A 136080-nucleotide genomic window follows, 5' to 3' on the forward strand; every position below is an offset into this window, starting at 1 on the left:
TAAAATGATTCAAGGTAAACATAATTTTAGGAACTTCAATATGCCTGCACTAGAGGGAGTTGCATTACTATTAGCAGGTTAATTCTCTGTCAATAAAACAATCCGCAAGTAAACATATCCTCAGAGTAAAAATACGAGACAGATGTATGAAAGAAAAAAAATGATAAAGGATATGTATGTTCTGAATCACAAATGAATAAAATAAATTAGTAAGAGCAGCACATGACACATTTTTGCATTAGCTTTTTTTTTTCCTGTCAATCAACCAGTCTGGATGGTGGCAGACCTGATTTTTTACATTCTGTCACTTTAAGCATTTGTTTACTAAACTAACAGCATTTCATTAAGCACGACTAATTCTTGAGAGCATTACCTTAGCCCATTAGCTTTCAGGCAGTCATTAATTCCTGTGACATGTCCTGGGATGAGATCATTATTGTTATCATTATTATTTTTAACAGTTAAATTCATTTTCAGAAAACATATTTATGTAGTTTTAACACTGGATATTTTATGTCTGAAACATGTTGTTTAGTGTCTTTTCAATAGTGATTCGCTGATTCTTCATCAGGTGTTTCCACGGGCGCTTTGGTGACCAGCGAAGCTAATTTAAATTCTCTATGTTTAATTCTCACAGTTTAGCAAAAAATTAGAAACAGCTTTGCCACCGTATCACAATAGAATATTTGGGTTTCTATGTAATTTTTCTTCACTGGGACTTTGGAAATCATCTCTGAGGACCATGTGACTGACTTCAGAAGTGTGGTCTCTTGGGGCAGGATTTCACAAAGGCTCTGAATTCAGCATTTCTTGTTTACAAGAATTGTACCGCTGATGAATATGGTGGTTGTTTAGTCCCAGTTCTACAGAAGGAAAGCCCCAGCTTGAGTATAATGGAAAGAGCAGATGTCACAGGGACAAAGTGGCAAACGTCAAAGTGAGAGCTTTGGCTGGCGGAGAGTGGTCTGTCCATGTCCACTACCTAACACTCTTAGAATTAGAGACAGAGAGAAGAAAACTCATAAAGCAACTGTGAAATTATAAACAACGAAGAAAAGTAAATGGAATATGGTGCTTGAAAATTTCAGGCTGCCCAGGAAAAATAGGAACTGATGTGACAGTTCCTATGGACCATAAATGAGGAACACAAATGGTTTGGGGAGCCAGTGAAAAACAGTTCTGACATGTTTGGATGCCAAAGATTTTTAAAGTAGATCTCTTTTGGCCTGGTAAGATTTTATGCATTTTTGTCGTTCCAGCCGAGAGGTCTAAGGATTAGGGGATGTTTCTGCCAGCCTGGAACTCATGTAGTGAAAAGAATGTACTCATGTGACAGTGAAAAAGTGAATGCGTAAAGACAAAGGGCTTCTTTTCAAGAGAGGGATAAAAATTAATTCTCATTGTAATCTGGGTCCAGTACTTCAAAATAATGTTCAATTACTAGTTAATTTAAACCAGAAATTTCTGTTTATGCATTCAGAATAGGGCTGTTTTATCTCAGAGTTGCTGCTATAATGGTACCTAGTTTTCAGAATGCTCGACCAGGTAGGATTTACCTGTCCAGGAGAGTAGGACCTATTCTAAATTGGGCTATATGAGAAAATAGGCCTTTATTAAGATAATAATAATAATAATAATAATAATAAAGGACTAGGAACTATTTGAATGTTTGGATGCTAATTTTATATGGACAAATAACTAATTCTTATCAGCTTTTTTTTTAAATCTACACTGTTTATTGACAAGAAGGAAAACACATTCATCAGAATAGCTCAGAAATATCCAATGGCGAAAAGGGAGAAGACAGAAATTTTTTTCTGTTTCCAATATTTGTTAAATACTTGCCATGAAGCCAACACAATACTAGTTGGATGACAAGATAGTTAAGCCCTATTAATGATGGACTTTTCATTTCTGTAGATATGCTTTTGCAATTTTCCTAGATTTCTGCTCCAGGGTCACATGGTAAGTCAATAGTAGTTGTAAACCTCTCAGCGTTGTGATCAATATCTTTGGCTGACGTAATCTAGACCTCTCGTATAATTTACAACAAAAGACAGTTTGGGCAAGCCTCTGTTTTATTACCTTCAATTCACCAACTGAAATATTTCACCAGTTTATGACTGAAATTCTTTCCAATTTTTTGACAGTTAGGGAATTGAAATAGTCCTGAAGAAAAACTTCAGGTATGAAAAGGAAAAACAGCAATAAGCATTTCTTTCTTTGAGGCATAATGCCTGCATACCTCTCTATGTCCTGAAATTATCTAAAATGCCACAAGAGTGAATCATGTGTGTCTGTGTAGCTACCTGTGCGTGTCCAGTTATCCAGGTGGATGAGAAGATTCATGAAGTGTTCCTTATCTTCTAAACACACAGCATACAACAAAAACAATACTGTACATAGTCTATTTTTTCCTGAACCTGAATAATCATTGACCATCTGTTTGAGCAAAAAAGGAACTATAATAATCTCTAGACACCAATACTGAGGACTGTGATTCCTATTATTGCACCTTCATGCAACATTCCTGTAATTTAGATGGCTTGTTCTTTTCCATGTCTGTTATGTATTCTAGGCCCAAAAGCTAAAAAAGAGAAAAGGAAACCAGTCATTGCAGAAGTGATTAGAGAACTAATGGGGAGTTCATAGAAAGGAAGGTTGGCGGTATCCTGCCCTTGGGGGAAAGGTGTCTCTGTCTTGCCACTGTCTTGTCACCCTCCTCATCCAACCCTCACTATCTTATCATGCTCAGGGTGAGATAAAACCAAAGTGTGTGTGAGGTGAAGAATGGGTAAGGATTAGGATTTGAATTCCTGTAACGTCCCTTTCGGGCCTTGTTTCCCTTTTAGCCAACCACAGGCTACCTTTACATGGGCTTTTATTGTCCAAGACTAAAGATAATGATAATATCTCAATTATTGAGCAACTATGGTATGCCAGGTGCCTTTACACATTACTTTTTTAGTCCTCAAACAACCTGTGAAATAAGCAGAGTTAACCTATTTGTTAACCTATTTGACAGATGAGAACACAGGTTTAGAGAGGTTCGATATGTTGCCCAACTTGAGTCAGGACTTGGTCTAGTTGCCCAAGAGCCTACACTTTTTGTATGTTTAAACTGTGATGCCTCTTCATGACAATTTATGAATCTCAGAAACGCATAGTTTTAATATTCATTAATTGTGTAATTGTGGCTACCTATTTCATGACATTCCTTGGGGTGAGAGGGACTGTTTATTTTTATATTCCCATTACCTAGCACAGTGCCTGCCATACATGGGTGCTCAATAAATATTTGTTGAGTCAAATAAAATACTAATCAATTTCTTTTATAGAATGCTAACTTGTTTCCTGAACCAAATTGGGTAGATTAACAAGGCAGGATGTCAGCATTGAAACATTTGATGTACTTGCACAAGTTTTCTATCCCTTCCCCATATTTCAAGGATGGAATCCTCTGTTTAGGACAGAGATGGCAAAAATATAATTGACACCTACATTGTGAAGTGAAAAATCCTTTGGTAATTAAAAATTCAGAGTATCAAGCAAAACTTTGCAAAGGGATATCTTTTATTTCTCTTTCCCCAGAAAGGTCTGCTCCCTCTGTATCATTGTTCTCCGTCATGGGACCTACAGAAAGCAGTAACTTTGTCCACAGTGATTTGAAGTGATTGAGGATAAGAAAATGCTGTTTCAGTTCACCAATTATTTGAGAATCAACTAAGTGCCAGCAATTAGGCATATAAAGATGACAGGCACTTATCCTTGAACTTCCTATAGGAATGCATCTTTTGGCTGGGAGAGAGTTTGGCCGTGTACAGGAGTTGAATTATCTCCCAATAAAGCATCAGCCCCCATGGTATTTTGTAAGCACTGTTTCAAACTTGGGTCTTTTAAAAATCAGATTTCCCCAAAGTACCACACAATTCTTGGATAACTGGAATATCACCTTTGAATTCCTTTCCCATTACAAGCATACACATGGAGACAACCTGAAAATAGTTTCTCTGGTAACTGGGGGTTCCTGAAGGGTGGGCACCTGTGTGGATGGAAAGAGTAGTTTTGAGGGGGCAGGAAGGTCTCTGTCTCTTTCCAACGTCCACCTAGGAATCTCTGTTCCAACTATAGGGCTGTGTCTCCATTGTCCTATTTTAGTCTAAGGACACACTTCGATGGAGAGGAATACCATGCTGAAGTAGAAACCAGGTGCTCTAGCCATGGGAAGACTGTCAGAAAAATACAGGTACTTCAGCAACTCAGAGCAAACCACTCTTAGAAAGGCAGAGACTTCCTGAGATTCAGGGATGCAAGTTCTTTTAGCTACCGCCTGTGCATTAACTTGACTAAGCTCTCCTCTATGGATGAACTCAATGCAGCCAGGTGAAATCGATCTTGAGCTTCCTCTGTCATTATGTAAATGGAGTAGATAATCAAGCATGACTAGCAATAACCAACTCTCAGTATACAAGATGTTACATCACTTTAATTGTATGATTTATCAGAACAACAACTATTAACATACAAAGTACCATTCAGCTTAACTGCAGATATAGGCAGTGACAAGTATCTAATTCTTAGAAGAATCACTTACTCCCGCAATCTGTCCAGACACATTAACCTAAGAATGAGTTTATAAATAGCAAACCTGACTTTCACATTGCAGTGTTTTCAAACATGTATATACAGGTGTGCAGTCCTGTTGATGGGTGGTTTCCACAAGCTCTTTCTGATCTTGATGCATTCATTCTCTTGATGTCGGTAGAGATAGTTATTTCTTTCTACAGAGCAGATTTTTTTTGTCATCACCATTTCTAATACTCTGTAAACTAGTATTATTTTTTACATTTATGAAATAGTAATAGTTGAACTGAAATATTTCTGCAGTTCAATTCCTTGTGTCTTTTGGCAAGTCCCACCATTGTCAAAAAAGCTTTTGGTTGTAATCATTTTCCTGCAACAACAGCCAAACTCAACTCTTGGGTTTCAGCGTGACAAACTCTCTTTGTAGCTTGCTGTGTTAACCCTTGGCTTCAAGTCCTGGTGATGTAATGAGGGTGGGGTGTACTGGCAATCAGTACATTTCCTTATCACTATTTACACCCATTTAAAGTCATGCTGTTATTAATCTGCGTCTGACATACCTTTTCTGAAATGTTCACAGTGCAGTATTTTTTGTGGCCTAACAAAATTTCTCTTATATCATTAAAAATAAACATTTTTATAAAAATATAATACTTTAAATGTTTACATCGACAAAACCAGTTAGAGTAACCTACGCCACATGCACTATACAGTAGTAAGCACAAAGTTCCACAAAACAGAACATCACAAAAGGCCTGCCCAGAGTAGCTAATTCATCCAGGTGAAATAGCCAGAATTTTCAAATTGCTCTTTTTTGTTTGTTTCTAAAATATGTTTTGCTTAAGACAAAACACGTCCTAATGCTGCAGTCCCCAACCCCTGTGAGGACAGTGGCCTGGTACTGGTCTGTGGCCTGTTAGGAACCGGGTGTTACGTCACTGCCTGAGCCCCGACCCCTCGCCCCAGTCCATGGAAAAATTGTCTTCCATGAAACTTAGGAACTGGGGTGGGCGCCGGGGACCACAGAGCAGGAGGCGAGCTATGGGCTAGTGGAGCGAAGGAAGCCTCACCTGTATTTACATATTTACAGCCACTTGCATCACCGCCTGAGCTTCGCCGCCTCCGCCCCCCCAAACCGCAGAAAAATTGTCTTCCATGAATCCCATCCCTGGTGCCAAAAAGGTTGGGGACTGCTGTCCTAATGCAAAATGAGACTCCCCCAAATTTGTCTCCAGTTGTTTGTGAGGTGGGAAGCTGTCACCTGAGAAAAAGGCTAATATTGCCAATCCATTGACCCTTTCTTTGCTCTCCTTATGAGCTGTGATTGGAATCAATGAACTTTTAGTAAAATGTATTCTGCTTTAAAAACATGCTAAGTTACCTTTAAAAATATTTATCATCACAAATTACTGGTTTTATTTTCAGAGTCGTCATTAAAAAAAAATACAGACAAAACACCTACATCTCCACATTCATTAGATCAGAGCAGTATCGTTCTCAGTTGATTTTTAAATGACAGCCGAATATTTCATTGTGACTAAGCTATTTCATGAAAATCTTCTTAATGTCTATGTACAACACGTAAATATCCCTGTTCATTTACAAACACATTTTGTGTCATGCTATTTGAAACTTTGACTGCAATGCCTATGGGTATTTCTCCAACAAAAGGAATGTTCATACAAAAATTTAAAAGGGAATGTTTACCTAATGGGTGAATGACAACATCAGTAACAAAAAATGTTAGTGACCATACAATGTATAAGAGTTTTTTTAAACACTGGAATTCTAAACGACTGGTCTCGTCCTGGGGCTGCCATGTCTGTCCTGGACATCACCACTTCTTCTGAATTTTCTGTGATCTAGAAGCCCTTAAAATCCATTGCCTCAGTTCCTCATATGACTTCAAGTAGGACCCTGCTTTTTAAAAATTTCAACCCTGAATTCAGGTTTTGGACTCCAATGTGACAGGAGTGTCATCATAGCTGCAGAGTTGCTATTGAGTCCCTGGTCCCTGGGACCAAGCCTCTGGTTCTGCTGCTTTGTCAGATGAAAAATTCCTTAGATTCCAGCAATTTAAATAACAATGCAAAGTTCTATAATAGTGCAATTTTGGCAAAAGCAACAAATATTGATGGCCTTTCAAAGGCCAGGCAGTGAAAAAACTACTGGACAAAGTGTGGACTGCTGTTTGACTAGTGCTATGGTGTCCCCCAGGAAGGGGCTTGTGGGGTATCCATCCATCATGTGTCCACCTCGCCACTGATGGTATCTTGTGATGACAGCAGAGAGGGATATGGAGCGACGCATTTCACATTCACATAAGTAGCATTCACGTGGACGTAGTGTTCCCCGATGAAAGTAGAGAAGATTGCGGAGATCCTGGAGACCAGTTCAGAAAAGGATGGGCGCATTTCGGCTTTAGGGTGCCAGCATTTCAGCATCACTTCATACCTGTTTCAGAAAGGAAGAAATGCTGTGAGAGACCCCTCGAAGACAAGCATTTCTGCAAACGTAAAGAATATAAGAGGTACAGAAAGGAGATCCTGTTGCAATTCCTACTTACAAGGGGTCTGGGCAGTACTCGGGTTGTAAGAGCCTTCTGCCTTGCAACAAGTAAACGGTTATATCGAAGGTGTTCACGTCAGGATAAGGTGGGGCTCCTCTTGTCATCAGCTCCCAGAGGAGCACGCCAAAGGACCACTAATAAAACGAGGAAAAAGATAGTCCAGGTGAGAGAAGTGTGACCACACAAACATGAAAGAAAATCAGTAGGTATTCATAACTAAGCCTGGCTTAACATATTCAATACTATTGCTATTTTGGGCAAAAATTTCCTTAAAGGCAATTATTAAGCTCTATATTTCATGACCTGTTTGAACCAGAATCAGATAAGGTTTAGATTAGAAGTAAATGTAAAGTTTTCAAGAAGAATATCTGAAGTCTACGTGATTAAGATTTCACTTGTAGTGAGTAGAGAACATTTTCCAAGTTCTCTTTTATAGGGTCAAAACACTAACATGTTTCTAGCCTTCTCTCTTCCAATAGTTTCATTATAATTTTACATTATTAGTAAATGAGGAAAGATAACAGAAGCTATTCAGAATTTAAATTGTGGGATTTCAAAATGAATACAAATACTCTTCAAGAAATGTGATCATATCTAAATGTTAATGTTAAAAGGGAAGGTCCAAATCAGTACAGGTAAAAATCCATATTAAAAATCAGAAATAATAAAACTCCTAGGCAGCAAATCTATTAAAAATTAATTTCAATAAAACTATAATTTAAAAAAGGTTATAGTATGAAATTCACGGAAAAGAGCTGTATGAGTACTTTATAGGAAGATCACAGGGACACAGAGAGGTTATATGACTTGCTAAAAATTCCCCAATACATCTGAATCCACATTGGGATAAACATTTAGGAGTTCTTGACCTTTGGGTCTTGGTTGGTCTACTGAACTGCAGCAACTATGCAATTTCTTGATTTAAACCAGTCTACCCAGAATAGTTCAGGTCTATTGAATCTCCCCCTGGATGTGTGCCCAGACAAGAACACCACCAGGAGAGTAAGTCCACATGAGTTCTGCACTCCCGTGCAGAGGACCCACAAAGGCGGTTCTTGCTTAGTAATCACTTCCAGGCCACTCCCAGACTAGGAAGCGTAGTGGGAAGAAATGAGGCCCTAAAGAAAAAGAAGCTTAGAGGGGAAGGAGGATCCAGACCAGACAGGTGGACTAGGAGAAGATAAAAATGAGAGGCAAGTGTAGCTTGTCATATTCAGCAAGAAGGAGAATGAAGTAGCCTTTGAACACTGTGACTGAAAGAAAGAAACTGGGTAGATACTGTAGTTGCTGATACAAATTTCCAGTAATGACTCTTTGTCTTTGCCCAAGTGCAAGAGCCCTTGAAGGTCACAAACTGCTTTGATCCAAATAGAAAACACCAACCATTCTCCAGGTGGCAGCGAGATAATGTTGCTGTCTAATTCAGCCTTTCAGAATGGAAGTTTTAAAAGCCTGGAAATCTTAAGAGGCACTTCTGACAACACCACTGCCTTAACCTTCAGCTTTCAGAATTTGCATTAAAATTTAAATCAATTTAACAAGCATCTGCTGACCCTTGATCATGTACAAGTAGGTTACTGTCCAAGTTACTGAATAGGTCCCAGGGCTGAATGAACCCAGGGTTAAAAGTATCGTGTAGATAAGTGTCACACAGGACAATAAGATAATAACTAATACAGAACAATAATATCAAAGAGTACAAAGGTTGTGAAAAGTCAGATAACAGTGGGGTCCTGAGAAAGGCTTTCCGAAGAGAGTGACAGTAAAGCGGGTCTTAAGGAACAAGGAAAATATAGTTTATAGCAACATGTAATCTGAGGGCAGAGAGAGAGTTGCAGGTGGAGGGAGTGGGCCCAGGCATAAGAGTACACATGTTTTTATTGAATGGTAAGAATAACAGGTCGCGCTGCTTGACGTGTTGAGTAGGCGAAGGGATTAGGGATAGATAAGGTGGAAATGGCTCTGTGCTTGGGAGGTTTTTAACTCCCACCCAACTACTAACCAGGCCTGACCCTGCTTAGGTTCTGAGATCAGATGAGATTGGGCATATTCAGGGTGGTATGGCCGTAGACTTTAAACGTTGAAAGTGGGTTAAACTAAAATGGGACATGACTGAGTTGTGCTCTGGAGATGGCATCTGTAAATACTATGCTTAAGAGAAAAAGGAGAAGCTGGTCCACAATACGGACACCGGTGAGGTTTCTGAATAGGAATAGGTGAGGATGCTACTTCAGACTGGCAACACAGAAGCCTCGAGGGCTTTTCTTTGGAATTAGGGTGGTGAAAGAGAGTTGTCTGTCATATAATGATTCATGCATGGGTGTTATGTCCTTTAAAAAAACATTATCTTATTTAAACCTTGTAATGGATTGCATTGGCTACAACTCTGTAATGTAATTGGTTTTGTTTTAAGGATGAGGAAACCAAAGTTTTTGAGAGGCTGATTAGTTTTGTGATCAAATTTCCCTGATAGCCTAGATTATATACATAGATTTATCTGGCGACACAGTCACAAAAAAGGCAGCAGCGATGGATAAATTTCTGAGGAATTATAGAACTTGGGCAATAACTGGTTATCAGAGAAGCACTGGAGGAAAGTAAGACATGAACAAAAGAAGGACAAAACAGACAATGTATACAGAGATGCTGAGCAAGAGAACATTCTATAACAACAAGATAAAGGTGACTGCAAGTGTCACAGAAAGTTAGGTGGATAGGAAAGTGAGACATAAGTAGAGAAGATACAAAAACAGCATAAACAAACAGGATGCGGAGTAAGAGAACATACTATAGCAATAACAAGATAAAGATAACCGCAGTGTCACAAAAAACGTAGCAGAAACAACACAGGACACATTACAGGACATTGCAGTTTGTCCTCCCCTCTCCTGTGGCTTTGGGTGCCACCACACATCCAGGCCTAACCACATAAGGTAAAAATTCCCCTACCCAATGGCAGGGAGGAGACAACATCCCCACTGGTCAAGAAAAAAGGGGAAGAGACAACGTCACCAAGGAGGAGCGGCCAGACGGGAGAAAAAAGGATGACACAGAAATCCCAGGGCCACTGTTCATTTAAATGTGTGCCCACTCCTACCCTCTTAGGAGTATACTATTGCTTGCTAACAAACTTCCTTGCTGGCTGATGTAAGCTTTTGTGTCCCTCGCTGCTTTCATTCTTTGATAGTGAGGAGACGAGAACTGCGGTGTTCACATCAACCACTGGTAACAATGGGATGGGGAGGTGAAAGGGAGGCAGTTTCCAGGAAAAGCACTATATTGTCTGTATCCCAATTCCCCTTACAGCAGCACAGGAGTGGCAGGGGGGTTGGGGAGGGGACCATGAAGGAGGAGAATGATGCTAGGGAGCTGACCAAGAAGAGAGAAGCTGGCGCATGTGTGCACGCATGTGCGAGGGCAGAGGGGAGGCAGGTGTGCAATGTGCATGCATTAGGAGAGGTGGAAACAGGTCAGTTTCAGTTTCCAGGCAGGAGAGCTCTGTCATTCATGCTTACTGTGTGGCATTGGTCCAGCTAATTTGAACATCTGAGCACCAGCATCTGAAGAAGCTCTGGCCAGACTTTACCAAAAGTGAAGATCAAAGCAGTTATTAGATGTGAGAGATGATTGTAAGCTATAAAAAGTAATAGGGTTAAATGATAGTAAAATATCAAAGTTAATTTCCCAGTTTTGATGGTTGTATTGTAATTATCTAGGAGAAAGTCCTTGTTTCTAGGAATTGCATACTACAATATTCAGGGGTGACGAAGGAAGAAGTTCAGAAAAAACGCTATTTATGCTGTGTTTGCAGCTTTTCTATGAGCTTATTTCAGAATAAAAATAAACATAAACACATATAAAATATTGATTTAAAAAAATAAAAATCCCAACTCAAAAAAAAAGTAATAGCAAAAAAGTATGCAAAAAATCTTAGTAGACACTTCAGTGAAGGCAATGTAAGGATGGCAAACAAGCACACAGAAAGATGCTCAGCGTCATTAGTCATTAGGAAATACAGATTAAAGAGAAGATGAGACACCACTGTAACCAATTAGAATGGCTAAAAACTAAAAAACTGACAATGCCAAGTGCAGGTGAGGATGCTGAACAACTCGAACTCTAATAGACTGCTGTAGGAATATGAAATAATACAGCCACTTTGGAAAATAGCCGGCAGTTCTCATGAAGTTGAACATACATTTATCTTATAGCCCAGTAGTATTACTCCAAAAGAAATAAAAATTATGTTGACACAAAAACCTTTAAGCAAATGTCACAGCAGTTATAATTAAGTATAAGTAATTATCTGAAACTTTAAAGAAACCAAATGCCCTTCAACTGTCGAATGGATAAATAAAACGTAGTACATCTGTACAATGAAATATTCCTCAGTAATAAAAGGAATAAACTGCTATGGAAAACTCTGCTATGCAGTCTTTTGGGGGTTCCTCAAAAAATTGAATTTAGAATTACTGCATGATCCAGCAATCCTACTTCTGGGTATACATCCAAAAGAACTGAAAACAGGATCTCAAAGAGAATTTTCATGCCGATTTCCATAGCAGCGCTAGTCACAATAGCCTAGAGGTGGGAGAAATCTAAACATCTATCAACAGATGAATAGATGAAGAAAATGTGGCATATATAAAAAATGAAATGTTATTTAGTCTTAAAAAAGAAGAAGATCTTTTCATATGCTACAACATGGATGAACTTTGAGAACATTAGGCTAAAGGAAATAAGCCAGCCACAAAAAGACAAACACTGCATGATTCCACTTATATGAGGTATCTAAAGTAATCAAATTCTTAGAAAGTAGAATGGTGGTTACCAGGGGGTGGGGGAGGGTGAATGAAGAGTTGTTCAATGGATACAGAGTTTCAGTTTTGCCAAGATGAAAAAGTTCTAGAGATTTATTGCACAACGTTTATATGGTTAACACTATTGTACTGTACACTTAAAAATGGTTAAGATGGTAAATTTTATGTGTTTTTTACCACAATAAAAAAGTAATAAACTACGGACACAGTGATACTATTGATACAACAACATGATGGTTCTCAAATGCATTATGGTAAGTGAAAGGAAACAGACTCAAGAGGCTACTGACTCTACGATTCCATTTATATGACATTCTAGAAAAAGTGAAACTATAGAGAAAGAAAACACATCCATGATTTCCAGGTATTGGGGGTAGGGGGGAGGCTGACCACAGAGGAGCATAAGGAAATTTTCTGGGATGATGCAACTGTTTTATGTCCTTATTGTGGTGATGGTGGTTACATTACTGCTCGCACTTGTCAAAACTTGAAGAACTATACACTAAAAATGGTGAGGAGCAGGTAAATCGCACAATGGTGATGCCATTAATAGAAATCAGGAAGTGAGGAATTGCCAGTTTGGCAGGAAAGAATTTGATTTTGAACATGGTAAATTTGTGATGCCAATGACAATGTCGATGCCGACGATGTCTACAGGTAGACAGGATCAAAGGAAACTGTTGATGGCAATAGTTGCAATTGTTAAGGGACAACAACCCATGATGACAAAAGTCCTGGGGGACACCTACATCTAGGCAGTGAGAGAAGGAAGAGAAGCCATCACAGATGAAGAAAACACAACCGAGAAACAGGAGGAAAACCAGATGGTGCGGTGTCCCAGAAACCTGGGAAAGAGGAGATTTCAAGAAAGGGGTGGTCTATAATCTTAAATGCCTCGGAAAGATGAGGCAGGATGAGGGCCGAGAAAAGCGAGTTGGACTGAACAATGGAGAAGTCAATACAGACTCTAATGAAAGAACTTGTATGAAGTGTGCAACACTGTGCAATACCAGCTATGAGTAATTTCAAGTGTAGTAACATGCCAATTTTGTTTTAAAGGACTTAATGAGGATTCAGACTTTAGTCAAACTCCATTTGGGCATTTGTTAGAAACAGAATCTGATCTACAAGCAGGCAAGTCATTGCTTGTAGGTTTCAACACACACACAGCACACTACATGCTTTTGGAAATAATCCCTGTCAACATCCAAAAGACTGTGCTGTCCTGGAAGTGAAACTTTGTGCAAATTTATCCATGCAATCAGTAACCATATTCCAAAGCTGCATTGTGTATGGATTATTCAGGTTCAGCATTTATGTAGTACAATATAGTGTCTTTCAATGAGAAGGAGAGAGAAATAGCACTGTTCTAGCTGCAGAAGCCTGTGTAAATTTCCAGTCAAGTACTTGAGTGACAGATGCTATGTGAGAAACACTCATTCCTGTGCTGTCCGTGTTTGTCAGGGAGGAGGTGGAGTGGTGTGCATGTGTGTGTGTGTGTGTGTGTGTATGTCTGTCAAAAAAGCTCAGAATCCCAACTCTTGTCCTGAACATGTAAAATTTCATCTCTTTTTTAAAACAGCTTTGCTGAGTTATAATTTATAGATCATAAAATTCACCAATTGTAAGTATATGTGGTCAATGATGTTTAGTAAATTTATATAATTGTACAGTTATCACAATCCAGTTTTAGGTCACTTCGACACTCTAGAAAGTTCCCTCATGCCCATTTGTAGTCAATCCTCATCCCCACCCTCAGCCCCAGGCAACCACTGATCTATTTTCTGTCTCCCTAGTTCTGCCTCTTTCTAGAAATTACATACAGATGGAATCATTTAACATGTAAACTTTTGAGTCTGCCTTCTTTCACTTAACATAATGTTTTGGAGGTTTATCCATATTGTAACATGCATCAGTAGTTCCTTTACATTGCTGAAGGGTATTTTCTCCTTGTATTGATAACACATTTTGTTTATCCATTCACCTGTTGATGGACATTAGGATTACTCCTGGCTTTTGGCTATTATGAATAATACTACTGTGGTCATTCATGTTCAAGTCTTCATGTGAGCACATATTTTCATTTCATGTGCTTATTAACTAGCGATTCATACATCTCTTTGGTAAAATGTCTATTCAAATCATTTTCTTATGTTAAAAAAATGGGTTATTTTGTCTTTGCTATGGTTTGAATGTATCCTGCAAAACTCATGTATTGGAAACTTAATCTCCTCCGATGCCAAAAAGGGCTCGGCCCTCATGAGTGGATTAATGACATTATCTCGGGAGTTGGACATTATTGCTGGAGGGGGTTTGTTATAAAAGCAAGTCTGGCTACTTCTGGCTTTCTCATGCATACACTCCCACCCATGTGATGCCTTCCACCATGTTATGATGCAGCAAGAAAGCCCTCACCAGATGCAGCCCCTTGATCTTGGACTTCCCAGTCTCCGGAACCATGAGCCAAATAAATTTCTGCTCATTACAAACCACCCGGTCTGTGGTATTGTTATGGCAGTACAAAACAGACTAAAGCAATCTTTTTATCATTGATTGTGAGAGTTGGCACTGGCTCTTAATGGTGGACTAACAGTCAGGTCTGAATGAGTAGTATGGTCTCCCTACCTTATGCCTTCACCTGTCACTGGCCCCTACATGTCCCCAGCCTCCCTCCTTAGCACCCACTTCTTTCATCTCTTTCAGAATCTTTCTGGATTAAAATCCTAGGAATTAAGCTCTACCATGGGATATCACTTCTTCTTATCAATCTTATGCACCCTGAAGTCCCAATCCTCCACCGTGACTTATGATACACTTATTTACTGAACACTAAGCCCAGTCACCTCGACTTTTTCTCTAACATTTCCTCCACCTCCTCACAGGTGCTGAAATTCACCTTTCGATGGAAGACCACAATTTCTTAGGAACTCTTACCAATGGGGCCACACCTCTCCCTCTTGCTGATGCACAGGGAGGTGGGTGAAGTGACTTCTCACTTCCCAATGCTGCACTCAGATCCCTGCTCCTGTCATCTCTCAATAGCTGCCAACCTTTTCTCTTTTCAAGTCCATGCCCCCCAGGAACCTTATTTCCTGCCCACTTTATTTGCTGACATCAGGGTCTGTGTCTGTGCATTTTCCTTTTTCAATTGTTATCCTCAAGGACTGAAACATCAAATGTTTCTGTATCTCCAGACATCCCAGTCCTCTTGACTCACTACATGTGAACAGTAAGTGTCCTCTCCATTCCATTTGACACCCGGGGGCCTCAGCACACTCCAGACCTATGGACCACTCAAGTTACTTGGCTTCCAAGACCCTTCTTGTGCACTGAGCCACAGTGGACCCTGCTCATCATCCCATTTCTTCTTGAAACTTTCTCTTCCTCTGCCTTCCATGCTGGTCTCTTCTCCTGGGTCTCCTACCTATCCGCTCTTCTCTCTCACTTTATATATGTACTTCTACTGAATAATTGCTTTTGGACACTCTCAAATGCATACTCCCAGCCTTGACCCCTGCTATGGACTGAACTGTGTCCTCCAGAAGTTCAAATGTTGAAGCCCTACCCCGCAATGTGATAGTATTTGAAGACAGGGCCTTTGAGAGGTAATTAGGTTTAGATGAGGTCATGAGGGTGGGGCCTCATGACAAGATTAGTGCCCTTATAAGAAGAGACGCTAGAGAACTTGCTCTTGTTCTCTCTTGGCCACGTGAGGACAATCAAGAGAAGGCGGCTACCTACAAGCCAGGAAGAGAGCCCTCACCAGAACCTGACCATGCTGGCACCCTGATCTTGGACTTCTAGCCTTCAGAATGGTTAGAAATAAATTTCTGTTGTTTAAGCCAAACAGTCCGTGGTATATTTTTACAGCAGCCCAAGCTGAATAATACAACCTGTTTAACAATCTGCAGATCCACATTTCCAATTGCCTGATGGACTTCTGGGTCTGAATGGCCTACTCCCAAGTTAAACTCTGTGTTCAAGGCTCGACTTGTTATTTCTCTTCCTACTCTGCTTCTGTTCCTGTGCTTCACATATTTGTTATTGCACCCGGATTAACTCGCTTATCTTTGGCTTTTATCAATTCCTTGATAAATACTGTTGATTCTACTTCTGAGGGCTTCTCCTTTCATAGTTTCCTTTCCATTCTTGTTTCCACGTAAGTTCTACCCCTCACTTTATCTTCCTGCTTCCATTCCTTTCAAGTCATCTTACTGAACAAAGAAGGATTGCAATTTAATCTGATTACATTTTTATGTTTCCACATGGCCAGAGAGTAAATTCCAGACTCTCTAGTTTGGTTTTCAAGGACCTCTATGATTTAATAGTATAAATATATTTTTCTCAACTTCTTCTCATAACTTCCCTCTGTGCCTTCCATTCTTGCCAAATCACCAATTATGTACTGTGTCCTTAGAACTTTAAAGATGCTCATACTGTCCTGTTCCTTTGACTCACCTGGATTGGTATTTCCATTTGCCTGGCTGCCCAATTACAAACTCGCTATATTTTAAGGCCCATTTCAAATGTCACCTCCTCCTTAAGGTATAAGGAGGTATGGTGGATCTGGCTGTCCTGGTATCTTGCCCATCCTCAGTGCTCAGGTGCATGCCCTTTGAAGCTTGTTCCAGGAGAGGAGGATGGCCTTTGCAGATAAAAGAGGGAACTTCCCTAGCTAGGTGCCAGGACCATGCCCTCACTGCTAGGCCTGTCTCAGTTACAGCTTCCAGAATTCTCAAGGTAGAATTCCTGCCACCCTTGGGCCATGAGAGGCAGGGCTAATTCCAGTCCATTTGTGTCACTGTCACTAATGGTCATTTCTTCTCTTCCCTTCTAAGCAAAAACTCCCGAAAGACTGGGTTCACACCTGGTTCAGCTCTGAGCTTCCTAAGGAGCCAGTAGGGTGCCCCTCTTGATAAATGTTTTTGAATAAATGAGTGAATTTATGAAAATAAACTATGGGTACCTATCAGATAATCAAGTCCATTTTTACATGTGAAGAAAACTGAAATTAGTGGTGTGAATTTTTTATTGTTAATGAAGTAGAACTAACACTACAAAGAAAGTTGGGTGTGAAAGTAAGAGAAGAAAGTCAAGCATGATCAGTACATTACCACATCTGACTTGGTGGTAAACTTCTGAGTTTGCAGACTTTCCAAAGCCATCCACTTCACTGGCAGTTTCGCACCTGTCTTGTTGTGTACACTATAGTATTCTTTATCATACATATCTCTGGCAAGGCCAAAGTCAGCAACTTTGACAGTGAATTTTTCATCCAGCCTACAGAAAGAACAAAAATTATTACTGGTGGCTGAAACAGAATAATTTACAATGATGCTGAATATCTATAGATTAGAACAAGCGGCTTCAGTATTTGAAGTCTATAACTTCTGAAGGGAGTGTTTCATCTGGCTTCTATTGACTAATGCTAAATTATAACAGAATTCTTAAATAAAAATGTTTGACATTTACATTACAAATTCAACAGGCCAAGAAAAGAGATCATGCATGGTGTGGCATAAGAAAATCCTTTTTTGCTTTAATGGAGATCTGGAGAAGTAGTATAGCTGTCTCTCCTCCCAGCTTTCCTTGGTTGCTAAATAGAGTATGCCAACTGACTACCCAAGCAATCACCAGTCTTCACTTGTCAACCTATTAGGAATACTCAGTTTTATGGGAGAGCATGACAGGAAGCTGTTATTTTACTTTTCCATTCTCAAATGGGCTAGGTTAACACATAAAATCCATATACCCCACCACTGAGGTATTATAGAACGAAGATACACAGTAGAGCATTGAGGAAAAACAGCAAAGTTCAACGAAAATCAATTTCTGCTATCTGGGGCTATGCATCCTTTGTTCAAGCTGACTTTTATGCTGTTACATTGACCAAAGCCAAGGTGGGAAGTTAATAGCACAGCTCTTTCATTCACACATACCGTGAGTCATGAATCAGTGCTGTGCAAGAGAAAGCACTGAATCAATTACAAACTGTTGACTGTGTGTCATACAGTCAGGCAGCCAGACACAAATAAAGTTCTTTGTATATTCATTCCCAAATACCATTTTTGGTAGGGCTTCTACAGGCCGACTTCAAATCCACTCTTGGGAAGTTACAATATATTGGTATTTGTGTTACCACCCCTCTTCTTTTCACTGTATAATGCGAGAGATCAAATTCTCCCTCCCAAACACTAATGCAGTGTGAAACCACAACGTTGGGGGCTACTGGTGGGAAGGCCCAAGAAAAGCAAACGTACACAGCAGCTGTTTAAGACCCCCTATAGAGAACCCCTTTTTACATCCTCTGTTTGATAAAGCCTGAAAGCCCCGCCCACATCCCTAGGGCTTACACATGGATTTAAAACTGTAACGGAAATAAAGGACTTTTGCATAAGAAGAGAAAACAGCCTCAGTAGCATAGAACAGTGGGAAACAGATTGTTCCTTGTCACTTCATTTGGACTGCAGGCACAGACATTCTAATACTTACATACAGTTTCTGGCAGCCAAGTCTCTGTGGACAAACTTTTTGCTTGCAAGATATTTCATGCCTTTGGCTACTTGAAGACCAAAGCCAATAAGATCTTTTACAGTTGGGTTCTGCAATCAAAGAGAGTTGGAAAAGCATAAACTAAGTATCTACTGTTCTAAACTCTGATCTTAGAATTCTGAAATATTTATTTATAAAAATTATCTTGTCTCAAAAAAATAACTTGTACCCTGTTGATCGCATCAACCATTTAAGTATCTATTATTGTATGCAAAGCACCAGGTTAAATGTTTTTAAAAAAATTATGGCTAATTCTTACACACTTTTGAAAGGCAGGTGTTATTGGCTCCATTTTCCAGATGGGGAAATGGAAGTGTTTTAAAATGCAGGTTTTATTGTTCTTCAGGTATGATGAGGCCAACAGATCAGGACACAATTGCCATTGAAAACATAGTTTGCTACTTGCAGATTCCAAGAGGAGTGGACACCCGTGTCAGGCAGGGCCACACGGGGACACACTGGGTGGGAGGCGGAGGGAGTGAGGGGAAACATGGGCATGAGCCTTTATTGCAGTTTCCATGGGAAGAAATGAGTGAAGTAGGGAAAGTAGGTTTAGGATTGGCTAATTTGAATAATTTCCATTGGCTCTGGGGTATAGGGGCTGTCCCCAGGAGTGTGGTGCTTGGCCCTGGGGTGATTAGGGTAGGTGGACAGTGGGAGGCTGATAAAGGGGGCGGCTGGGTTCTGGGCTCTTGATTGGTTGATTTGCATATGAAAGGAGGCAAGTTGTTAGCCATTTCCAGCAATTAGCTAGCCCTGGGAGGGGCATTCCCTTCGGGTCAGCAAGGCCCCAGAGGTGAAAGCATCAGAAACCCATTTAACAATGGGAGGCTCAGAGAGATACTAAACCACTCAGATGGTAAGTGGTGAAGTTAGGATTTTAACCTAAGTCTGTTAGGCTGCAAAGGCTACACCGCAGTGAAATCGGTTACATCCGAAGCCCTCCTGCTGGTACTGAAGCACCAGCCCACAGCTCCAGAGGCGCTGGACCCACATGGAGAATGGGATACCCCATTCTCCGTAAGCTCCATCCACAAAATTGTCTGGACAGAGGAACGCCTTTAGTAACTATGAGAACTGTATCGGAAATGATATAGGTACCACTCAGGCAGGTAGCCCTGAGCAGGGCTGGGCTATTAGAACAGGGTGTCTCTGCAGCTGCCACTGTGGAGTGTGTAAGCGCAAGAGGTGGTCCGTGGGGACCTTGCAAGAAAGGCTGCAGCCCGAAGCCAGTTCCTGTGATTTAGGCCTCTCTTTAAGGTACATCTGTGTTCGTGGCCATCATTAGTACTGACTCCTTGGGTTAAAAAAGTCATGGCACTATCCCATACTATATTACAGGAAATCTCTATCATGCTTTAACCCCAGGGGAATAATACCCTACAGAAGGTAGCACATCCAACCAGATTAATTCACCAGGGTAATGACAAGAGCTAAAGTGGGAAAGTGGGATCTGTCAGGACAGCTTTGTGCTTTGTAAGGTAAATTCACCTTATCAGCAAAATATTCACTGCCAGGGAGTGTTGTATTCTTTTGGCTGAATGCAAACTATTTCTTTACTGTTCTAAAGCTTATTGTCTCTGAGAACTTGACCCCGTATTTGTGAAGTTGTTTTTGATTAGCAGTAAAGCTGCTCCCTTAACTCCCACAGAGAAGGAGCCTGTGAATTCAGTTTTGGGGACTCCGCCCCCCCACCCTGCCTGGCCCTGGCCCAGTCAAAACTTGCTTACCTGTTAGGTCCTGGCATAAATGTCTTAAAGAAAATTCCCACTTGCAAGAGCCTAAGCAGCTTTTTTGCAACCCTGGGCTTGTTCATTCAATAAATATTTACTGAGAGCTATGTGCCGAACACTATTTTAGGCGTTATTGCCACAGCAGTGAGCAAAATACACAAATGCCCCTGCGCTCATGAGCTTGCATTCCTATGGGATTGAGTGTGTACACATGTATATGCATATACAGACATATATACACATACATATATAGCTATTATTTATTTGCTTATTGTCTAGTAAAGCACTATTCAATAGAAATATAATGTAAGCCACATATTTAATTTAAAATTTTCCAGCAACCATATTAAAAAAGTAAAAAGAAACAGGCGAAATCAATTTTCACAATATATTTTTTAACCCAACACATCCAAAATATTATTATTTCAACATAGCATCAATATAAATAATCATTAATGAAATAGTTTACCTTCTTTTTAAAAAGTGATGAATTCAGAATCTGCGATGTATTCTACACTTACAGCACATTTCAATTTGAAATGGCCACCTTTCACATGTGACTCATGGCCACCGTATTGGACAGCTTAGGCCTAGTGTATCAGATGATGATAAGTGTGATGGAGGAGAACAGAGCAGGGGAAAGAAGATTGGCTGAAGGCTTGAGGGTGGGTGGGTCTGTTGCCGTTTTAAATAGGTCAGAGAAGCCTCATTTTGAAGATGACATTAGGGCAAAGAGCTGAAGATGAGGAAGCAAGATATGTGGATATTTGTGGGAAGAGCGTTCAGACAGAGGGGACAGCAAGTGCAAATGTGCTGAGGTAGGAGAGTGGGTGGCAAGTATTAAGAAATAGCAAGGGACTCATTTGTAATTAATTCTTCCATGTCTTCCAGAGTTAAACTTCCATATGGGACGAGGCTTGCTCTGCCTCTATTTCTCCTGCACTGTGCTCAGTTTCTGGGATATAGTAGGAACTCAAAGATGACTAAATGTCCTTATCAGGGGTAAGGTAGAGCAAGGCTGCTTGCAGGGCAACTAAGAATCATTGCTCCTGGAAACCCTTCCAGGGGTCACTATTTTCCCACCAGGATAGAAGATTTCGAGGTACATTTGAACAGTGCCAACATTCTACACGTGCATGTTTGGCTAATAGCATTTTTAAAGACTCAAAGCAGGCCCGTTCTGAAGGGCTGGCTGGCTTACGGGCTAGTTCACCAGTTAGTAGGCTTGGCAGTATACGTACATGTGTCTCATTTCGAATGAAATTTCGAAGATCTCCATGTTTCATGTAAGGTAGGACCACCAGGGGAGACCCTTCGCTCCGCAGGCAGATTCCCAAGAGTGACAGGACGTTGGGATGGCTGAAATCTTTCATGATGATTCCTTCAGTAAGAAACTGGGAAACTTCTCCTATGTCAGTGATTCCTGAGAAATCCAGTGATGGAGACATTAGCTTCATTATGGAGGAACGACTACTTTGTCAATTTTAGATAGGAAGAGCAATGAAATGTAAAACCATAGAGTTAACATCTTGTCCTGAGGCCTCAATCTCAGCATGTTCTTTTCACAATACATCTGAGTGAATGATGTCACCTTGCACTGTGCCTTCAAGTCACCGCCTACACTCACTTTTGTAAGATAGAGTCCAGCAACCGGTTTGCCCCATAGAAACTTAGTCCAGTGTTTGCACCTAGTTTTCATACAGACTGTCCCTTTATTTACCTCTTGGTCAGACTTTCAACAAAATTAATCATACAGAAGGCTGTTCAGCATGGAGATTTACATTTAAAAAACACTGAAATAGTTGTAGCGATAATGTATCTTGCAGGCAAACTTTCCATTTGTTCATTTAAAGCTTATTAATCCCAATATGTTTGTAACATAGCTGGTTCACATTTTTCAGGCTGCTGCAAATCGTAAGCAGAAAATTAGACATGGAAGTAGAAAAAGCAAGCATGTGGGACCTCTCAACAAAGGTGGAGCCAGGAACACTCTGTTATGTGGAGTATGTTGGGTTGTATAAGGTAGTAATTTATGGCCATAATTATAGCTCTTGAGTCATCAATAAAGACTTAGTTTATGTTGGGAAGCATTCCCTGTTTCTTAAACAGAGTATGCATTTCATCTTAAAAAGATTTTCTCAACAACCGCTAAAATTTTAAGAAATGTTCCAGCATTTAAAAGGGGGTAAGTTTCAGTTATTTAGGAAGTTCATTTATGTGGACTACCTCATTCCCCAAAAATGAGGATAAATGAGGTATTACCATACTTCTGATTTTTCAATTTTCTGCCAGCATATTTTTCTCCTGTTTGTCTTATTTCATTTTTTATCTTTTTAATGGAAGTCGTGGTTAAAAAATAATTATAGTAATGCCTCTGGGTAATATGAGTCATTACTACTGTATGTGCCAACATGCTTCCAATAGTTTCCATAAATGTCACTTGCAAAACAAATATTAAAGCCAAACAGTTAAATGATAGTTCATCCAAGAACCTAATTTCTCTCACATCCTTACTTATGAGTGCTCTGAGGGATAATTTCAGAGGATATATTACAATAGGAGTTTAGAACAAACACGTTTTTCAGGATTAGACCCATAATTTTAGCAGTGGCTGATTTTTCCACAAGGGAAAGTGTAAATCAACATTTTATTATAAGCCATTTGTTAGTCTGCAAACCACCAGAAGTGTAATCCACTGTTAAGTAAAATTTAACTCACTATTCAAGGATTTCACAGCACAGTGAATTTTCTTGCCATCGTTGTCCAACAAAGTCCCATGATATACGCAACCAAAATGCCCTGTGTGAAAGAGGGAACTTGGTTAGTGCTGCATGATGTTTATGCAATAATTATTTGTCAAGCCCTTCATGGCCTTCATGTCCTTTTTCCTATATGGCAAACAAGTGCATTTTAAAAATACTTTTGATTAACAACATCAAAAGTGTGTGTGTGTTTGTGTATACATGTAGATGCAATACATTTCACCCAAGGATACAAGCAATATGGTTATCAGATGATAAAAGCTATAGGTGATCTGACTGTTATTAAAGGCTAATATAACAAAATATTCAAGCATAGTGGAACCAGTGAAAACAGGAATAACATCTGCCTCATAAAAATAATTTGTTATTTTTAAGGATTAAATCATATTTTTCAAATATGAAAATAAAGTTTTACCCACATGAAGAAAGGTAGTAAAATAAGTTCCCTATATTCCAATAAACTGAAATGAAACAAAAATGTTACTACCAGAAATAAGATTAGTATTATAGAATAAGGATTTCCCCCATTAGTCACTGGTTAATACGTAATCCAGGTTGGCAGAAACTGAAAGGCAGTTGCCCAAATGAAGCAAATTCACTCTGACTCATTTCATCCAGTTCTCTCTGGCTTTAACCACATCATCTTCCCGATGGTAGCCTTTCTTCCAGTGGCAGTAATTTTCCCCAGAGGTGCCAAATGTCTGATAGCTGTGTAAGTCATTAATTAATTCATCCTTCCAGCTAAGACACCCTGAGTGCCTGGTATGTCAGGCATTAGGCCACCCTCTGGTAATGCAAAGGTGAATAAAATGAAACCTGTGCTCTTGAGAGGCCACATTCTCCTGGAGAAAAACATATAAATAGTAGCTAATATTTATAAAATTGTTAATAATTATTACTTCAAAAGGGAAACAACTGCCATTTTAGCACCATTCATGATAAAAAATTCTCATTTTACAATGTGTAGAATCAGAACACGATTAGTGAGGCCACACACTCTAAAATTGGTGCGAAAACTGGGATTTACAGGCCCATAACAGAACTATATATTACTCTGACGTGAGACATGGCAACATGGTTGTTCACAGTGAAACCATTCTTTGGGAAGGAGAAGCACGGTAAGGATTATACTGCGGAGTGTGTGATAGAGGAACGTGTGGATGCTGCCACCTGAAAATGAGAAGGCCTCGGGTTCACATAAGGCAAATCATGCCATCAGCTCCTCCTGCATCGCGCTGGCAGATGGCTGTGCAACCTCTGGCAGCATATACAGAAAAGAAAAGGGATCAGAGGCCATTCAGCATTAAGGGCAAAAGCTTTTTGGAAATACAAGAGAAGAGTGGAGTTCAGTTCCTGGCTTGTGGTTGGCTTCTTTTCCTGCTAAACATTTCCTCAAATACTGTTTATGCTAGCTGTGATTACTGTCCTGGCTAGCTTATTACAAATATTCATTCTTCTTTGTATAAAGAAATTGGAGTGCATTGTGGAGATGATATATGTTGCTTCAGATCAGGGCATGCTATAAATTCCCTGTCTTCTGATGCTGTCCAGCAGTGTACACACTGTTATAAACCAGGCTTCACGGAGTTTGTCGTAAAAGAGAGACAGGAGAGAGATTATGAGTGAAAATATTAGAACTTAAAAGAATGATTTTTGGAAGAAAGTAGATGGCACCTTCCAAGAAACCATAGTTGCCGGTATGACCGAGATGAAGAAGAAATGTGATTTAGTTCTCGTATGTTTGGGAGATTATCCCATTGCTTCCACGCACAGGGGCAAATCCCTGTGGATGTGATTTGCAGGGCTGCAGAACCGAAATCAGGCACACTTGTTATCAGTGCTCTGTCAGTCGCTTTCGCCATTGTCTAAGTTCCTAATCTGCAAAGGCAGAAGATAAAATGCTCACTGGAAAATCGTATTTAACAAAAAGCTGAGTGGAAATACTTACCTCTTCCTATGACTTCATTGAAATGCACAATCAGGCTACTGGGCCCAATCACAACGTGCTGCACTGCCTGGACCAGCTCTGGATTTAGAGCACTGAGGTCAATGTGGACAGTATTTTGCAGTAATGGACTGGATATATCAGAGTCCCCACTAGTTAGGATGGGGGACAGGTCTGTCAGAGGATACTGCACTTGTCTGCATGATCCATTCTGAGATGAGTTAGGAAACTGGTCTGCAAGATAAAGCAAAATTATTAGAAAACAACAGTGACACCTCACTTAATGGGGACTGCAACAGGGGCAGCAAACTGCATGAATAATGAAGCTTGAATTTTTACAACTAAATAAATGGTGGTTATATCATTGAATGCGGCTAGGAAGATCCTTTACAAAGAAATTGGCATGATAAAAATGTTAATACATTGGGAAAAGATACTGGCTTATATACACAAACATTTTATAAAATGTTTACAAATTTTCTATTAAGTAGACTAAGCGTTAACTTTGAAAGTTTATTCACCCTCTTCATTTCCTTAGACGTTTCTCTTTAAATCAATAGCAAAGGCAATGCTTGAAGTTTATTTTTGAATATACCGTGTCCTTAAGAATGGGGAGCAGCAAAGGTAGTTAAGCAACTGTCTAGTCTCACAAAAATCCAGCTCAAATGTGAGAAAATGAAAAAGATGCCTTTTGAGAGGCATTTATTAATGGAATTAATAATTTCATTTCCTTAGACGTTTCTCTTTAAATCAATAGCAAAGGCAATGCTTGAAGTTTATTTTTGAATATACCGCGTCCTTAAGAATGGGGAGCAGCAAAGGTAGTTAAGCAACTGTCTAGTCTCATAAAAATCCAGCTCAAACGTGAGAAAATGAAAAAGTTGCCTTTTGAGAGGCATTTATTAATGGAATTAATAATACCATTTATTAATAATAAATGGATTCCTGGCTGAGGGAGAAAAAAATACATATGATTACAAATAAATAATGGGCTAACCTTTCAGAACTGAAAGCTTTTTGCGTGAGTGGTAAATTCTCCATCGTGTGGTAATGGGGCAGCGGACTTAGTGTTACTGCTGTCTAGAGAGGGCAGGTTACAACTGGGTTAGATACCATCCCACTGTGCAGTGGGCCGCACTTGGAAAGGGGTGTGCATTCCTTAAAAGTTGATCTTTAAAACCAAAGGTCTGTAAGAGCTTCAGGCAGGGTTCCCTTTCGCAAGGAGAAACTTTTTTCATTTCATGAAGAAGGAATTGTGCTGAAAGTAAATTTTAAAGTGCCAAAGAGGGCAAGGAAGCCACCAGTTGCTTTCCCCTTCCCCCTGGGATCCATATGGATGAAGGAGGGGGCAGCACAACCGCAGCAGCTGACTCGAAGATGAACTAGGCATAGTATTGACATGTATTAGTAGACCAACAGGGAGAGGGTTATGTGTGGGGGGTCCCTATTGGCACCAAAAGATGATATTGTTTGTTTGTAAAAGGACAGGGGAATCAGAATTTGAGAGAAGGGCATAAAAAGAAAGCTGATGGCACACTGGCTATTCCTAACCCCACTTAAGCATTTTTAGTATTTTCCACAGAGAACAGTTTGATTGATAATAAATGAACTTGCCCAGAGCAGTGCATTTCAAAAGTGGTTTCAGAAAAGCTTTGGGTGGCACCAACCGTCACAGGAGTCACTAGCCAGAAATATGGCAGATGCAACCTTAAAGGAAAGATGTGGAACATCAGGGAAGTACCTGAAATGTTGAGTGGATGAGGGAAGGAGGGAGCCTAGCTAGGTGCCTGCTCCTTTAATCCCAAGGAATCGGGTTCTCCAAACCCCTCCCAGCAGGCTGGAAATGCAAGTGAGCCTCTCTAAACTTAGTTTTCATTTTCACTTTCCAAATATTTGCACCTGGAGATCAGAGTTCCACATTGTCAGGGGTGCAGAGACTGAGGCAAATCCTTGGTGAGACAGGAAAAAAGTCCTTTGGCATGAAAATTCTACTGACCCTTAGCTAAGTCCAAACATGTGCAGAAACCAAGTGAGCCATCAATGTGTGGCACTGGTGTCGAACCATGGAGAATTCTAGATCTCCATGGAAAAGACTAGTGAGAAGGCTGCCCCCACCAGATACAGAGAGAAAAGCTCTGCAGTTGCCTCTTCCTTAGGTTCTGGGTGTTCATCTATTTCCTCATTTCTCCTCTCTGGATGACCGTCTTTTGCCTATTTTATCTTCCCATGTCTCAGGAGCAGGCTCAGTGTAGAAAAGATTAGAACTCAACTTTCTCAGCAACAAAGACAGAGGTTTGGTGAGTAAAGAGGTTGAAGGAAGATTAGATAAGCTTTAAAAAAATTATTTGTGACTTTTAATGATCTCAGATTAGAGCTATTAAATGTAAATATAAAATACTAAATAAATCTAAGTTTCAAAACTATAGACTAGGTTTGATTTGTCCATATCATTAAAGGAATGGATTTTTAAAGGCAAATGGAATCATGTAGACAAAGACAATGTTTACTATGTGTATCTCTACAGAAATAACATAAACTTCAAAAAATAAGAGGCAGTGAGTATTGAAAAAGTTAAAATGTCAAGTGCTTCATTACTCTTGTATTTGTTTGGATGAGCACCTTCTAACTTTTCCAGTATCTTTAACAGTCTGTGACTCATTTTATTTGTCCAATGGTAAATATTCAACCAGGAAAATGCTTGTACTTGACTCATGTCCTGTAACTTCTAAAGATAATGCAGCTGATACAATACAGACATTTTGTGTTTACCAGGAGATTTTAAATAAAACATTGTGAAAAGCTCTGGTTAACTTGACCATTACCGGGCCTAATGTTTTGCAAAGCAGATAATGTCGAACACTCCTTTTTTAATAGAATAATTGAAGCTTTTTCTTGGATAAGTCTCAAAATATGTTCAAGTCCTGGAATGCTGTAGGTAGCAGGCTATGTACTAACATTTCATTGAAAATGTTTCAAAGGATTACTAACAGTGTAATTTAAATGTTTGGGCTTCAACAGGTAACAAAGGTAGCAGTTCCAACTTATATTTAAACACATATCTGTTTTGTAACTTAACTCTTCCTGAGTTGTGAAAGAGAGCTTCACAATTTCTTAGCATCATACTCAGATGATAAATAAGTTACCTTTGTTCAAATGATTTAAAAATTAACCTTTTTGTGAGAAGGGAGCTTAAAGGCTCTAAAATTATAATGTAATATATACATGGGTTCATTTAGAAATAAGAGCCATGTAATTCTTTGTTAAATTAAATATTTCTTTGGCAAAGGTAAATAATTCTTGAACATTTTTATAAAAATATAAAGGCAAAACCAAAAATAAACAACAATGCCACAACCCACTGAGGTATATGTATAGGTATTTCTCTGAACAATAAACTGAAATATACCTTCTGGAAAAGTAGCTCGGTAGTCTACAGATTCATTTGAAACCATTTCTGTAGTTGGGCTTACACTTCGGGCACTTACAAGCCTATCCAAATGAGGAGTGTGTACTCTTGCATCATAGCGAACTAATTCACTGCCCAGATCTTAAAACAGAGAGAAAGAAAGAGCTTGTTAAAGACTTGGCTACCATGGGTCCCAGTAGACTTTGACCCAGTGCCCAGAATGCATGGGTTTTATGGATCGCAAATAAGACAGCACACATGAATCTATGAGATTTTAAACTGTAATGACTGCATTCTTAAGATAACTTCTAGAAAGAAACAATAACAACAACAACAAAAATGCACCTTTAATTTGCTTTCTCTTTTTCATCCACAGGAAAAGCCCGAGTAGTAATAAGAGTATTATTGATGTTGAGACAACACCAACAATCAATCCTGTGAAATTCTGATCTGGTTGAACTATTACTTTTCCAAGGACGGTTGAAGAAACTGCTTGCTTCCACTACAAATGATAAATAAAGAAAAGTCAGAATTTAGCCATGATAGGTATTTGCACTACACAGGTTGAAGCACAATCTCTGGGTCCCAAACACCACGTGGTTATTACCACTCTAGAAGTGGCACAATTGCCTTCTGGATAATAAGAGATTCCTCAATTCTGCTTTGATGTTCAAATAATTAGGGTATACTGATCCCCAAACCACTTATATTACACTTAGCTGTTTGTATTTGTAACTAGGTATTAGGGATAAAAAGACAAATAAAAAGCAGGAACTGAAGTACAGAATGGGAAACAGACAAATTAATGATTATAACACAATGTGGCAGATACCACTGAAGTGTGACTAAATAGTAGAGGGCGGAGACAGTGGACACTAATTCTGTCCTGGAGGGTGGAGTGGAGGGCAGAGAAGACTTCCTATAAGAGGTAAATAATCGTATTATGATTATAGGACAATAAAGTCTCAGAATATTTTAATTTCAGTTTTGATATATAGAAGAAATCTTTGAGGTTCCCTCTGGCTCTGATATTTTATGATTTTTAGGATTTATGGTCCTTCTGAAATTCCAACTCTAATCTCATGACTCAATCTTAGATTTTCTAATTTTTTTTTATACTTTCCATTTCATAACTTTTTGGAAGACTTTGGGAACCATTTAAAAATCACTTACTCTTAGATAAACAAAATGTGATATATGCATAGTGGAATATTATTCATCCACAGGAAGGAATGAAGGACCGACACAAACTACGACATGAATGAACCTTGAAAACATTATGCTAAGTAAAATAAGCCAGACACAAAAGGATAAATATTGTATGATTCCACTTACATGAAATATCTAGGCTAATTTATAGAGACGGAAAGTAGATTAGAAGTTACCAGTTCAGAAAGGACAGAATGTGGAATTACAGAGCTTAATAGTTATAGAGCTTCTGATTGGGGTGATGAAAAAGTTTTGGAATTAGGTAGTGGTGATGGTTATACAACATTGTGAATTAATGCCACTGAACTGTATATTTAAAAATGGCTAAAATGGCAAATTTTATGTTATACAACCATAATTTAAAGAAGTTAACAGTATAATATACCAGAACCCTTTACTGTATACTTTAAATGGGTAAATTATATGGTATGTGAATTACATCACAATAAAGCTGTTAAAGAAAAAAAAAAGAATGAAAAACACTCACTCTGGTTCTAGATTATCTGATTTAGCTGTCTACATTGTAAAATGGCTTAATCCTCATTTTACTTTGTCTAGTGTGTACATATTTTTCTTATGGGATTCCATGAACTTGTGATCACTGTAGCAGGCAGTGGTACAACGGGCTCTGGCCTGCTGGGGTGGTGGGAGGTGGGGAAAGGGACGCTCTTGGGAGCATCCTTATCCCCTCTGAAAATGACAGCAAGTTCTGGGAAGAGTGTAGCATGATGGAGAAGCCCCATGTGTGGGTGGAAAGGACTTTTGAGACCTACCCTCCTAAGGTTGGAGAAGGAGACAGCGTTACAAAAAAAACACCTCGCTGTTTCTAAAATAACAACTGCGGATGAAGGCTGAGCTGATGAGCCAAAGCCAACACATAGATGAGCTTTAATGATTTATTTTAAGCCTGCAAGTGACATAATTACACTGGCTTCCTTATTTACATCAGGAGAGGAATGCAGGAATCCCACCTCTATATTTAGCTCACTGTTCAATTTCAGCAGGTCATTGGGGACCGTGCATAAAACGGCTTCAGAATGGGAGTGGATATTCTCACAGCTCTTATTTCCAACTTTTAGCACTTCACCTTTCACTGCTTCAGGGTCAATATCATTTCCCTGGAAGAAAAAAAAAAGAGGTTGTTAACACTTCACAGTTTTGCAGGAATGCTAACAATGGTGAGGGAATATAAATATACTGCAAACGTGGGCCAAGTTGTTTGCCAAGGCACATGATTTTATGATGCTAATTTTCATGGGAATTGGCGTAGTTGAAGGGGAGCATGACCATTCCAGGGCACTGATTAGTCAGGAATTACAGAATATAGCTTTTCCATCAAGTCGGATATTAGAGAAAAGGAGAGAGATTCATGCTTCACATCCTCATGATGAATGACGTCTTACCCATAATCATCTTATTGTTGTCTTCAGGGGCTATCGATGTTTGGCAAAAAGAAGCAACTTAGAGACTTAGCTGTTGCACTGCCTAACACTGCCTAATGCAGACATTCTCAGCCTTGACTTCACTTTTAGAATCACACTGAGAACTTTAAAGAATACTGATACTCTGGATCCCGTCTCCAGAGATCTGATGTTAAATCATTGCTAATGTATTCACAGTGTATTATTTTATGTTAATACATTCCTTTTCTGTTTGAGTTGGGCAGTTTCTTTTCATCCTTCTTGAACACTTGAATCCTATACATAAATGAATTCATTTTTGAAGAAATTCCTGTGAGATGCTGTATGACCATCATTATGATGTGAGAGCACAATGACGTTATTTTGAACAATTACATAGTTACATGAGGATTTTTTTTTTTAAAATTACTCAATTTGACATATTTAGTTAACTGGAGGTACCATCAGGCATTTTAAAAACATCAACATTTTGTTGAAGAAACCAATAATTAGCCTTGGGAAAGAAGAGCAAACATAGGTATAATTTCTCATATCAAGACCTAATGAGTACAGTTATTTACTGAACAAGCTATTACTTTGAGGAGAGGTGTAAAAAAACCATATTAATATTTTTCTTATGGACAAAGAACAGCCAGTAATAACTACAGTACTGCTACTTTGTTTTATATCATCTTTAATACTTGGCAAACTCCATTCACATACATTGTCTCATATGGATCTCAGTAGATAGGTAGGTCAGATATTATTCTAGGAAAAGAAGTTGGAAGAAAATACTTCTTTATAACTTGAAGTTGGAGTTTAAGAAAAAATGGATATAGACAAACCCTATCCTTATATTTCTAGAGGCAGTATGTGTAGACCATTGAACCAGGTCAGCCTCACAGGGCAACTCAACATAGAAGCACATAAATCTAATAGGTCACTTTGGGCCTTCAAATGACAACTTGTTGGTTAGGTCTGAGGAGGGCTAACGCCCTTACATATTGGAGGGAATTCATGGAATGACAAAGAAAAGAGATTAAAGAGCTGGAGGGCTTGATTTATGAGGGAAGGACTAAAACGTGTCTTGCTTGCTTAGGTAATAACTAAAGTTGGGGGAAGGGATGAACATACTGCATTTCCATTTCCAATACTCGTTTTTGAGGCTTCGGATCTTGGATGCTGCATAAAGCCTTCTCTAAAACAAAAACAAATCACACAACCACACAACTGAATCCCTTTTCATACATAGCTAGCAAAGAACTCAGGGTAAGTAGTAATTTATAAAAGAGATTACTATCAGCTTTGTATATGTAATTGTTTTAAAGGCCTAAAACCCAAGATATTATACAAGCAATCCTGGTAGCAGCACACTACTATATAACAGAGGGATCCAAATTGGGAAGAATAAAAATAGATGTAGGCTAATTTTTGCCATTTAAAATAAACATAGCTTTATTGAGATGTGAAAAATATATATGTTTAGAACTTCTATTTTCAATTTTATTATTACTTATTATTGAACATTAACTATTATTAAATAGAAGAACATATTTACAAAATCACCTCAGTTTTTTGTCATTAAAATAGTAATATACGGGTTTGTAAATAAGCAACAAAAGAGGGAGCTTTCTGATTTTTAATCCCCTGAACATATAGAGCAATTTAGAGTGATGATTATCTCATTTTATCCTGAAAATGCTCCCCCTGAGGTAGGTATTATTGTCATTCCTGCTCTACATATGTAGAACTAAGGTTCATTTTAAAGGGGCTAGGTCGCAAAGCAAATTCAATTCCATTTGATACAAAATCTACTAACCATCTGCTGTGGGTTAGACACAGCTCTAGTCATGAGAATATAAAGATGAGTAAGAGTTTCTTCCTCTCAGTTTCTTCCTGTAGCATTAAAATGGATAGATTTCTAAAATGACAACTAATTACTCCCAATGTGTCACATCATTGTCCTGTCCCTCTCCAGCTCTGGCCAGGTGTGACGTAATGTTTCTATCGGGGGAACTCATATCTGAGATGGCTTCAGAACAGAGCAGATGGGAGTCAAAGTGGGTAGGATTTGAGAAACAGCACTAAAATAGGGGGAGTCCTGCAAGTTTTCATAGATCCAGGTGGCCACAAGGCCTAGCCTAGGAAAGTCAGTGAAAGCAGTGAGGTAGTTTGGTGGAGGACCCAGATAGTCAAGGGTCCAAAGTCTAAGGAGGTCAGCAGTAGAAAATCAGGGAGTTGGTGGTGGCGGGCAAGATTTACACTCCATCTAGAGCTGCTGTCCCCAACCCCCCAGGTCATGGACCAGTACCATGGCCTGTCAGGAACCAGGCCACACAGCAGGAGGTGAGTGGCCGGGTGGGTGAGTGAGTGAGCGAGGAAGCGAAGCTTCACCTGTATTTATAGCCACTCCCCATCACTTGCATCACTTCCTAAGCTCTGCCTCCTGTCAGATCAGCAGCAGCATTAGATTCTGCGTTAAGGTGAGATGTATAATTATTTCATTAGATATTACAATGTAATAACAGTGGAAATAAAGTGCACAATAAATGTAATGCTCTTGCATCATCCTGAAACCATCCCTCCCCTTCCCCTGGTTCGTGGAAAAATTATCTTCCATGAAGCCGGTCCCTGGTGCCAAAAAGGTTGGGGACCACTGATCTAGGGGACCCGAGTCTCTCAGCTTAGGAACCAAACAAAGAACCTTCCCAGAAGGCTGAGAATCAAAACTGAATTCCACAAGATGTTAATAGGCATTTGGGGAAAAAGTTCCCTGGTCATTTCAGAAAATCTGGGCAAACCAAAATTAAACTAGTTTCTTCATTGGCTACTTGGGGGCCTTTACTATATTAGGCACTATGAGACTACAGGTGCTAATAGCCCTGGAATTTTTTTTTTTTTTTTAACAGAATGCCTGTTAACCTGCACAGCACAGGGAAATACTAGCTTGAGAGTAAGATATGAGCACCATTAATAAGAATAGGTCTTGACAATGGGCCAAACTACCTCTGAGAAAAGAACCATTCACTTCCATCCTGTCTGGAGTCAGAACTGGCGTCATGGTGGTTTTGACTGGGATTGGGCCTAAAGTTGCAGAAAAATTAGTCAGAGGGAGGAGGACAACCACTGGCTGGCTCTGTGCAGCAGGTGGATTGGATTGGGTCAGAACCAGGCTCCCTTCTAGATTGTTCTGAGAGACTGGTCTGCACCTGAGCTTTCAGCATTTATTCTTGTGTTGACAGGGTCATAGCCTGAGTCCTGCTCCCTGCCTCAGTTAATCCCCCTGACCCCTTTTTCCTGTTTAAGCCACCTTCTCCAGATGGGACTTTTGAAGCATCTCTATTACCATATATGCTCCAGAATAAGACAAACCCCTAGGGCAGTGTCAGGGACTCCTTGTTCCAGCATTAAATAGTGTACTTCACTACTTTCCATAATATATGCTCAATGCACAAAAAGTCAGATAATAAGATAATTAGGGGAAAATACAGGTTTTTTTTAAACAGAATCAATTTTTATACATTTGTAAAAACGTTTAGAGCTATTTCACTTAAAGAATTGTATAAATATCTACAGACCATATGATAAACATTTCTCTATTGTGAAAGGCATTTTGGTGTACACTAAATGAAAGTTAATATGAGAAGCACTGTTATTTAGTGAGTGTAGTGGAAAGAAGGCCAAATTTGGAATCAGTAAGCCTGAACGTGAGCTGCAGTTCTGCCATTTGCTCCCTGGGTGATCTACAACAAATCAGCTCATCTTCCTAAACCTCTGTTCACTTATCCATGAAAGGGGCTAATCATCAGTGACCTCCCAACCTCATAGGTCCACGTGAGCCTCAAATGAAATAATATATGTCAAAGTACTATGTTAACTTAAACTTCCATTCAAATATGAGCTGTTGTTCACAGGGGCATTTTCGGAGTAACACGTACTCCCAAAGAGATGTCTACTTCTTATGACTACTGTCCACAACTGGTCCTGGTGGACCTGAAACATCGGCCATAAACTACCTTCTACATCGACGGGGTTCCTGATTCACTCTGAGGAGTGTCTAATCCTTGGCCCCTACTGTGTTCTCCTGACCCAAACTTGGCTGGCTCTTTCACCACGTTTTGGCCAAGGTGTAGTTACTGGGCCAGCTGTTAAACTGAGGCAACTCTCACAACTGGGGCTGGAAACAATCACGATCTCTTTTTAGCTGAGGAATTCTTGCATGCATGGCTGCTTGAAGAGCATGAACTCTTCCTGGCAATAAAAAGCAAATATCACTCTAAACATGTGATTCTCTCCAGAGCACTTTCATTGATGGAATACAAACACACTTCACACTCATGTTTTGAATGGTAATTGAGCAAGCAGAACATGAAATAAAATGGTTGCCTTTCCTTTGATAAAAATGCTGCTTGTGTAGAAGAGGCATTCTCTTCTATTTTTTCATGCTTTGTTTCGCCCTAAGACAGGCAGAGGTTTTAATGTGATCAAGTTTAGATATTGATAAAGGGTTAAATTGTAGACATAACAAATATTCTCCTTTATCTTATATTTCCTTTTATACATAAGGAAAATGGAGTAGGGGAACAGATTAAATCATGGTACCAAAATATTCCCCCTGAACTGCCCCTGCTTCCACTAGATTGGTACTCTGTCACATGGCAGGTGCTATACACTTGTTAGAGAAAAAAGAGTCATTCTGTATATAAGCAAGAAAAGAAAGTGTTTTGTCCCTGTCTCCAGAGACCCTTTGGGCCATGTTGAGAACACCACTGACAGGCTGAGGATGATGTCAAATCATGTTTTTCTTGGTCCAACAATTTTGTAGGACATTGAATAATGGGTATTTAATTTACAGACTAGGAAGTTTTCTCTTCCCTATAAGACTGTGCTTGGGAGGGTAAAGAACTGTTTATCTCCAGTCCCTCCACCATAGATACAAGAGCAGCAAAATAGAGTCTCTCTGGGTGTAAAACTATTTGCACATACACCTTTGTTTTCATCAAGAAAAACCAAATGGAATCTTTCAAATGGCAAACACAGTAATTGTTGAAAGCAAAAGGTCATGCTAGATTAGTTTTATTGAAACAAAGTGATAAAAACTCTTTCTCCCTTTCTAAAACTAATTAAAGAAGCAGATGAAAGAATTTTGCTGTGGTAAACACATTGTTCATTGAAGCAAGCTTCCATTTAATTTCATGCTGGGCTTGCTTAATTATTGTACAAAACACGATTGCAAGGTTAGTAAACTTGTATGAGTGTGAATGGGTGCATAGGTTGGGTCATAGATAAAATCTTTTTGAACAAAGCAGAAAAATTTCAGTAGAAACATATTATTAATATTACTTAGACGGAGACGATCTACAGGAACCTATCTTTTATCTAAATAAGAACTATCCTATTGCTTTGTATTTGTTCATGTTTGTGTTCAGATGATCTTTCAGAAAAAAATTCTGAATGTCCAAAATAACATGTTGAAGGATAAGTATTTTGCTGTTCCTAGCGACTACGGTTATGGGTAATTCAAGTCTTGATCATTTTGCCGGTTTTATTATTATCTGAATCCAAAACAACTGAAGGGACATGAGAGAGCTGTATTCTAGTGTTTGTTCTGCCACTATTTCATCTTGTCAAACCACTTAACCTCTCTGGGCTTTAGTGTTCTTCATTTGCAGCAGGCTGGCTTAGAAAAGATGATCTGTTTTTCTCTATTAAATTATATGTAGAGGCTAATGTGTTCCTAAGGTGGTAGAAATCTAGTTCCATTTATAAATCAGTTTCGAGATGACCACATCCAGATACAAAATTCCACGTATTACAAGGAAATACAGAACTACAATGGATGCATTTATTTTCACGGCTCTTACCTTTTATCTTATAATGAGCACATTTAAGGTGAAACGTCCAGGGGAATGTATAACATCGGCAGGCTAATGCATCACAGGGAGCCTATTTAATGGATTTATGTCCCATATTTGCTACTTTTTCATATACATACAAGAAAGGGTTTTTTAAATGCTTCATTAAAATGCAGTCCATGATGATACTTATCTTTTAGTCTTATGCCAAAAAGATTTGTTTTTCGGAGCTTAGATATTTGCTGATGTAGTATAAGATATAATGACCAAGTACAACAATTCTATTCACATAGCTATGAAGTCAATCAAGTTTGAGTTGATGATTTAAGAGAGTGTTTTAAGCCTTTCTTACCTTAATTTCCAGTACATTTTCATTGCCCATTGAGATCATCACTGGCTTTTCAAAAGGCTTAAACACAGGATTATGTACATAAATGAGATCAAAGTATTTGGAAAGGATCCCATCTAACATGAAAAAGGCTTTGGTTTTCAGGGGGAGTTGCAGATTCAGCTGTTGTAGCGAAGGAGTGGTACAGCAGATTATCTCCGAATTAGAGCGATGTTGACATGCCTATAGTAAGACACAATTATCCACTGTAAATAGAATATAGCAACTTTCACCATTCACTACTTCAACCAGTTGAAAATATATAATTTTTGAAAAAAAAAATTGCATTTAACTTCTTAATGTTCAAGCATGCATTTCTGGAAACACGACAAATGCAAAATTATCTAAACAACCCGTCTTCAAAGAAACACATGGTGTCATTTGCCCAGAATAAACTATATTGATCTATTTGAAGTTGGCCCTCATGCCATCATTTTAGTTTCCTTAAGACAGGACAGTCCCCTGCAGGGGCTGTCCCTTCGTCATGTGAAGTCATGTGAAGCAATACCACGGCAGAGTGGGAGCTGGACTTTGTGAGGTTAGAAGCCTTTGGCTCATCTTCCAGGTTTAACCCAAGCTGTGAGAACTGAGGCAAAGCCCATACTTAGAAACTCAGTTTCCTCATTTAGGAACTAAGGTTAAAATGTTATTCACAATGTGATATACTACATGGTAAGTGCTTTGTAAATTGCCAGAAGCACCATATGGTGAACATTATAATTAAATATGCAGTTAGGTAATCTTATTAGTGTGCTTTAAACTATAAATTATTGAATGCCAGGTTCTGTGCAAAATATTTTACAAGATTGGTCTCATTTAACTCTCACGATGAATCCCATAGGTAGGTGCTTTGATTATCCACAGTTTACAGATGAAGAAACTGAGCTTTGGGAGCTTATGTCATCAGGCCAGGTCGCACAGCTCTGGGAGGCAGAGCAGGGAACATAAATCCTAGGCCATTAACTCCAAAATTCACTGTCTTAACTCCCATGCTATACTTCTTCATTATATAGTCTATATTGGTAAATCTTTTCTTATGCTCTCTATTTTACAAAGGCTTTGCTATTATTTCATGCCCTTTCATCTCTCATTTCAAATCTTCCCCTTTGGAATTCTGATTTATGGAATTTTGGAAAATGTGGTTTCCTCTTGATTGTACTTAGACTAAACCAGCAACACAAAGTGGTATATTTAAGGTTAAATGATTGCAGTTTTTCCCCCAAGGAAAAGACAAACAAGCAACAACATCCCTTAGATTTCCTTCTCTTTGACAAGTATAGTTGGAGATAAAACAATTACTTATGCCCACAATAGAAGAAGGACTCAGGATATACATAAAAAGCACAAACAGAATTTGGTATTTTCTTTTAAAATAATTTGAAAAACTTATCACACATTTAAAAATGCATACTATAAGCAGATAAAACTGACAGATACAATATGAATAAACTTATATTTAGTTTTTATCAAATTAATCTTATAATGCTAAAAGCTGTTTATTCTTATCTTAAAAAAATGGACATGAACAATTGTGCTGCCATCACAATGATTCTCTACATAACAACAAGAAATTTGAGAACCATACAATAAACTGCAGGCTTTTGGGACATAACGTACATTAACAAATTAATATACATTTTATTAAGAAGGTGATAATTTTTATTTGAAAAGGATTTGAGTTTATTAGACTTGAAGTTATTGTGGCTGTATCTATATATCTAAATCAGACCTGACCAAGAGTTTTTATTTGTCAAATAACAAATGGGTTCAATTCATCATGGTCAGCTTCAAATTCTATAAGTGGCAGAGGCCATGGAAGGAATACACATTTCTTTATGTGGTAATTTTCACAAATAATAGTAAAATGATAAATAGTAAAATAGATTCATTGAATTTTTCACTTGTCCAATTCTAATACATAGTTCTACTGTACTAACATGTTTGTAGCTAAAACAACAGAAATTTACATTTTCAGATATATAGACAGATAAGATTTTTTATCTCCTATCATTGTTTGACCCTTCCTTGGTATATGCAACTCTATGTCTGACACCTAGAAGGTTTTTAATAACTATTTCATTACAGAGGAATGAATAAAGCTAGGAGGTGTTCTACATGTCATCTTAATGCTGAAGAAGAAGAAAGGAAATATAGTCATTATTTTAATAATGTAGATTCAGTGGTATTCAGATAAATTAATATTTTTTCACATTTCTACTTTTTAAAAGTTACATGCCAACACCAAAGAGGGATACTGTCATTCTTATTTGGTTAATGAAAAATTGTTACGCTTAGTTGTAGAGAAGTGATGTCCTTTAAATTAATAGCAGTGGTATTTTAACTTTGTTAGTGGCCATGTGTGGGGATTGGTTTCAAAGCCCTTTACTTCATACGGTGACTCCCTGGAGTACAATCTCTCAGGAATATGATAAAAATCTAATAATACTCTTTAGAGGTGATGCAATGTGGCTGATTGAGAAGGCCAAGAAAAATCTCATTTGAGATGACCTTATTGTTTGGTGATTTGGCTTGACATTTTTAGCCCCAAATTGGTTTTTGTAATTAAAGAACACTGTGGCTTTAGTCTTGAAGACATATTGGATGGAGAATCTAAAAGAAAGTGCTGTAATTCAATCTATCACCTGCCCAATCAAGACCCTGCTCTAGCGGGAGCACTTAGAACTTCCATTCTGAGTTGAGTGCACAAGTCCAACTAGATTATGGGATTTTACATTAGAGAAAAACATCGACAAAAACCATGGAATCTTCGGAAATAACTCCAACCTTCCTAGGGTCTAAACTAAAACTACCACTTTAATATGACCTATATAAATTGTTAGAGCACAAAATGGGTCAATCCCTTTTAAGGAGGCATTCAGTAAAATTTTGATTGACCTTATGAATAAAATAAAGAAAGACGGAGAAACACCAAACGACATTCACACAGTAGGACCTAACATAAATATCCTAATGCTGTTTCTTGTAATTGATAATATGCTAACAAAGGGACAAGAGGAACGGGGGTATAAGAAAACACTGTGTGTCCATCACTTAGAAAGAGACAAGGCTGCTGCTATAAGATCAGAGGCTTTCTCCAAGGGTTTTATTAGAGCAAAAGGGTCCACGTTCCATGATGCACAGGGAAAATGGGGCACAGGGAAATGCTGTGATTTCCATTTGCACCGACTGTCTTTAAAAACACTGCCTCAAATTGGTAATCTTCATTTGTATCCAAATATTATATATGTATGTATGTATGTATGTATTTTTGTGTGTGTGTGTGTGTTGTCAGTCCAAGAGACTAGATAATTTTAGTGGTTGAATAAAAAATACTATTTGGCCTACAGTGCAAGGAAGGTAACTAGCAGACATTAAAGACAAAACTGAAATGCCCCAGATACCCTGAAAGCCAGGTGGTAAAGGCAGAGATGCACAGCTTTGAGTAGAACCACAACTCAAAGAACTTACCACTGTAAAGTTCCTTCCTGCTTCCTGCACATTTATCACCATCCTTGGGACACTAACCGAATTCAGGTTTTTTCCAACACCTGTTATTGTGCTCCCACCACTGGTAAAACAAAATAGAAAAATGACATATTGATGAGAGGTTCTTTCCATGAAGTATTTTAAGAGAGAGGTTCAATTTAATCACATGCAGTGATTACAAGTCAAAGGCACAGCCATAAATGGAAGTTCAAGGGTAACTATTCTTTGGAAACAACTTATTTAACTTGAAAATATTTTTTAAAACTCCTATTTCATAAGCTTAAGAAATGCACTTGTATTTTTATTCACCAAAGACACAAAAGAAATATTTTTCTCCCTGAAAAAAATACCAAAAAAAAAAAAAAACCCGAATGTAACTATTGTTGCTAGACTGATAGAATTAATGAAAACAGTGTAGATTAAACTGGGTCTAATGAGATACTGATTCAAAAAGAGTCTGGTATAGGGAAAGCTGTGTGTAAAGCAGGCAGGACAAAAAATACACTAAAGGATGGAAGATAAAAGGTGATTCCAGTTTTGGGCACTAAGGTTCACGTAGAATTGATGTGCATAACGTAAGTGCATACATACTACGGTGCCACAATAAACTGTTTTACTGTAATCTGTTTAAAATGTAGTAGAATAGGATAAAATGCTTCTTGGCATGAACTAGCATTGATAAAGTCAAATTGTACCTAGAACCTGAATATAGTTTTCTCTCTCGAACTGGAAAAGCAGGCTTCAAAAGAAATGTAATAGCTTCAAAGCCAGAGATAAAATTGCAATTCCTCTTGACTATTCTACAGTGAAATCATTCTTGTGTTTGTCATTTTCTTATACTCACCAGAAGCTCTTACTTACCTAACAAAAGATTTGGTTGGATGAATTTCATAGACAATGGGGTCTTCCCGATAACTGAAGCTGCTCGTCTCTCGGTTGGCTAAGTCAATTTTCAATTTAACAGGAAACTCAGTTGAAATGATTTGGGCTGGGGTATAACATTCAAGAATACTATTTGACACACTGAACAAAAAAAAATTTAAGAAAATGGACCTTAGCTATTAGAGATACAAATGTTTTAGAATTACATCCATAAATCAAAAGGATATAACTCAATGGCTCCTAAATGGGAATTTCCTGAGGCGGTCTAGAAAATGTTCACTGTTCACATTTGACTGGATCCCAAACTTAGTCTGGGTGTAGACAAGCCATCCTTGACTTGAGAACATTTGAGATTTTAAGAAACCTTTAAAGTACTTTTGGTACTTGATTAAACTGAGCTCTTCCAACTCTAAGAAGCAAGAACATAACCTCCTTCCAAACCTGATCTCCCTCATTTCTTCCCACCCCAAGTGACTTAGTCTAATGTAAATCTTGATGAAAATGTTTATTTCACTTTATTGTCAGTTGTTAGAATCTACAGCTCATAATATAGCTAGGATCCTAAGATAAAACAGTAAAGAGGGTGGATGGGAAGACAAATTGAAAAATGGGATAAATAAATAATAAGGGAAGAAAATAAAAAATAAGGGCAGAAAAATCAGTAAAAGGGAGTAGATGGATTTGGGAAGGAGGAACTTTCATCAGCAGGAGAGAAAACAATAAACATTTTGCTTTTCCTCCCGCCAAAAAGAACCACCTTTGCTTAATTCGTCACCTACAGATACCAATCCAATTTGACAGATGTAACAAAAAATAAATTTACAACACCTTTTTAAAGTACATGTTTTTCCACCAATTGAAATGTGTCTAGAATTCCCACTGTTTAGGTACTTTCCAGTTAAAGTGAGTAAAGTGCCACCAGCCTTAGGACCGTAACTTGGGGAAATATTCGTTATTACAGGATCCTGAAGGGGAGATAAAAGAAAAACAAAGCAACTTGTGAATTTTATAATTCTAAATAGATTATGTAAAAATCAAAATTTCCTAGTTCATGGGAAAAGTAATGCTTAGACTTACCACATAGGAAAATGGACTATATTGTGCTGTCCCTCGACCGTGTGAAATAATGATGGACATATTGAAATGCTCGTTCATTGCAGGAGCAACTGTGCATTTCAACCTGAAAAACCCGAAGTTGAAAACGTTACACATCCAAAGGCCCTTTCTGGTCTGGTTGTTTTATAGGAAGGGACATTAACTCTAAATCGTGAGTTGATTATTCTCAATAGTAAGTAGAGTTTCAAGGTAAGCATTAAGGCTGAGAATTGTGTAATTCTGTTTCAGTACTATTATTATGTTATACTTTATATTGGCTGTATTATAGTATTTATACAGACAAAATAGGAGAGTGTAGACCTCATCAATGCAGACCTCACCAATCGAAAAGTACATTTTAACCTAAGCCTAAGCCTATAAAATTGTAGGGATAATGTTTGGTCTGCTTAAGATAAAGAAATGGTATTTCAGTAACATATAAAACAATGGGCTAACTATTACTAAGCCAGTCTCTTCATGAAAGCATGTCAACATGTACATTTCTGTGGTTATATTTGTCATATGTTTGTTCAAATTACTTAAAGAGTAATGAAATTGTGATGGGTGATCCATATAATTATTTTTGAATCGACGATCTTACAGTTCTGAAAAAGTTTAAATATAATTTCTTTTATTAAGTAACTTTTTAAAGAAGAGAATGAATTATGTTTCATTTTTACAGGTCCTAATTTATAATGCATTGATTAAGAGTTTTGGATAACTTACAAGGGAGATACCTAAATGAATTTGTTTTGCCATTGCGCTAACAGGTATGACATTAATTGATGTTTTTGCTCTCAGTAAAGTGAACAGATTTAGACCTTTGTGTAACCCTGGAATGAATTCTGTTAGATATGAAATAACCACTTGATAGAATAGGTTTAACTACAAACATTCAATCATAATACTTAAATGTTTGGTTGTTGTTACTACAGATAGCTAAGAATTTCTGGATTCTCTGTTGATTATGGAATTTAGAGCTTATCGAAGGCATGTGTAGAATACAGTAGAATAAGTTCAGGTCTTAGATCAGAAGAGCTGAGTTCGAAGGCCTGTTCAGCCCTTACTCTCTTGATTACCTCTGCTAAGCTACATTCCACTTCTCTGAACTTCAGGTGCCTCCTTTGTGAAATAGGAATGGCATTGCTACGTCCTGGACCTTGAGGGATGGCTAAATGAAACACACCTCATATATTACCAAGGCCAATGAATATTAGCTGAACATAAATTTAAATTCATCGGAAAAGTCTCAAACTTTTGATTCAGCTGCTTCACTACATTTCTGAGGTTTAGAAAGCAAATTTAGAAGAGAAGAGGCATATTGAGCTGTTTATCGATTTTTACAGAATAAACCTTTGGAGACTCTGTATTTGGAGACTCTAAAGATGAAGTGACTTCAACTAATGCAACTCGTGCAACTCTTTCAAGTCTACCCAAAAGACTTCTGAAGAGTTGTCACACAAATGGTGGAAAAACTCCCAGGTGCTGGATGATTCTTTACTTCACCTAGACCATGTCACCTTTCTCCCTCCTTAGTCCTGGTAAGGAAATGGGATTAAAAGAACAAAACCAAAAAGCCTTGCAAGGGATGTGACAGGCCAAGACCCTTTTTAATTCAAGAGATGAGCTTTTTGAGCAATCTTGGTTTTTTTTAAAAGAATATTCATTCAAAAACAAAACCTGTTTTCCAAGCACACCCCAGCAAAGCATTTCTTGTCCTTACATATTTGTTGTGCTTTCGCTTAAGGTCAAGGTACAGCTCTCATTTCCAAGGAGAACTCTGGTTTTCTTTAAGTCAAACTTATTATTCCTCCGGAATCCAAAGTCCCAGCCACATATGGTCAGCATTGTCCCTCCTTCAAGGGGTGCGCTGGTTGGGAAAACCTACAAGGACAATATAGAACTTCAAAAAAATTCTGATATATTATTACTTTTCATATGTGTGGAAAACAAACAAAATATGTATCCTCATATAATCTGAAATTCTTTCATTTCCCCATAATCTAGTAAAAATTGAATTTTCACTAAAGGAAAAAGGTTCACAAATTTCAGAGCCTCTGGAACAAATATTAAAACTACTCGACGTGCTGATGAAACAAGTTGTTTTCGGGAGATCCAGAGATGGGACAAAGAGCAGATTAAGCTGGGGTGGGAAGGAAGGGCCTTTTTGGGCTACTCTGAACTAAATTCATCTTCTAGGGATCTTTTGGGGGAGAAGTAGACACACTTTGGGCCCAGACTTTTACTTGCTTATAACTCTGATTATAACTCCTCATGGGCCTCAGGATCAACCCACGATCAAAGCCCCTGCAAGGGCCCTGTAAGCCAAGGTCCGGTATACGCCTTGCTTTGTGCACCAGCTGGGTGTACACCACATTCTTGTTGCTATGGTATTCCCCATCCAGAGAAGAAAGTCACACAGTAAAAATATGTCTTTTGGTATCCAGTATTTGCCCAATTGCATTCAGCAGGTATCACAAGACCAAATACACAGTGTTGGATACATATGGGCCAATTATTCATTCATTATTTATTTACAAAGCACTTCCTATGTACCAGGCACCAGCAAGTAAATACATGAATCTATTTTTTTCATACCTGTTAATTCACACTTACTACTGATTTAGGATTTTTCGTTATTCTTTAAACATGGTCACTATTTGATGTGTACTAACTGATGTATACTCAGCCTTTTAAAATTATGTAATATTTAATACATACAATATATTGTTTCTATTTGAAATAGATATTATAAAAACAGAAGTGGAGAGAGGCCAGAATTGGTATTGTAGCAATTTTTATAATTATCTCTATTGGCATTATTTTACATCTCATTTTAGGATTTTCCCCTAATGTTCATGTTAAATAAATAATAGGTTCATTTTATTATTGCAGACTTAGTTTTGGTGTGTTAAAAGTAAAATTTGGATTTATTACTATAACTTTGGCAACCATGATATAAGATAGCATTAGCCACTTACGAAGTCTGTCAGACAACTGTTCTTAGGCTAAAACTATTAAAACAAAACACATTTCCAAGTTAAAAATAAGCTTCTCCTCAGCAGCTTTGTGACAATTGAGAAAGGAAATGTTTTTTGAGGGGGGGACATATTGTAAATTGTGCTGTAAAGTACAATGGTGGGAAAACATAGCACCAAGATAGAGGCAACTCGAGAACCAGTAAAGGTGTTTGCTAAAGCCCAGTTTGTGAAAGTCTAAAAGCGATTTCTTTCACAATTAAGAAGGGCTTTTAGCAAAATTCGAATTTGCAAACATTCCCATCCTTCCTAAGTAAATAATCACAAACCAAAGTCTTAACTTACCCTTGTTACCAAACCCCTTTAAAGTCTTAGCTTAATGCTTTTATGATAGCCATTTTACCCATAAAAATCCATTACACAGTTGTGCCTTTCATGAAAATGTACCTCGTCCACGTCTAGCCAAATGAGAATGGCTAGGAAAAAAAAAAATCTGTTTATTATTATTATGTTAGAAATCCAGTAGGAGAGAAAAGACATCCAACCCTCCCAGGACGCTGCTCAGCCGGAGGCGTCTCACAGCTGCCGCACGCTCTTCTAAAGAGGAGCCTTCCCCACTGGAAACAGCTGCCCACGACGGCGGATCCCACTGCCCCCGTGCCCCCCTTTCCAGGTAAAAACTGACATCTGCCACTCCACACACACCATCGCCACCACTTTCTATAAAAGGCAAAAGGGTGGGGTGATGATTTGAGAAAAGATACTGAGAGCTGTTCGACTGGGGCCCCGGCAATAGAAATGAATATTATAAACCCTCTGCTTAGCTTTGCTCTCTGGGCTGAGCATTTCCCCCCTAGCATATGGGGAAAAAGGAAGGAAGCAGCCGTGGACTACACACCCCTGGGTAGACCCAACAATGCGCTGGCAAACTCTGAGTTATCCCGAAGGGCAGAGAAACTCTGTTGTCAGGAAATGAGTGTCCAGCATAAAGTCACAGAGGCTGGGTCTCCTACCTGTCTGGACAGGGGAGATAGAGCCACAAAAGTAGCTCTTGTCCTTTCACAGGTAAAAGATCACATCACTGATGAGCCCATTCCGACAGTATTTTAAATGTTTGTGTTTTAAAAACCCATTAAGATAAAGCATGAGGAAGCAAAAAAAAAAAAAACCTTAAAAACGAAAATTCACAATGGAGGCCTCTTTTCCTCTTTAGTAGGAAAAAAGTCACAAATATAGTGGTGGCGGTGTACTAATTGCACACCTCCCTACTTCCCATAAGATATTGCTTTTGTTTCTTATCCCAGTCTTCTGATCAAATAATAAACAGTTTTATTGTCTCACTGGGAGTGAACTCAACCCTACAAGGTATGATAATGTCATCCTAAAACATTCAGAATACACTGGAAAGTGCTCTTCCTTTTCCGAAGCATTTTTCATTGCTCTGTAAATATGAGACTAGATGACACGTTTGGAACAAAATGATGGGCTTGCTGTCCTAAAATCTCTCATCTCTGGAACTGCAATGAATTTCAGCCACTGAACACCATTTACCTTGAAAAGCAGGTTAACTTGCATGTATTGGAAAGTGAAACTCTATACATTAGCTGGATTTTGTGCCTGCAGAATTTAAGACAGATAAGAAAAAGATGAATAATCTGTCTTATTTTTTGCAGTAAGAATGCTAAATGTCACGGTCTAGCGTAGCATGAAATCTTCCTAACAACTATGAACCGAGAAGGATTTATAGACTCAGCTGCACTACTTTCCTTCTAACCCTACAGCCTAAGCCTCACTGACTTGTGCATGATGCTATGCAACCTTTCCAAATCGCCAACTGTGGAGTGCTACAGTTAGGAAAGGTGAGAGAAGAGGGAGATTCAAACATTGTAAGACATTCTCTGGTTCCAAAAAATTCTGAAATATTTACTTTATTTTTAGCTATTTTAATATAGCTTTCACGATTAGTAAAAGGAAGCACATTAATCAAAATTAAATGTTTCATTTGTACAGGTTATCAACCTGCTTTCTTTACTTAAAATAGCACCTTGGCTATTTCTGAAATGAAACTGTTGTGGTCTAACTGCACGTGCACGCACGTGTACTCTCCATGTCTCTTTCAGGGAATGGCTGAGTGCATATCCCTAGTGTCTCGAATTGCTAAGGCTGTGTGTTTATAAAAGTATAAAATTGCATGTGGTTTTAAAAGTCCCTTGAACAACAAAAAACGCTTAAATACTACAGTATAGATTTAAATTTGTTTTCTTACTCTCTTTTACTTTATTCTTTGGCCCATCAAGCTAAGTCTTAATAATTGTGTCACACCTAACAGAAAATGACTTGGTTTAAAACCCAATCACCCGCTACAAATCTTGCTCCAAACCGTAACTAAATGAAAACAGCCATGCGCTTGGGGGCGGTTCCTGTTCTGACTTGCACTTTGTTTACTTGGGCATGAACCAGGCGACCGAGACCTTTAACTTGAATCTTTCATAAGGACCATTTACTAAAGTCCAACTGTTCTACATGCAGGCAGAGAAAATACACGCTGGGTCCTCACCAGGGAAGTGTTTTCAAGCAAAATGTTTTGGACCAAGAAATTTTTAAAAATTGCCGTGGAGGTTTTCATGGTGCCAAATGTATGCTTCAGCAAACAACGCAACAGAGGCAGAGAGCGTGGCTGCCATGTCATGGCTGATGTCTGTCCACTGCCAGAAGCAGAGTTCTCTAGCAGCAAGAGGTGTGTTTGTCTTGCTCTGGACTGTATCCCGCCAGCGTCTAGAAGAGAGCCTGCCAAGTGGTATGCACTCAGCAGATATTTTTGGAATGAATTAAAGAATCAATGGGCTTACAGAAGTATAGATGTTAGGATAGCATCAGTTGAGTCTTTACTTCTCTTCCAGGAACACTGAAAGAAGACTCACAGCCACCCATGGGTGGTGAGCCTCTACTTGCCTCCCACATCACCCTGGCAAATAGCCTCTAATTTCATCTGTGAAGAGATAAGGCTGCCATCTATGCCTCAGACGGAAGAAACTGCCTGTCCTATGCACCCTGACATGGCTGGGATCACTTGCTGGTGGGGTTCAGCTCAGGGTTCCAGGATATGCCATGAGCAGATGTGTTTCTATGGTGGAGGCTCGTGTCTGGGCACCTGGCCGATAAAGTAGGTAGTGAGGAATCAGAGAATGGGTGAGTCAGGAGGCAACAGGTCCCAGTGTGAGAAAACGGGCAGCAATGTCACTCCTTAGCCGCCACTCTTACATAGCACTAAGGGAGAGCTGCGGCCCAAGGAGAGAACCTAGTGAGTATGAAGTGAGTGCTTCAGGTGCAGGACTCGGGGATGTGCACAAACGCCACCCTAGGGACAAAGCCAGGAGGGAGATGGAGCTTTGGCTGATGTCTATTAGTTAAATGAATAAATTGATTTGGGGATTTCTTTCTCATTAGTGAGATTTGTGTTTACCAAAAAACACCTGCGACAGCTGACAGAGATTTCTACCTTGTGGATGGCAGGCAAACAGATCTCTTGCGTCCATGTCCCGCTGGGGCATTCCTCTGATCGCACACATTTGTCGTGGCACCAGCCACACTGCACAAAGGAAGGGGCAGAGAGACACTGACTGCAGGACTGGAAATGTCCACAGCCCAAGCCATTCAGTGGGATCTTGGTGATCTGTGAAGAAAAGGGATAGAAAGAGCTTCCAGAGGAGTTTTTGGTTTGTTTGTTTCTTAAGAAAACTGAGTACACAAAAGATACATGCAAATATCATTTTATGGAGTCGACTAGAGGTAGCACCTATATGTGCAAATCACATAATAATAGTTAAGCAATTAAAATTTTAAAAAGTCAAATTCTGTCCTTCCCTCTATTGTTGGCAGATATGTGATAACAGTTAACATTACTGTCCTGTGAACATAGCATTGTCATGCAGTGTTAGAGGTTCTATATGGTAGAGACACTGTGCCCTGTCTGAGATGATTTTGAAATAACAAGAGAGCATAATTTAAGCTGCAGGAAAACACACTTGAACCCCTGGAAAATACTAAGTAAGGTTACATATCATTCTGGCATCAAGATGCACGTTCTTGTCTCAGAGAAAATGGATTACTGGCTGGAGTCAGATTCCAATGTGCATTTCCAGGATTTAGCTGCCTGCACTAGAGTTCTGCCATGAGGACTGTAATTCTCATTCTGTGCGTTTGCTTTTCTTATTGAGAAATATAGGACAAAGGGTGAAGTTTTGAAAAAGACCTCCCTTAGGTCCAATCTTCCTTGCATAAAAAATTGACTTGATTTCAGATTTCCAGAATACTCATGAAAGAACTTAATGGAGGAGAAGTGACTCTAAGACAAAGAGAGAAGTTACAAAGGACCAAATGACACTGGCTGTAAATATCCACTCAGAAGAACCACATCCAAGGAAACTTCTTACCTTCTTCCCAGTGACAACCAGCGTATAGCCATTCTGGTTTAACGGGTGCTCCACAATCACTTCTGGAGACACAGGGTGGGAATCCAGCTGGAAATTCACATGTGGGGTTGAGGATCCTGATCGAGAAACCACAACCTGAGAAATAAAAAAGGAAACACCCTTATTCCAATAAGGTTGGTTTCCATGGAAGTGTAAAACGTGGACAATAATGGTAGTAACAGATTAGAAGAGCTTGTGGGTGTTTGAACTGAAGACCCAACAGTTCATCTTGTTGTAAATCAATATGACATTTTTCTAATCTCCTGCCTTGAAGCCAATTTATCTGAACCCCCAAGACAGATTTCTGCCTATGATCTTTTAATGGTTTCTAGGGAAGGAGATCTTTCAATCAATCAGCCAGCACATGCAGACAAATTCTCACAATGCTACTGGGAACTGGAGGAGCCAAAACTCTCCCCAGAAAGAAGACACCACACATACTATGAGGATTCTGGATTATTTTTTAACCTATCCTCTCGACCCTCCCAACTGGGTAGTTTCCCTTGACGTAATAAAGGTAAGAGTAGTGGGCAGGGAGTCTGGAAACGCAGAGCTAGTTCCAGCTTTGCTACTCTTAAGTCATATCTGTAGATTTTTTGAGGTCAGAATAGGACCCCGGCTACTTTAAAATGATGTGCTGTATTTTTTATAAGCCACTGTCCCCCGATATATCATTACTTGGATCATAAATAAAGTTCTACGTCTTGGCCTGGCTTTAAAATAAGGGCTGATGGTTTTAACAATGCCTGGGAAATGAGGTTTGATGATTGGCGTCATTGTTGTTTTCAGGTATTTCTACCTTGGGATGTTTCCCAGCTGTATAATTTCCGCCCGCCCTGTTCCTAGAACCCAGTAATAATGAAGTTCGGAAAGTGTGATCAACAACAATTGGGATAAAATCAGGATAATTATCTTAGATGAACACTTAGCTTTTAGGAAGGTGTTGGAGCCCTCAGAGAGACTTTCACTCTGAAGCAGGCCATTGGGTTGCATATACATGAGGGCGTAGGAGGCCGAGCACAGCTCCAATCTTGAAATCTACTTTGCGAAACTGCCAGACATCTCTGATAGGCTTTTACATTGCATTGAAAGTGCATTTACTTGCTGTGGTTTTGAAATCACAGGAAAAACATGGGCATCTGTGAAATTAGGATTACTTAAATAGCCACTACCTCTGCCTCAGCTTTCTCATCCATAAAATGGGAATGGAAATTACAGGAGTAATGAACTGCTTTGTCGTCTAACACACACACACAACATATAAATGTTCTGGGGAACGACAGTAAATTTTTTCTTCAGCACAATAAAGGAGCTAAGTAGCCTGCAACAATTTGGGAAGATTCCCAAAGTACCTAATTTGTTCTCAGAAAGTAGACTGTTGATAGAGAAACTAGTCAAGCTCACACAGAGCCATAAAGGTTAAACATTGTGACATTTTTGCTCTAATGTTTGTCCTACCCCAAACACAGAATGCTTTCAAAACATCTCCATTAAACAGGGTGGCTATATTTGCACAGAAGTTAAGTGATGGATCAAAGGTCATTTGGTCAGGATGGGAAACGATGGAAACTATTGTTATTTCCTAAATTTTAGGGCCCAATAGGTATTTGTGACCTTTGCAGGCAAAGTGAACAGAAGTTCAATTACCAGCCCTACCTCCCTCTGGGTACTGGTTACAAGCAGAACATCAGACATCAGATTTCCAAAGCTTCTATCCCAAATTATCCAGATTTTAGTTATCCAATTTTGCAATCTTCACTCTCTTCTGGTGCTCACCACTGCTCATTTTTTTCTACAACCCCCTCCGATTTCCCCCCCTTTTTCCTAGATCATTGCCAATCACTTCAAACTGCAAAGGTGAAAGGAAAAAGAAAACCTCCTTTTCTCATGCATGTGTCAAAAAACACAGAACACCAGCCTGTCTTAATATTCTGACTCTGTTTTCCATCTCATTCTGTGCTTTCCCTTTCACTGAAGATTATTCATCACTATGAACCTCCCTATAAATATCCGCATTTTGTGTCTGTCTTCCTGGTTTCTCCCATTCTACTCAGACCTGCTCCTCAGTCACCTCCTAGGGCCCTTTCTCTCTCCTACTTTCTTGCTCTCTTTAATGGCATTTCCCGTATCTACAATAAGCAATCCTTTCTTAATTACCAGGTCATCACCTGTGACTTTATCAAATATCTGAAGCACATCCAGATATTCATTTCCCAGAAAGAATTAACCTTTCTCTTTCTTTTCATAAAGAAGCTCTTTGCACTCCTGGACTTGGATTGATGGATCTGCACATCCCCCGTTAAGACTTTGTCTGGAGAGAGCACCGTATATATGGTTACTTTCGTACTAGGTGACTGATTCAGGCAGTGTGCTAAGTACTTTAAATAGAGATTTCATTTACTTCTCACAATAATCCTATAAGGTAGGTATTGTTATTTTCCTTAAAGAAAATATGACAGAGAATTTTAGCTTCTACAAAGTACAAGAGTCAGGTTTCCAAAGAGCTTTATCTAATGCCAGAATCTATGTGCTTGACCTCTTCTTAAACACTCAACTGCTAGACTCCTGGAGCACAGAGTAAGTATCAATAAAAAGCTTCTACTCTGAGCTCCCAAGAGCCACTTGTGAGTCAAAGTACTAAAACAAATTTCACAATATATTTGCCTTGCCAATTACTCCTTGTTTCAGTTATCTTGGCTGCACAAGTTAAGTGTGCCTAAGGATCAAGCCTCCTCATTGGAATAGTTTTTGATGGCACAGAGGAAATGTTACTAGCACAGCTGAGCGAAGCTCTGCTTTTGATCACGAGCTAGGATGAGTGTTGCTTGGGATAGAAAATGGGACAAACAAGAGAAGACAGGAAGGCGGTGTGGATAAGTGAGATGACCGCTTGGAATTCTGAGCAGAGGTTGTAGCGCAGATGCAAATGCCTTTTTAGTTTATCATTAGTCCTTTCTCTGCAGGGATACCTACTGCTATAAAATGCCAAGAATGCTTTTCCATCCTTAATTCCTCACTTTCTCTTACTGCTGGAAGTCTAAATAATTGAGTAACCACTTTAACTCTCAAAATGTCCCTGAAACAATATTTGCAAGAAATTAGGAGCTCCTTTTGGTTGTCATGGAGCTATTTCTAGGGATAGAACTGAATTTGGCATCTAAATTTAATTCTTATGATAAATCACCTGGCAATGTTAGAACAAGTAGTATAAAATAGAAGACTGGTAATTTTCTGTTTGAGTTTCTACTGTGTCAACAACTAATGCTTAGTATTTAGGTCACCAAACCTTTTTCTCTAGTGCTCTTGAAAATACAGGACTAATACATTTGGGGGAGGGAAGAATCTGAATTTACTCAATTGTTGTGGTTATGATCTCAGTTAACCTCACCTAGGTATGAAATCTGGGAGAGGACATGGGGGAGAAATATACGTACAAATAAAATAAAACCATTATGGCTAGGTCCCCAAATTTGTAAACATGAATAAAATAATTTTGTGTGAGACATCTACATATATGTAAAAGCCAGATATACCACGTACATTCAGTTTTATTTTTAATTAAAACGTTTTAGAATTTAGTTTTCTTTAAGAATGATGAATACAGTTTAACCTAAGATATTTATATATGGCTTTCTGTCTACTCCCCCAAATGTTGCTTTTTTAAAAAAGTGAACAATTCAATAGTTTTTAGTATATTCACAGATTTGTGCAATCATCACCACAATCAATTTTGGAACAGTTTCATTACCTCAAAAAGAAATCCCACATCCTTAGCCATCATTCCCCAATCTCCCTATACCCTCTAGCCCCTGACAGCCACTAATCTACTTTCTATTTCTATAAATTTTCCTATTTTGGGTATTTCATACAAGTGGAATCCTACAATATGTGGTCTTTTGTGTCTGGCCTCTTGTATTTAGCATAATGTTTTTGAGATTCATTCATGCTCCTTTTTATTGTCAAAATTCATTGTATGACCATACCACGTTTTATTTATCTATTCATCACTTGATGGACATTTGGGTTGTTTCCCAATGTTTTGGCTATTGCGAATAATGTTGTTATGAACATTCATGTGTAACTTTTTGTGTGAACGTATATATTCATTTCTCTTGGGTGCATAAATAAATATGTATTTTTGTTTCTCTTAGTTGCCTAAGAGCGGAATTGCCTTATGGCAACTCTATAGTTAACCTTTAAGGCACTGCCAAACCATTTTCCACAGTGGCTGCACCATTCCATGTTCCTCCCAGCAGCGCATGAAAGTTCCAATTTCTCAACACCCTCGCCAACATTTGTTATTCTCAATTTTCTTGGTTATAGCTATCCTAGTGAGTGTGAAGTGGTACTTCACTATGGTATTGGTTTATATTTCTCTGCCACATGTTTTCTTAAATTAAGTAAGAGGAAGGTTTACTTATGAAGGTTCACAGCCTTCCTCCCATTCCTCCTGCCTCAGACTGAGTACTGGGGCATCCTCTGCTCAGCATCCCAGGCAGGGTGCTGAAGTCCTCACAGTCAGACTGCACTTCTGTAAAACAGGGTCCTAGTGAGGCTGGAGGTGGGGGAGAGGCAGAAGGAACATAGGTGGATTCTCCCGAGGAGAAGCGGTCAGAGTGGGAGACGAAGCACACTCCCCAGTACCTGTGGTTGACAGAGGAGGCGAAGGGTTGGTGGCATATCCCATGGGAGGGTCAGAGCGGAGGTGGTGGAGGTGGTAGCATGGATGGGCTGGAACAGTGTGGATGAGAGTGGACCTCCTGAAGGAGAGGGAGAGGCCGCTGGAAGTTGTCAGAGGATAATCCGACAGAGGGTTTAATCTGAGTTGCGGTAGACTCAGAATGTTTTATATCCTCTAATGCTCCTGGGGAGACCCAAGTAACCAGTAAAATTCCTGTTGGCATTATACTTCTTTTAACGAGGCGCTGCTCTGGATTCAATTCTACAGATAGGAGTTCCACGTGGGACACTCTCAGCGGTCCTTGTTCATCTCTGAACTGGATGCAGACTTTCAGAAAACATGTAAACAGTCCTTCTTCACATGGTGATCCCAGGATCAAATAACATAGTAGACATTGTTGTAAATGGTTCAGTCTTATAGAAGTGTAGATTAAATGTAACCAAGAGGCCTGCATAACATCTTTTGAAGATTGAAGTGAATTTTCCTTTTATAAAAATGGAAAATATGCAGTTCTATTTCAAGGCAAATAAAAATGAAGGGAAGCTTTGATATCATCTAGCTTGGTTTCTAATTTAAAAGTTAAGAAAAATAGAAGATTTCTGTAAAGGATAAGGAAAACTTCACTCTTAATGAAAGATGATGAAATTTTTGGAATTTGAGACTCAAGAGAAAAAATGTGAGTGAAGAAGATGACGCCATTAATAAACAGACTGGATAATAGCCGGATGTAGGGACTCAGGGAATGTGTCTGCTTTCCCTGCAGTTCCCAGTACAGACTCTGGCACACGGTGGGTCCTTAAGGCATATCTATTGCCTTAATATGAACAGTCTGAAATAAGAAGCTCACTTACGACTTGAAGAAGGCAGGGAGTTTTTAAACGTTTCAGAATTTAGATAACCTTCAAGAGTTTAATCTGCATTTTCAAGAAATAGCTTCTGATGCTGCTTGTTTCTTGCCTGTTTTAGCTTTACTATCTTCTTCAGTATGTGACAGAAATTGTTGTTTACTTAGAAAGATAACAGAATATGAAGAGTAGAGTTACTTGTTTCAATCAAGGCAAACATCTAGTTTTTTGAAATAGAAAAAAATGAAAACTACGAAGTAGAAATTGCTGATTGGTATTGACAGCTCATAATTAAAAGTGGTAAGACAAAAGTACCAGGTAGCAAACGTTAAATTAAATGAAGCTTTGCTCTGTTCTTTCCTTCACTCTTTTTGGTAAACTAGTGCAAGTCCTTCTACACCAACTTGACACCAGGAAGGCCAGGTATATCCAAAAGGCAAACCAGTTTTCCTCACTATTGCAATACTAATGTGTTTGTGTTTCCACTTTTTAAAATGAGTCAAAAGTGAGTCAAAATGAATTAATACTAGATTAAGACCTTTGTAAAAAAATTTCAAACATCTAAAAACAAAATATGCTAGGAAATCTGTAAATATTTAAAAATAACCAATATTTTCAAATCAATATTCCAAATATACTAATTGTAGGATTGCCCAATCTATATACAGAGTATATCTGTTGCTGTAATTTAAAAGTGATAAAAGTTCAAAAAACTACTTATATATATATATTTCCTGTCTTAAAATGTCTCTCTGCTTTTTCCAAAAAGCATTGTGTAAGAAATCCCAGTTACTCTTGGCTATGAAAAACCAAAACAAACACAAGCTTAGCATTTTCCTATGGTTTCAAATATTTATGATATTTTAAATTTCTATGCATGTAACAATGGATATGTCTCTCAAACGCATGTATTAATTCATTTTAGGAGACTATACATGAACTAGACTTCATTTTTAGTTACCAAAATAACCCTGAAATTACTACCTATAGTAAGTTCTTTTTTACACAAAAGAAATTTCAGAACTCATGAACGTATTTACCTCTAAAGAAATATACCAAAGCTAACATTCTTTAAGGATATAACCAAGTCAATAATGTACACATTAAAAAACAGGTAGATGATATTTTTATCTGAGTATTTTATAAAGGAGACAGGTAAATTAGCAATCCCTAAGGAGAAGTGGTGTCCGAGTTCAAGCTTCATTCAGCTGTGTCTCTGCCCGACACTCACAGCACCAATGAGTTGCAGATCTGTGTCTACATACTCTAAAACAGCAGTAATCCCAAATGTGATGTATGCCATAGGCTTCCCACACAAAGCATTGACGTGCCATGATGGGGGCACAGGAACTGAAGGAATTTGAAGACAGAAGGTGAACAGATGAATTGATTCTTCTTATTGGAAGTGAGTAATTATTCTCAAGTTCACTGATTACTAACACAATCCCTTTTTAAGTAATGATCGTGAGCAAAGGATGTCTTTTAGGTGATCCCTACCTCTTTAAATTTATGGCTTGAGACTCAACTAGCCCAGTTTAGAGGCAGAAGAGAAAAGGAGTGAGGAGGGATAACAGCATGAAGGAATTGGGGAGGGGGAGGGGGATGGGAGAAGAGCAAGGATGACACCACAGAGCCCAATGGCAGCTGTGATAGTGCCCCAACAATGGCCAGTGTTACTGTACCCATGGTAGATGCCCAGCTAGTATCTGTGGAGCTGAACTTGAAACAAGTCTTGAAAGGCTTCCCCACCCCCACCCGCATCCTTGATGCACTCAGTCTCCCTGGCCTGACAGTCATGCACAAATATTTTAATAGCAATGCTTTGCATTTAGAGATTAAAGGCCTTATACAAGTGCTGTTAAAAAAAAATCAAGCAAGCATTGTTTTGGATGTAGATTAGAGGAGGAACTGAGAAGGGGAGACGTGGGCAATCCCTGTGATTAGTCCTATGATCTTCATGCGAATCTCTCTTCCCTCTCCCACATAGCCCTGCACGCTGCGTTAACGTTCTGGAGCCTTGTTCTTTTCCATATCCCCTTCCCCAATTTGTAAGAAGGCATGTTCTCACTGTTTACTTATACTATCTCAAACGTTGCTTATCATATTATTTTACTTCGAAGCATCCCAAGAGAGTGATTATACAAATAAAAACTGTTTTTGAAATCTATATCTACATTGACATAGCTCTACAGATATTGAGGCTCAAATATATGCGCACAGCAGTATATTTAGACATGGCTGCACCTGTACGAGATAAGTTACACATGTTTAAATGTTAGGAACATGTCAAAAATGTCTTCTCTGCCATCCACATAATATTGTTAGCTAAACAATATAATTCTTTCTAATCAAATAACCACTGTGAAATACCTGATTCACTTTGCACCCAACAGCTGGGGCCATAGCTTGTGTTCCCAGCCGGAGCTGAACACAATAGGAAAGGCAGAAACAGCTGCAAACTCTTGGGAGAAAAAAATTTGCAAAGCAACTTTGCCGTTAGGCTTCAGGATAGGAAGGAAGTAAAATCATTTTTCTGTTCCTTTTCATGTATGGCAGCTGTCTTCAGGAAAAAAAAATTATATCCATTCTATTTTGTAACAGAAACTTCATAGTATTTATTAAAATAAGAGTTGTAGAAATTTAGGCCTGGCCACAGATTTAGCATTTTAGCACAGTCAAAACATTTATAGAACTTGGTAGCAAGCGACTGCTCCGACAGATTAAACTGGAAGATCCCCAGATCTGTGCTTTGCTCCTGACTACTCCCCCACCATTATTTGCTGTAAATAAACTGAATTTCAGTGATGTTGATTGTTTGATCAACATCAAGTGCTTTAGGTTTCTTTATATAAAATTTAACGGAATGGAATTCTCTTAGGCAAGTGTCAGAGAAATAGATCCTCTGTGGTTTCCAATAGCCCTTTGTTTGTATGCACTACTGTTATCAGGTAAATGTTTTTATCCCTCCTACTAAGATCTTAGTTCCTTATAGGCAGGTTCTGTGTCACTGTTTTCTTTGCTTCATTCCTTTGCCTAGTAAAGCAAAGTTAGTAAATTCCCTGTACTTATTTGATGAATTAAAAGCCACCTGGTTTTAAAAAAAATCAGTGACAACAGTACCTTTCACAAATCAAGCACCTCTTTATTTTTACCTTTTGTTTTGGATGCACAGTTAATGGGCAAAATATATTAACTAGTATCTTTTATACAAATGCGGGGAGATAGGAATAAAACATTTGCCATAGCATTTCTGTTACAATGAGACTGATGCATGACACATCCCTCGGGTAGTGGATTCCGTCACACGGCAGAATTTACTCAGTTAATAAAGCAACCTACTTAAAAATGGAATTTATTAGACCTTTAGAATCTGGAAATAGGCCAGGAAACTTTTGATGTTAAAAAAGTGTCACACCTAAAGTGACTGTTGAAAGCTTATTAATATGAAACTGGAGTGGCGAGGTAATGGACGATTTTGAAAAAAAGAAAAGCAGAAATATAGATACAGTGGAGCAAAGCAGCATAATGAGCACATTAGGAAATCAACAGATGCCAGCTTCTCTCATCCTCCTTCGGACTTTCGGAATTCTGCAGAATACCATCAGTGTAAATTAAGAACACATATAAACACAAAATAATCCCACACATTCTACAGGGATAATAGATATGACCATATTTCAAATGCTCTAGAGTGCATGTCTATATGGGAGGGGTGGGAATCCCTCCTTTAGATTCTGAGAAGTTAAGGACAGAATTAAATGGTCAAGATGGATGAGGTGAGTAAATAAGCTTACTGGGATGGAGAGAGGAAATAATCAGATATTAGGAAATATATTACCAGTTTAAAGCCAGGAAGGTTTTATTTACATAGTTTATGACTGAAAAAATTCCACCCTGCCCACTAGTATAAGAAAAACATGATTTACAGTTCTTAAAATCTAGCAATGACTGACATCCAGACTGCCATAAAGACAGTGGTAATTTTAAAAAATAAGTTTTGTACAAAAATACAGATAGAGGATATTCAGATGGGCAAGTCATAGGAAAACCTCATTATCCTCAATTGGTTTACCAGAAGTCACTGGTGAGGAGTTAACTCTATCAGATGATTATGAAATAAGCATCTCCCTCGAAAGGAAATTTCTAGTATTCATAGAAATTCAACATTTCCACACATGCCATTATGATTCTTCATCAATCAAGAATCTACTAAGGTATTCATGCTGAAAGCACCAATAACTACTAAAGCAGTAAAACAAATCCAACACAAGAGTATTTTAATTTCTGCAAAGTGCTATGATTCGTGTATCTAGGAAACATGGTAACTTCAATCAAGCCTGAAATGTGAACATTGTATGGAAGTACTTTTGCTATCTGTTAAAAGCATTTCTTAATAAAATCTGGATTTTTTATTTTTTTAGCATTTGAACTTCTTTTTGTCTGACCCCACCATTTTGCAGAATCGGGAGAGCCTGAGTTACAATGGGATTTTGATGATAATGCCCCTTCCTAACTCCTGCCAGTATTTCTCAATGATGTGAATGTTTCTTCTCATGGAGACGCACGGTTCACACAATAGCTCTCCTTTGATCTGTAGCTTCCCTTGAAATAGGAAAACATTGCCTAGAAGTGCTTTAATTGTTTCATTTTATTTTCCAGTCATGTGACAGAAATTATGAATGGAAAAAAAAAAAAAAACCCAAACCATTCCAGACAACAAAATTAAAGCAACCGCATTCAAACTGAAAGCTTCAAGAACTTAACAAAAATAGGCCATGCATTTCATAAAAGGTGAACCAGGCTTCATTGTTTGGCTCTCAGCCTGTGCCTCTAGCTGCTACTGTGATATTCACTTTACAGTATTTGCAAATACTTTACTGCAAAAACAAACAAATTAATTGCATAATGCCAGATAAAACAGACGCAGCTCCTCTCAGAAAGCACTTACCTGCATGAAGCGACCTTCTGATGTCCCAAGATTAGCAATGGTGAGGTCTCCTTTAATGAAAGTGGATATAGATGTCAGGAGAACTTGGTTGAATTGGCCCATGAATAAGTCAACGCGTTGCAAAGCTGTGGTAAACTCTGTTCGATATTCATCCCTGCGCACTTCACAGCCTGATGAATTTCTCAGAAGTGTCTGGAATAAAATATGGTCATAGAGTTAATGTAAGTGTAGATGTGAACAAGCTGGTGAGAAACTTTCCAGTGTATCTTTCCAGAGCGTGAAGGACTATGGCCAGGATAACCATGCAAATAGACAAATAGCCCCAGATAGGCATAAATATTTCTAGTGACCGAGGGGCTCCAGTTTCACTAGGCACTGTTGTCTAGATAGGCTTTAAAACTGGGGCAAACCTGACTATCCCAACTTGCACAATGGTTCACTATGTGCATGCATAAAGATAGAACTTAGCTAGTGCCATTATAAAAAATCCCAAACCTTAAATGTCTCAGCCCTTGACATAAAGGGATTGCTTCCAGCAGGCACGTCCAATGAGATGAATTTCAACCGGAATAAAAATAAAGGTTAGAATCATACTATGATATTGAATTTTTAAATGTGTGCCTTTGTGTGCAGAGCAGGGAGGTGGTGGGGAGTGGCGGATAATTCGAGGGGAGGCAGCGGAGCCTAGACCCAAGTGCCTCTATTAAATCCTGGTCCCTAATGCTCACTTGCTTTGTGTAATTCCTATAATCTTTCTGTATTCAGATGTTCATGTAATCTCTGTGTTTCATCTTCCCCCGTCTATAGAACTATAAAAACGGTACTTACCTTACAGAGTTGTTGTACAGATTAAATGAGCTAGTTTGTATAAATCTCTTATAATAGAACCTAGAACACCTTTGAGGTATTTGTCATCATTATGATGAAAGTCTCAAAAAAATGTAAAAGTTGTACATCGAATGTCTCAGTAGCCAGCTTACTGAAAGATAATTACCCAGTCAATCTGATAAATATCCTTTAGATACAACCTCAAACGGAAATTTTTAAAAAAATACTGTTCGGAAATATGTGACAATTAAGCACTGTGGATTCCTCCCTCCCACTGGGCACTTCAATCTCCCAGCTTTCCTTCTACCTCTCAGACCACAGCATTCACGTCTCCTTTGCAGAGCCCCCATGCCTGGCTGTCAATGTTAGGGTTTCTCAGGGCTCACCCTAGGAGTGCCCCTCCACTCTCTCTTCAGTTTCCCCTGGGATGTCTCTTACTTATTATTACTTATTTCACACTCTCTCTCTCTCTCTCTCTCTCACACACACACACACACACACACACACACGCATCTCCACTCACTTGACTCAGAAACCTCAGACTCAACATGTCCATGGCAGAAACCATAATCTTAGCCTGATTTTAGGATTCTACACACCTCAGCAAATGGCTCTACTATTCCTCCAGGTACACAAGTCAGAAATCTACGTGTCGCCCCAATTCCTTCCTCTCCCTCAGTCCTCATATATAGTCCATCATCAATTCTCATCAATTTCACTTTCTAAATACCTCCTGGACCCACCCAGTCTATCTGCGCCCACCACAATCCTCATTCTAGCCCCCCTACCCTTTTTCTGGACTGCTACAGTGGCTTCCTAACTAGACCCACCGCATCCACTGCCACCCATGTCAGGTGATCTGTTCTCCACACTGCAAGAGGATTTTCTTTTTAAAACACAAATCTGATCATGTCCCTCTGTATTTAAAAGACTTAATCCTTCCCCATTGCTTGTAGGATAAAGGACAACATTTTTAACACGGCTGCTGGGCTTCATGTCATCTGGCACCTGCCAAACTTCTCCAGATCTGTGCTGCAGCGAGCCAGCCTTCTTTCAGTTCTCCAAATATGCCACGCATCTTCCCGTTAAGGGCCTTTGCACATGCTGTCTCCCCTGCCTGCAACACTCCTTCCAGCTCCATTCACCTTGTTAACACCTCCTTCAGATCTTAGCCGGTCACCATTCCTCAGGAGGCTCGCCCTAACCCTAACATCTAGGTCAAATGCTTCTAGAATTGAGTGTCATGATACCTCTTACTTATTTATGCACCATAGCGTCGCATAGCTGTAACAGCCGCAACTTAATATTTGCTTTCATGATTATAAGATAATGAGAAACTTCTCCCAAGTGGCTCTCTGGGATCAGGGACCCTGCCTATTCACCACCGTATTGCTAGTACTTGATTAAATGTCACACATAGCAGATATTTAATAACATTAATTTAATGAACCAACATGTAAGTGAATCAATTGTGGATAGATGGGGGATGATGAGTATTGAGATATGAAATAATATTGTTAAAGCTATTTTTTTTTTTCAGGAAGAGGGGTCATTAAGAGTTTATAAAGGGCAAATGAGGGTGTTTGGCTCCCAGCTGTCTTGAATGAGATAGCTGTGAATTGTTAAATCCGGGGCAGATGATGGGAGGAGGAGAATGTATTAAGGAAAATGAAGTCTACCCTGGGAGAAGAAGAGAGAAAAAGTTCATTCTTACACATCTTGGTATGTAGCTACAAGTCCAGAAAAATGATTGGATAGTTAGGAATTCTTTATTATTGTCCTATTATAATAATAAGAAAATTGTCATAGTATATATCAAACCAATTGTTCAAGAACAGACAAATAAAAAGTTTAATTATCCTTCTGTATAGTGATTGTACTCCTTAAGATCAAATGTCTGTCACAAAGAACATAAAATTCTCACATCTATTGAGTTTTATGGTTAAAACCACCTAAAATGCTCTATTTTACATATCAACAACTATATTTCCATTTTAAATGGCAATAAATTAGCAGAGTCTTAAAAATGCTAAACCTCCTAACTCTTGTAACTAAGATGTTTTAGTTCTAGACATTTATTTTGATATATTAGTGAGTACTATTTCACTGTTTAATTAGAAGCTTTTCTTCACTAAAGTACTATGGATTACTCTGAGGAGAAGCAGATAACCGAGATGGGCCAGCAATTCAATAGTTACCGATTAATTGATAATTAAGTTTCTATAGGTGATCAATCATCCATTTTGCAGAGATACCCAGAGCTAAGGGAAGCTGCTTAAAAGAACAAGGACCAATTCAAATCTCAGGCCACCTGAAGTATTCCCTTATAGAAGTGGCTGCTCTCAGGGCCAGGCATTTGTGGTTGTTTTGTTCCTTCTCTTGCTAGAGCTTGCTCTTTTTCTCTAAGATAGGTGGCATCCTAGGAACTTTAAAGCCTTGAACTTGACCTGGGGCATGGTGCCACTGGAGATATGACGGATTCACTGGGATATAAAAACGATGTGCGTGGAGTAGAGTCTTTGCCCATACACTATTAGCAGAGAGTCTAATCAACAAGAGGACAGGAATTGCCTTGTCATCTTTATCCCAGTGTCCTATATTGTGCCTAGCACACAGGAGGTATTTAATAACAGCTCACCGAAAAATTAATGCATCAGCAAAGTGACCCACCTGTCTACCTAGCTTCCTTTGTGGTCTGCCTTGGTTAACAGGGCAAGCAGGGGAATGGAGGGGAAATGATCTCTAAGTGTCTCCTAAGAGACTCTGCAAACCTGCAGGAACTCATGGATCTTCCACAAATGAAGGAACAGCAACACAACCAGAACTTTAGCCTCCATGCACCTGTTCCACACATGTAAGGCATGAATGTAGAACTCTGCATCAAAGTCAAGGCAATATTTACGTTGTGCACTTCAGAGCTTCTCCTTCAGGAAATAGTGAGGTCTCTAAATAGTACCTCCTCAAGGACTAATAGGATTAATTTATGTCCCTATTGTCCCCAAATAAAATTTCTAAGTATAGAGACATTGCACAATGTTGGAAGAGGACCTACAGAGCTCCTTGATCTTGAAAAATTGTGCACTTCAGAGCCAAAAACTAAACATTAGGTCAGGTTCAAGCGGCATTCAAATTTCATAAACCAGAGGACCCCAGTCTTTTTCTTTTTCACTTTTCCCATAGCTGAGTTCTGCAGGGGAGGCACGGAGGCACGAGCTTCCAGGAAAAATTAACATTCCAGCATTCACTGCAGGAGAGGGGATGCTCCTGTCTCCTCCTGCTGAGAATCCTGATAAACTCAACGACTAGGGTCAGGGAAGCAGGACCTAGCTTGCAGAGCTGCACGCTGTCTTTGAGCTTTTACGGGTATAACTTTCAACTAACAGGGAGCCTTGCTTTAAGCTCTCAGCATCGCAGAAGTAAAGCATTGTGCAAATATGACTAAATCTCTGACTGATTCACTATGTCCCTTAAAGATAAATGAGTGAATGTGTTTGCTGCTCATTTGTGCAGGGATGATGGGGTTACTTCATCGCAGCACTTTACCCACAGTTCCTGAGTGTGGCGTTCGGGGTGGCCCAGCTGGAAGAACAATTACACATCTGCTGCCAGGGATCTCCTTGCTACTCGTGCTTCTCTCAAAGCCAGGAGGTCTTATGCCTTGGGGTGAAACTGAACATAGCTGGCAGCCAGCAGTTCTCTGGGACAGAGGGTGCTTTGGGGAACTGCAGAAGAGTCTACAGAGAAGGTTTCACACCGGCATCAGGAGGGAGCCAGACTGACTCTCTTTTATGGCAACAAAGGGAGGAAGAAGGAAGGAAGGAAGGAAGGGAGGGAGGAAATCAATTTTTACCCTGCACTCAGAATGTGCCAGGCACTGAGTTGGGCATTTTCACATACAACAAGACTCACAGCTGCCCCGTGAGGTTTGATCACACTCAGTTTCCAGGATGAGGGGACTCAGAGAGCCCAGGGTTCAGTCACAGTGCCTGGTTCGCACTGGGACAGGCATCAGAAGTCAGTTCTCTCTGATGCTCAGGCTCCTGAATTTCTTTTGCTTCTGTTTACCATGCTGGGCAATGTTCTGAGTGCTGCGCAATGACAAAAATGAAAGGGCCTGTGAGATCATCTTACTCTAGTCCCTTATTTTGGGGCTAAAATTAATCCTTATTCTAGATAACGGCAAAGAGATAACCGACAGCATTTTGAGCTGTACTACTCAGCATGGATCCCAAATCTAGCTCTCCTTATTACCTATTTTGGTTCATGAACATGGCCATGCTTACATTCAAGTAACTTTGAAACTCTGTCATCACCGGCTCCTCTTTCTGTAGCATTTTCCGCATCCACCCAGGCGCTGAGTCCTGCTCAGCCCTGTCCACAGTGCTGCTCCTGGGCAGCCCTTCCAGCCACACCTGTACCCCTGGCCTAGCCCAGGTGCTTCCTCACTGGCCTTCTGTTCTCCCATCTCTTCTGCCCTGAAGCAGTCTTGAGCTACCATTCCCTTCTTCGAAACCTCACTTGCTTCTCAGAGGCCTGCAGAAAAAGTCCAAACTCCTTATTATAGCGTTTGATCCTGCCTTGACTTACCTTTTTCACCTTTTCTCCATTAAGGCATAACGTGAGAGGTCCACCTAGGACACCAGACGAATCTCAGAGTGGTTATCCTGACACAAGACCCTGCCCATTCTTGGGTCCTTGCATTGCTTTGACAGCAGATGCTCTAATTCTGTTAGTCGCTGATGCCCATTCCTTGTTCAGGTATACCCGAAGCAAAGCTGGCTCTTTTCTCAAATCTCTCTTTAGGTCTTTTGAATGACAGAGGTAATGTGCTTTATTGGGTAAGGGAGGGAAGACAGTGGCAAAGAATAAAGTAGATAATATAAGGGTACAGGAACATACCAGGTAGCTTGAGATATTTGACTCATTTCTCAGAACATATCCCCATTGTTAAGTGATGCCTGACTGTACATAATTCTTTTGTATACTTGAAGTATATATAATAAAAATAAATTTTAAACCGATGAATAAATGGGAAATGAGGAAGTGGAGAATTTATTAAGAAATTTCCCGGTCCCAGCTTCTTGATGTCCTAAGCAATTCTGAAACATTCTCATGACTTTTCTTAGCTCGCAGTAATAATGTCACATAACATTTGCGTATTGGCTTATGGTTTTCTCATTTGCTCCCCTCAACAAATCTGTGACTTGGGCTTGTTATGATCATCATAATCTTACAGATGAAGAAACTGAGGTTTACAGTTAAGTCAATAAATACTGGAGCTTGAATCCTAGGTGTTGATTTCAAACCTTGTATTCCTTACACTGCATCGTGCTCCTTACGTAAGGCCCTTATATACTTCTGAGGCAAACCCACACTCCAGGATGGCCTAAGGCCCTGACAGAGAAGAAGAATGGGCATGTCTGTGGGGCGGGACTGGGTCTACTCCAGGGAGGCTTTGATGAGTGGCATGACCTTAGGCAAATCACTTGATTTCTCTGGGTCTCAGTTGTATCTTACTTATTTAAGAAACATTTGTTCCTAGTGTTTACAATGTATTAAGGCACAGTTCTAAGCACTTTATGAATACAAATCTCATAACAACAAGCCTAGGAAGAAACCAAGGTGCTGAGTGGTCACATGACCAGCAAGCAGTGCAGGGCCGAGATTAAACCTAGGCCATCTGGGCCCCGGGTCTTCACCACCAACCTAGGTTGCACGCTTTCTGTCTGTAAAGGGAGGGGTTGAGCAAATTCTTTTTTTTTTTTTCCCTAATTTCAGAATATTACGGAGGTACAAATGTTTTGGCCACATAAATTGCCTTTGCACCAACCCGAGTCAAAGCTACAAGCGTTCCCATCCCCCAGACAGTGCACACTGCACTCATTAGGTGTGAATTTCCCCATCCCCTCCTCCCACCTCCCACCTGCCCAATCCCCGATGAATGTTACTTCCATATGTGCACATAAGTGTTGATAGCAAACTGATTTCTAAGTTCTCTTCCAGCTCTATGGGTGGCTTCCTAAAGCTTCCCCTGGGCTTGGAGCCACCAAACTGCCATCAGCCAGTTGTCGGAACAAATCATGCTTGGTATGTTTAGGTTACCAAATGAGTACACAATCACTGTCCTCCAACCAGCATAGACTGTCCCCAAATCTGGATAGATTATGGATTCTGTGAGAAGTTTTTAAAAAGCATTAAACTTTTCAAGGTTTACCCACTTCTAAAACAATTATGTAACTCTGAGAACCAATGGTAGACACCCTCTTTTATTTTTGTAAAAAACTTGTTACAAACTTGTTCCTTAACTCAAAATCTCACATACTGTCATAGAGTTAAATAATAGGAATTACTCTACAATTTGTAAATCTTGATGCAATACTTTAGTTAATTAAGTTTTTCTTTACCCTTTTATGAGTACTTGCCAGATATTTTTACCTGACTCAGACATATAGCTTTTTTTATAAAAAGAAAATTGAAGTGCTATATACCTCAATATATTTGATTCAAAATGTTTCCCCTAATTAACATTATGATGTATGCAGAGAATATGCAATTACATTTAATTCAGTGTAATTAAGGATGTGATATATTTAAAATAGTGATTCTTTTAATTGATCTATAGGATGGATTTAGCTCATCTATAGATAATTTAAATCAGTCTTGCAGGTAAATTTTTAAAAAATGCACTATCTTGTAAAATCTTTGTCAGTTCACTCATAGAACCTTTCTTCCCTCCTTGACCATGACTAAATTATCACAAGCATTTTAATATAAACTTTATTCATAATCATACTTTGTACACATTCTAGGTACCTATGATAATGGTTTTTGGGGGGATATGTATTTCAAAATAAAAAGTCCCTCCGCCTAGAGTTTTTCATACAGTTGGCTCAAAACTCAACTGTTTAAATTTCACTCATGTTCTCTTCTCTTTGCTAAGTGAGACTGGGAGGGAAGATGGTGTGGAACTGACTGTGGGCAGAGGCACAGAGCTTTAAACTTCAGTACCTGGTTGTCTCTTACAGACATGTTTTAACTCCTTGCAACCTGTGCTCAGATGTCTAAGATGTTGATGTTGAAAGCTGGATTCTCTGTAAAATGCAGAAGAGTCAGTTCTCTGGCAGAGCAGGTCCCTCTCTTTGGGGTCTTTAATGCAAGGCCAGACTGTTAGGGTGGTGTGGTCAAACCCTAAGAATCTGACCACATTGTTTTGTGCTATGAGAGGACTCAGTCTGGTGTTGTGTGCAGGGCACAGTTTAAAAGAAAAACACGTCTTCAACACCTTCTGCTTCCGCTAACCCGCCTTGGCGAAGTAATCCTGCCTTATGGCTTCAATAGCCATGGGGTTTGTCACAACCTGAGACCTCAGCTGGAGTTCTAGCAGGGGAGCAAAGATGGGGGGCAGAGTTAAAGAAGTGCTGATTTGCAGGCAGGAAGAAAGGGTATTCTCTGCGGCTGTGTGTGCAGCCTCAGACAGCCCTGAGCACAGCATAGGCAGATGTCTGGCCAGCCAGCTGCTGGCGCGATGCTGGTGACTCACAAGGTGATGGATGTTGCAGCCAATCTGCCCTTATAGCCTCCTGGCAATGACCTAACTTTACACACCTATCAGCATCCTCTCTTCTGAGGACCAGCCCTATCTCTGCAACTGCCTTTGGGTTATGTTCGAATATAGCATCGTTGATTTTCAAAGTCATCATTTTTCTTTCCAAACTGACTCTCTCTTCCAGCTTCCTCTGTATGGCATCAATAGCCACCCTCTCCCTGAGTTTGAGGTCTGAGCCATCTTGGAGTCTTCCGTTCTTGTTCATATCCACTCACAGATTCCTATACGTTTTTCTGTTGAATTAAACGAAATATCATACTTGGCCTCCTACAATCTGATTTCCTTGATTCTAAAATCTTCTTCAAGCCCACTTCTACAACTTTTTAGCGTAATGCTTCCCAAACACTTTCTTAGCACGTCCTGTGATAATCCCACTAGCCTAGCGGAGAACAGCTTGGGTCAGGAGTGGCCTTGCACTTCCTACCTGTGCAAATTTAGGATTCCTGGGTCTCTAAACCTCAGTTCCTCACTTGTAAAGTGGAAAAACACATACCTATGTAACACAGTTGTTTTGAGGTTTAAATTAAATGAATCCAGTTCCAGGAACATATTAAATGGTCACTTCATTCATTTAGTCATTCAGAAATATTTATAGAGACCTGTAGTAGACTGAACAGTGTTCCTCCAAAATCCACATCCCTCTCCAACATCAGAATGTGCACTTATTTGGGAATAGGCTCTTCGATATGTAATTAGCTAAGGATCTCAAGATGAAGTCATCCTGGATTTAGTGTGGGTCCTGAGTCCAATGACTGCTGTCCTTGTAGGAGAAGAGAGGACACAGGGGCACTGGGGAAGCCTGCCGTGCAAAGGTGGAGGCGGAGATTGGAGTGATACTGCCACAACCGAAGGAGCGCCTGGAAGCCCAGAACCACAAGAGGCAAGGAAGCTTTCTTCCCTAGAGCCTCCCGAGGGAGCGCACTCTGGCCGGCACCTTGATTTTGGACTTCTGGCTTCCAGAACTATGTGAGAATAGATTTCTGTTGTTTTAAGCCATCAAGTTTATAGTAACCTGTTATGGCAGCTCTAGGAAACTATTAATAATACAAAACCATACCATGTGATGCACTGTTCCAGGCGTTGAAGAATATGGCAAAAAAGACATACGTCTTTGCCCTTGTGCAACTTCAACAGTTATCATATTACCGTTGTTGGTCTAGTGACTCCTCATGATGCCTATAAGGACAAAGTCCAAAATTCTAATTACTCAGTTTCTTCATCTGTAAAGTGGAAATGCTCATACCTATTGACTAGAATTACTTACAGCTCAGAAGTAAGGTCATCCATGGCTCTCCAAAATTTGTGGAACTATTATCTGTCCACTATTATTTTTTATTATTCTCTAAAGCAAGGGGCGAGGTTGGCCCACTTTTTCTTTTGTAAAGGGTTAGATAGAAAATATGTTTGTCTTTGAGGGCCATAAGGTCCCTGTGCCCTATTTTTGTTTGTGTGTGTGTGTGTGTGTATATGCGTACGTGTGCGTTTAACCCTTTAAAAAAACTCACTCTTAACTCGCCGAATGTGCAAAAACAGGCCATAGTTTGCCAGCCCTAGCAAATGCTTCTACCAATGGTCCACCTTGAAGACACTATACACGTAGGGAGACAGGAAACTGACACACCAAATAACTCACTAATAATGCAAGGTACGTTCAAAGAACTCAGTGGATAGGTAAGTTCTGAAAACACTGTACAGGTAGAAATGCTCTAAGACTACGAAAAGGCTAAACAGTTGGAGAAGGCTGACGGCAGAGGTCAAAGTTGAGCCAGGTCTTGATAGACATTGGATTAATGAAGAGAAAAGAGAGAAATACTTAGAGCAGAATATATTTTATGTATATGTGTGTATGGATTTATGTACACATGTGTACAAATGCATTAAAGCGTAAATGAAATCAATATTTATTCACTCTCTTCTCAAGGTGTCACCAGGACTCAAAAGACTCACAGTTCTACAAGGATGTGGGCTTTGGAATTCTAAGTGTTAAAACTTTTGCTTCTTTATCATCATTTCCTAAGGTGAATCAGATCTAAAACAGACTGAGGCCATGTGGTTTTGGTTAGCGGCCTTCATATTGCATTTCAATCACAGCCAGGAGTGACAGAGTGATTCATAGAGAAAACTGTTCCAAGTGAGGCAGGTTTTACTGCTTAGTGTAAAGAGGTTTTCTGCTTTTCTCTACTTAGTTAACAGAAACCAAATTTTAATGTACTTACTCAGAAGTGTAAGAGAAATTCAGAAGACACAACACAAATTACCCTGCACTAAATAAAACAGAAGTAGTTCTTCCTGCAGGTGATAAGAGCCGTGGTCTGTTTATGTGCCTAACAGCGTCACGCTCAACAGCAACAGGCTGATAAGTGCCTTAGAGGAGGGCCAGGAGAGGTGAAAGATGGATGAAACGGGACTCCTTCAGTTGTGCCCCAGCACATTGTTCGAGCCCATGACTGTATTCTTGCCTGCCATCAATCCAACTGTCATGCCCTCTTATCCCTTCTTGCCACCTTACAATCGTGGAGTGAGGCTCTTTACTTATTTTTTCCCCCTGTTTCTGACCAGAATTGCTTATCAGAAACCTCCCTTGTGGCAACCCTTCTCAGCGGCCAAGGTCCCTGAGGCCCATACCCAATTCTCGTCTCATCTCAGTGTGTTTACACCAAGGCCAAGTTCAGGAAAGTTTCTCTCTGTCCGAAGCATGTACTTGGTGCCTACGAAGTGATGCCACCGTGCAGTGCAATCCTGCAGCCGCAGGAAGGGTGGTATTGAGAAAGACCTTTGCCCTTGTATCATTTTCAACTTGAAATCATAGATTGCTGGCCAATAGTGAAAATCCGTGGATTCCAAATGCAAACATCAAGAGCGGGGAGGAGGGTATCTCTACTGGTACCACTGCCGTAGCCCTGCCCACTAGCAGGCCTTGCCTAAAGTCCTGCTTACAGACAGTATCACCCACCCAAAGGGTGAGCTCTGTTGAAAGGCTCGACAAAGCATCAAGGAGCAGAGGAGGTATTCCCTCTTTCTCCTTTTAATGGCTTTAATTCTGTGTCCCCAATTTCCATTAAGTACAAAGTTCTGGAATTCCTATTCGCTCTCCCTGTCTTCATCTTTTCTTCTCCTTTTTCTCTTTCTTTGTTCTTTGATCGATCTTCATTCCAGACTGCTGGTGCTGGTGGATAGAGGGCAGGGTGTGTGTGTGTGTGTGTGTGTGTGTGTGTGTGTGTGTGAGTGTAAGGAAGAGGCATAGGAAATGGTGAGTGGAACTTTCCAGTTTTTCTTCAGTGCTACTTCAACTCTTGGAACCCCTCTAATTTTATAAAGTAGCCTTTAGAGATTTGGAGGAAAGGCTGAAAAACTTTTATCTAACATTTTTTACTCATCAGCATCCCATTACATTATTTGAAATATGGGCTTTGTCGTAGTTATTTATTCATTCAATAAACATCTATTTTGTTCAAGCTATTGAGTTGGGCACTGGGAACGTGGAGATAAACACCACAGTTTGTATCTTCAAGTGGCTAAAGATGGAGCTGGTGAACACACGACCACTGAGTGTGGTAAGAGACAGGGGTATTTCTTTGCAGAGAAATAAGCTACGAGTGCTATGGAGTACTCAGGAAAGGCAGCTAATCTGGAATATTGTGGTTGGGGCAATGAGGTGAAGGCTAGTGAAAATTTCCTGGGGCAGGAATGCCTGAGTGGACTTTTAAAGAATAGGGAGAAAGTGTTAACCTGACAAAACGAGTGCTAAAGGGAATTGAGGCAGTTCCCAATAAGTGCTAAGGGAGGGCTGTGAGGGAGACGGTGGATTCCGGGAACTGCAGGAGTGATAGGACGTGCATAGGTCAAGGCTAAGGGGTGTACTCGAGCCACCTCCTACAGTCACTCACAGAGCCAACTATGCCCATTTCTTCCTAATTTTTCATCAGCGACAAAAACTGTTTCAGTGGCAGCTTGAAATTGGCTTGGTGGGGGCCTTTACACCACAGAAATTGGCAAACACTACACAGCAGGGGCTTCGCCCTGCACTGCTCCCCACCCCCCACCCCGCCCCCTGCAAAGTTAAACATTTACCAGCACACCACAGGGTGTGAGGGAGGACCAGGAAACAACCAAGGCCAAGGCAAGAAACTCCTTGAAAAATCATACTAAGGAGTGTGGGTTTTACTCTGAAACCATTGGGGAGCACTCAAATTATTTTTAGGGATGCGGTTAGACAAATGGGTTTGCTCTCAGCAAGTGCTTACTTACTCAAGCAGCACTTTGGAGACAAACAGATTGGCTAGAGGTAAGGAGGAGGCAGGCAGATCTAGTTTTATCTTATTACCATCATTTTCAATACACTAAAAAAAAAAACAAACCCTGTCCGGAATGATGACATACAACTTTGTTTCTGCTTTGTGTATATGTAGGAGAGGAGAAATAAAGAATTTTAAACTTTGTATTTACTATGAATGAAAACCAGGTTTTATTTTAAATAAGGAATAGAAGGAGCCTGAATTAGATTGTGTTTAATTAAGAAGTCTGAGATAGGCTGCATGATTCCTTGGAAATATTAAGTTTCTTGATTAAATAGGTGTTGTGAGTTGCACCCAAACCAGCAGCTGGATAAGGTGCTTAAGAAAGTCTTGAATAAGGCTGGAGCACAAGAATGAGAATGTCAACATGGGTTAATGAATGAGAGAGGTTGTGTAAACTATTACTTAATCCCAATTGAGGGTTTCCTGAGCCACTGGGGAACTGGGTTGAGGTTGATAGACAGGAATAAGGTTAGAAGGAAACAGAGCATTAAACAGACAATAGTTCAGTTTAATCTGTGATTTACCCATAGTTCAGAGAATAAAAGGAAAGCCTTGCTAACAGCAAGAAAGGTAAAATGAAGATACGACAATGTTGTTAATAAAATAATTTTCCAGCCATTCACTGGAACAGATATTTTATTATATTTTGGCAAAGAAAATAGAAAATTTGACTATATCTTAACTAGTTCTTAACCTCCAGCATACAGAGTATTAAATAAGGCACTAGGAGTTATTTATAACAGCTGGTTCCAAGGGCCAAGGGCATACAGGGAAAACTTTAATATCTAAAGATCACACAAGTGCTTAATTAATATTTACTTATGAAAATTTAGGTGTTTACTTTCCAAATATTTCATAATCCTTCATTTTTCATGAGTTCATCTGCATTCAATTGGATTGTTATCTTATCGCCAGGGTTATACGATATCCAACAGAGTATAGTTTACACCATGGTTACCCTACATCCCATAATATTCTGGAGTTTATTTTTTAATAAGGTAATTTCTTTTGTTAGGTGCCGTGAAGTCCCGGTGCACATTTTTTCTGTCATCTATAACTGTGCCACAAATAGTGAACTCTAAATTTTCAATACTGAGGTGGTATGTTTTCCCGTGCAGAATCTACTAAAAACAAATGGAGATGGGAGAGAAGGCGTGAGAGCAATTATTGTGCCATCATGCCACAAACCCAGCCTAAAAATCTATAATTGCTACTCATGTTTTCTTAAGCATTTGATTCTAGAAGGTATCTAGACAGAAAATCTCGGAACTAGTCATAATTCACCATAATATGATACCATTTTTTAAAACAGGGATATATTTTAGTCCTTTTTGTACATGTCAACAACCTGTACTTTGACCTTTTGACATTAATTATATGTTTTACTTACTATTGCTAATCTACTACTTAAATATTACTAATCATTTTGCAAACACTGGCTAATATCCTTAATATTGAGCCAGTAACAGAATTGATCTGGTGCTTTGTATGCCCAACTCTACTTGGAATCAATACTTTTCCTATAACTATTCTGAAAATGAGAATGAGTTTAGTTGAGAGTAAGAATCATTGCTCATTTTTTTTCCACACTGGCTCTACATAAACCCTACGTAATTGGTGTTTATCAAATGAGAAATACTTCTCAATTACTCTTACTAATACATTTACTGATTCTTATTTACCATGATGTTGGAGCCACATATAAGTTTATATTTAATGAATCACCAGATAGATTATATCCTATTAGAAATTTCTCTTCTTTATTCATTTAATTCAGTTTCTTAAGCCCCAGGATCACCTAATTTGACCTTATATTCACCTCTATTATCGTACTTTAGAACATTTCCTGAGTCTTGGATGCATATTATTGAATACATGAAGAAAAATAGTCTCACTTTCCTATTATCTTTCCTGAGGTTTTATATAACCCCTATACACACTGTACTCTTGCGCACAGTCTTTTGCACTCAAGATTCTGGTCACCTTACTGGAAAACAAATACTCCTCTGCCTGTAATTACAGCCTTCAGGAAGGGGCAAGCCAGTGACCTCCGTGACTTGTAGGCACAGGAATAAGCCCTGAAGTCTCCTGTTCCCTTGGCAAACACTACTTCTTTCTTGGCCAACCGAAAGTGAACAAAGTAAACACAGAAAAAGGTGAATAATTCTTTTGATTCCTCATACACATTTTTATACCTGCATTTCAAAACTTCATGGTTTATGGAGATGACAAAAACAATGCTGTTTGTGATCTAGTCATCAAAATACATTTGTAACGTTTACCAAGAACTTTTATCCAAACATCTCAGCAATTCAGATGGTCTCTGTTTACTGTACAAATACAGAGATTTCTTTTGGAAGACAAAATATTTTTAGCAAATAACACTATTGTCTATGATCTGCGAAGTATATGCTTAGGTACAAAGATGCATGACAAAGCGCCTGCCCTCTAAGACCTTAAACTTATTTAGATATTTGCATGATTAAATATATATAGAGAGAACCATGATCAAAATGAAAGAGAAAGGCAAAATGTGTCTGCAGCTAGAGATGAAGGAACATGCCTGTAAATCGGAACAGTATGAAGCTGGCACTAACTGCAGAGCACACACTGTGCATTCAGTCGGTGCTCATGATATTCCTGTGAGTCCTGGCAGCACCTGCCTCTCACTTGGCCCTCCAGGCCACATGATTCTCACGAGAAGGAAGCGGTCTAAAAATGGATGTAATTGTGCAGGGTACAGATGCAGAAAGACAATGTGAATCAGGACCACCTGAGCATCACATTCCCTTGAATTCTGTTAACGTTTATAATTTTGATAGTTTCAAAAGAGCTTCTTTTGTGTGTTCTCAGATTTGTATGATTCTCTTTGTCATAGGACTATTAGTAACAGACAATCCCTTTCATCCCCAAGAGAAATAGATCCTAGTGTTCCATAGCACTGTAGGTAGGATGACTATAGTTAACAGTAATATGTTAAACAGTTTCAGGTATCTAGAAGGAGGATATGTGAATGTTCCCAACACAAAGAAATGATAATGTTTGAGATGATGGACATGCTAATTCCTCTGATCTGATACATTTGATACATTAGATGTATCAAAACATCACTATGCACCCCATGAATATGTACAATTATTTATTTGTCAATTCAAAAAAAAAGGGAAATATTCTTTTCTGACAAATAGGGTCCCAAGTGGTGGCCACAGAAGAAAGGAAAGGGAGACAAAGAAGACATAACTTGGCCCGATATAAGAAATATCCATTTTCAAAGAAGCTGATTATGATGATGGGTGGGCTCTGCGAGGTAGTGAGAGTGAGCATGACCTAAATTATGTCCACAACTTCTAGAAATCCACACATTGCTTTCTTCATAAGAGGAACCACTCAATGGAAAGTAACTTAATTCATTTAGAAACCAAAGGTAAGAGAATTTTAAACATACTGACAACTGTTTTTTTAAAATAGAAAATGCTAAAAAAGTTAAATTTCCCAGCATGGTCCTACTTTTGTGACGATTCTGTAAGCATAAAGCAATTTGCACTAATGGCCACAATCCACTTTAAAAAGCTGGTCAAATGCAGCAGCTTGTAGTTAAGATGTAAAGCTTATGAAATAGGTAATGATTATTGGTTTAATAAACACTGGCTACGTATTTGCCCACATACTAAAGACATTACTACTTCTAAAATTTTAAGCTTTATGTTAAAGTTAACTTTCACCTCCTTGGGGCAGCCTTTTGTGACTAAACCACCAAAGTTAGATGTTCCTTCTCATTTGCATTCACAGATGTTTATTTCCCTCATAGTATATTTTCATAAATTACCATGATTTATTTGTTTATTGATATAACATGCTTTATTGTCATCTTCACTGGTCTGTCTGCTTCATGAAGATAAGTCACATGTCTAGCTCATTCCCCATTATAATACCAGCAGGGTTAAAAAAAACTCAATGAATATCTGTTGAATTTCTTGTTGCATCTTGGTTCTATGAATAAATCCTTTGCTCTACCTCTTGCCGAAAATAATGATGACAAGTTTTTGGTCATTTTATGCACTAAATAAAATGGTTAGGCTTCTAGCACTTGGCTTAAACTAATAAGATGGAAGAACAAGCACGTAATGTAATTAGCTTAAGATAAATGGAAAATATTGCACATTTTATCGTCAAGATAACTTTTAGAGATATTCGTTTTTGCTATTGACTGCCACTGCATTAGTGCTTGTAATCTGCTTAGTGCATTAGCACTAAATACTATTGATTCGCTCAGACCAATTTAATCTTTGCATTTTCCCCATTTCCTAAGCATGACTTCACCTATAGTTTAGTTACTAGACTGATTGCTAGATGCAAGTGTTAATTGGACATTTTAAATTTGAAACGTCATTAGAAAATTTAATATCATACAGATTTACACTTTTCTGGTACACAGACACAAATTCCAGCTGATCATGAATACCCTATGTATCTTGAGATGACAACTCAGCAAACTTAATTTTCACAAAATCAGCTCTAGAAAAGAATGCTTTACAAATGAAAACTGACCTTAATTCATCTCTTTCACCTGGGGCACAATTTGAAGTTTCATCTCCCATTTTAATGTCCCCTGATTGATGAATATTTTGATGATTTACCCAAATAAGACAACTGAAGTCAGACTTTAGTCTGAATTCAGAATGTATGTTTTTTGTTTTGTAGTTATACCATTCATAAACCATTTTCCCCGACTTGTGAACATTAAGAATGGTTTACAAGCCTTTATTCTACACGAGCATGCAATTGTTAGGCATTTTTCTTTCCTCTTGTTGAGAGATTGGAGAATATTTTTGAAGTATATATGGGTAGCCATACTTCATCTGCTCCGTTAGCCTAGGTCTGGGGTGAAGTGCAGTAAACTGCTTCCTAAGGCAGAGTAAGGCTTTTAGACTAGGAAGTCAACACAGTTCAGCAAGTAATTCATTTGCAAATGAACCTGCCTGGAACATTTTAGTTAGAAAAAATATATAATTAGCAGACTGGAATGTATCCAGGATCCTAGAATCGCTTACCACAGTCACTATTAAAAAAAATCAAGACAGTTTTAATGACTTCAGGAGTAGCTGAGCCCTTGGTTTCATTTCCCTGATAAGGAGCATGTCACAGCCCTCCCTGGATGCTGGAGATGTGACTTACAGCACATACCTGGGCACTGAGTCATTCTGGACTCCACGTACCCACTCAATTAGTATCTGTGCCAATCCATGAATAAGCAATGGCAGGGATTCCTGGTGGGTCTTTTATCCAAATTCTGACAGGTCCCCATTTTTCTTACTAGAGTGAGGAGATAATGCAGGGTGGGATGCCGCTGATAAGAGAGAGAGAAGTCTGAAGTAAGGGTGCAACACCCAAAATGTTAAATAGTGTTCTGAGCAAAAAATCCATTATTACTTAAGGGGATTCATATCCTTATCAACATGCAGGATCCCACATGCTTCCAGAAATCCCTGATCACGCAGTATGGCAAGGAAAATATCACGTATCAGAGCTGTGGCTCCAAAGTTTTATTAACATTTGTACTTTTCAAAAATCAACTTAAAGACGTATTTCTTTTTGCATGAACTCCTTAGTCTTTGCTGTAACAATGTTACCAAATGAATCTCCATGTAGAAATCAATTAGGTAAATAAAACACAGGTCATACCACCTGCTTTGAAAGACATTAAGAAGAACGAAGAATTAATTTAAAACACATGTGCCATAGCTAACTCTTAATTACCCACCCAAGTGGGAGACAGTATCGATCCCATCATGAATCAATATAATGCACAGGTAAAGCCTATCTAAATTTTTGGTGACAGTTTCAGCATTAACTGCATTCTCTTGCTGTTAGCTTATAAAAACATCACGCCTCTTTGCTTTTTCATCTTTCCTGGGGTGGGGGCACCTGTGAATGAGCCACGTAATGGTTTAAAGAGGAGTTAGCGGGAAGAAGGGGAAGAGGGAAAAGCCATTCGTGGCTCATTCTGTAATATGTTTTCTAACACCCCCGGGGTGTGCCCAGTGATCTCAGAGAGTGTTACAAAATTCTGGAAAGAAATTAATTTTAAATTTCTTTTAATAAAATAATACAATTTGCCACTTTTCACGGAATGCGTAGCATGGAGAATTCAAATAATGAAGTTAGAAAGCGGCGACTCCCTGAGCCTAAGGAGAGAATAGTTTAGAGAAGAAAAAGCAATCAAATGTGAAATTAATAAATTTCTACTTAGATTTTTTTTTTAAAAGTATACTGAATCCTTATACCAAAAGGATTTTCTTTCTTGAAAGATTTTGCTTTGGTAGCTATTACATTTGGCATATGGCCAAGATACTTAGTGTTTAGGTTTGGAGGACTGTCTAATATTAAGAACGAAGAATCCTGAACAGCATTTTTCATATGGGATAACATTCTCTCATTTCTAAGCATAGGAAGTAAAAAACTCTATAATCTGACTTCACATTTTTCATCCCTAACACTAAATACATTCTCTTGAGAGTGCTAGATTGTTGAACTAAGGCATGCCAAACCAGCATAATTACATGGATGTTATTTGTAACATTGACTCCACATTCGCAGTTCAGCTGGTGTGGGAGATTACAGATATGTGGCCTATAAAAGTTATAAATCTTTGTTTATTTTATTAAATATTACGAGACATGCCCTGAGGAGGACAGATCAATAATGGTCCTTGTGGTTTCCTGATGGAAGGCTGCAATTATTTTCTTCCATTACAACTTAAATGTAACTCAATTTTACTCATCTATCATCTTTATAATCGTAATAAAGAAACATCAGTGTATGTTTATTTTTCTGCCTATTCCTATTACTCCTTGTTTGCATCTTGTTTTGGTTTTTGTCCTCATTTAAAATTGTTCTAATCACTTTGCTTTCTTCCTTTGATGGCTGTGAGTGGTGACCCTTTAACTTTGGCACTCTGAAACGGAGATGGAAAATTACTACCTTAAGTTTCCTTTATTTTGGGAAGCAGTTGGCTACTCTTTGAATTGGAGTATAAATAATATTTTAAAACAAGGAAGCTTAGTACAAACAACCTATGAAGCTGACTTTTTCTAAATCTGCATTATCTACAAATTCTTGAATGTATAAAAGTACGACTTAAAGCACATGAGCATAAAATCTTATAATGTCATGGGGAGTTAGAACTGAAAGTCAGGGAAAGGAGAACTTACACCTTCTAGCTTGACCGTAGTACAGTTTTGATTCAATTGTCTTTCTCCACACCCCTAGTACCCACACCCCCTCAAACCACCACTGCTCCTCACCTATTTTTTTTTTTTTGGAACTATTAAATTTTAAGAAGGACTTACACAGATTAAGCATTATGGAGGTGAGTCACTCATAACAGGTAGGGAGGGAAGTGAAAGACCCTTCTAAGCAATAGAACCACAATGTGCCTCTGCCAGAAACCAATCAATCACGTGAATTTGCCTTTCTTTACACCAGTGTTCCTTAAAACAGTAGTTATTTATTTGTGCCAAGGACTAAGCTGGGACCTTTTACAGACATTATTGCCTCTGTCTATACAATAGTCCTGCATAGAGGATGATGGGTTCGGAGGTTAAATAATGCTCTCATGGCCATCCAGGTAGGAAATGGTGGGGTTGCGATTCGAACCCACATCTCTGAGTTCAGTCTTCTTCCATTAGGTCAAAGAGCTAAATTTATGGTCATATTATTGTGCCAGGTAATTTATACCCATTACGCCAAATTTTCACAAAGCCCTGTGAAGTAGGTATTGTTATCTGCATGTTACAAAGGAGACCTGGGCTCTAAGAAGTTTAGTAATGTGGCAGAGGTCACACGGCCAGTATGCAGTGAACCAGGGCTACAGCCAGGCTTGTGTGGCACCAAATGTCATGCTTTTCCCCTTCAGTTGATCCATCATTGGTCATTAAGGTGACCAAGATGTTGGTGAAAATATTTGCTACAAGTCTTTTACATGCTTTCATATAGAGCAAAACTTGGATAATAGGACTGCAAGGAAAACAGCATCATGTGTTCATTTATTTCCCAAAAGGTGCGAGTTACTTCAAGAACCCTTTTTTAATTTCAGCTTTGACTAAAAATCTTTCCAAAATGTACTATTCCACTTCTATTAGTAAATATACTATTACTTAGGGAACAGGATCTTTGCTGCTTTCAGGTTTAAAAAAAAAATCCCTTATTCAATATTGAGTCTCATTTGTAGGACATTGGGCCAATGTGTGCTGATTCTAGTTTTCTTCCTAAAATTTTCATCTTAATAAACCCCTTAGATGAGACTGTTAGAGATTCCAGTTAATTTTAAGCAAATGAACTGAACTTTTAGCACTGTTTATTTCCAAACAGAAGATGAGGTTTTTTTCTCCCTAAATTTGGGTCTTTACAAAGTCTCCATATTATGGGCCACTTTCTCTATGACTTTATTTTGAATAATAGTGTGCTGTTTAGGGAATATGCATTAGCCTAAAACAACTTCAATCAATACTAATTTAGGAAGCTTATAGAGTTTGACTGATGAATGAGTAAAAAAAAGCAGTAAAGATATTTAAAACAGATTTAGTAATTATTTGTGCGTGTGTAATCTCATAGTTCTCAGTGTTGGAAGTCACTGTAAATGAATTCTTTCAGAATCACTTTCAAAAGCAACATAAAAATGGTTACAGTGTGAAGATCAAGAATATATCCTTATAGAACAACTGATATAATCAACAACACTGGTATTCCATGAATGGGTACCTGTGGCTTGGGATAAGTTTCCAGAAACAGCATTATGTGAGGAGACGGAGTTCCGAAGCACAAGGAACTTACGGGTGAAGATGATGTACTCTCAGAATGATCAGATGGCTCAAAAGAGGGCTTTTACGATGTCTTCAGTATGAGCATATGCGCGTGAAGAGTTTGCATAGGTGCGTGAAATGTGAGAATTGGAAAAGCAACGTAATATGTGATCCTAAATAAGCAAGTCAGGCTTGATACACCTGCTGGACCCCTAGGATGTAATCCTTTCCTGGCACTTTCATTGTCTGCTCCTGTGACAGAAACAATTTTTGCACATGGCAGGGACCTCAAGGAGGGCCAGAAAACCCTTCTTGTGGCAATGTTTGAACAATGATAACTGGGCAGAAGCCTAAATGGAAAGTTACTGCTTCAGCTTTCTTAACACACTGACTGCCACACTAGAAAAAAAAATTTTCCATGGAGCCACGGTGTTTTATTAAGAAAACAGAATAAAAACTTTGAAAAAAATCCTTTCTAATTTAACGAAACAATTTAAACGATCCTTTCTAATTTAATGAAAAATTTGTTATTTTTTATTGGTTTCTGTGCATGAGTTATATGCAGCCTGAAAAATCTTTCTTGCAGCTCCCAAGGTGAAGAGATGTGAGTGACATATGTTTCGCGAGGCCCCGGGCTCAAAACTAGCGTGAGTTAAATACAACTCACATGGCAGTGAATGTGTTAACCCTGTCCACAGAACATGCAGAGTCCCTCTGTAAACATATTAGAGATGTTAAAAACAAAACTATAATATATCTGTCTATTCACCAAAGTTTATGCCAAACTAAAAACTCAGTTCCAAGAAATTATTAGTAGGGTCATCTGATAGCTTGCCAAGTAAATCTGCCAAGCCAAAACAGAGTCATCTTATTGCTTAGAGTCTTTCTAAACAGGTTTGATCTTGTAAATCATTTTTTGTGTGATGAATGGCTCTAGGTGCCTTCATTTTAAGCCAGGCAGATGGGAGGGGGGTGGGGGAATGGGTATATGCACACCTAATGGGTGCGGTGCGCACTGTCTGGGGGATGGACATGCTTGAAGCTCTGACCCGGGTGGGGCAAAGGCAATATACGTAACCTAAACATTTGTACCCCCGTAATATGCTGAAATAAAAAAAAATAAAAAATAAGATAAAGAGGGGAAATGATTATATGCTGATTATTGGAACGATCTGAGGTCTTTCTGTGGCCTGGGTACATGAAAACAGAGAATGTGTGTAGTCTCAAGTCTCCGAAGAATTTTTATCTTTAGTAAAAAGAGAAGATAAACAGGCAAATAAATAGGGGAGGTTTGAAGGTATTTGTCTTTATGGAATTTGGCCGGTGCAAAAGTTGGCTTCCCTTGTAAGAAGGCTATTTTGGCAAGTTCTACCTTGTTTCCCACAAGAATTTTTGTGATGGGAGTGATAATGGTTTCAGGTGTGGCTAGTGCATTTTGGGCATTTTTCCTGGGCGATAAAACTGACCTGAATTTCACTGGATAATCCCGCCTCTTTGTTTCCCTTGGAACACTAAAAAAAGTCAAAGGGGTAGGATAAAGTTCAAATGTGTTTTCAGAATTTCTAGAATCGAGAAGTAGTTTTTACACGGGGGGGACTGAAATGAACAAAATTTAAAAATGAGATGAGGCATCAATATACCTTCATAAAGAAAAGTGTCTTTTTAATTTTTAACAGAATAAGATTTAAATAGCAAAGTCATGTGCTCTAGAAGCCCTGGAGGAATTCCTAATAGACCCCTTTTAAACTTGTGTTTCTGAAGCAACTTATTGGATGCAGGAAAAGTATTTTCTCTGTAATGTTATTAATATTACACTTTTATTTCCTAATTCCAGGTTTCTGAAAATTGTTTTGTTTCCTTTGATTCTTTCGCATTTTCTAGTGAAGAAAAGGGGGCAGCCTCACGAGGAATTCCATTACTACTTACAGAGTTTGCAACGTGTGTTAAATGCGTGCAGGGGGAAATTAGTCTTGGTTGGGATATATGTGCATGGATGTGATGTACATTCATAGACTTTAGAGGGGTGGGGAGGGAAGTTTGTCTTTAGTTCACTAAAAGATGAAATGACTTTCTTGTAGGTATTTTCCTAGCTTCATGAAAAGGTTAACTAGAGTTTCCATCTCGGTAAGTCTCCCAGACATTTCAGCAAGTCAACCAAATGTTTCTGAATTAATATGCCCTTGGTATTCCCCTCAGAAAATTACATATTTTCTCTTATCAAGGACATATTTAATGTTCTTCCTGCTTGCAATTATAACCTTTATTTCTTAGATAGAAAATTGCCAACGTAAGTGAGACATACCTTTCCAAAGTCAAACTGTCTTTAGAAAAACTATACTATTTGTTCATTCAATTATGATCCTAGCCAGGTCTGTATGTCCAAATCTGGGTCCAGTACAAGAAAGCCCAAGGCCACAATAAACTCTCACTTTGGTGCTCTTCCTCTGGCACCAAGTGATCAAATGACTAGCAGGACAAACCCTCTAGCAGTATAGCTGATAGCTTTTACTATATTTAAATCAAAACACCAAAAATATCGCTAGCACCTCCTATGAAAATATCATTTCATATAAGTACAAACAATCATCAATCAAAATATTTATGTTTATAAATATCAAATATCAAGCATGTAAAGTATCAAACTAGAACTTGGTAGACACATGTCTTTGCAAGAAGGAAGTCCATAATTAAAGTCAAGATCCAAAGGAAGGATTTGGGAGCAAAGATTTCCTTTCTACTTTTCCAGGTTATTTAGAGAAGCATATTAGCTCATTTAAAAATGTTTTCTTTACCAACACTTCAGAAGAGTTTTTTTAGTTAAGTATCTTTATGTAGTATCAAGAATATAGATCAATCATTCATGTTTCAGTGAAAGAATGGGGTTTCACAGGAAAATTCTTTAAAACCTACGAATCTCCTAAATGTTGCAAAGACTACATAGATCTCAATTATTGTTTTTATAAGATTTGCTGTTGTGTTAAAATCTGTATGTATCTGATCCAAACTACTAAAGCTTGTATGAGAAATAACTTTAATAATCTGAAGTGTTGCAAGGATGCAAATCCAAATTGTAAAAATATTTTTTTTCTTTTAGTTACCACATTAAGCTTTTAAGGATTTTAGTTGTACATGAAGATTCCATTTCTAAATTTTCTTGGACAGAATCTGCAAATATTTTGGATAAAAACCATTTATCAAGCATAAAAACGCCCTTGATCTTCTTTTCTAGACAGATACTTACTCTGATTTATACCTCCTAATTTGTAAGGGAGGAACCTATGTGACTTACCCTATTAAAACAGTGCTCGTGATGGGGTCCATAAAAATGCTGGAGACATCTCACGTTGTTTTTGTTGACAATCTTGTTGAAGAATTCATTGACATATTTGATGGGGAAGGCACAGACGGCTGATCGATTCATCGGCTCCGCAGAATCCGGCTTGCTTTGTGCGAACACCCCGAAGAGAATGTCATCATTCAAACTGGCTCCTATTTGCTTAGCCAGTTGGGCCCCAGGCTTACTGACATATGCAGCTTGAAGGATATTAAACACTTCCTCCCTTGTGGATCTCTTTCTTCTCTTCTCGGTGAGAATGCACTCCAGAGGCATTTCCATGTAGGAATGCAATCCAGAGTCCACGGAACAGAACCTGATTATTCTGGTGTGAAAAGTCTGAGCATCAAGAGTTTCTCTTTGGACCGTCAAAAAGTAAATAAAATGGTTGCTTTCAAAGGCGTGGACATACTTAATGGGGTAAGAATCTCGGAACTCAGGTAAAACATCAATATAGGACTGGTCTGTCAAAAACTTAAAACCATCTTGTGTTTCCTTTAGCCTTCTCACCGATATCGAATGCAATGGATGATCTGGAAAATAAGAAGAATTTATGGTATTGCCCACAAAGAAGTTGATGAACCGGTCCTTCTCAGACAGGAGGACTTTGGCTCCCAGGGCGCTCACCACGCAGTCGGGACACTGGCTGGGCTCTTCTTCTGCCTGGGGGGAGAACATGCAATGAACCCCTGACTGTATGTCAGCAGGGTTATCAGGGGGAAGAACGTGTCGCTGGCAGGCCCCTCTGTTGATGCTGCCACAGCTAATGAGCTGGTCATCGTAGTACGTGTCAACAAGCAGAGCCATGTTGATGTTATCTTTCCAAACGCCACCTGATAAGTTGGCATTGTTGCTGCAGTTCTGACACGGGAAACAATCTGGGTGTTCCAGCACGGGCCCAGTCTTGTACTCAGCAACCTTCTGCAGGTTGTTGTCGTTTAAAACATAAATGTAGTTAATGGCACCGAGGTAAATGTGATGCTTATGTAGAACGACATTCTGGATGGGTGTCTCCGCGGTGAAGTTGGGAAGCTGATACTGCATGTTCACATTCATCTCGGACTTCACGAGTGCCTCCTGACACTCCCCATCGCTCCCCTGCACCAAGGCGAACAGGAGCGCAAGAATGCCAGGTGCAAGCACAGCGGAGGCCTTCATTGTGAGAAGTTTATCTGCCAAAACACGTTCAAGGCAAGAGCAGTTCAGTTGTTAGAAGCAGACGAGAAAAAACTGAAAGAACTCTACTAGTTAAACTATTAGAAAATAAAGCTTCCTAACTGGAATTTTTACATAGAATTAAAACAAAAAACTCTAGCTAGTTGCACATAAAGATGCATTGTGCAGTTGGACATGACTCCACATAGTTTAATTTTAGAACTCAAGCCATGAACGAGTAATTTTAGAGAATCATTATGAGACGCAAACAATGTTCTGTATTAAGTTCGACACAGCAACTGAGTTAGACTCACTCAGCGATGAAATAAGAAATGCAGCAAATTTCTTTCTTAACCCCTTGCTGGTTGTTTGATGTGGTTTAATATCTGTGGTTAATGACTAGGCTGATATTTAAACTTTCTCAGTTAGTCAAAGTAGAGGAACTGTGGTTCAGATTCATTTATTCTAGAAATCACAGCAGGCATTGTTTCCTTGGGAGCATGAAGAATTACTAGGCTAAATTTAGCTTCCTTTTGGAAGAAAACAATCATAAATTCTAGAAGCAATATGATCACATGCTGTTTATAGGATTTTGTGTGCAGAGGAAAGGTATGGTTATAATTTGGCTATAGTTAACCTATTGTTTCAGACAGACAAATGCTTAACGTAAGATCACTGGGAACCTAAAAACAGCAGGCTGAAAAATGTAAAAAATAAAATATAATCTTCAGAACTAAAGTCATAGAACTACTTCTCAGGGAAAACAACATATTGTTCATTACCAAGTCAAAAAGCTATTTAGTAGAAAGAACATTATTTTAACACTCCATTGTATGCACATGGACAATATTTCTACTAGGAAGCCTGAGGAGATTTGTTATTCAGTTTTTAAAAACTTGAGATACACAAGTTATGAACATTGTGAGTTCTACTTATAATAGCTACAGGCCAGGTAGTGGGTTAGAAAGGAGAGGCCTTAGAATGAATAGAAACTAAATAGCTATTACTTGTTATTATAAAGAGTATAATTCTGACAGGACAAAGAGAGCCTCTAAAAATATATTAGGCATTATAACTATGCCAAAGACTAACCCTGGGTCTACAAAAACCACAACAGAATTCACTCAGCACCTAGTGTGTGCAGGGCTCTGTGCGTGCACCGTGGGAAATGCAGCATGGCCTCTGCCCTTCAGTGAAGCTACAGTGTGTAAGCAATAGCACACATGTCGGTAAGTATGATACTGTATTTGGCATCACAATACCCTGCACAGTGCAAACCAAAAGCTACAAGCATCAGAGGAGAAAGACATGGCCTATACTTAGGATTATTATGATTATGAGAAATAGGAACAAGGTCATTATGTTGTGAGGTCCAGGAGAAAACAGGCAAGGTCTGTTTGGCTCATCATTCTATCCCAAATACCTGGTAGAGGGCCTGAAACATGGCTGATGTTAAACAAATATATATTGAATAAAGAGTGAATAAAAATTAAGCAATAAGTTCAAAGTCACATGATAGTTAAATGTAGTAGCCATTACTTGAATCCAAATCTTTTTGAATCAAAATCAAAGATAATTTTACTCTACTAAGTTTCTAAGAATTAGGAACTGTATTTCATAGGTAATAAAAAGTTATGGGAGGGTTGTGAGCTGGAGAGTGATATAACCAAGGTTTTACTCTAGGAAGATTGATCTGGAGGCAAGGTAGTTTAGAGCAGAGAGAACGTGGCAATGGGAAGACCAGTTGACAGGCCATTATTATATCCCATAATGAGGAAATAAGGGCCAGAACCAAGATAATGGCCTCAAGAATAGAAGGGAAGGGATGAATGAGAGAAATATTTGAATAAGTAAGATTTGATACCTTAATGGGTAGAGTACAAAAAAGAAGGCAAAGATGATTAACAGTCATCTGGAAAAAGTGGGACAAGCCATAAAACTAGGGTAGATAGCAGTAGGACATTAGGCTGATGATAAGGGAACATGATAAGTTGGTTTTAAACATGTTGAGTTTGATGTGCTGGTTGGAAATGAGTGCATGTTCTACTACAGGGATGACTAGTAGTTTTTATATCATTTACCAGGAAGTAGTACCTGGAATAAGTGAAAAATGAAAATTCTGAACAGACAGAGCACTTGTGCCAAGGAATAGAGGTGGAAAATGAGAAGGATCGTAAGAAGCCTGCCCTTACTGGGAAAGTGCCATGATCAGTCTTGGGTGAAACAATATCTGTCTTTGGTTAGACAGTGGCACGTGGAAGCACGAGTGTCAGGTACCTGCCATTGCTGCACTAGAAGGAATAAAAATTCAGAATTTGATTGGCAGAGTAAATGGGACTCTATTTGGATTAGAAATAAACTTTGTATGTCATCTGCATAGAGGTGATGGTTAAAACTGAGAATGCCTATGTTCATGTAGGGATTAGATGAAAGAAGAGAAGGCAAATGAACCGAATCTCAGGGAATACCCACAATGGAAAAATCAGTGAAGGGACCAAAGAAAGTTGAGGTCAGCGAGGCATCAAGAGAGCCAATCTTGCACTGTGTCACAGAAGCCAAGTGAGGGTCTCAAGAAGAAAGACTTCTTATTCCAGGTACTTATTCCAGGTCCATGTGGAATCTCTTTGTTGACCTTCAAGAAAGTAGTTTCGATAGTGGTGTTGGATATTAAATTGGTAAGGAATGTATGGTGAAGACGTGGAATGTCTGTCAAAGGAAGGACAAGCAGATGCAATGACAGGGTCAAGAGGAGTTTATTCTTAAATTGTGGGAAAGACATATGCTTATTTGTAGGATTTCCTTTTCTTCTACTCAAGTTTATTGGGTGTATACAACGATGCAGTGCCCTTACCTGGGAAGCTCACAGTCGCTTGGTAAAGGTCACGGGTTAATAGACAATTATGGGAATGCAGAGGAAGGGAGACCAACCAGCCTGGAGATGATGCTGGAGCTGAGTCTTGAAGGAGGATGAGGAATTCCAAACGAGCAAAAAGAGGCATTCCCAAGAGTCCTGGAGCATGAGTGAGGTCACTCTTTCTGAGACAGCAAGAGAGGATGAGAAGACAGATGAAGATATGGGAATACTGAAGGAATTCAGGGCATATGTCCTCAGTGCTTTAAAAATAAATTAGGGTACATGGTCATCTGCTGAATGTGATGGGCACAGAGGAAGGTCCAGGGACTTCTGGGTGGAGGAAGAGGTTTAGGATAGCTACAGCAGGGCATGCAAAGTGAGGTCAGCAAGAAATGAATGAACAGATTGCTTATTAACTCCGCGGGGCTCCTTCACGACCAGACACAATGTGTTGTGACTTTCTCTTCCCATTCATGAAACCCAGAGCAGAAAGTCAAGAACACAATGATTTTCAGGGTCCAAATGAAGGCATCTGATTGGGGATACAGGCTTTGAAGGAATAAGCAAAGCTAGAAAACTGCTGTTGGACCAGAGAGCAAGACAAAGGATTGGAAGAGCTATAAACCGTATGATAATAAAGATAACAGTAACATGGATCGAGTGCTTACCATGTGCCAGGCATTCTGCTAAACCCTTTGATTTACTCTTCATCGATACCCTGTGAAGAAGGAAGTATTATTATCCTCCTCTTCTAGACGAGTAAACTTGCCAAAAGTCACACAATTAGAACAGGGATTCGATTCCACATCTGGCTGAAAGGAACCCATCGATGCTCTTAAATACTTCACTGTACTGAAGCAGCTTCCAGAGCTACCAGGGAGGGCACATCAGAACAGAAGCCGGACAATCGGACCTCTGATTCTAGTCCTTTTCCCCTCTGGCTAGGTGACTTCAGGCAATTCATCCACCTCTGAGTCCCAGGGTCCGATATCCTCACATGACTGAAGGATGAAAAAGAGATCTCAACTCTGAAAGCACTTTTACTGATATACAGTGTATATAAATGTAGAAAGTTGTACCTTCTATTTTTATATATAACTCTCATTGTTTTGCAATGTACTAGAAAATTTCTCACGCTGGTAGAAGGAATGACAAGGAATGGAAGAAAAGGAGGATTAGGGACAAATCGTTCTATTAGACTTTAAATACAAAGCACAAACCACACTGCAAATACCTATCTAAACCTTCTAGAACATATTATGGAAAAAGAATGAAAAGCACTTCTCAATGTTATGGTATCAGTGCATCTTCCAAAATTGGAAACATGAGCCTAATAAATAATTTATTACCATATTTTCTGTAGGGAAAATAATAAAAGGAAGAAAATAAATGAACCATTACTGCCAAACGGAGGAAAATGGCATTAAAATCAATTTGCATCTTAGATGGTGCACATTAATGCAGTGTAAAGGGTGAGTGACATTTTTTTCTTCTAGGGTTTTGAAGGAGCCTTCAAAATGATTTTTTTTTAATCTGAGGTATTATATTACATTATGTTTTTAAAATAAGTTTCATATCTTAAGGTTGGTACATAAGTCACACAGTGCACTAAACCCCAATGAACTAGAATCCAAGAAAATGTAAAAATGTAGAAATGGGCTTTCTGTTTTCTAATTTGATGAGACAGAAAATCAGTAGGGAAGGAGGATACGTTTTCTATTTAAGGAAAAACCCTTGCAGAACACACGTTGGAGTTAGTACCCTCATCTCCTACACCTTTTTTTTATATTCTCTGATAGCATATGGTGATGCCATTTTTCAAACTTAGAAACCAAAGAAAGGTTAAATTTATTTTTTAATTAAAGAAAAAATGGGACCAGGGCCTATTGTGAACAACAAGATTTTTAATTAAAATATCAGTTTCTGGATAATGAGAAAATTTAATCACCTAAAACACCCCATTTCCTTGATCATTCCAATTGATAAAAATCTTTTCCCTATTACCAAGAGTGTGTGTTGGTCAGACTAGATCTTTTCCAGGAAATGTTTTGTGTCCTTCCTAACAAATGGAGGGAGACCTGTCAGAGAAGCATTTATTGCTGAGCTGTACACTTTGAAGATACTGCCAGTTAACTAAGTGACAGCTGAGTGGCCAAGTGAGTCAGATTGCAAGGTTTGAATCCATTCACTATCTATGTGACCGTGGGCAATAACTCTGAGCCTCTATTTTCTCATCCAAAATATGGGTGTGATTATAGTACCTACCTCACTTCTTGTGAGCATTAGTCTAAGGATTCAATGAGTTAATGCATGTAAACCACTAAGAACAATGACTATCACACAGTAGGTCGGTAAGTGTTCTCTATAGTTTGTTCATGCCCTCAACAAACAATTATGAACATCTACTATGTGTTAGATACTGTCAGATACTGTGCAGAGTGCTGAAGACACAAAGATGAATAAAATACTTTCCAAATGTCAGTGAGATAGACCAGCAAGGGAGATAGACCACAATTTAAACTCAACGTGGAAAGGCCTATAAAGGTCCTTGAAGGGGAGCTTAACCAGGGTTTAGGGGAGTCAGGTGGGCTTACTGATCAATCAATCATGGCCCTTTCCTCATAATGCACTCACAGTTCTGAACTGAAGCATGGGAGAGAACATAGTTTTAGTTGTGGCAGTGCAGCTAATTATTTGTATGATCCAAAGCAAGTCACCTGACTCCTTTGCCTCAACTCTTACTTATTCGTAAGATGACAGTGTTGAGCGAGTTTATGCTGGAGCCCTCTGCTACTGGCTCACGACGGCCTATTGCATGCATCTCTTCCCAACTCACGTTTCAGTGACCTTATCTTGGTAGCCTGAAATCAGCCCTTGTGGGAGGAATATTTACACCACAGAAATGGGCAAACACTACAAATCAGGGCTTATTTTCTCCCCTGGACGATTTACCAGCATACTCCTGGGTTGAACTAATGAACTCCAAAGTATTTCCCAACTCTAATAATGTCGAACTCTGAGATTGTTTTTCTATAATTACACTTTACTCCAATGCCATTGACTTGGCATATACTACTTTCACTTCCCTGTCTATATAACTTGCCAGATCTGGCTGTGAGAGCAATTTTAATATTTATATTGGTAGTAACTCCAGAAATACTTTCATTTTTCATATGTTTCTGTCTTGATACATTTAATCCTGTGATGTGCCTGGATCAGGCTTTCAATATTCAATGTCTTTTTACCATTTCTGTTATTTTTGCTTTCTGAAATAGTGCTAGCCATTTAACCAACTTTGACTTCCTCACTAAAAGGAACATGTAAAGATGATTCAAACAGACTAATTCATTCTCTTAAAATGTTGTGCACATATCAGGTGAAAGTGAATCAGCCATAAAACATTTCTTTATTTCTTTTCAGTTGATAATTACGACAATCTCACTGGCAAAACATTTCCTGGGAGTGATCATCTCAATGGCACCTTGGCCATTAAACTCCTGGTATTTAGGAGTTATTTCCTTTAAAGAAGACTGCCCTTCTTATGAATATCAGCTCAGCCTAACCCTAAGACCAGCTACTTGATTCTGTCTGCCATCTGTCTACCTCTAGTTTTCTCATTAAAATAGCTTACATTGGTCTTTTCATTCCCCAGAAATCTAGCAATACATTTAATTCTCTAAGTATTTATGCCTATCAACACTATCACTGTCCTCACCATTGTTAACATCATCAACAAAAGCCATATGTATACTGTATCAAGCACTGATTGCTCAGGAAAAAACACAACAGGGGTAACGGCATATATTTTTAAGAGAGAGATTTTCTAAACATTGACACAGGTAACTTTGCTTTCTCTAGGAATTGTTTTTCTTAGAAATAATAATTTATAACTATGTAGATAGCACTTTATAGTTTACAAGATATAGTCAGTTACATCCTCTCTTCTAATCATGGTTATCTTATAAGGTAAGCATTATTCCCGTGTTTTCAGATGACAAAACTGAGGTTCAAAGAGGAGAAAATCTTATCTAAAATGTCCTAAACATGCAATACAGTTCTTCTGAGGGTATTTCTAATTGTTTTAAAATGTATGATGCTTATTTGGACTGTTTCAAATCATTTGCATTTACTGGGAAAGCTTTTTATTCAACAGGCACAATATTTTAGTAAATACCTGTTTTTACCTGCTCAGCTCCCACTATCGTTTCTACTGGCAACTCTTTTGAAAACTCTCCCTCCCCTTTCTACTTGCACTGTCAATCATACAGCCTCCCTCTCTCACCACAGGGTGAGTGTGCAAACCAGGCTGGCCTTTCAATGAACTCTATTCTCTTGACATGGCGCTTGGTCAGGGGCGAGCACATGATCAAAGCAATCATTCTTTTTTGGGATTTAATATGGATGCTGGGAGAGGACTCCTCTCTTTCAGAGATCACAAGCACTAAAGACGATGTTAACATGGAGTGTCTGATGATCACCTTTGTCACTATGTGGAGAGAGCCTGCCTGAGCATGAAATGGACCCCAGGGGCAGGCGAGCTCAGACGGGGAGAGAGATACGTTCCTGATGTGATTACTTGAGCATCTGTATCCAGCCATGCCTGAAGCCAATGGGAGCCAGTAAAATTTTTCTTTTTCTTCCTTCTTTCTTTTTTTTCATCAATGGTCCTATGATTCTTTTATTCCTCACTCCTGAAAAAGTCCTGGGCAAACAATGTTCAGAGAAAATACTAGAAATTTGTGAGTTCAAACACAAAGTTCATAAAAGCAACTTTATATAAAATATTCAGGTAACTAGGACATAGATGGCTTTTTTATTTACTTGAATAATTACTTTAAATATTTCATTTTGCATTTGGGAACCTATCTATTAGTTAAGATTTCTGAATTGGTATACTATTTTTTTCCTACTACACAATTCTCAAATCTTCTACAATATTTACATAACATTATCCCAAGATGTAATAATGTATCTAAGTGAAGAGTCAAGATATAAAAACTGGAAAATATTTCAATACCGCTTTTAAGTATATAAAAGGGATTTATGATGATGGAAAATGGCCGAGGTCCCATATTAAGGAAATTGCAGCCATAAAAACAGTCATGGTTAGATCTCTAGCAAGACTTGCCAGAGTGAAATTCTAAGGAAAATTCTTAGTCCTCTCCACATTTATAATATTTCCATTAACTTTAAAAGTAGGCCCATAAAAAAACAAAGTTAAGGAAAGAAGATTTCAATAGGAGATTCCTGATGATATTTAAAATACTGTATTTATAAATACTCATTGTTTATGAAGAGTCACATTACATTATATCATACATTAATCAAATATTTGTGAGCACCCACTGCATGCCACACATTTGACTAGATACTAAGAGTTTCTGCTCTCAAAGAGTGTAGAATCCATGGATTTGAAGACAGCAGGATAAACTCTAAAATCTAAATGTATAACTAAATTGAAAAGTGAATGGATCCACTGGGCTCTTGAGAAAGCAAATTTTAAAACAAGCTTTGTCGAGTGTTTGATTCTTATGCCTAAAGATTTAACAGTTAGTGTTATGATGGGGACTAACTTTAGAAACTGACTTGAGAAATATAAAACGATACACCTACACCATGTCAATGCCTTCACATGTAGTCAGACACTGTGACCTAGACAGTGATTTCTAACGCTGAGTTGAAGGGACAGAAGGAATCCACAGGATTTTTCAGCCCTTCCAACTGCTCTTTGGTATGATCACATTTAAATGATCCAAAACACCTGTGAGACAATCTTAGTTTTAATATTTACAGACTAGTTTGCTTGACAACATGCTTTATAATATTCTTTCCAAGAGGTCACCTTCTGGAGAAGAGGTGGGGTCGAGTGGAGAGAATGTGGGCTTCGGTGTCAGACAGGCTTAGATGTGACGTGAATCTGGCCTTTACCATGGACATACCTCCTGACTCTGAGTGTCGGTTTCTTTCATCCAAAACATGGGGTAATGGTACACATCTTATGGATTGGCCATAAGGATTAGAGATAAATGATGAGAGACACAGGCATTCAGTTATGCAGCACAGCCTGGCATTTAGTAGATGTAGCTAGTATGCTTATTATCCTAACTTGTGTGTTAGCCAATTTTTGCCTTCCCTCATCGAAAACGAGGAAGTTGGCACAGTCCCCTGGGTGAGACCACTCCAAATACCTGGTGACTGTTTCATCATTTTCATCCTCTTGTTTACAGTTTAAATAGTGTTATTTCTTATTTTCCCACCCTTTGGCCATCTTGTGGTTTTCCTCTAACCCTGTTTTAAGTTCATGAAGTCCTCCTTAAGTTGTTCTCCAAGACAGTGGCCACAGTTAAGGGCCTTCCATACTAGGGAAGAAAAACAAATAGGAACCATTACTTCACCTCTTTCAAAAAGAGTAAGCCCATATTCCCACTGAGATTTAGCAAGTAAAGATATAGGATGCTCAATTATATCTGAATTTCAGATAAATAGTGAATGATTTTTTTTAGTATAAGTATGTCCCATGAATGTATTTTATATGACAATCCTAGTTGTCAGCAAATGGAGAAAAATAAGGGAACAATGACCTTTTTTACTCACAAAGTAAGTGAAAAAAAATCTTTTACTTCAAAAGATTTGGGCCCAACCTATTTATCTGTTGGGGCAGAAGAATTTTTTTAAAGGTTTCTGTAGCATATACATATTGCAAAACTGCATACCATTTTTTTTTGGTTTTGCTGCTGCGTGTCTAAAATATGCTGTTTTAAAAGTGATTAGCAGCGTAACCTGTTCCTGACAGGTGGTTTTAAGTATCATGTGAAGGTATAACTATGCGGAAGAGAGTAAAGATTTTTTTTTTTTAACCAAAAGTTGTACTGTATGTGGCAGCCTGTCACTGACATAACATTTCTGAAACAGAAAAAGTATTCTTAGATTGATTTGCATACTTTATTTATAATAAATGAGCTTATTAAAAAAATTTAAATACAGGTGGCTATAGGAGAAAACAAATTAAACCTGGTACAAGAATAATTTGTATGTGCTATAATTAATGTTTCTAGAGGGTGCTCTGAACACTATTTCTTGATTCTTACACAAATGTTGTTTCTTCGAAAGAGAGATAAGTGCTTTTATTCGAATTCTTATCCACTTTTGCATCTCTTCTTCTTCTGATAATCATTTTAAAATTTGAAAATCACTGAATCTTAGCATAATAAAAGCCAATTGTGCATGTTCTAGTTGTAACATATGATTGAGACCATTGTCCAACTCTGATACAGCAAGAGTAAAGATAAAAAGAATAGAATGCCGTTATATTCTCAAGATTATCCCTCATAAATTCATACTCTGTTAGCAAACCTCTTTGTCCTTTTAAGAATGGTTGAAAGTACTCAACTTCTGGGAAAGAAGAATAAATGGACATTTGTTTTACTATTGTGCATATTGTAAAAAATACTGTTCAGAAAATACACTGAACTGTCAGAGCCCTGATTGATGGACAGGCTTTTGTCCCATTAATAAGTTGTAGGTCAGACCAGAATGTTGCATTGCCTTTGAAAATGTGAATGTTGAACTTCTTCAGTATTAATAAAGTGCTAAAATACCTGATATCCTATAAAAGCATTTTTTCATATTTTTCAGCCTAATGGATGAATGTAATTTTATAATTCGGATTGTGTAGCAGTGCTACCACATTTTATTCAATCAACCCAGGAACACCGAGAAACATAAATCCATAAATCACATTTGAGAAACATCTTTCTAAGCACGTAAGTTAAAATAAGCCTAGCAACTTTTTCCAGTTGCATTCAAATCCTATTGGATAGGATAAACCTGACTGAACAGTCAGAATATGAAGCACTGAAGGGAGACGAGTTGGAGAGGAAGCTGGTGCATTACTGACTAATGAATCAGACATTCCCTCCCTCCGTGTTTGAAACTGTCCTCGGCATAAGCATGGTACAACTCCCATTGGTGGCGGGGGGGGCGGGGTTGTGTGCTCAGGATTGGGTTGACATAATTGATCGATTTCCTCTGTTGTTACCTAAAGCAGAAATCCAATGGCTGTGAAGGAAAGCTGGTGGGGAGTGAATCTCACTATTGTCATGGTGGCTGTCACATAAAGAAAGAGAAATCAGCACATGGGGAAAGAGAGACAAAGCGGGGAGAGGCATTCAGGGGCCAAAGGCACCAGCCCTGAAACATGGACTGGTGGAATGAGGTGGGCATTCTCTTGTAATGCTCTGAGTTCTGCATTTTATTTTGCTCATATCTGAGAAATTTTCTAGGAAATCAATGTTAGCAAGTAGACTCTCTGGCACTGGAAGGAACTACGTTCTCTTTTTCAAAGTGAACTTTGTCAGTATATGACATTTTCTTTTTTAGGCAAAGCAGAAAAGAACTGTCAGAAATCATGAGAAAGTTGTCAATGGAAGGAAAAGCCAAACCTGGCCATATTTTGTAGAGATGGGGATCCCTTGGGTGGACATAAGGCAATTCCATCAGTGCTGGAAGAATAATTAAAAACATATAAATAGTATTACGTTGAGATCAATACGTCATCAGAAAATAAAGAACCAGACAAAAACTTTCTAGAAAAATCTTAAATACTTCTAAATGAATAGAGAATGCCAAGCAAACTGATCTTTGTAAAAATAGGGCAGTAAAGAAAACGAGTACAGAATCCAATTTCTGAAACTCAGTCAACACTCTGGATCCTTAAAAAATCAATAAGCCAAAAGGTTAGGACAACTTAAAAACAACTGTGCTCCAGATTGCATTTATATAACTGATCAATTATTAAATGATTAAAGAAAAAATAATTTAGGGCAGTTGTGTGTGTGTGCATGCCGTGCCCCTGCACACGTGTATGGCGGGTATGGATGTTTGTGAGACAGAGGGAGAGAGAGAGACAGAGAGAGAGAAGAGAGGGCAAGACATTAAAACAAATAAAATCCCCAACCATACAGGTGTTGTCTGTTGACTGGGAGTCTCCACCTCCCTCCCTGCCACCAGGCTCCCAGGCTGTGCCATAAGGGTGTGTACCGGCCACTGGAGGAACACAGAGGGAAGAAGAACTAACGATGCAGACAGAGAGGGGGCCAAGGAGTATTTCAGAGGAGGGGTATTGCTTGAGCTGGGTCTTGTAGGGTACGCTGGAATTTCTCAGGCACAGCCGAGGCACGGGACAGGCACCCCGGGCAGAGAGGACTCACACACAGGCACCTGAGGAGACGTGCAGGGTTATCCAGGAAGCTGCAATTAGCACAGAGGCTGTGGGGGGGCGGGCTGGCAGTGGATGACACTGGAAGGTTAGGTTGTGGCCACATGACAGAAAGCCTTATATGTCCTGTTGAAGGGTCTCCAGGGACTTCAGAAATCCATCTTTCCAACACCAATAGTTTTGTCTATTCAACAGCTATTTAAGACTAAATTTTGCAAATATTTATTGAGGCCCTACTATGTGCCGGATGCTGTGGATACATCAGTAAACAAAACAAACATCCCTGCTCTTGTGGAATTTACTTTCTAGCAGGTGGATCCAGATGACAATTAATACACATAACAAATAAGTCAACCATGTAGTGTATTAGAAGTTGATAAGTGGGGTGGCAGGGGTGGCAGGGGTGACAAAGAACAGGATTAGGGGATCAGGACTGCCTGGTGGGAAGGGAGAGGGACAGTTTTTAGCTTTCAAAATGGATGTTTGAGTCCTGGAGTTAAGGAGATAGGTCTGGGCTAAAGACTGAAATTAAGAAGTTGTCAGCAAATAAACTGTATGACAAGTCATGAGCTTGCATGAGACCACCAGGGAGAAGAGTGTAGGGAACGAGGAGAGGACTAGGCATTGGGGCCTCTAAAGCTAACAGGCTGGGAGAAGAGGACAAACAAGAGAAAGAGACTAAGAAGGAGCAGTTGGATATCCTACTGGCTCCTCCGTCTTCTCCCACGAAAACCACTCTTCCACTCTGTAGCCTATCTCAGTGTCCAACATTTCCCACATTTCCAGGACATCATCCTTGATTCCTACCTACAGGTGTTTCAAATATGCCCATCTACTCATCTGCTTCCATCTCCATAGTTCAGGGCAGCAGCACTTCTTGCCTGGTTTAATGCAACAGCTTCCTTGCTGATCTTCTGTCTCCATTTTTGCCCTGATTATCTGTTCCCCAACAAATGAGAGATAACTTTCTAAGATGACAATCTGATTATGTCACTTCTGTGCTGAAAAGAACCATGGCAAAGCTTAGAAGCCAAGCATAATTTGGCTTCTTTCTACCTCACTCTCCAGCCTTGCTTTTTGCCATCGTTCCACTAGAAATCCAGACTCTAGCCACTCTGCCCTCATCCTATTCTTAAAGCAAGCCATGTGCTCTTCTATTCTGAGTTTCAGCACATGTGGATCCCTCTCTATGGAATACTCTTGCCCTCACCTTTACCTGGATAACTCACAGTCTCTCTTCAAGCATCATTATGGGTAATGGTTTTTCTGGGAAGCCCTCTCTGACACCTCTCTCACCCTCTAGTAAGAGATTTGGAATGTTCCCATGTACTTACACATCAAACCTGCCTTCCCCTTAGTATAATAGTCTTTACTACACTGTGCTGTAATTTACTTATCTGTGTCTCTCACTAGACTGTAAGCTCCACTCTTAGCTCCCAGCATAGTGCCTTTATTACTTGGCACTTGGTAAGCATTTGTTGAATGAATGGATAACAGAATCAATTAATAATACATGAAAGAATGAACCTGAACAAAGATTCTAGCAGTATACATAGAAAGGAAAAACTAGATTAGAAAGATGTAAAGAAAGAAAATTCATGTGGTAATGATTCAATATGGATTTCAATTGCAGGGGAGACTGAAAAGTCAAGGATGGCTAAAAAATGTCTATCTTGGGGATCACAAGTGAAAGCAGGGAAAAGAGGCAGAGGAAACTTTAGGGGCAAAAATAATTAGTTCGGTTAATAACTCTGAGGTTGCTGCTGGTCACTGCAGTGAAGGAGACTATAAAGTAGCTAACAACATGGGGATGGTGGGCTAGAACACAGAGGAAGTCAGAGATGGCAATTTGTGAACCACTGGTCCATCAGGGTATTTGCAATCATTGAGGTGAGCGAAATCACCCATGGATGTCTTCAGTAAGTAAAAAGGGGGAATTCAGAGGGAACCCCGAAGAAGATCAGAATCTAAATTTTATATTTTAAAGAGTAAAAAGAAAAAAATTATAAGCTAAGAAAAGATCGAGAGGTAAGAGATGAAGTTTGAGTGGTGTTTCAGGAGCTAAAGGAGAACTTTCAAGAAGAGAGAAGTAAGATGTATAAGAGGGTCAAATGGGATAAAAACAAGAGTCTATCAGATTTGGCAAAGAGGAGGTCCCTGGTGATAAGAATGAGGCCACTTTCTTGGGAGCATGGAACAGACTGCTTGGGTTGAATGAGTTAAGGAATGAATGGGAGTGAAGTAAGTAGAAAGAATAAGTTAGAAATTTGTTTTCAAGAATTCTTTATTTAAAGGATATGATAGAAATAGGAGTAACTACTTAAGGAAATTATGTATTCAAGATCCTATCAGGAGGCCCAACATATGTGTTTTCCTTCTTTCTAGAAGAAGCAGCAAGTTGAGCAAAGGCTGAATGAAAAATGGTGAGGGAGATTTTAAAGATGGGAGGGCAGGATAGATGGAGGAAGGTGCTCTAAAGTGTGGGGAGGAATAGGATCAAGATCGTAGGTTGGAAAAGACGTTTCATCCTTTGAGACAGAAGGAGATATTAATGGGTGATGTGGAAACCACTGGGCTTCTATTTACTCTCTAAAATACAGGGGACAATCTTACACTGAGAATAAGGGAAGCCAAAGAAATGCAAAAACGAGAAAAGAGTGGAAGTTTTAAATCGTTGCAGTGGGTGTGGGGAAAAACGGGACTGGAGACAAACAAACAGATTTGCTGGTAAAAGAAGCATTGGTCAAAATGAGAAATAACCAAAAACAGAATAAAAACTCACTCCAGGTAATACTAATCCTGATGCACAATGCCCATTCTCATTGAGTGTCTACACTGTCAGCAGGCAGACTTGGGAATTAAATGGTTATATAATTATGACCTCTGCAGTAAATTCCTTATAATGTTTATATAATTCATCACATCTATGGGCCTTTATTAAGAGGAAATGCCAGCATTTGATTATTTTTATTTCAAAACCAGTTTTATTGAATTCTTCAAGGAATAACTTCAGGGAAAAGAAAAACACATTGAAACAGATACTCTGCTCTCTTTTCAATAAAATCAAGAGTCTAAAGATGTAAAACAAATGAATCAGATATAATGATCATCTAACTCTGAAAATTAAAACCCATTTAGGAATTGTGAGGGAACCTTGATCCTGAATACCAGTCTAGCTATTCGTTTAGAATCTTCAATAACATTTGGAAAGTAATTAATCAACTTATGACATAGATTCAAGGCCTGTCACCTTTCATTGTCGTTAATGAAACTGTCGGGGGTTTTATCTGCACTTTTCTGGTGATTTAAAGAACAATTTTTTTGGTAGGCTCTTTGAAGACCAGAAGAATGTTTAAAATCACTGGGCCCTGACAGATTTCAATAAACAATGTAAGTATGTGCTAGCGAGCCTGAAATAAAATTTAGAAATATCTTAATTTTGACAGGACAGAAAGGGAATTTTTGAAAAGTTCAAATTGCATATTCATTTCTGTTAGGAGGAAGCTATTTTTCTATCAACGGTCTCTGCTCTGGCTGCTTCTTTATACAATCTGATAGAACTTAAAACACTGTACTATTTGATGCTCATTAAAAATAATAGCTAAGGTTATTGGTTCACCTACATCCTAAATGATTCTATTTGTTTGCTGTCTTTGTCTTAACCAGATAGTGGTGAGACTACAGGCTCACTTTGGACAGTGTAGCCATCAGTGGGTGTTGGAGGAATAGTGGCTCCCCTAAGATTCTCAGAGGAGCAAAAAGACACCAAGTGAAGGCAGGGCTTGATAGGAGATTTCTTCAACTCTTTAGATCACTGGCTGAGTTCACGTTTAGAATATAAAAATGCAATTCCTATGCGTACTCTAGCATGAACTTTGTATAGTCAAGGCCCAAAGAAATGGTCTCAAGATAATACCTCCAGGAAAACTATTAATAATATACATCCACAGAAGATATCTCAATGGAAGATGACTATGAATATCGTTTTTAGGGTCATAACTTCTGGTCCCAACAGTAATTTATAGATCATAATGAGCTGACAGGCTGGAAAATTTTAGTCATGAAAATGGTATAAAATCTTTATAAATTTGTCTGGTTTTTCTCTTAATATTATGATTTCCTTTGAGAAGATGGAATTTCACTGAGTGTTTGAGAGAACTTAGGACATGCCACTGACACTCAGAATAAAACCATTTTCTCTTTCTGCTACATATTCCCGCTATTCTTACTGGTAGCTGTGGGGAGGATAGACTAAGAAGCCCAATTAAGACTGGGTAGATGACATTATATCTTCTCCCAGAATCAAACCACACATGACAGAAGTTGGTGGAAGTTTAGCCTTCGCTTACCATGTGTGTATCCTACCATTTTCCCGTGAGCTTCCATTTATTCCCCATTTTGACCTGCCCCTTTCCTATTTAGAGGCCAGGCAGCCTGGCTCCAAAGGGGACACTCTAGGACTTAGAATGCACCCAAGCCCCTAACCCTTCGAGGTATCCACACACCTTTCCCCTCCCCTTATCTCACTGATCCAATGCCCCATCAAAACCTCTGGGTCTTCTCCTTTATTATCTATTTTCTTTATCTGTGGCATGAGAGTTGTTACGAAACATTTTTTTTTTTAAAATTCAACTACATTTGTTCAAGGCATTCGTTCATTTATCAAGTCATGAAGCCATTTAATTGGAATTTAAAACTCATCTAAACATGAATGTGTACAAACACACTGATATTGGATTATTACTGATGGTTTGGTCCACCATCGAAATAAAAAACAGGCATGTCTAAACCATATAAACAAGTCACTGATGATACAGTGCTCTCTACAATTAACTGTCAAAACAAGCTTTAATGATGATATATGTAGTCAGTAAACCTTCAATTTCACCTAAGAGAATCTTTATTTCAAGCACATAATAATACAATTTTCCTTTTTATCCCCCCTAGCTCCACAAGATATAAGAAATTGCCAAATTCTGTCACCCCAAATGTCACACTAAAACAAAACACTTTTGATCTGGAAAGGTTTTCTGAGGATAAAATCTGATGAACATTTAGAAATCCACAACATGGTGTTAAGAAAGATCTCAAGGCCTATGTTTTAGTACTATACTTTCTTTTAGAGAGGAGTTGCTGTCTCCAAAGCAGCCAGTACTCTAATTATGTGCATTTGAACTGCGCTTAAAGCTACATATTTGTGCCGAGTCCATAGGGGAAGTCTAGTTACCAGAAAATACACACTCACAAACAGGAAATCTAACTACAGTAAGGTGTTTTTCCCCACACAATAGAGTTCAGAGATGTGTCATCCATTAAATTTGGAGCAAAATCCAACACCATTATTATTGCTGAGTGCCCCTTTTTCCCCCACTATATCATAGCAACTTATGATTATAGCATTACATTTCCTAAGCCTGTTTGAACTTGCTGCTCTTGCTTATAGATACAAGCGACCTGCTCTTTTCTGTGCATGGCTTTCAATCAGTAAGCATGTCAAGGTGGGAGGACGGATGACAGGAATAGTAAATGGGGGGAAAATCAATTTTCAGAAAGCATATGGTAACAACTGAATATTTAATCAAATTAGCCTAGAAATTCCTTCCTATTTTCAGCACTCTTTGCAAGGCAGTTGCTTCATGCTACAAAATGAATTTCAATAAATGCCATATATTTAGTTAGATGGCTTATTTTTAAAATTTGTCAAACCAGGTCATTGACTCAGAATAGATCTCATTCCAAGACACAACAGATGGATATTGATATTGAATAGAAAGATTGACATTAGCTGGAAGATTCTGGGCAGAAGAAAAAGTCATTCAATTAACACTCAACAAAATATTTACTGAATACCTACTATGTGCCAGGATAAAATGATAAATATTTAGACTTTATATTTATATTACAATACAACAAGAAGTAGTAATGTCAAATCTTTTTGTTGGGGTTAGTAAAGATTACAACTGAATACTACTGGTAAACAAGGTCTTTAAAAGTACTTCTGTTTTTCACATTGCAACAGAAAATGCATCAGTACTCATTCAAACATTCATTCTGTCATGGGTGCAGTATTTCAGACCTAACTCAGATTTTTGAAGATGCTGTTTACTGTCCCTTAGCAAAAACTAACTTCCTATTTTTTCTGGAACAAAAGGGCCTTACATAATTTCAAAGATTTCTTAGACATCAAAGAGCTTAGAGGGATATACAGTTTATGGGTAATGATTTAAGATTTACTGAATCAAAAACATACGGATTAAATTTCTCTTAAAAGACCACTAGGTTGAAAATTTAAGAGCTAAAACGCTGTTCTAAACACACTCTGGTCCTAAGCAAAGCCAAAACTTATTTTTAAGCTACTTTGAGTTGTCCTGCGGACCCAGAACTTGGCTGGTTTCCCTTTCCCACATGATTAGGCCCTAAAGGAGGCAACCTACCTCTGATAAACAAATTTGTTCAACCTCCCTCATTCTCTGACTTGCAAAGACTATATTATTTTAAGGGCCTCCAGTTCTGAATGCTCTTCTTCATGTTTTTAATAAAATATTAAAAATTAGAAATCTTCCACAGTCTTATCAAATAGTTGGAGTATTTTTCAATTCTGAAGTCATTCTTTTTTTTTTTAACATACAATTTCAAATTGGACCTGAGATTCTAGATGCTGCCTCAGATTTCCAACTATCAGGGAACACGAGATCATTTCAAAACAGGAAAAGGCCACTGATCTTAATATGTGAACTGTTTCATGATATATTATTATATTTGCATTTAAAATAGTAGGAAGAAATACAGTACATAATCTTCCTTTCTAACACAATGGCCTTCCGGAAGGCTGCTAGCCTGGGCATTTCGCTGAGATTTTAGGATTAAAGAAAACAAGTTAGCACACAACCTGTGAGCTTTTATTTCTTTGGAAAAATAGATTGCAACACTGATCTGATTGCTTTTAAAGGGACCTGGAAACCAGCAAGGCAGTGAACGTTTTGAATTTCAATGGCAGGGCAATAACAATGGGTGACGCTCAGGCATTAAAAAAAAAAAAAGAGCCAATATTCCAAAGGGAGAGTTTATTGTGAATCAGAGAACTTGGAAATGAAAGTTATGCATAAAGCTATGATAGATTCAGGTTTCAGAAAATGATTACTTCAGTTTAAGAATGAAATAACTAGATTATCCTTTAGTTTAGAAATATACATAGCTTGATGCAAAGCATGTGGGTTGATGAGTTTAGAAAAATAAGTATGTGCAACAGGCAATGAATTATAAAATATCCCCTCCTTTTTTAAATTGCTTAGTTTCCCAGAGAATTCCAGTGAATTTCCTGAGAATTTTAGAAAAATAAAATCTTTTGCAGAAGCAGCCCAGGGGCTGGCTCTTTGGCCATGCATGCTGCTGCAGCTGGGACCATGAGGAACCAAATCTGGGCTGCAGACTTCTTGTTGCTCTAGGCTGTACAATGTTTTAAAGCTATTGAGTCAACATTTTAAAATCAGGAGATTTCTAGCGTCTCTGGAAAATCTGAAAGATACTACCACATGGGCCCATGCCCCGCACTGGGCCTCTCAGCAACTCTGATGATGCCAGGCAGGGACTGCCCGGTCTTGGGCAGGGCTTTTCCTAAGCAGTTTGTCAGTCCCTAGTGAAATGGTCAGTTTTATTCATTTAAGTTACCTGTTTGCAAATCTTGATACATGATATAGACAGGGCATAAGGGGGAAGGAAGAAAAGAGGAAGAAAATCCAACACAGTGGTTTAACACTGACAAGGGAAAAGGAAGGAGAACGAGAAGGAAAGAACGAAGCACAGCAGACAGAGGTAGCACACTGTCAATCGTCTCCTTTGCTGTCTCCAGAGTTACATGATGGAAGGGATCAGTGACAAAAGCCATAAGTATTACTCTCAACAAATACCACTGGGCCAGGCTCACAGTTGGGGAAATAAGAAGGAAAGTTTTCTGAATGGAGAGACATCTCTGATCGAGGATGGGATATGGGGATGGGGCCAGGTAAATGCGGGAAAATACTATGGGTTGTCTTCTTCTACATCTCATAAACCAAGGGGTGTGGGCCACTCCTGTACCTTCATCTTTGAGACTGTAACTATGGCAGGCACTGTTCAGGAATCTCCCTAAAAGCCCAGGAACTCCATGGACAGCTGTGCAAGCTGTGCACTGCACAATTTCAGAAAAAGCAAGATGAGATGGCACTCCCGAGGAGTGCTCCCGATATCCACATGGCTCACTCCCACATCTCTTTCAGGTTCTAGCTCAAAGGCCACCTTTGAAGTGAGCCTTCCCAGACCTCACTCCTGAATTTTTTAATCACCACCCCATCCCCTCTTATCCTTGACAGCCCCTATTCCCCTTCATCACTTTATTCTTCCTTGCAGCTATTATCACCACCCAACATAAACACATTTTAGTTGTGTATTTCTTTATTGTTTGCCTACCTGAATGGAACACAGCATCCTTGGTCAGAGACTTCTGTTTTATTCTCTACTGAAATGCCAGAGTCTAGAACTATGCTTGGTAGGCGCCCAACAAATTATCCTGCATGAACGACTAATCCTCAATCACATTCTTGGGGTATGGGAACCTGGCTTTCACCAGAATCCGTGATTCTCTAACTACATTTCGTAATTGCTATCCTTTACTACATTAGGAAAAATACATTTTCAAATTCTATTGCCCATTATATAATTTATACAGCCCTTAGATCCTTCCATGATTTCTATGGGCCCCATGGCCACATAATGTATTACTGAAATTAAACTCAACAGGAGGAACCTGCATAAACAAACTTGCACAAATTTACAGGACCACAGAAAGAAATATGTGTACCTGGGTATGTGGTTACAAAGTTAACTGCTTTTTATTTCACTGTGCTCACACCTCCTACCACAAATGCCACACGTGTGATTTTTCTCTCAATTAAGTTTTACAGCTTATAAAAACACTTTCTTCATTTTGTCCCATGAAAAGCAAAGTAGTCAGATTTTACTGGATGTTTTTATTGAAACAAATCCCAAGGGGAATATACTAAACTGTTTAACACAGCTGAAGAGATATCTGAGAATGGGCTTTCTGATAAAAGGATAGATTACAAAATTACTCACAGCTCTTAATCTGATAACAGAAGCCAGAATACCCCACACACTATGAATGAATCTTTTTCTTGGTACATCTTACTACAAAAAGAGAAAGAAAAAAATAACTAGAGAAAGAGAAGATGAGAAAAACTCCAGAGACTAGAAATGTTATATTCATCATCTATCTCCGACTTAAGGATTCCAACCTATGCCTCAGTGGAAAATGCTTCCAATAGGTAACCTTTATTGATGACTAGGAGAGGCAGTGTGGTGCTATTGAGACAGCATGGGGATAGTTTCAAATTCAGTTGCCTTGCCTACAACATAGGAATGTTAAGATATTAATATCAGCCTTGCTGATCTTGTGAGGTTGTTTTAATGTCAGAAAGATGATATACACAGAAGCATTTTGAAAATTTTAAGGTCTTTAAGTTCCAATCTTTTGATTTTTTTAAAAAAAAAATCTATTATTTAACCACAAATGGGATGATTTCTAATGTTTTTCTCATGTGATGTCCCCTTAATAATTATGGATTTGGGTTCATTTTATACGTGATGCTTGTCTGCATATCTAGATTGTAAACTCCTCTAGAGCAGATTCCATTTCTTCATTTTTCCTTTTTAATGGTCTCTTTGTACCCAGCACATATGATGCTCAATGTACAGTCTTAGCTATTTGGGGTGAGGCAAATGTGAGTCTGGTAGCAACTCAATGTCTGTTAAGAACACAGAATCAAAGTGATCCTGAAATGACATTACTCAATCAATGTATGTATCATTTATTACTGAGAGGTGACTATTTTACACTGAGCAAAGCCTATGAAGAAACTCTGCCTTGAGGGCTTGGTGTTCAAAACACTAGTTTCAACACACACCAGTCAGGAAAAGCAGGTTAAGTCCCTGGCATTTGAGTTTCTGAACACATTTTCTCTCCTTAAGGGGACACAAAATTAGGAAATTGGATATCCCATGGACAAACATAGTGGACCAAGGAAAATCTTAGGGACAGGGAAAAGAAACCATAGATGGCTCTGGTGAGAACGACAGAGAAAAAGAAACCAGGAAACTGGACTGGAGAAATAGGGGCACGGAAGGGCTTGGAAGCAGCTCTGACCAAGCCAAGGTAAAGGAATGGGGAGGCCAGGGCCAGAGAGACGGGAGGGGATCTGAAAGCATAAAGGGCTGTGCTCACCATGGATGTGTCACCACATCCAGGGTGCAGACACTCAGTGAAAGTGTGTGTCCTGAGGAGATGTTAGCTTTTTTGAGTTATTCACTTTGTTTTCAGATGACCACATTTGAGAAAAAGTTTATTTGAGGCAATTACATAGATTTGCAAAAGGAAAATTGGACTAATGTTTTTTGAGCTATTTTTTTTTTTTTACCAACAGCTAAGGCAATTGATTTTTAAAATGTGTTTCTTAGTCTTGCCTTCATTGAAACAAATTTAAAAATTGTTTTAAGATGAATGTAGAGCATATGCTTATGCTTATGCTTATATAGTCTTAAAAAGAATTTGTAAAATATGGGTATTTCTCCTACTTAGAAAAATGCCATTTTTCTTTTATTGTAGGTTTAAAAGTAGTAAAAATATTAGCTATATTGACTGGCTATGGTACATTTTTATCGTTCAGATAAACTTTATCCACTAATTCTGAAAGCATGTAGTGTACATCTAACATAAACCCCCATTACGATGTATCGAGGACAAAGCAATCTTTGAAAAAGCAGTAGTCGGCAGATCATCCTCCATATGCCATAAATTCCATCATGTTAAAAGCAAAATATATTTAAGTTAATAACTATAGGCTTATGCACTGTTAAGTTTGAAAACTGAACAGAATTTTTACAACACCAGTATATTTTATAGGCAATCAGACATATTTTTGGTGCTACAAAAGTTTCTTATGAGTGATGTAAATTTTCTCTGTTATTCAGCAGTTCAAAAAGAATGAACATTGAATACATCACAGATTTGCAATGATTGGAACCAAAGTACCTCACTCTGTTCCATTATGGAAGTTTACATGTTCAAAACAAAGCCCAATAAGCTTAGAGCTAGAAAGGAAAGCTCTATATATACCTGTAAATAACCCCAGCACCATTTACCCTCTTTACATAAATGCACAATATATGTCCCAGTAGCACAGAGAAACATGATGTACATCATTTTCAGATAATCTTCATGCAGAAAAAAAAATCATTAGTCAGCTATAATAGTTTAGCTGTACGGGAATATAATGTTTTTCTGAATCCATTTGCATGGCAATGTGCATGTGTCTGGCTGATGAAAGCGACAGAATAAACCTCCTCCCAACGCTACAGAATGTGAACAATCTTCTTAAAATTCAGGAGAGGGTCCAGGTAGTCTATATTCTATACAATGTCAGTTTTTACAATCCTCTCATATTCATCGACCGTCTTAAGTTGGCAATTAAGGTATCTTGATTATTTTGCCTAAGAGAGTTGACAATATTTCATTCTGCCCAAGGGCTCCTTTGAACATAAAACCGTGATAAAGAGAAATACACTGGGCAACTATTCATGCGTGAGCCACTGGAACCCTCTCCAACTGCCACATTAACAAATGGCTCTTTTAAAACAAAAAGGTATGAATGGGAAACCGTACTTTGGAGTAAATTCTGCATTGGCAATAGTCAGCGAAAGTACTTTCATCGGCGCTTTAATCCCTGGGTCAGCACTAGTACTGGCCAGACTGCCGGCCTCTGCTTATGATCTATTTCGCCTAGTAAGACAGATATCCTCCACAAGCCCCAGCACAGAGATAAGGTACGATCGAAAATGATGGATCACGAACCCCGTGTGTTTGCCAGAAACGAAGAATTCAGACCGTCACAGAGACACCTGCCTCTTGGAAGGACCCTCACACAATACAGATAAAACAGGGCTGGGAACAAGGAAGCGGCTTGGCTCAAACCTTGCCGGCTGCATCACCCGGGACAGGGTGACTAGATCCCTTTTGTAAGGGCTGAGTCAGATCACAGCTCTGAAACTTGCTGGGCCATAACAGTCATACATTACCCACTGCCCCAGCGCCCCTCTCCCTCCCGAGTCACACAGGTGGCCATCGGAAGCAACCCCCTAAAACGACAAGCCCATTCGAGTTTCGCCCTCCCCCCTCGCGACATCCCTTCAGTTTGTGAAGCCCCTAAACTCTCGTCCTCCTCTGTGATCTTGCCCTCTGGAACAGCAGTCAGATCTCTTAGGGGAACAAAGAAAGGAGAAGCGCTGGGGAGCGGGGTGGCGTGCGGGATCTGAAGGGGGGCTGTCGTTTTACCTTGCGGTGTCCAGGAACCCGTGGAGAAGTCAGCGGCGCAGGGACCACCCGCGCGCTCCGCGCCTCCGCGACTCCTCGCAGCAAGTCAGCTGTCGCCCCGCATCTGGCTCGCGCCCTCCGCCCCGCTCCGCATCTGCTCACAAAGCGCTCGGGGCGCTGCGGGCGGCGAGGGCCTCCAGGTCACCTGCGGCCGGGACAAGCCGAGCGCCCCGCCCGCCCGCCGCGCTCCCTCCGCCCCTTCCCACCCGCGCGCTGCCCGGCCAGTGACTCAGCCGGGCATCGGTGCGCACGGCCCGCGGCGGCCCGGGCGCGTCCAGGCTGGAGGCGCCGCCAGGCGACCCGACCGAGGCGCTGGCCCGCCCGCCCCAGCACGTGTCTGTCGGGCTCGCGCGCTGTCTGTCCGCCTCGTCCGCGGGTCCGGGGACAGCTGAGGTGCGGACTGGCACCACCCAGAGGGGGAAATCGACCCCCGCCCTTCCTGCCGCCCGCGCGCCGCGCCTGGCCCCGCGCCCGGCCCCGCGGGGGTCGCGTTTCCTCCCGCCCCTGCCCCGCCCACGACAAGGTGAAACTTTCTAGGTGGAGAAGTTTTCTCGCCCTGGCCGCGCGCTCTCTCCTACCCCAGCTCAGGCAGTCTGAAGTTAGCAGGGCGGGAGATAAGCGGCACCGAGTCTCCCCCTCCTGGTGCTCGGGCGATGAGTGTCACCCAGCGCTCAGAGCGCGTGGCGCGCACCCTGCGCGCACCCCTGCGCCCCGGCCGCGGGAAGAGCGCGAGGCTCTGCTCTGTCTCTCCCACGTCTCAGCCGCCCGCCGCTCACCCGCGTAGGGAGAGATTTGGGCACCGCAGAAACAAGGAGTTTATTGTCAGAGACGGAGGTAGGAGTGAGTGGATGGAGGAATTGCCCCAGTGATTTCGTTATGCAACGATTATCCCCTATTACAATAACTCAGATTTCTGTAAGGAAGAACAACAGAGTTTAACCCCCAGGAGACTTCAATTTCTTTAACTTTTTTTCATAGCCGGAAACAGGCTGATTAAATAACTAGAAAAATAGCAATGCACAGCAAAACAGAACAAAAGTTGAATTCTTGAATGCTGAAACCGTATGATACTATTTTTTAAAAAAGATTTTGGGGCCTTAGTGAATTGTATTAGGATTGTGTTAAGATAACTTTTTATATTTCATGAATAAAAATTGATACTGACTTACAAGAAAGAGTGAATAAACACTCAGAGGTAATAGGACCAAAGGAACAGCATTGCCTGTTAGAACTTGAGTTCTCTCCAACTCTTATAAGGGCTTATTCGATAATGGCAATATATAATGAGACATGGGTATGTTGATTATTTAAAGTCGGACGAAATAAATTACTGTGTAGGTTCAGGTCTTACTTACTGAAGAATAAAAAACAGAAAAATACAGTAAGACTAATTACCATTTTCCAAGAGCTTACTACTATGTGCCAGGTAGTTTACCAGAAACTATATAGAACTAGTTCAACTCTTGGAAAGGATTCCCCAATGTTGTGGAAAAGGAACGTTCCCATTACAAGATTAGAGTCTTGCACTGAACCATTTTGCAAATGAAGAAACTGAGTCCCTAAGAGTTCCTAGGAGAGTCACACAGGTGGATAGTAAAAGAGGCAAGGTTAGAACCCAGCTCGAAAGTGCCAGTGAGGTGTAGTTCACACCATGTTAAGAGGCCTCAGCAGGGCAAGGTTAAACAAACAAAGCAGCGCTGCTGAAGATTTCCTGATAACTGCGTGGCATAATTTAACCATGACTGTAGTTGCTATTAAACATGCTAATTTACTGGTTGTAAGGCACTGGGCCTATTTATGGACAGATCAATTATAGATTTTGGTTTCAGTAACAGCTTTCAATAAAAGGTAAATAATTTACACACACACACACACACACACACACACACACACACACACACACGCTTACATACACACTTAGCTATGGTTGCCTAAAGGAATGATTAGATTGCTGTTTCTATTTCCTGGTTTCCATAGCAATATGTTAACTGGATTTTTAGATCACATTATGTAGTTGCCTTAACAGGTTTTCTGAGTTTGAGTGCCGTGATAAAAATATAAAAGAGAAAAAAATTACAATTAAAGTTGTAGAGAGACCCAGAAAAGCCCATGAAAACTGGGAAATAAAATAGATTATAAATTCAAACAACCCATTATATATTTTCAGCACTGAAGCTTCCTGGTTTCTAATTACTGACAAATTTCAATCCCATTTTGAAACTATATTGAAAATTGTCATTTTGATTTATTAACCAAAAATGAGACAACATTTTATAAAAATAACATAACTAAGAATAGCGTAACTAAAAGTATCTGAGTGTGTGAAAGTCAAATAATTTCTATGCACTACCTAGATAAGGTAGAGGTAAAGGAAGTGTTAGAGGTAATTTCATATTTTTGGAAATAGATGGAAGCAGATACTTTTAAAAAGTAATAGATTTCTGTGATTCCCTTTTGGTTTTACAACAAACTTTAGTTGTTGCTGTTTAACTTTCTGTGGATCCATGGCATGGGTCACACAGTGTGTGATGAAGTTCTGTTGGTATTTTCCTAACCAAACCAAACTTCTTGTGGCCCACACTGTTGGCTGGCTAAGCCAGCACCTGTTCCCAACCAGATTTTCCCTTCCTTGCCTTCAGCCGTGGAGCTGGAAAGAGAAATAAATACTCACTTTCCCAGACTTCTTTGCAGCCAGATGTGGCCATGGGATATTATTCCAGCAATGAAGTATTATGTAAACTGAAGTCTGATGAGGCCTTGTGGGAAAGAATTTAGTTTCCTGATTAAAGGGAACTAAGAAGCTGGTTGCCACACCTTTCCCCTTCTTGTTTCCTTGATTTCGTATATGATGCCCAGTGGCGAACTAGCCATCTTGTGACCATGAGTGGAGAAGTTGGTGCTCATGCTGCTGAGCCAGTAGATACCTGCTTCCAGAGTTCTAGCTTTGTGGAAAAAATACTTATTGTAGACACTGTTATCTAGGGTTTCTGTCACCTGTAGCCAAAAGCGTTCAAAATTGGTATACTCCTGAAATGAAGAGTAGGACATCTCCAAGACTGAGTTCAGCACCGTAGTTAAGAGTCTAGATTTTAGAACCAGACAATCTGGATTTCAATCCCAGCTCTGCTTATTGCTAGCTATGTACCTGTAGGCCAGTGGATTCAACTCTCTGTCTCGTCTGTAAAATGGGGATCATAATAGGGTTATTGTGAAGATAAAATGAGGAGCTACAAGTAAAGCACATGGAACAGTGTCCGGTTAAAAATAAGTGGTCCAAAGACATGAGCTGTTCTTATCCACACACTAAACTACTAACAGGATCCCATTATCAACCTTGAAACAGGCCTAATGGTTGCTCTGGTCAAGAGAGAGACAAACAGCCAACTCCTGCGCTAAATATGCCACATCCTTTCTGCCTGCCCTTCAACACATTACAATTTAGATCTTTGAAGCTGCTCTTTAAGTTGGTGCAGTTTTTTTGAAATAAAAATGAAAGTAATCTCTTTACAATAGGGATGTCATTCTAGCAACTTGCGCTGCATAGGACCCACAGACATAAATAGGTGCATGGAATGTTTTTACAAGTTTGAATCGAGGTAGACAGATCATATGTTCTGCAGTTTGCCATTGACCTACCATCTCTTGGATTGTGTCCAGCGCACCTCTGATCTTGACATTACTGTCTTCTATAGGCATTAGAAGTTGTGATCCCTGCCTTAGAGTATTAATTCTTGTGCTCCTTCTCTCCCTGCTTTTCCCTTTTCCCCTGCCCTGTCACCCCTCGTACTGTGCCTATGTTAAATGTCTCCACAAAATGACAATAGAACAACTGAGGTGATGGCACCTCATATCATTTCTGCGGGCAAATGAAATTTGGAAATGTAGGATTCCTATTACCTTTTTAGAGATACATCATGCACATTAGAATATTGAAAGTTCTGAAAATTCATATGGAAAAACAAAACAGAAATTTTTAAAAAACCTTTCTTTACCCTACCATCTTCCAACCTTAATTGACCATGGAATGCTTTTTTCCTTTGTGACACATTCAGTATCAATTTCCTATAAAACTAATTTTATAATTTTTCCTATAAAATTAGTTTTATAGATAACACACTCCGGGAAACCTGACCTTAAAGAATGAAAATGCCAGATGTAGAGTATTAGAACAGAGCACTTTAAATAAGAACTGCTTTTATGTTGATTTGTACTGGTCATTTCTTTGTGGCTGGCCTGTCTAAAAATAAATATGCAATGTTAAGTTATCTAAAAATATAACTGAGCATATTCAATATTGAGGACAAGTACAAGACCGCCAGGCTACAAGTTACAAGTATCACAATTCTAATCAGAAGACCTAGCAAAATATACACAGAAAAATTAAAGATAAATGACCATTTCCAACAGAGTGCTGCAATTTTGTTAGTGATTTCATTCATTTTCACATCCAGCATATTACCCCTCTCCTAACGTCAGGAAAGGTATAATGTATTTAGCTCTCATTTATTAAGTGTCTACCATGTATCCGTCATGGTTAGGAGCTCCACTTACATCCTCATAACAAAACTCCAGATTAGGTATCATCCTTCTGTGTTTACATCGAAGGAAACGAGGCTCAAGAGAGATCATGTAACTTATCCAAGGTCACGCAACTGGCTTAAGTCTGTCTCTTTCCAAAACAACTGCACAACCTATTGCAATTATTATGAACTATCTCTGGTCCTAAGGTGAATGATGCAGTCATTTACCTTGGAGCAGCAGAACTTAAGACTTCCTATCATTTTCCTTTCTTCTCTGGCCACAAGGTCAGCCACACTTAAGGCACGGCCACTCCTCTGCTGTGCAGGTCAGAGCAAGGGTCCTGGCAGTCAGCGCGGCCTAGGTGGGCTGTAGGTGCTTAGGACCAAGACTTCGGGATGTGAAAAGCAACTAGAATGTTCTTTCTTGAATGTCTCTATTTTCATAATCCCTGAGCTCTCCTTTGGGAACCTAGGGAATATGGGAAAGAAAGGGAAGGACCAGATGACAGAGAGTCTGGAATCCTAAGAGAGGATCTCTTTGGAAAGTCTCTGTCCTCTTAGAAGGTGAGGAATTAAGGCTAAGACTTGCAAAAAGTTCTGGAAGGCTACATCTGTAATTCTTTCTCCTATCAATACCTCCTTCCCCCAAAACGTGTTTATTTATTTTTCTTTTCTTTTCTTTCTCTTTCTTTTACCTTGTGGCAAATTGGTAAAAGCATTTTGGGAAAGAAAATTTTCATTTTTATACAGCATATTATAGCATTATTTCCCAATTAGCTTGTCCATTCCATTGGTTAATTTAAACTTTGGCACTAATACAAATGGATTGGCCTATCTTGGGAAATAATACACCAACAAAAACAAATGTGCGTTCTTCATTGATCAGCATTTCTTTATGAATAACCTTTAAAAAATGTGTCTATGAGTGTGTGAGTTTGTGTAATTACTGTAATTCTAGATTTTACCACTAACTTGATGAATATCTTGGCACTTAACCTCTGTGGATCTGTTTCTTCAGCTATAAAAACGGTTCCAAAGTCTGATGAAAATAATTTAAAAATAGTAAGTATCAACCAAAACTTTACTGAAATCAGTCCATTTAGAGCCAATATATCAAACAATTTATTAATTGTAGTGTATGTAAGGGGACATTATATTAGAAAGAAAGTATTTCAGTGTGTGGTTCTTATTAACTACTGCCTTGTCCAAATATGATAAAATTCTTTTGTCTATTCCAATATGAATGATTTAATAATCAACTTAGGGATAGTATATACGGTGAGTACAAAAGTAAATTAGGCAATTTAAAAATGGCTACAAGATTTAACAGTTTAAGAGGGACTATGTCTTAGTGGCATAGAAAAATGATAGAATGTTTGAAAGGTTTTATTAGAATCACTGTAACTGTTATAAATGACTAATATATTTTGAAACATAATGAAGATGGTTATATGAAAAGGCTTTCCAACACTTTTGCGTTGGCTAGAGTTAGACCTTTTGTTTAACAACCGTAGAGTATAAACATAATTACTATTAATCTGTGTTCAAAACACATAGAAGAAATGGCAGTAACTCTGAATCAACCTTGGTTTGCCAATGAAGAATTAAAAAAATAAGAACACAGACAAACTGTGACGAGTCAAGGGTCATGCTGAGAAAGTTGGCGGTGATGCAAACTGCTTAGGACTTCCAGTTGACTGGCCTATTATAAACATTCCTGCCTTTCCTTACAAAATCCAGTGAAATCCAACCAAAATACCCCCGAGAGGCAATTGCAAACTACTCTCTGGAAAAGATTGTCAGATCTGATAAAATCATCTGCAAACTTTCACGCTTATGTTGCAGGAACTTTCAAGGAGTGTATAACCTGAATTAGAAAAGACATCTTTTTTAAGCTTTCCCTGAAGTGTCTGGTCCATCTGCTGTGGGCTGAGCTCCCCGTGTTGGATCTGTTATCAAGTACTGTCAGTCTCCCATTGCTACTGTTAACAAATGGGTTTGTCACCCCAAAGTTAAGAACAACCAGATGTTTCCTTTGTTGTTCTGTATTCCAATGATAGGTCAAAAAGTATGTTTAAACGGCACCAGTGAAATTGAGATTTAGAAATAATCTCATTAATCTGATCAATGAGGTCATATGATTTAGGGCCATTTCAAGATTTAGACTGAATTTCAATATTTGGCCATCTATGTTCATTGGATTACACTCCAAATTCATTAATTTTTTGTAAATGTAAACCTATATTTTATGGGAATCATAATTTGTATGGAGGCAGCTATAAATATGGAATAAAATATTAATATTTAAACATGTCAGATCTTGTAATTCATCAATTAATTTCTTAACCAAATGTTTATTGAGCCCCTACCATGTGCCAGGGAAGTGTTAGCATCTGAGGCTACAAAGATGAATGAGATGTGGTCCTTAAGAACTGGGGAGTTCACACTAACACAGAAGACCGGCATGTCAGCCAGCAGATCCAGTACACCATGGCACCATTCACTGTTAGTTATGGACTAACTTTGGGGTTCTGGAGGAGGTGAGGAGATGTAAACGACACTGCAAGGGAGGCCACATTTGAGCCACATGTTATAGGATGAGCACGAGTTTGCCAGGCAGCTGTATTTTCAGGGGTATGGAGGCACACAGGCTTCAAATAATTCTATATTCAGGGTATAGAACTACTATTGCAAGTAGTTCAAAATAGTAGGGCACAGTGTGTTTGGGATTAGGGCAGGAGAGGAGGCTAAAAATGTAGATGAGGGTCAGAATATAAAGAGGGGTCTTGTATAATATGCCAAGAAAGAAGATGTGTAAGTGATAAGGAGTCACTAAAATGATTTAAGCAAAATAATTAGAATTTTACATTTTAGAAAGATCTCTCTGGTTTAATGGCAGGTTTGGAGCAGGGTGGGATTGGAGTCATGGTAGCCAGAGAGAAGGGGATTTCTTTAATGTAGGGGAGCAATGGGGGAAGCTTGATAGATTGCATAGAAGGCAGGGAGGAAATTTGGATAGATACTTAGGGCGTGGAATACACAAGACCACTTGGAAGTAGTGGAAGCTGAGTGATACTCACAAAGGTTGCTTCTTGTGTTCATAGACCAAAACAGCACGTTGTATACCATAAATGTACACACTTTTGATTTGTCAAGTATACCTTAATAAAGCTGAAAGATAAAAGGATTATTTTTGTTTTATTTTGTTGTTGTTGTTTAATGGAAGCCTGGGACACAATGACACATTCATTTTGGACTTGTTGAGTTTGAGGTGGAGTATTGACTTCTACCTGCACAATGAACCATTGAGGTTTGGTAATTAAGTCGTAATACCAGTGTGCCAGATTGTTCTCTTGTCTATTTGGCTATGTTTGGACCTACTTTTTCGGACTCTCCATTTCCATATAAGTCCAGATTGGAGTTGGCCAAAAGGGAAGCTGTGTGAATTCTGGGAGGCAGAAGAGAAGCAGCTGTTGTTATGTTCTGGTTATTGTCACCTATTGGTGATAAGAGATGGCTGTAGAGGTGTCAGCAGGTTCCTGTTTGTCCTTGCTCTTCCCTCCTTCCTGATGGTGGTCTTGTCTGCCAAAAGTGACCCCAGACCTTCCACCTGACACTTTTCTCAGAACTCGCAGAGGTAGTAGACGTGAAGAGCCAGCAACCTTCCATAGGCTTCCAGGCCCAAACTCCGACGGCAGGACGCGCCGGCTCCCAGCACTCCCTGCAAGTTCCCACTTGTTTGTGACTTTTCTCTGTCCCTTCAACTCCATTTTTCAGATCTTTACCTTCCCAGGTCTTCCCACAATTGCGCAAGTTCCAATTCCTGTAATAAATCCCTTCTTCCGTATCACGTGTAGTGGTTTTGCTTCCCTGAGTGAGTCATTTTTAAGCAACAACTGAATTGTGTTTTCAAACAGAACCCCTCAAACACACTACCTTTTACACTCAAAACATTCATCACTTGAAATTGTTTTGATTTTGAAAGTCTGGTTTTTTTTTCCTTGACTTTCTGATAATGATCAGTAGTGCAGAATGATGATCTTAATGTGTGCAAAGTGGAGAAATTATCAGGATAGCTAAGAGGAATTTCAAGAAAATTCAACATTAGGTTGTTATGCTGCTGAAAGAAATCATTTGTGTATGGTGTGTAAATGTTTTAATATAATCCACTGTTCTAGAACTATCTGGGCTAAAGAGCCAGGCATGAAAGATCTCAGGTGCCTTGGAGACAAGAAAGAAGGACCAGGGCAGATTGTGGCAGGAAAAGAGACTTTCCTCCTAATGGCAGATGGAACCCTTCTAGGGGAGGACTGTGTGGTTCATAGGCTCTGGATGAAAGAGCAGCTGTGGAACAGAGGTCCTGAGGCTATTGGCTCAACTAGGATCCCCTCATGACCAGATCAAGCACAGAAGTGAGTGGGGGGTACTGTCTAGACTGTAGAATAAGTAAATGGCTTGCTCACCTTGAGCTGTCCCTGCCCTGGGGAGAGAAGGTGGAGTTTAAGTCTAAGGCCAGTAACAAAAAGGTATTGACCTTGTTGTTGGTATTGGGAAATGAGATTTGACCCAGAAAGGTGTGTGCTCTAGGGGTTCTTTCTTGTTTTTCTTTTCCTTTTTGCCTCTCTTCCAAAGCCAGCGAAGGAGAACCTGGGTATCTCCTAGCCCAAGAGGAGAGGCAATTTTGCAGTCTTGCAGACAAAGGCAATGACTTTGGCATTGTTCCATTCCTTCTGTGGGGTTGGCCTTCCTTCTTATATTCGCGTGGCGAACCCTGACTCCTCCTTCAAGGTCCAAACCTAATGCTGGAAATCTTCCATGACAGGTCTTCTCTGTGGGCAGGCTGGCAGGTTGCTTCCTCGGTTTTCCAGTGGCACTTCATACTCCTAATTTAGGCTATCTCACACTGTATTACAATTAGTCATTTTTTTTGGCAGCATACCCCAAGACTATATTAATTTGTGCAGGTTTTTTTTTTTTCTGACTTCTACTTCGTGGACCAGAAAGCATTAAAACAAAGAAAATGAGAAACGCCGCCACTGGGTGCAGGCGGAGGTAGGAGGTCTCTCATGTGCTTCGGAGTGCTGTGTGTTCAGAAGGGCTGCCTTGCTGCAGATGCAGGCTGACCCAACTTCACATTTGCTTGGTTGGGCAATGCACCAGAAATAACACCCTTTCAATCAGTTTGCCTAAAAACCTTGATGTCTATGTATATATAAAGTTTTCAAAATTTATAAGCAAGTCTGGAAATTGGGCTGTGTCCTCTGCAGATGTCCTGCAGACATTAGGAGTCAGAGACTGTGCTCTGGGAGCAGAGCTTCATGTGCAGGGCCCAGAGCTCTGCCCAGCCTCCAACTGGTTAGTGTCCTGAGGTAAACCCTCTTTATGGACCTGGTGACCCCCTGACCTGTGCTGGGTAATTAGTAATCTCCCCGTTCTCCTGGGAGACTAATAGGATTAACAAACTGTGACAATGTTTATTATTTTTAAGGAAGTCATACTGAGATCGGTGTCTCCCCCCAAAGGATATATCAGACATACTACACAAAGGGAGAGTCACGCAACATGTGCAAAATTCTGTGACAAGTTTCTTTGCCCAGATAACATGCTTGCTAGCTATTTTCTATTAGATAATTGAAAGGTACCTACTGCTGAGTGCCTCAAATGAGGCAAGGAAATTGGGATTGAATGTGTCCATTAAACCCATCACAAATGAGGTAAATTTGTGAGGTGAATGGAGGGTGCCAGTAAAGCTATCTCATGGTCCTGAAGGAGCAGAGGTGTGCCTGGATGTCACCCAGGACTCGAGTACACCTCTCCCCTTGGAAGACTGGCTGATCGTGCCCATGGCACTCGGCTGCAGGGCAGGGAGAATCCCTCTTGCCACCTAAGACCAGGTCAGCCACGCCTGCTTGGGCTCCTGGACTGCTCGGGCAGGTAAGACTTCACATCAGCCTGTCTCATGGGGTTCTGAAATTACTTTCTCATTATAATGAAAAGAAGTGAAACAAAACCTGACCTAGGAAAGGTCCCTGATTTTGGCAATATTCTAAAACATGTAGCAAGGGCTTGGTTTCTGAAGGACAGCGTAATCCTTCTGGAGAGGTGTTCACACATAATTGCTGCAAAGTCATACGGTCATGTGAGTCAAGTCCCACGGGCCTGGTCTGGGCTGAATTTACCCCAACAGAGGCCTTCCAACAAGAGCTTGGGTGCAAGGTCAACATCCTAAAGGCCAGGACAGCTCGAATGGAAGATTTACTTATTTACCCACAACAGCTATGGTGACATGGCCAGAATATCTGAATTAAGATACTCTGAATTAAGAGGAGACAAAGGTCAAAATCAAGAAGCAAAACTTTGTGCCAGGATTGGGAGATGAGGGAGGCCACACCCAAGGTGCGAGCCAAGAGGTCAGAAGCAGATGACAGGCGTTTGCACGGTCTTCCCAAGTCCTCTTCGTCTCCCTTCATTCCTGTCATTTTTGGTGGGACATCTCCTCTCATAGCTTCCTACAAAAGGGTGCATATGATGGGAACTTTTTGAGACCTTGAAGTCCAAAAATGTTTTTATTTTACCCTTATCACTTGACTGAGAGTTTGGTGGATGCAGAATTTTAGGTCGAAAGACAAAGATCCATTATCTTCTAGCCTCACTCTTGCTCTTGAAAAGTTTGATGCTATTTTAAATGCTGATGTTTTTTTTTTTTTGAACCCGTTCATTTCCTCTGTTCTCTCCTCTGGGACTCCAGATGGAGATGTTAGACCTGCAGAATTTGTCTTCTAAGGTTTTTTCATATGTATACAAAATACATATGTTCTCTTTCTCATTCTCCCTTTCCCTCCTTCCCTTCCTCCTTTTCTCCTTCCCTCTCTCCTTTCCTTTTTTTCTTCTATTTCATGGTTTCTGCCTTTCAGGTGAGAAAATTTCCTCAAATGGCTGGTGGTCCTTGGCTATCCATTCACATGAAGTGTGAGAAAAATTCATATGGAAGAGGTCAGAAATGATGAGTTGGGGTGTTAATTGTGGATTTTGGAGCTACAAGTTCTAAAACCAATCTGGATATATGAATTGAGTCATAATGTTGTAGGAAGAAATGCTGTTAAAGAGTAAATGCAAGCCTGTAGCAAACAATAATAATGGTGCTGGAGAGTTTTCATTTGCCCCTCAATGGATTCTCCACCATCGACCACCTGGGTCTGTGCCCTGGGAAGCTGATCTTTATGGACTACACGGACATGTTTCCTTGCCCTCTGGCTTCTGGTTGGGTTCAGCCAATGGAGACATCAGTAGGAGATTTGAGGATGTGAGATAAGTGGGGTCAGGATCTTTATTACCCCAATCCCTCTGTGCTGAGCCATCAGAAGCAATGGTTTTCATCCTCTACAGGAGGTGGAAGATGAAGGATAAAGAAAAGTTAAGTGAGGGAACCAGTCTAATATACATTTATCCTAATTATTCTAAATAAGACAGGAGGTCTTAATTTAGTAAATGATCTTTGAAAATGCAAGTAGAGAAAGAAAAGCCATTTTGGTAGATTCAATAATTTTTCTCTCTTGCTCTGAATATTAATCTATTTTTATCTTTAGTTCTGACAATTTGTTAGGGTAACTTACTGGGTAACTTTGGGCAAGTAACTTAACCTGTGGGCTTTTATTTCCTAGATGTAAAACAAGCAATTGGGTACATGTAATCTTTCATATCACATTTGACTCTAAAAGCTGATCTTGCATTAGGTTATCTTAATACTAACTAGTTCGTCCATTAGAAGAAGGGCTGGGACACAGAGAAGAAGTGAAACTTATGTCAGTTAATACTGGTGCTCACTCAGCATCTCTAGGAGAAGTGTTGGTGAGAAGAGACCTACACCTCTAAGGCCCATTTATAGATTCTAAAGTTCTTCTATTTTTATTATATTCATTGGGGAAAAGACCACAGGCCTTACCTGGCCAACGTGGCTCTCAGGTTTTTTTTTGTTTGTTTTGTTTTTGCGACAGGGTCTCATTCTGTCACCATCATAGTTCACTATAACCTCAAACTCGTGGACTCAAGTGATTCTCCTGCCTTAGCCTCTTGAGTAGCTGGGACTATAGGTGCATGCCATTATGCGTGGCCAATTTTTCTATTTTTTGTAGAGATGGGGTTCTTGCTCTTGCTCAGGCTGGTCTCGAACCCCTGACTTCAAGCAATCCTTTCACCCCGACATCCCAAAGTGCTAGGATTATAGATATGAGCCACCAAGCCTGGCCCTCATGCTCATTTGATGACTATAGGTAAGGTTTTAAGACAGCTGTGATCATTTGAAGTGCACAATTAAAAAACTTTTGGAGCTTTTAATGTACAATTACATGGCATAGCTTACCAAGAGTTGAATGAGCACTCTTAGCAATAAAGAGTGTATGGAACAAGTTCTTACAATCAAATCCACTCTCAGGATTTTGTACCCAACACTTTTAGTGCACAGATTGCAAACTGAAACAGAAAACAATGTTGACCCTGACCTATCTTTCCAGCCTTATCTTCTATTACGTGGCACTTGACTTTCAACTTACACTACTCAATATTTCTTAGGCTTTTGTGTGTCCTATGTCTTTTATTTCTGTTACCTGGAATTCCTCCACCCCTATCCCCACCACCATGTCACCAGACTCCAATTGCCAAAATCCTACCCATCCATCAAGATCCATATCAAATATTTCCTTACTCAAGCAGCTTTTCCTGATCCTCCCAAGAAACTCAATCTTTTTCTCCTTTAGAACCCATAACAAGTTATTTGTACCTTTCTAACTATACTTATTTTATTCCCCTTGGAAAGATACCCACCTATCTTCTTTTATGTTGTAAGCTTCTTGAGAGCAGGAACCATGTCTTGCATATCTCCAGACCTTCTACTATGCTCAGTAGAAGTCTTTCAACCATTGCTGTTAAAATGAATTTCATATAACAAATCTGCAGACAAGAATCCGTAACCATTAAAAAACAAAGAAAACCTTTCTAATATATATAGGAAAATGTGTATGTGCATTCTTTTAAAAAATACCTATATCCCTGAATAAATCCATTTTCCATTCTATCACAGGTGACTATCATCTTTTCTATTCCACCTTTATTATCAGCAAGGAAACTTCCCATGTTTATCAGGTTTTGATGAACAGAATTATTTTCTTTGGGTAAGTCATTAAAGTTAAATTTGATATTCTTTTGGAAAAATCTTCCCCTCAACACCCCTTGCTAGCAAACGAAATAACCCAGAGGGTTAGACTATTAGCTTCGAAAAGGCTTTGATTAGTTAGCTGGCTTAAAACTCTCTCTAATGTTTTCAGTGTGTCAGTCCACAAGAAAGGGTGAGCCAGGTGGAGTGGAGGCACAGTTCCTCCTCTTTATTGGCAAGGATAAATGTACTAGGATACATTTTTCTAAAATTTATTTTAAGTTTCTTGTGATTTAAAAATCAGCAACTTCAAAAGAGCTTTTGGAATATTGTCCTATATTTAAACTTTTGATTGTCCTTATTTGAGGGGTTTAAAAAGTCTCTTTAAGGAGCTTTTTGGAAAGATTACTGATGAAAGTCTGAGCTAAAAGTCATTGGTTCATATTTCATTAGTCCTTATGCTGGTTGTCACAGTAAATCTTACACTGGCCACTTGTCCATTCCTGTGAAAATAACACTCTTGCCTTTATTTCTATTTTTTAGCTTCCATTAAACCAAGGCTTAGCTCTCAGTCTTTTTCAGACATAGATCAGATTACCAGAAATAAGTGTAATGGTAAAACTCTCACTTAGCAACTGAAATAAATTTATCTGCCTCTATAAGGGGCCATGTTTATATCTCCTTGTGTACTTGAAAAATTCCTCTGAACATATGAAATGTATATAATGAACTTCTCCAATGAATAACAACAGTGCAAAAAGCCTTGGGGTTTTAAATATTGTCCAGATATGTTTCATGTCATACCAAAGAAGTTAGCTCTTTGGATAATACATTCACAGTAATCATGTGTTTTACCATCATTTTTATCATTTATTCATCACAACAACTCTAAGTTAGATTTAAAAAAATACACACAATATATATTCATATATAATTTGATTACTTTATTCAAAGAAATCTGATATGGGCTATCCTTTCCTGACACGTGAATCGAATAACTCTTTTTTAGCATCTGCTTTTTCAAATTTAATCTTGAAACAAACTGCATCAAGCTTGGTGTTAAGAGACTATCTGATGAAAATCTTTCCAATTTTATTATCTTCAGATTTACACATAGATTATACATCAGTCACTTTTAAATTGAAGTAGCATTTCAAAATAAAGGCTTTCGTTTTCTTTTTGTTTTAGTAATGAGGCTTTGCTTGTATTGAACATAGGATAATAATCACTTGCCAGTCTAGAAGTAGATAACTGCCCAATTTTCAGATTCACATTGAATTTCTCCCACTGTCGGTTTAATGTCCTTACATAGCCTGAAACCAAATAAGCTCCACATTGCCCAATTGTAACATTCATCTGGCTTCCTGCCATGGAAATGGATGAATTAATACTCAGTTCTTGAGAGTGTTGTGAAGTTCAGTTAATTAATGTTTATAAAAGCTTCTTGAGATTGTCTGCTGAAAGATATTACGTGAGTTAAAAATTACATAAAAAGCAAACACGTAGAGCACTCTAGAAATTGTTGCTTGGAAAAGATAAAAGTGCCCTATCTATTAGCCATGTCTTGAATCGGTGACTTCTGGTTTCTTTAATTTATTGTAGTATTTCATGGCTAGTACATAAAGATGACTTAAAGGTGCATCATCTCTTTTCCTAGTGCAGAGGTCTTTATGAAATTTTGGTCAGAGCGGTTTAGCTAAAGCATTTATCTGGTGCTTTTTCAGGTGGAACATTCAAATCAAGGGTCTCATAAAAAGTAAAATACTAGTTGGAAGATTAATTCTTGCTCCCAAGTCAGGGCACCTTATGGGAGGCACTCTAGTTGTTCCCTAATATCTAATTTTCATTTCTCTCTTATGGCAATAGAATGCATAATTTTTGCTGGGCACATGGCCATCCTGAGTAGAGTCTATATTGTCTGCATTTCTTACAGCTGAGTGTGACCTGGGGTAGCTAAGTTCTGGCCAATGGGATGTGAGCAGAACTGATCTGTGAAACTTCTAGGTACTAGGTCACATCCTTAAAGGAAGGGTGTGCCCTCCTTCTCCCTTCTTTCATCCTGCTGCTTAGAATGTAGATTTGGTGACAAGCCACACTGGATACCTGGGTGAAGAAAACAACCTAAGGGTGGAGGAGCAATGAGACAATAGGAGCTTGGGTCCCTGAACATCTCACAGAGCAGAGGTGCCATGCCAGCCCTGTACTGCCCATCTGTGAAAATGTTCAATACACTGTCATTTTGAGTCTTGGTTATAAACTACTGACTATATCCTACCTCGTGCCTATCTCTACAGAAAGCCAGGGGAGAAAAAAGTGTTTCAGTTTTCAGATCTTATACCAAATTGCCCACTCATGGATCAGGTTTAATTGAAAATCAACTAAAAGTTTTATTTTTGTGCTGGGTACATTAAACATTTAAATTTGGGGTGTGACTCCTTATCCTAAAATGGAGAAAGAAACATTTCTTTAGTTAAACCTCCAAACAGACTAGAGAGCTTTGCTTTAAAATGACTTTATCCAAAAAAAGTTCTAAATCTTTATAAAAGTAGTAGAAATGCAAAAAAAAAATTAAGTAAAATTATAAAATTTTAATGTATTAAACAGATAAAACATCCTGACTGACCGTTGTACCCTTCCCTACTCTAACCCATTCTTATGCTTATCAGCTGAGTGGCTTAGTGGCAGTAACTGGTTTCTTTAAATGACAAAACTCCATAGAGCTAACCTGTACATTTTTGTTTTTGTTTCTAAAGGTGAGCTCTGTTCTAAACTTCTGTAAGGATTCACAATTTATTCAGAGCTCAGGGGATTGATACTACCATAACAAATGTGTTTCAGGTATAGTTTTCATTTGCTTCTTAAATATTTTTTGCTTTCATGTAAATGGGGAATATATCCTCCCCAATTTTGGATCAAATACTTAAAACTCACCTTTTGATGAGAGCAATGTCAAAAATTTGTGGCCATTTGTAATATACTCCGGTATTAAACACTTTCCAACTAATATTGAAGACACAATAACAGAAAGAAAAGTAGTTAAGAAAATGAGCAACAGTAGTTACTCTTCCTACAAAAAAGTAACAGAACATTCCCCCCAAAAATTAATAGAATGGTTTGATGAGTGCTTTAGAAATATTTGGAATCTTGTATTCCAGTGATTCTAATCTTTTTGGACTCATGATACGATATAATTTGGATATTTGGCCCATCTAAATCTCATGTTGAAATTTGATCCCCAGTGTTGAGTGTGGGGCCTGGTAGGAGGTGTTTGGGTCATGGGGGCAGATCCCTCACGAATGGCTCGAATGGCTCGGTGCCCTCCCAGAGATAATGAATGAGTTCTCGCTTTCAGTTCACTCAAGAGCTGGTTGTTCAAAGGAGTGTGGCACCACCTCCTACCTCTCTTGCTCCTTCTCTCTTACCATGTGACACATCTGCTCCCCCTTTGCCTTCTGCCTTGATTGCAAACTTCCTGAAGCCCTCACCAGAAGCAGATGCTGGCGCCATGCTTTTTGTTCAGTCTGCAGAACCGTTAGCCAAATAAACCTCTTTTCTTTGTAAACTACCCAGCTTCAGATATTTCCTTTATAGCAACGCAAAACAGACTAACACATGATATCCAGTCTAGTAGCAGAATTTTTTGTGGACAGTTTATGTCAGACACTGATGGCTATCTACCTAGTATTTACTCTCTCCTTATTTCTTACTAAGAGATTTCTGAATTTATTAATATCTATGTCAGCAATATGCCCAGGTGAAAATTTTCACATCCCTAGATTTCTTTGCATCTAAGAATTGCCATGGGACACAGCTTTGGCCAATTCATTGTAAACAGAAGTCATTAGGTATTAATTCTAAGAAACACTTTAAGAGGACTAATTCAGCTTTTTTTCTTGTTGTTCTTCTTCATTCTTCCCCTGGATTTCTAATATGGTGTCTATGGTGCAACAGTCTTGTGTTAACGGGTGATCGCAAGGAAGAAAGCAACATGCCAAGGATCAATAAGAGGAAAGGTGGAAGGCTGGGTTCTTGATGGCCTTGTGGAACCATAATAGATAGCTGTCTTATCCTGTCTATTCAGGATTTCTTGAAACGTGATATAAATCATCCTGTATGTGGTTAAACCACAGCAATTGGGTTTCTGTTGCATAAAGTCAAATTCAGTTTCTAAATGAATTACTACTCTAAAAGAGTCAGCAATAATTACAATATAAGCATGGCTAGAGATGAACAATATATCACAGGATCTGTAGAAGCATCTGCAGATTCTCCCATTCACTGTGATTCTGTAAGAATAGAGCTGGTACCGCTCTGACTGCCCTCTCTTCTATATTCATGAGGCAAAGTTTTGGCATGTTCAATAAGTGTGGGCTCATTGTGCCAGCAAGGCATTACAATATGTTTCTTACCTCTTATTTGCAGCATATTGAATTCTGCTCTATAATGGGCAACATGGTCCACTCAGCCCAACATTTCATCTAACAGAGAGTACTATACTTGGCTATACCAAAAATAAATAAAAATAGGGCAGTTTACCAATGAAGTGCTTGCAGTATATCAGTGATGGAATCATTGTTATAACCCATCAAGTATAATTTTGGCTAAGTTGGAAGACATGCTACACTACACAATTTTAAGAGCTGCACCCAAGTAGCAGAGTTGTATCAATAGGTGGGTGTTATTCCAAGCAAAGGATACGAATTCAGCTGCTTTAACAGAGACCACGTAACAATGGCTTAAACATGACAGTTTATTTTTCTCTCATGTAAAAGTCTGAATTGGAAGGCAGTGTGGGTGAGTTGGGGTGAGTGGACGAGTTGGCAGCTAGGTAGCCCTAGTTCACTAGGAAATCCAGGTTCCTTTTATATCATTGCTGGGCCATCACCTAGACTCAAATGCTGTCCTGATCCACATGCTCAAAGCTGGCTCCCTGCTACCAGGTACCCATGCTGGACTCTGAGACAGAGAAACGAGATGCAGAAACAAGCAATGGGCAAGCCATCTCCCAGTAGGACGCAATTCAGAACTTGTCCACATCCTTTCGGCTTACATCTCATTTGGCCACTTATTAACAAGCCACAGCCAGCTGTTAGGAAATGGCTTTGTTAGGAAATGCCTTTAGTTGAGACCCCATGTGCCTAGCTAAAATGGGAAGGTTCTATCACTAAAAAGAAGGAAGAAATGGATGCTCAGTGACAATTGGCTGCCTTTTTCACAAGAAGTATCTCATCTACCTTCAATGGAGGGATGGTCTCTTACGCTGACATCTGTCATGCTTCTTGGCTTTTATAAAGGGATGTCAAACTGAACCATTGTTCACATGGTATTGAAAGTCTGTGGACCGGCCCTCAATCAACAATGTTTTTTGCTCTCCAGTCCTCTTGAATATAGATGCCTTACAGTCTCCTGCCTTCCTCTTCTTGGTTTCTGCATTCTTCATGTTCTGTCACCATCTCACCTCACTGCCATCTTGACCAACACTTCTTTGCTTTCAATATCCATATTGAAATAGCCAGAGGAATCATAAGCTCAGCAAACTTTGCTGAAGATCAAGGATGGTGGCAGGGGACAAGGGATCACCACACAGAGCCTTTCACCTTCTCAGTGGCTTCTGCTGTCCCCCATCTTCCTTCCCATCTCAGCTCTTCACTCACTCTTTCCAAACTGCCCCGCAGCCCTCCAGATTCCTTTTCCTCTGTCAGGAAGAGCTGTTGTCCTGCTCCTCTCAAGTCTTCACAGCCCCACCAGACCCTTCTACCCCAAATATTATTCCCGGCAAAAGTCGTTTTCTCCGTTAAAGGAATTCTAGTGCCAGCTGTTGAAGTAATAAATTTCCCCACCTCATTGTAAAATGAAATCAACTTCTGCATTTGTTGTAAAAATGTTGTTGAGGACATTGCCCATTACATCACACAATTTCCCCTCCATAAAGCTCAGAACGTTCTTTCAGATTTCAGTGCCAGAAAAAACTTTGCTTCTCCTAAAGCATGGTTCCTCCTTTCTGATAACAAGAGCTATATAACTTATCATACTTTCTGAACCATATAACTCAGAGCCAAATTTATAGCTCTCTCGTGATTATGTTAAATGTAAAATTAGCATATTCATATTTTCCCCATTTGCTTGAGCCATTTTATATGCCTGTCATATTGGTCTGCCTTTTGTTATGCACCATTTAAAATCATTTTTAAAAATAGTCAAGATAAAAATAAGTTAATAAGTATATAAGCAGCTTAGAGGTCATCTAAGGCAATAGTAAGCAGTGTTTTTGACCCCCCAACTACTTAGATAAGGCAAAAGGCACAGTGGATCACCTATCCTACTCATTCTCACTTTCCAAGGGAAAAATAATTCAGTGAGGATGCTACTTTTAGGTTAAGAAAAATTTAAATTTAAATTAAAAAAAATTAAAATGAAAAATTAAAAAAAATTAACTCTTACTAACTGATACAGTTTGGATGTTTAGTACCCTTCAAATCTCATGTTGAAATTTGATCCCCAATGTTGGAGGTGGGGCCTGGTGGGAGGTGTTCGGGTCATGGGGGTGGACCCCTCATTAATGGCTTGGTGCCATCCCATCCCAGTGGTAATGAGTGAGCTCTCACTCTATTAGTTCCTGTGAGAACTAGTTGTTACAAAGCCTGGCACCTCCCACCTCTTCCTCCTCTCTCTCTTGTTTCCTCTCTCTCCATGTGATGTCTGTTCCCCTTTGAAGCTCTTCCACTACAAATGGAAGGTTCCTAAGGCCCTCACTAGAAGCAGATGCTGACACCAACCTTCTTGTATAGCCTGCAGAAACATTAGTCAAATAAACCTCTTTTCTTTATAAATTACCCAGCCTCAGGCATTTCCTTATAGCAACACAAATGGAATAAGACACTAACTCATTTGCTAGAAGTACCAGATGCATCTGTGCCATTTTGAATCCTTTTGATGTTCTTCTCTCCAAGAGTCTTTGGTGACATGTTTCACTCCAGCCACCACTACAGTGACCATATTGGTGAGGATTTCAACTGATTTCAAGGGAGCACACTTGACAGCACCTCTCCTTCTGCTTGCACCATGCATTACTCACTTTCTACCCTGGAACTTCCTTGTTGATAGTGAGAAAGGAGATACTATGGAATCTATTTGGTGCTCACATATGTGCAACCTAGATATGAATAGGAGCTGGTGCCCTATGGGGTGAAACTTTGACCAATGGGAGATGGAAATCAGTAAATAAAATATTACACTCCTCCCACCCTGAAGGGCTTACTGTTGTGAGTTACAATCATTCCTATGGATTCTTGGAAGATGGTCTTAAGAGATTGAGTAATCAGTTGCACCTGATGCCAAGTGGTGGCCAGGTTGGTAACATGACCTCATATTGGCTTTTCCATCTTCCCTACCTTCTTTATCTTTTTTTTTCCACTTCTGTTTCTGTGGGATTTATTCTCTAATAAAGGAGCAGTAGACAAACTTTTGCTTAAAGTTCTTTCTGGACAATCTAGGCTAGGATACATGGTTACACTCCTAGTTATTCTACACATAGAATGGTAACATGAGTGGCCTCAAAAATAGAACCTCAAGGTGGGATTTTGGAGTTAGATTATTGCTGACTGAAAGCAATAGGGACCTCATTTCTAGTGGTCAGTAGGATGGTGATAACATTCGGCATGCAGTGGCATCACATTTACTGATATTCACCTTTGGTTAATTGGCATCAGCACAGGTTGAAGTGAGATACCGGGATATAAGAATGCTGTGGCTTGACCAGTATGGGAGCAGTGATAATGAAAAGGATTGTGGAGTAGGTTAGCTGTTGTTAAGAGCACTGGAGGCCCTCTCAAAAATACTTATAGCCTCAGCATAGCCAACAGAAGACATGCTATTAAGACCAGAGGTCCTCTCTGTAGCTTTTCAGTACTGTCATTTCTTATAAGTGCAAGACAGAATATACTGAAAATAAAGCCCAGGATCTTATTTTAAGGGTGCCTAATCTACTGGCATGGTATCTATTATGAATTGATTTGCGTCTCTCCAAAAATGAGTTGAAGTTCTAACCCTTGGCACCTCAGAATGTCACCTCATTTGGAAATAGGATCAGTGCAGATGTAATTAGTTAAGATAAGATCACACAGGAATAGGGCAGGCCCCTAATCCAATATGACTCGTGTCCTTATAAGAAGAAGAGAAGAGACAGAGAGACAGAGATATACGGGAGAACACCATGTGAAGGCAGGGATTAGAGTGGTGGTGTGGCTACAAACCAAGGAACACCAAAGATTGCCACAAACACGATAAGCAAGGAAGAGGCAGGAAAGGATTCCCCTACAGGTTTCAGAGGGATCATGGTCTTACCAACACCTTCATTTCAGACTTGTAGCCTCCAGAACTGTGAGATAATAAATTTCTGTTGTTTAAGTCAACTGATTTGTGGTCCTTTGTTAGGGCAACCCTAGGCAACTAATACAGAATCCCATTACAACATTACCTCCCAATAACAGTCTCATTTTATGACAAAGGAGTTGCAATAATGGGCTCATGGCAATGGGATTTGCCAGTATGATCATGTACACCATCACCTAGAAATGGCTAGCCTAACAGAGTAGCAGAATAGCCTATTAAAAGCTCAGCTAAGGAGCTATCCATGGACAACATCCTATAGTTTATGGCACTGTCCTCCAAGTGTGGCATATGTGCCCAACCAACAGTTAATGTATGGTGCATGTCCTCAACAGCTAGAATACACATAGATAGGAACCAAGGAGGGGAAGTAGGATGGACTTCTCTCACCATCATTTCCAGCAACTCACTTGTGAAATTTATGCTTTCCGAACCCATATATTTAGGTTCTGACAGGTTAGAAGTCCTGGTTCCTAGCAAAACTCTTTCCCTCAGATAACACAGTAAAGATTTAACTGAACTTGAAACTGCAACTACTACCTGATCACTTTGGGCAAAGAAAGGAATTTCTGTACTGATGAGGATAATCAACTCTGATTATCATGAGAATTTCAGAGTGCTGATGCAAGATAGGGGCAGGAAGGAATACGTTTAGGAACGGGGGATTTCCTGGGGGACTTCCTGGTGCTTTTGTGTCCAGTGATAATGGTAAATGGATAATCATGGCAATCACGGATTAGCAAGAGCAAGGCAAAGTCAGAGCTTAGAACCCTCAGAGATAAAGTTCTGGGCCACTCGCTAGACGAGAAAACCAGACCAGCCAGAGTGCTAGCCAAGCATGAGAGAATCTAGAATGGATGGTGGAGGAAGGAAGATGAGATGATTAATATCAGTTATGGCCTTTGTTATTATGGGATCAAAAAGAGACAAAACTGAACCTGATTTCACTAATTTTCTTGCTGTAAGTGTCCTGCTTTCCTGGATTGCACTCTGTATTAAAGTGGTAGCACGTAAGCCTTTGCCTCCATCTCTGCTTTCTGGAGAACCTGGCTACGATAGTAGGATTTAGAAACTGGCTTTTAGTCATATATAAAAGTGAAAATCTATGGAAGCTCATATAATTCTCCTATAAGAAAGGATTTTTGTCTTTTCCTGGCCCATGAGGAGAATCCTCACTTCCCACCCATCCGTGGCCACAGTGATTCTCTGAGAATCACTGATCTACTGATCCATAGGATTATATCAAGGATTGTCTTATGGAGATTGGGAGGCTCTAGAGCTGGAGTTCCTTGGACAATTTATATAACTAAGTTTTCTAAGAACATTGGTTGGTGATGAATGTTTGAAAAGTACTGCTGACATTTAAAATTTATGGAAGAAATCCAAGAAGGCAGGAAGCTCTATGGCAGTATTTTTATTGCGTGTGTTTTTTTGCGGGGTGGAGGGGTCACGTTATCACATTGGAGCTGAGAATTACAGTAGATTAGAACAGCAGGGCTGGAAGCCTGCATTGGGTTAGTTAAGGCGAGACTGAGAGTGAAGTTTAAGAGAATGATCAGAATTAAGAAATCACAGAAACTTGGGTGAGAACCTAACGGGTGGTCTGACGTGAGACCAGAAGTCAAAGTCCAGGAAGTGTGTAGAAGACAGAAAGGGATTAGAAGTCAGGACTACACAAAACCACGGGTTGAGCTGGTGCCCCTGGCTAAAGTCAGGGCAGCAATAAAGGCATAGGCTAGGACACTGGGAAATTGACACAAAATCTCCTTTGAACAGCCAATCTTTTATATATGCTTCCTGGGTCTCTCTAGATTTCCACGGAATTACTGGCCCAGGATCCAAGGCTTAAAGACTTATGAACGCCAACAACTTCTTACACTAGGCAAAATGAGAATTTTAAAGAAAAGGAACTTTCTTCTATTCTGGAAAAATCTCAATGATTTAGAATAGATTCCTGCCAAAGAGATGACAATACAAAGTCAGTACAGATGAAGGTTCTGAGCCTTTCCCTACTCTTCTTCGGAGACTTTGGGTTTTTATTTCCAGCTTGGTCTTTGGAAGTGCACATACCTCTTTGAGGGGTACAACATGGACTTGAGCAATTTCTCAGCACTTTGTTAATGCTCACGAACTAATTTATGGTAAGACTGATGAAGATACGCTTTCTTCTTGGTTTATGTTACAAATGGTCTCCATCTGCTCCTGACAACTCCTGTTGCTAGGAAGTAACTCACCAGAATAAGTGGGAAGCATCCTACTGTTTTAGATGATAAACTGATCATATATAATGTGCCAATTTCTTGTCGGAAGCAAAAAGTATGGACATCCTTAGATGTTAATAGAAAAATGAAATAATGATAGTTCTGCCTTTGTTAGCTTGCTTCCTTTAGTTCCAAGAGCTAATAATTATTGTCCCCCTTTGATAGATGAGAAAGATAAGGCTCAGAGAGTTAAGCGACTTGCAGAGTTAGTAAGCATAGCTTCGAAGGCAGGTCTGTCTGGCTCCAAAGCAGAGCTGGGTCACTTTTTAAAATGCCTTTATTATTTTTATAGACTGTCCACTCACAAACAACAAGAGAACCTTCGTGGAGTTATCTTTTTGAGAAACTCACCCTTTTATTGCCACTCTAAAATTAATGTGCCTTGTTTTGGAAGTTCATAAAACATTAGAAAATAAAAATGAAGCAATATCAGTGAAATGGTTTAGAATTATTTAGTATCATCTGTTCAAATATTGGTTATATTTAGAAAATAAAAAAGGAGAAAACCCCTTAGAAAGGAATTGGGTTCCAACAGAAAGTCACGTTGTGAAATGTAAAGTCTAGCTGAAGAAATGTCTTTTTATGTTGTGGGAACATTCTTTAGAATAGGACAAAGAAGGAGAGAGCTACATGCCCACT

At 39.2% G+C, this 136080-nt stretch overlaps 1 protein-coding gene across 3 annotated transcripts; it reads right to left on the reverse strand.

Annotated features, from left to right (window-relative positions):
* Positions 1-5990: 5990 nt before the first annotated feature.
* MET (MET proto-oncogene, receptor tyrosine kinase) lies at positions 5991-111273 on the reverse strand. 3 transcript variants are annotated; one of them, XM_012652778.1, is made up of 22 exons: positions 111086-111273; positions 90155-90204; positions 85433-86649; positions 60611-60802; positions 50098-50232; positions 49164-49337; positions 44410-44570; positions 42669-42771; positions 42420-42556; positions 41571-41732; positions 40692-40791; positions 37188-37406; positions 30552-30698; positions 28717-28873; positions 28372-28512; positions 24969-25199; positions 22977-23057; positions 21500-21681; positions 18466-18575; positions 17088-17253; positions 7151-7287; positions 5991-7038 (listed from the first exon to the last, which is right to left on the reverse strand). In XM_012652778.1, the coding sequence occupies exons 2-22, from the start codon at positions 90195-90197 to the stop codon at positions 6828-6830; spliced, it is 4206 nt and encodes a 1401-aa protein (XP_012508232.1). In that variant the 5' UTR covers positions 90198-90204; positions 111086-111273; the 3' UTR covers positions 5991-6827. The 3 variants fall into 3 exon arrangements, with proteins under 3 accessions (XP_012508232.1, XP_012508233.1, XP_012508234.1); XM_012652779.1 differs by lacking the exon at positions 90155-90204; XM_012652780.1 differs by lacking the exon at positions 28372-28512.
* Positions 111274-136080: the final 24807 nt, after the last annotated feature.

Source organism: Propithecus coquereli, unplaced genomic scaffold (assembly GCF_000956105.1).
Source record: "Propithecus coquereli isolate 6110/MARCELLA unplaced genomic scaffold, Pcoq_1.0 Scaffold4, whole genome shotgun sequence".
NCBI lineage: Eukaryota > Metazoa > Chordata > Mammalia > Primates > Indriidae > Propithecus > Propithecus coquereli.

What these genes read in the sequence shown, in the direction of transcription:
- MET (XM_012652778.1), bottom strand. Translation starts at nt 90,197, where the DNA reads ATGAAGAGTAAATCAAAGGGTTTAGCAGAATGCCTGGCACATG. An exon ending in GTTTGCCTGCCATCCACAAG is followed by an intron (nt 44,571 to 49,163) that starts GTAGAAATCTCT and finishes TTGTCCTTGTAG; the next exon opens with GTTTTCCCAACCAGCGCACC. An exon ending in GAGTACTGCCCAGACCCCTT is followed by an intron (nt 7,039 to 7,150) that starts GTAAGTAGGAAT and finishes TTTCTGAAACAG; the next exon opens with GTATGAAGTGATGCTGAAAT.